The sequence below is a fragment of the Arachis hypogaea genome, chromosome 7 (genome assembly GCF_003086295.3).
Source record: "Arachis hypogaea cultivar Tifrunner chromosome 7, arahy.Tifrunner.gnm2.J5K5, whole genome shotgun sequence".
Classification (NCBI taxonomy): Eukaryota; Viridiplantae; Streptophyta; class Magnoliopsida; order Fabales; family Fabaceae; genus Arachis; species Arachis hypogaea.
In genome coordinates this window covers 4,858,928-5,002,303 of record NC_092042.1, presented here as the reverse complement: position 1 = coordinate 5,002,303, position 143,376 = coordinate 4,858,928, and the positions used below count along the sequence as shown (strand labels likewise).

The 143,376-nt window shown below is 33.3% G+C and overlaps 9 protein-coding genes, 2 long non-coding RNA genes and 1 pseudogene across 11 annotated transcripts; 7 read left to right on the top strand and 5 right to left on the bottom strand.

Moving 5' to 3' along the window:
- The first annotated feature begins 1,434 nt into the window (after positions 1-1,434).
- On the top strand, positions 1,435-2,595 carry LOC112701020 (uncharacterized). Its single transcript, XM_025751824.1, has 2 exons — positions 1,435-1,543; positions 1,703-2,595. Exons 1-2 carry the CDS (start codon positions 1,435-1,437, stop codon positions 2,593-2,595), a joined length of 1,002 nt encoding a protein of 333 aa, XP_025607609.1.
- Positions 2,596-8,316: 5,721 nt separating this feature from the next.
- LOC112701019 (pentatricopeptide repeat-containing protein At1g77405-like) lies at positions 8,317-9,590 on the top strand (annotated as a pseudogene).
- Positions 9,591-18,500: 8,910 nt separating this feature from the next.
- LOC112703911 (uncharacterized) lies at positions 18,501-21,223 on the top strand. The gene is made up of 4 exons (XR_011863405.1): positions 18,501-18,656; positions 18,762-18,816; positions 18,893-19,058; positions 20,968-21,223. It is a non-coding gene; the product is annotated as an uncharacterized lncRNA (long non-coding RNA).
- Positions 21,224-52,534: 31,311 nt separating this feature from the next.
- LOC112702136 (cysteine proteinase inhibitor) lies at positions 52,535-53,577 on the bottom strand. Its single transcript, XM_025753053.2, has 2 exons — positions 53,374-53,577; positions 52,535-53,064 (listed from the first exon to the last, which is right to left on the bottom strand). The coding sequence occupies exons 1-2, from the start codon at positions 53,473-53,475 to the stop codon at positions 52,831-52,833; spliced, it is 336 nt and encodes a 111-aa protein (XP_025608838.1). The 5' UTR covers positions 53,476-53,577; the 3' UTR covers positions 52,535-52,830.
- A 13,701-nt stretch (positions 53,578-67,278) lies between these two features.
- LOC112702135 (cysteine proteinase inhibitor) lies at positions 67,279-68,321 on the top strand. The gene is made up of 2 exons (XM_025753052.2): positions 67,279-67,482; positions 67,792-68,321. The coding sequence occupies exons 1-2, from the start codon at positions 67,381-67,383 to the stop codon at positions 68,023-68,025; spliced, it is 336 nt and encodes a 111-aa protein (XP_025608837.1). The 5' UTR covers positions 67,279-67,380; the 3' UTR covers positions 68,026-68,321.
- Positions 68,322-79,437: 11,116 nt separating this feature from the next.
- Positions 79,438-81,732, top strand: LOC112702134 (uncharacterized). Its single transcript, XR_011863599.1, has 3 exons — positions 79,438-80,146; positions 80,888-80,992; positions 81,193-81,732. It is a non-coding gene; the product is annotated as an uncharacterized lncRNA (long non-coding RNA).
- Positions 81,733-82,128: 396 nt separating this feature from the next.
- On the bottom strand, positions 82,129-82,551 carry LOC140174261 (receptor-like protein EIX2). Its single transcript, XM_072198651.1, has one exon. The coding sequence runs from the start codon at positions 82,549-82,551 to the stop codon at positions 82,129-82,131; it is 423 nt and encodes a 140-aa protein (XP_072054752.1).
- A 2,320-nt stretch (positions 82,552-84,871) lies between these two features.
- LOC112702132 (protein DGS1, mitochondrial) lies at positions 84,872-92,276 on the top strand. The gene is made up of 14 exons (XM_025753051.3): positions 84,872-85,225; positions 85,393-85,504; positions 85,658-85,861; positions 86,024-86,161; positions 86,325-86,486; positions 87,387-87,581; positions 88,396-88,490; positions 88,890-88,979; positions 89,949-90,021; positions 90,106-90,134; positions 90,210-90,333; positions 91,017-91,127; positions 91,576-91,676; positions 91,795-92,276. Exons 1-14 carry the CDS (start codon positions 85,026-85,028, stop codon positions 91,913-91,915), a joined length of 1,755 nt encoding a protein of 584 aa, XP_025608836.1. The 5' UTR covers positions 84,872-85,025; the 3' UTR covers positions 91,916-92,276.
- Positions 92,277-93,643: 1,367 nt separating this feature from the next.
- LOC112701017 (cation/H(+) antiporter 4-like) lies at positions 93,644-96,243 on the top strand. Its single transcript, XM_072198650.1, has 3 exons — positions 93,644-93,904; positions 94,032-95,048; positions 95,152-96,243. Exons 1-3 carry the CDS (start codon positions 93,644-93,646, stop codon positions 96,241-96,243), a joined length of 2,370 nt encoding a protein of 789 aa, XP_072054751.1.
- A 213-nt stretch (positions 96,244-96,456) lies between these two features.
- LOC112702131 (uncharacterized) lies at positions 96,457-98,667 on the bottom strand. Its single transcript, XM_025753050.3, has 3 exons — positions 98,329-98,667; positions 96,856-97,825; positions 96,457-96,739 (listed from the first exon to the last, which is right to left on the bottom strand). Exons 2-3 carry the CDS (start codon positions 97,819-97,821, stop codon positions 96,734-96,736), a joined length of 972 nt encoding a protein of 323 aa, XP_025608835.1. The 5' UTR covers positions 97,822-97,825; positions 98,329-98,667; the 3' UTR covers positions 96,457-96,733.
- Positions 98,668-113,818: 15,151 nt separating this feature from the next.
- On the bottom strand, positions 113,819-119,446 carry LOC112702130 (stomatal closure-related actin-binding protein 1). The gene is made up of 13 exons (XM_025753048.3): positions 119,050-119,446; positions 118,420-118,720; positions 118,082-118,210; positions 117,670-117,762; positions 117,407-117,547; positions 116,834-116,902; positions 116,517-116,600; positions 115,950-116,130; positions 115,686-115,802; positions 115,474-115,532; positions 115,240-115,374; positions 114,978-115,127; positions 113,819-114,180 (listed from the first exon to the last, which is right to left on the bottom strand). The coding sequence occupies exons 2-13, from the start codon at positions 118,699-118,701 to the stop codon at positions 114,136-114,138; spliced, it is 1,485 nt and encodes a 494-aa protein (XP_025608833.1). The 5' UTR covers positions 118,702-118,720; positions 119,050-119,446; the 3' UTR covers positions 113,819-114,135.
- A 1,998-nt stretch (positions 119,447-121,444) lies between these two features.
- LOC112702129 (G2/mitotic-specific cyclin S13-7) lies at positions 121,445-124,354 on the bottom strand. The gene is made up of 8 exons (XM_025753047.3): positions 124,043-124,354; positions 123,579-123,702; positions 123,436-123,478; positions 123,091-123,351; positions 122,877-122,996; positions 122,252-122,662; positions 121,978-122,159; positions 121,445-121,877 (listed from the first exon to the last, which is right to left on the bottom strand). Exons 1-8 carry the CDS (start codon positions 124,095-124,097, stop codon positions 121,736-121,738), a joined length of 1,338 nt encoding a protein of 445 aa, XP_025608832.1. The 5' UTR covers positions 124,098-124,354; the 3' UTR covers positions 121,445-121,735.
- Positions 124,355-143,376: the final 19,022 nt, after the last annotated feature.

The window sequence follows — 143,376 nt, the reverse complement described above, 5'->3', positions numbered from 1 at the left end:
GATGGTGTCCAGTGTTCAATCTCACCATTCATTGCTCTCTCTCCCCTATTTAATTTTGGTCCCACTTATAGAATTAAAGGTGAAAGATCACACTTTATTCTCTCAAGTGTTCAAAAAAATGGAGAGAATCCATTTCCGTAAAAGCTCTAGTTCAGTTGCCGGTGGAATTGTGTTGAATGCGGCGTCTTGGGATCCGGCGGCCAAGCTAGTCACACTGTGGGCAAAAGACAGTGTTGATGACAAGGGTAGAATGATAATACAAAATTTATTTTTGAATGAGTGCAATCAAAATAATTTAATGTCGTATCATGTCCAACGGAGAGTTTCCTCGGTCAAATAAAAGGAGTTAATGGGGGAGTTGATTGTGGGGGATTTGATGAGGGTGGAGAGTTTGAATAAAAATGAACAATTATTGAAGATCTTTTGGAGAAGGAAGGTGGGCCCAACCTTTTGGAGAAAAATTCACAAGTTCGGAAATATATGGGCCACGGTTTGAGCATTGGAGAGGGAGACAAATAGTGCCATATGGCTAATTTCACTTTGGGTCAAGAAGATTATGGGGGACCCAAACTTTGCTATAAGGTTATGCCCACTTTGGGCCAAGAAGTTGATAGGCCTAAGCAAGATTGGGAACTTGATGGGTTGATGAGAGGAGACGGGCCAGTGGATGGGAAGCAGAAACTCGTTGAACGCACTAGGGATACCATGCCGGGTCAGGATCCTTCTGACGGGGCCAGGTCAGAACAGGTAAGTCCATGCTGGATCAGTGAAGGGCTGGGTAGATCAAGCCACACGCTCCCAGGTGCAAATGTGCACGAACAGATGGAAGTTGTGCCTAGTGATTATGATGCGCGCTCCCAAGTTCGGTGGAGAGGCGTGGCAGATTGTGCAGCTGTGGGAGCACCGAACACAGGCCAACCTCGAGAGGAGTGTGACGCAGAGAGCCTTCCTAGGCGGGCAGTGGTGGCGGAGGCTGAAGGTGCACAAGAACTGGAGAGACAGAGTGGGAATGCAGGGATTATGGCTACACAAGAGGTCCAACAAATGCAAGGCCATGAAAAGGAGATCAATGTGCTAGGGGTAAGAGGGGTAGACGAAGTTGTGGCATATGAAAATCCTACACAACAAGTTGTCGAATATGCTGGTTCAGAAACTAAAACAGAGGTTTTAAATCGAGGTCATGATTTGAGGATAACGAGAGAAGAGCAGTTAAATGGAAATAAAAAAATATGGCAGTTGGCAGAGGAGTCTGCTGCGGTTTTGTATGATGAAGATGCAGACATTATGGCCATTTTGTAAAGTCAAAATGAAGTTATTGCGGCTAAAAGAAGAATGGCAAAAAAGAAGGAGAAAGCCAGTAGGAGCAGACCCAAGAAACATAACAAAGTGTGTAAAACTTTATTACAATGATTAGGAGAGACTGGGAAGTTGAGTATGGTGAAAGAGTTGAAGAAAAAGTATAGGTTAAATATGTTAGGACTTATTGAAACGAAGCGAGAGGTTGTGACTAAGTTTGATGTAGCACGATTTTGGGGTTGTGCACGTGGGCTGGGATTATCTAGAATCTGCGGGTGCCTCCAGATGTTTATTATTAATGTGGGATGATTTGTTGTTTAAACGTTCAAATTGTTATAAGGGGATGGTTGGCTTTGCATTGAAGGTTTGCTGACAAAAAATAATTTTAACTGTGCTTTCTGCTTAGTGTATGGAGCCCATGTGCGGAATGAGAAGCTGGTGATGTGGGAAGAGTTAAGCTATATTGTGGGCTTATGTCAGGTTCCGGTTTGCTTGATGGGTGACTTTAATGTGATATTACGATTGGAGGAAAGGAAGGACCCTACTAGTTTACCAGCTTCTGCAGAGGACTTTAAGGATTGGGTGCAAGACTTACAGCTAGTAGATTTACCGCTATCAGATCGGAAGTTCACATGGTTTCGAGGTCAATTTTGTAGCCGCATTGATAGAATCCTTGTCAGTTTAGAGTGGCTAGAGGAGTTTCCGGATACTCGGATGAAAGGGGGACCTAGAGGCCTATCAGATCATTGTCTGTTGATTTTAGAAGATACAAGGGTTAGTATGGGCCTTAGACCTTTTCGAAGTCTGGATTCTTGGTTTACTCATGGAGGGTTTCTGAGGATGGTGAAGGATGAGTGGAGAAATTTGGTGGATGATCAGTTCACTAATAAGCTGAAAGCCTTATCTGTACCGCTGAGAAGATGGCATAAGGACAACTTTCGGGACATGGACAACAGAATCAAGAAATTGGAGGAAGAGATTAAGAAGGTCGATGATATGGTTAGTACTGGTAATTATGACAAGACGGTGGAGGCTAGACGGAAGGCTCTTGTGACTTGCTGTGCGAAGTGGTACACCAGAAAAGGGATTCTTTGGAAGCAGATGTCTCGATCTCAATATGCTAAAGATATGGACAAGAACACGAGGTACTTTCATAACTTAGCATCGGCTAGAAGGAGGAATAACAGAATCGACTCCCTGCTAATTAATGGAAGGTTGGTACAGAATCAGGCCGGAATAAAGATTGCAATCAGAGGGCTTTATAAGGAGAGATATACCGGCAGAAATATGCTCCTATGATTGAGTTTCGTGATGGGTTGGTCAAGCAAATTGGTGAGGAAGAGGCAGCAGGGTTAGAGGTGATGCCATCGCCTGAGAAAATATGACAAGCAGTCTGGGACTGTGAATCTAGTAGGTCGCCGGGTAGTGATGGATATAACATAAACTTCATAAAGAAATGTTGGGGTGAGATTGGCCAGGAATTTACAGAAGTTGTGATGGAGTTTTTCCAAAGTGCGAGGTTACCTACGGACGCTAATATAACATGGGTGGCGTTAGCTGCAAAATTTATGGGAGCAAAGGAAATAAAAGACCTTCGACCGATTAGTATGTTGGTTGTGTGTATAAGGTGATATCGAAAGTTTTGGTGAGAAGAATGTGGGTAGTGATGCCAGGTTTAGTGTTGAGAGACTCAATCTGCATTTGTACAGGGTCGCAAAATACATGATGGTGCGCTTATTGCTTGTGAGACGGTCCAATGGCTGAAATTGTGCAATAAGAAGGCGGCAATTATTAAGTTAGACTTTCAGAAAGCGTACGACAAGGTGAGATGGAGCTTTGTGGATATCGTGTTATAGAAGATGGGCTTTGGTCTTAGATGGAGGTCATGGGTAAAGGAATGTGTAACTACAGCGTCTATGTTGGTGTTGATTAATGGGTCACTATCCAAGCCGTTCAGAATGGAGAGAGGTCTTAGACAAGGAGACCCTCTATCACCCTTTCTGTTTGTTCTTGTCGTAGAGGGCTTGCATAGGATGGTGGGTGAGGCAGATAGGAATGGACGCATCTCTCAACTGCTAGTTGGAAGGGACAACATAGAGCTATCGCATCTCCAGTTTGCAGATGATACAATTTTATTTTGCCCCCAGAAAACGAAGACAGTCATGAATTATAAGATGCTTCTGCATTGTTTTGATTTGATGTCAGGTTTGAGTATTAACTTTGATAAGTCCAATTTGATTTCGGTTAACTATGAACAAGATTGGGTGACAGATATGTGTGGTCTGTTGGGATGTGTGGAAGTTGCTTTACCTGTCAGGTACTTAGGTATTCCTCTAGGTGCGAACCCTCGGTTGGCGAAAACTTGGAAACCAATCATAGATAAGGTGGAAGATAAGCTCAACTTATGGAAAGTGAAGTCTCTCAACAAGGCTGGCAAGCTAGTTCTCATAAAATCTGTTCTTAATAGCTTGCCGGTTTACTACCTTAGCTTGTATAAGATGCCAAAGTCGGTAGCAGAAAAACTTATTGGGTTACATAGGAGGTTCTTGTGGAGTAAAGAAGATGGAAACAGTGGTATACCACTAGTAAAATGGGAGATCCTGCAAGCTCCAAAAAAACTAGTGGGCTTGGGGGGTGGGAGATGCGTTGATCAGAAATGTGTCGCTTCTGTTCAAGTGGTGGTGGCGTCTTCGAAGGAGGACTGCCCACTGTAGAAAAAGGTTGTATGTTCTTGTAATCAGTTGAACCCGAATGTAATATTATCGAAACAGCCATTATCGACAAGAGATAGTCCATGGAAAGATATCTGCTAGCTTAATATTCAGGATCAACAGGTAAGAGATAAGATTATCAGTGGTCTGTCTATAGAGGTGGGAAATGGAAGACATGTTCGGTTTTGTGAGGATAATTGGTTACAAGGTGGAACTTTGAAAGTAAGTTTTTCCGAGGCTCTTCTCTGTTTCAAATCAACAAGGATATGTTATAGGGGACTGTGGATTCTGGGATGGGTTAGAGTGGGTATGGAATTTCCAGTGGAGGAGAGAGTTATTCCAATGGGAGTTAGAGCTTCTCAATCAACTCCATGACCGGTTAAGGCTAGTTAGACTATCGACTAGTAGAGAGGATACAGTTATATGAAAATTGGACAGAACAAGTATTTTTTCTACTAATAGTTTTGTGCAAATATTGCAGAAAGAGACTATCTCGGAGGACATCACTAGCTACAGTTTCACTAGCACCATATGGAGAGGATTGGTTCCTCCAAGAGTGGAACTTTTTGCATAGTTTGTTTTAATAGGAAGTGTTAACACGAAAGAAAGGTTGAGTAGGCTAGGGATTATTCATCAGAATGATAACATTTGTGTTTTGTGCAAAAAGAATATAGAATTTGTGCATCACCTTTTTCTTGGCTGTGAGTTTACGTAACAGGTGTGGTGCACTTGGTTGATGTGTGCTGATAGAGCTTGGGTTATTCCGGGGACTGTCAAAGAGCTTTTGACAGTTGGATCGGAGTACCTGATCGTAGTTCTGAGCATAAAAAGTGGTTTGGAGGTTTCTTCGCAATTATTTGAAACATTTGGATGGAAAGAAATAGCGAAACTTTTCAGAAATCAAAGATGGGTGTTGTTGGAGTTATAAATAGGTCATTTTTGAACTACAGAAAATGGTGTGGTGTTGATCTGTTTGGTTGTTAATGGCTCTGCCGGAGATGACAACGGATTATACCTTTCAATGTGTTCATTGTCTTGTGCTTTGAGTTGTGTTTTGTTCCTTTTCATACTCCACTTTATTGTGTTGAACTTTCTTTATTCAAAAAAAAAAAAAGCCTCCAAACAATTTGTTTTACGTACAGCCTCCTTATTCCTAGTTTTTCAGACCTAGCAAAAACTCATCCAAATTGCATAAAGTTCACTATTTTATGGGTCTTATCGGAATACTTACAACACAATCCGTCAACTACTTACCAGTGCTATTCCTAAAAACACACCTAAAGCTAGCCAAATGGTATTGCTCAAAAAGACTAACATCACAATTTAGCTTAATTACATTGATAGGAGGAAGGCACCAAAAATCAATTAAAGAGGATATGATTAGTTATCTGATTAGTGCTCTTAACAATACCATATTCAGTCGCAGAATGTATAATAAGCATGAGAATCTTATTCTTGTTCCAACTGATATTTTAATTAAAAATATTATTGTTCTTATCTCTTCAAATCTATCAAAGTCTTGCAACAAAGATCACTTCTCTAACCTAAAGATTAATACGAAGACGACAACAAAAATCTAAAGATACGTCACCATTTTTTATTCTTACCCTCAACCTCTTTCAACTAAGCTTAACTTTATTATGAGATTTTAGATAAGAAAAAGTATAGGGAGCCAATGGTCTAAGCGTACAATGTGTACAATGGAGGTTTAGGAAGTATTAGAGATATGATCATTAGTGTTACATTGTCCTGTCAGGTTACGCTTTTGGGATGAGTGGGTTCATGACATGATATTAGAGTTCTAGATCCGAAAGGTCAAAGGTTCGATCCTTGGTGAACTCTAAAATTAACTTAAGTTTTTAGGATGAGTGATTTGATGACATGAGATGTTTATTATCCTGATATTCGGATGGTTATTCTGGATAGTGTGGGTGATGTTCATTTTATTCATGGACCAAAGGTTTAGCCCATTGTACACTTAGGCCATTGGCTCCCTAGCACTACCCTTTAGATAATATTTTACGGTTTCATACGCTTCATTACACTTAAGAATAAAGATCGGTAATTATCAAGCATCTACGAAAATAATAGCTAATAGTAAAAATAATACCATAAAAACAGAGTCAAATCAGGCTTTTAACCTTTTTCAGGATACTCATAGGCTAGAATCACAACTAATTTTCATTGGAATCTTCTTAAAGTATTATTTGTCTAGAAACAAAGTATAAATAAATTTTGGAGTAAAACCAAAAGTAATTTTTGAAATTGGCTGTGGTCTAAAAAGATTTTCAAAATCTCCATTATACTAATTTAATTCTTGATATTAAAAAAATACATTATATTAAGTTAGTAATATGTACAAGATTAACTTAGGACAATTTTCAAATCCCAAAAATTAAATTAATATAATTAAAATCCTAAAATTTTTTTAGCGTAAATCTCGCGTGCCACTTTCAAATTTAACTTATTGGTTATTACTAAAAAATATTTAAAACTTAGAATTATTAATTCAGCAAAAAGTTTTAAATGTATTGAAAACACCAATATTTCAGTCGTTTTAATCGTTGATCTGAATTATAAAAATTATATAATATATATTAATTAAAATAAACAATTAAAACAATTGGAATACTGATGTTCTCGATATATTTAAATTTTTTTCCATTAGTTATCTCATGATTTTTCTTCTTGAAAAAAAAAACAATTGAATAATCTCTATCTAGATCAAACCACAAAATTTGATCCCAATTCACACACAGATTAGAGATGCAAAATGAATGTATGCGTGGTTTTAGATATAGTGCAAACTACAAAATTGAGTTTCATAAACATATTTAAAGGGTTTATAAACATGTAAACACATGTTTTAATCCGAAAATTGTTTTCCATATCATTAATAGGATAAAGTAAACGTATGATTTGAGATTAAATCAATTTGGTTCTTAAATTTTTATTTGCTAATTAATTCAGTCTCATTTTACAGTATGCGACACTTCATTCGGGCCATTTAGTATTTTAGGATTTTACTAATTTCGTCAAGGAGATAATCTACATAAGAGACTAAGTTAATTTATCATATTATAAAACTCTTGACTAAATTAATTATTGAGTAACAATTAAAATAAAGTTTATCGATATATGTTGGATTGTTGGTGAAGAAAATTCAAAAGCTATTGGACCATATTAACACGATATTGTTATGGTCATTTTATTAACAATGTCAAAGTAGATCATTATAAAACTTGATCTAATTAATCAATTTTAAAAATTTTAAGGATTAAATTGATTAGCTAGATAATTTATTAGTGTTAAATTTAATTTTTGTTTGATTCTAAAGTAATTTTCAAAAAAATTTACAAATGAAAAAAATTATTGAACAGTTGTTAAAAAAAAGTATTACATCGTTTAATAGTTGTGCAAAAGAAAATATATGAACAAAAAAGATTGTTTAATTGTTAAAAAAAATTCAACTGTAATCTACCTATAAAGTTTTTATTAAAAAAAAAAAGAGAAAAGGACAAATAAGTTTCCGACTTTTTGTTCTGCAGACATTTTTGTCCCTGACCATTAGAAAATACTTTTAAATTCCTGACCTCCTTAAGGTGGCATTTGTTTTGAGGTACTGGGATAGAGACTGAGAGACTGAGACTCAGACTAATATTAAAATTTCTGTCTTTGTTCCCAAAATTTCAGTATTTCAATACCTCCAGAAAGTGGGGACACAGGAGACTGAAATTTTTAAAGACAAAGACCGAAACTTTAATAACATTTTATACCTAAAATACCCTCATTTCAATTAATTAATTTCAATTTTACCCTTTGTGCAAATTAAATTAGAGTTTTATTTTTGTTTCAATTTCTGTCTCCCACTTTGCACCAAATAGAATACTGAAATTTATTTCAGTCTCCGTCTCTTAGTCTCTGTCTCTCAGTCTCTGTCTCTCAGTCTCAATTTTTCAGTCTCTGTCTCTCCTCCAAACACTACCTAAAAGTTTGACGGATCAGTCCCTCCGTCCAAATACCTACATCATACTCAACAAAAAAGTCTGACGTGGCTCCCATTCTAATGACCTAGCATTACGGCTGTTCATATGGCACATTAGTGGAAGGCCAATTTCAAAATTTGGACAAAAAAGTCCCTCTTCCTTTTGTGGCATTGTGTATTCTTGTGCATGTCATCATCCAAGACTAGAGTTCTTGGATGATGGTAGTAAAGCCTCTATGGCATTCTCACATACACATCATTAAACAAACACTCACCAGTATAATCAAAGACCTTCCCTTACATGCTTATTGACCTCCTTCCCCTTTTCCCTCGTGGACAGAAGATGTCGTTTCACAAGTGATTCGGTTAATCCCCTCATGCTTCTTTAGGTCTGCTCGCTCCATTGGCTGCCAAACCGGTTTTCGGCACCGCACTCCTCTCCGATAGCACAACCTCAATAAAAAAACAACAAAAGTTCCACCACAACCTCTTTGTGCTTGGCCCTGCTGCACACAGGGACCCTGGCAGGGTCAACCTTGGTCTTCACAAAGCCCTCCAGTTCTTCCGGTGGGTCGAGGCTCGCTTTGGGTTCCACCATACTGAGGTCACGTGTAGTAAGATGGCAATTGTGTTGGCCAGAGCAGATAGATTCACTGCTCTTTGGGATTTCTTAAAAGAGATGTCTAGAAAACAGTGTTCCAAGCTTGTGACAACAGAGACCGTTACGTGTTTGATAAAAGTCCAAGGAGAAGTAGGGCTGGCTAGTGAAGCACTATTTGCTTTTTATAGGATGAGGCAGTTTCACTGCAGATCGGACATTTATGCTTACAATACATTAATCAATGCGCTTTGTAGGGTTGGAAATTTCAGAAAGGCTAGGTTCTTTCTTGAGCAGATGGAGTTGCCGGGGTTCCGGTGCCCACCGAATACATTTACTTATACCATTTTGATAAGCTCTTATTGTAGGCACGCTATACAAACCGGGTGCAAGAAGGCCACAAGGAGGAGGTTGTGGGAAGCGAATCACCTTTTCCGGATCATGCTCTTCAAGGGATTTGTTCTTGATGTTGTGACTTACAATGCCTTAATAGATGGTTGCTGCAAGACCTATCGCATTGCGAGAGCATTGGAGTTGTTTGATGACATGAAGAAGAAAGGATGTGTCCCTAATAGAGTTACTTATAATTCTTTAATAAGATACTTCAATGCAGTGAATGAGATTGATAGAGCTATTGAGATGTTAAGAGATATGCAGAGGTCGAATCATGGAGTACCCGGTTTGAGTTCATACACACCTATCATTCATGAGCTTTGTGAAGTTGGCAAGGTTCTTGATGCTTGGAATTTAAATGACAAAAGGGAGAGGTACTGCATTAGTGGAAGGTCAATTTTAAAAATTGGACAAAAAAGCCACTCTCCCTTTTGTTATTTAGATTCGAAGCATTAAGAACCTTGCCAACTTCACAGCAGGGGCCAAGCACAAGGAGTTTGTGGCGGAACTTTCGTTGTTCTTCATTGAGGTTGCGCTGTTGGAGAGGAGTGCGGTGTCAAAAACTGGTTTGGCAGCCAATGAAGCGAGGAGACCTAAAGAAGCATGAGGGGATGAACCAAATCAATTGTGAAACAACATCTTTTGTCCATAAGGGAGAGGGAGAAGGAGGTCGATGAGCATGTAAGGAAAGGTCTTTGATTATAGCGGCGAGTGTTTGCTATGATGAGGCTGGATCGTCCCGTGGGCACCCTACTGACACTCAGGTTGGTGGCATCGCGGAGGCTAGTATGGGTGGTACACCTTTTACTCACGTATCTAGCTCTCAGGTACTACATGAATGTAGCACGCAGATGTTAGCTGATCTTGTTACCACTTCCTTCACCATGGATTTGGACGATCAGTTGGCTGAACCCCAGTTCTATGCAGATTTTGTTGAGATTATACGGGGTGATGACGTTCATCAGTACCAGAGCCCAATTTCAGGCGGCCCATCCGACCCTCCAGAGTATAGGTCACAGCCAGCGGATGTGCCGTCCCAGGTTCCTGAGACACAGCTCCCGGTCGACCTGAATGAGCCCGCAGGCAGCCCGTACGACACTTGGTTCGGCATGGGGGGACGCCACCATCTGCATTTGGAGTTGGGCTACAGGAGGCTCCCCCAGGAGATCGGCGAACGGCCAGGGTTAGGTGTCTGACTCGATGTGGCACAAGCTCGCACCTACTTGGTCCATTTGGGGGCGACCATGATGTTGATGGTGACTAGCAGTAGCGCCCATTGTCTTATTTCCGACCGTTTTTCTTGTACGAATTATGACTTATTTATTTTCTGTTAGGGTTATTGACTTGTGACAGTTATATCTGTATGAGTTATGTAGTTAACTTATTTTGTGTTATTGTTAATGCCTGGTGGCTATTATTTCCGTACAACTTATTGCAAATGACGATTACATTTTGTATCAATTCGTGCATTTTGCATCATGGGTTGTTACTATTAACAGCGGTATATATAATCACCCACTATATTCATAATCCGCTACAGGGCGTAGCGGATTATGCACACATGCCATTTGGTCATAAACCGCTACAGGGTGTAGTGATTTATGAGTAATGCAGCCCTCAACGTAATCCGCGACAGCCTGTAGCAGATTACGTGCAATTGAATTCCGCTGCAGGGTGTAGTAGATTACATACAATTGCATTTGTTGTATTTGCGTCTGGAAATTGCCGATGTTGTATTTGCGTAAAGATTTTGTTCATTCATTTTATTTACGTAAATTGCCCAAATATATATATATATATATATATATATATATATATATATATATATATATATAAAGAAGTTAGCTAACTTGTACTTTAAAAAAATATGTTAAGAGAATAATAATAATAACATATATTTTTATATTTTTAATATATTTAATACATTAAAAATATAAAAAAAATTATAATTTTTTGTCAAACCTTCCTTTTGTTGGTGTTTTTAAAAGTGCCCTTATGGCATAGGTTAGTAAAATTTTGAAAATATTTTAACAAAAAATTTAATAGATATTTTTTTAATATGAAAATAAATATAATTTTTCAATGAGAATACATATATATCAAATTTAAACTAATTTCGGTTCATTTGTGTGTTAATTGAGGTTCACTTGATACTGCTGATAAGTATTGATCAATTTTTTAGCAAAGAAGAATGAAATTATTCATTATCACTTTATTCAATTGCATTAGATTCCACTCCATTCGATTCATTTACTTCAGTTTTGAACAAACAATTAAAAAGACTCAATGATCAATAAAAACACATCGAATTCATTTCTGGATCCAAATGAACTTTAAATAAACTAAAAAAATAAACCGAAATTACTTAAGGAATAAAAATTTGGTCAATACTCAGTAGCATCAAGTGAATCTCAATTAGCACACAAATGAATCGAAATTAGTTTAGATTTGAACAAGCAGTCAAAAAGACTCAATCATCAACAAAAATACATCGAATTCATTTCTGGATCCAAATAAACCTTAATTAAACTAATTAATGAACTAAAATTACTTAAGGAATAAAAAAATTATGTCAATACTTATTAGCAGCATCAAGTGAACCTCAATTAGCACACAAATGAACCAAAATAAACTAAAAAATTAACCAATATTATTTAACGATGGTACCAGAGAAAATCAGAACCAATAAAGATGTTAGCAAAATGTTAGTGTTGTTGGTAATGATGATAACGAAAGAAGAAGAAAAAGAAGGAGGAGGAGGAGGAGGAAGAGGAAGAGAAGAAAGAAATGGAAAAGGAGAAGGAGAAGAAAACGGAGAAAGAAAAAACGCATGATTTGAAAAACAGTTATAATAACTTAATTAGAGATTTTGCTTGAATGTAGAATTTTATTCTAATAATTAATAATTATTCAATTAATTTTCATATAACAATAATATTCTTGAACCACATGTAATATTCTTGAAGTTAGTTAGTATGTTTTTCAAATCTTCTCTATTAAAGTGTGTATCAGACATATTTTCAGCAATAATTTTCTCCTCACATAAAATAAGAAAAACTTTGATAGTATAATAATTTCATCTAACTTTTTTAGTCATTTACATTTCAGTTGAATTTTTTCATTAGCTAATTTAAAAATTAGTTTTGGAGGCATGTTATTTTGTGTAATTATAAAATAAAACAATATCAAAATTATATGTAATGTTTACTAGTATTTTTAATAATACAAAACATAACAGTAAGAATTAATTAATCAATAAAATCAGTGTCATAAAAATCAAACTTATTAGAATACTAATAAATACTAATCAAACAAAGAAATTCAAAAAAAATTAAAATTATAAAAGCAACGTAATTTGGTAAAAATAGAAAACAAAAAATTAAAAAATAAATTTGCAATTAACCACAAATAAATAATTAAAAAAATAAAACTTTAAAATTATTTTAAATTAATCAATACTTTTAAAGTTTCACGTTAATTCTTGTAAGTCAAATTTAAATTAACTTGTGTGTATATCTTATATGATTAATTGAATGTGTAACTAAAATTAATAATCAAATACAACAAGGTATGGTGGCTTAAAGAGTCCATCTAACGGAATAATGAGAATTAGAGAGTGGTACTAATAAAATATCAATAGAACTCTATTTTTTTAAATACCAGTGTTTAATTTGAAATGAATAGAATGAAGATGATATATCTATAAATCAAAAGGTGTGAAATTAGTAAAAAACAATCTTAAAATGTGTTTTGTTCTAAATTAAAATGAGAATATGTGTAGAAAATATTAAAGAAATATATAAATGTAAATGTGAAGGGAATTAGGATATGAGGTTTAGAATTTAGAAAAAAAAATTAAGATTTAGAAAGAAATTAAAGATTTGGAGAGAAAAATAGAATTAAAAATATAAATTATAGTTATTAATTATAATAAAGGATATTTTTGATAAATAAAATATTTGAAAGTTGCTTTTATTTTTATGTACTTCAAAAATTAACTAGCCATCGATCCTTGTTCTCAAGTTGGTCATTTACGTTAATTCATTATTAAACTCGAGAATTTCTTTAACATTTCGTACTTTACTATACGACAACAGTAAACTCGACAATTTGTTTATACCTACCATACCATGTTCCTCTCTTTTCGACTGGTACATGAATAATTTTTCATTTATTATATGTATCATTACATTCATTTGGCGGAAAAAGCCATATCATATGCTATTATTATTATTAAGTAAAGTTCCTTAGTTCCATATAAATTGGCCGAAGCCATTAGGGAATCAAGGAAAAGAAAATTAAACGTGTCATGTATATATATATATATATAGCTTACTCCTTATCCATTCATTTTCCACCGAAAGGAAGATGGTAAAAAAAGAGAGAAACACCGTGAGAGAGAAGAGAACGGAACCATGAAACCGTTATTTTTCAGTTTCGATTTCTTACCATCTGTAATTTTAATAAAAAATTTAATCTAATAAAAGTATTTGTATTTTTCTATTTTACATGTTAGTATTATTTTTATCCGATAGAAATTGACGGTAACGTAACTCTCTTTCTTTTTGAGTTCGGTTAATTAAAATTTTAGAAAGCACAGATAATTTTTGACCTTTTTTTCTTCAGCAGCTCAGTAAAAAAGTTTCTCTGTTTTTATTGATTTTGATTTCGTACGAATATAGAGAGTTTGTTTTTAAAGTTAAAAGTTTTAATTTAAAAATGCCTAAAAAACTTATTAAATAATTGAAAATAATTTACGAGAATCAAGTATTATTAATTGATGTAAATTTGTTGAATTGTGGTTGTGAATGGTGTTTAATTGGTGTTGTTTGTTAAACTGAGCTATGAATTAAGTTTGGATTGAGACTATGAATGTTGCTCAAATTTCTAGTCATATGTTAATTTCTTAGTTTGATTGATAATTTGAGATTTGTTTGATAATAATAAGTACTGTTGTAATAATTTGGGAATTGTTGAGAGAATGAAGGATCCTGTAAAGGTGGTAAATTTGAATATTAAGGAAGGTCCTGTCCAAGTTTTTATAAAGATATACAAAAAGTGATTTTGATTTGAAAATCCAACTTATAAGCTTATTTTGAGAAATATTTCTATCTTGAGAAAAGAATAGATTTACATATTTACACATATCAAAAAATAGTTTTATATTAAAAAGTTTGATTTATATTTCTAAAGTAAGGAATGATTTGGATTTAGAACTGTTGGAAAGAGTTTGAGAAAGCGTTGATTGATTTATTGGTAACAAATGGAGAGTTGAAAATAATTTGATATTAAAACTAATTAGCTTTTAGATTTATAAATGCTTTGATAATGGATATGGTTTGTTGGATTTAACAATGATTTTTGGAGAATTGAAAATGATTTGGTAGGAACCCAAGAAAGGTGGCATAGTCCGAATTTTAGAGAAATGCAGCCGAAATTTTATAAAATCCGAGGTTTTATTTGAAAAGTTATTTTAAAAGATTTGGTTTTGGAAAATTAAATTATTTGAGATTTATTTAGTTGAGAAAAGGTGTATTCTATTTTTAAACTCGATTTATTAAGAAAAACATAATGTTTTAAATCCAATTTTGTAAGGAGAGATTTTATTTTAAGTGTTGTTTTGAGCTCGGTTTTTTTAAGAAAAGGAATTTCTGCCACAGAAGAGCAGAGAACATGGATTTAAAGAATATATTAACTTAAAGAGATTGTCTGCTACAGGAGAGCAGATGTGATATTGTTTGGGCCTTAGCGCCAAATGTAAAGTGGGAACGCCCATACACTGAGAACTGTTTTTCAGATGTACGCTTATTGATTTGGAAAGTCACACTGTATGCGGCCTAATCCAACGACTTATAAGCACACTGTATGCATCTGGAATGCCATATCTGAGACTTGTGCCTGGATAATGTCGGGAGCGGATAGGCAACCGACACATGAGCTCATGACCTGCGTTAGGGATAGACATGCATCATGTTGTTTGCACATTTGCATTTGATTGCGCTTGCTTGTCTTATTTCTTTGTAATTGTGCTGTTTGTCTTGTTGTAACTTGCTTGTACATTGAATTGAATCTCTTGCTTGTACTATTTGTTTGTGAATGTATTAAAGTGATTACGAATTGACATTTGATTGAGGATTAACTATGTGGCTGAGAGACGGGTAATGTGACTAGTTTTATATTTAAAATTTGTTTTGAGTTTAGAAATTTTAAAAAAGAGATAATTAGTTAGCTAAAGTAGAACCAAGAGTATTTTCAAAGGGTTTGATAAAAATATAGTTTTATTGAGTAAAGTTAATTATTTGCACTTTAATTCATTACTTTTACGGCATTTTCATTCCCTACTGAAAACGTGCGGTTTGTTCTCACCCCAAAATCTTCCACCCTTTCAGTGACAAAGGTTCGAAAACTCAGCTTGAAGCTGCGGACGGTTATTAGTTTTATTTGAGTTAAGTTATGAGTTGAGTTGCTTTCAAAGAATTCCCTCGCCTTTGTTATTTTAGATTTTATTTTATACAGAGGGATAGGAATTGTATTCGAATTTTATATTGAATTGATTTGTATAGCGCTTATTATTATTAGTAATTATGTGAATATTAGTGTTTGAAGATCTCTTGATATGTGATTTTAGTTAGTAAAAACAGGATTTTTTTTCTAAAATTTTCTCAAAAACTGAAACGCGATATTGACGTAAAGGCTCAATATTAAATTTATAATAAAGGAAATCAGATCCGTAACGCCTTACTTTTGATATAATCATGACGTGCTAAAAGTTAGGGTGTCACAGTATAAACAAATGTATAAAAGTAGAAGTAAAATCTTCAAACTCAATCAATATAATAATAAATGAAAATTTTGGTATTTATCTACTATACGCGGTAATAAATACTGAACAAAATAAAATCATATTTTTTATGAATATATTTACAGATAACTAAAAAATTAAAAACAAACACACTAAACAACATAGAGCATCAATAGTAAAATATAACCTAAAAAATCACTTAAATTCAAAAAGAGCATGCATGTAATGAAAAAATTAAAAATAAAATAAAGAGAACAATTAAAAGAAGTAAAAGAAGGTAAAACAAATAATGTGTGGAATAAATAAAAAATGTATTGTAATGGAAGACTAATATAATTAATGAATATAAAAGATAAAAGTAAAAAATAAAATACGATTTTATTAAACAAATTTCAAGAAATTTTTTTGAAGAAGAACCTATTAATAAAATTTTATAAAAATATTGTAAAAATTTTAAAATGTCTTTAAATAAAATAATTCTATTAATTAAAATACATAAAAAATAATTGATATAAAACAAAGTTATAAAAAAATTTAGCAAAATTAAGATAGAAAAAACAAAAATAAAAAAATTACAAACATTACTCTTGAAGTACAAAATAGAGAGGAAAAAGGGATAGAAAGCATATTCTAATTATATATACTTAAAATATGTTATTAAATTATTAAATTAAAAAAATTAAATTAATGACTAAAAATAATAAATTCTGATGACTAAAAAAAATAAATTAAACTAAAAAATATTTGAAAATATATTATCTGGAAATATAGGAATCATAAAATATATAATATAGGAGTATATATACATTGATAACAAAATAAAATCGTAGCATATAGAATTGGAATTTTTCAAAATTTTAAATGAATTAAATGAATTCATTTAAAAATAATAAATATTCATTCACTACATTAATTAATACCCATTTTATTTACTGGACCGTACTAATAAGAGAGCAATTAAAAAATATATGTGTCCAGTTTAAATAATTTATTTAACTATCAATTAATTAATACGTAGTATAAACTTGTTACTTTCTCAATAACTAATACTCATTTTATTTAAGTATCAATTAATTAATACTCATTATATATATATATATATATATATATATATATATATATAAATAAGATAATAAATTAAATTAAATGAATTCATTTATTTCATTACTTTATATATTATTTATTAAATTATTTAATATTTATGTGGTTTAATGAATCAAATAAAATTTAAAATAATTTAATATCTATTCTAATTAAATTAAATATTTGATTAGTTATGATTGATGTAATTTAATGAATCAAATAAAATATTAAATGACGGAATATTATTTATTCTAATAAAATTAAATTATATATAATTAATATAGTTGAATGAATCAAACACATTAAATTAAAAAATAATTTAATTCATTTGTTTCTTAAAGACACATTTTAAAAATATTTATTTTTAATAATTTTTATAAAATATTTTTTTATAATGTTTCTAGCCTATGCTTTAAGGACATAGTTAGCAGACCTATTAAAAAATACTTAATTAGTTAATACAAATAATTAGTACACTTGATTTGGTTCAATAAATTAAAAGAAACAAATGTGAAAGAAAGAAATAAAAGAAAAGTAAATGAATAAAAATGTGTAACTATCAAAAGATAAAAAAAAAAGTCTTTTTTAGTTTTTTTATTAATTAACTTGTTATAATTAATCTCACAATATTTATTATGTGTTATTCATCTTACAAATTAAAACAATCAATTAGTTTAATTATAGATAATTAATTATAATTGATATAACTCATTTTACTATACTTTCTAAAAATATAATTAAAAAGACACGTTTTAATTTTTTATTAAAGTAAAATAAAATAAAATACATAAATTGAATATATATAAATCTGAAAATTATAAAATTTTATTAACAATTCAAATAAATTAGTACCATAAAATTAAATTTAATGTTTATTTAAAATAATTATCGACCTTCTATTCTTCTAATTATTAATAATTTAAATAAAATAATACCCTATAACTTATTTTTTATTTATTTTAAGTAATTACTGACATTTTATTTTTCTAATTATTTTCTTGTCTTATTTATCATTCATGCTTTCGATCAAATATATTAATAAACAAACAAACTAAATTAACTATCTCAATTATACTTGGACTATTCAACAATTTAACATAATCTTTTCAATTGGGATTAACTACTAACCATAGAAAATAGAAAATTTAGAGTAATTTAGTATTATGAACATTAATTATGTATTGTGAAATAACCTAAAATCATAATGTAATTTATTTTTAAAGAAATAATGAAGCATTATTGTTAATTATGAAATAACCTAAAATTATAATACATTTTATTTTAAAGAAACAATTAACCATTAACATCAATAAATAGAATCTATCGTCAAAATACTTTGATTAAAAATATGAGGGGTTAATTACTATTTATTATTAATAATATATCGATTATATCAAAAAATAAAAATATAATTGTAAATCTACCTAAAAATTAGTAAATAATTAATCAATAAATCGAATTTTAATTAGAAAAATTAAAATGTAAATCTAATATTAAAATAGGATAGAGCTCTTTAAAACGAGAATTTTGACATTAATTTCAAAAAAAATTTACCTAAAATTGAACTAGATAGACCAAACCGGTTGAACAAGACCCAATCACTTAAAGGGGACAGAAGCCATCTCCTTCTCTATTCAGCAACAAAACACGCTGAACATCAAAGGGGAAGAGGAGAGCTTCCTAACCCTCACCATCACCATAAACCACCATAATTCCTTCGTCCGAGCTCTGATCGCTGCACCGTTTGCGGCCACGTATCCAGCGCATCGAGCTCTACGTTTCTATCGGGTCAATTTCATGGATAAGCCACAATCCTATCTCAGATTTTTTACCCCCTTTTGATTTTCGAAATTGAGCCCTTGTAATGAGATTTTGTCAAATTTGGTATTCTAGGTTCGATTTAACTTGCGAAGCTTGTCGGGCTTGAGTTGTTTTGTTCGTGAAGACGGTAAAGATCACAAACCTTAGCCAATTCTTGATTTTATTATATGAATTCTGAATTTTGAGGTATACATGTGTAATAGGTGTGAACTAAGTATATATATATATATATATGCATTGAAATTGAATTATGGACATTTGGAGGTTTGGTGGAGGATTGGCGCTGAGGTTTTGGTGATTTTAGAAACTTGTGAGGCTGTGTGTATGGCTTGAGTGGCTTCCTTGGATCAAATGTGGTGATCGGCCAAGGTATGGTTTAGGTTTCGCATATTTAATATGTAATGCTCTGTGAAAACTTAGGCTAGATGACCGTAGGATAGGAATGAATGTTTGAATATGTGAATGGCTTAGTACTTTATTGATACATCTTGAACAAGGTAGGGTTTTGGTTTGATGTGGATGTTGGTGTTGGAATTAATGATGATGAGTTAATGATGTTGCTAATGTATGATGATGAATATGAGTTTATTGAAATTAATGATGATGAGTTAATGATGTTGCTAACGTATGACGATGAATTATTGTGGTTTGTTGCTTGTTGGTTGGTTAATGATAATTGATGTATTGTTGTTAATGAATTGAGGATATAAGCAAATAAATTTTAAAGTTGTGACTTATAGTTTAAATGGTGGATTTTGAGGAAATGTATGAGCATTGTTGTTGGTATGGGACATAATTGTTATGGTGGTTGATGTGTTAATGAAGAAGTGTTGGAAAGTGTAGGTTTGGTAATTATTGGCATAGGCTTTGTTATGGTTGAAAAATGAGGTTTTAAAAGTTTGCAAAAAGTCAATTTTTGGCCAAACTTTGGTAAGGCATAACTTGGTTTTCGGACCCTCAATTTGTTTCAAACTTATTTTCAATGAAAATTGGGTTTGTAAAATTTACGTCGTTTGAAGAACGAAAGAAAAATGATTTAAAACGATTAAGTTATGCATGTCGGAAGTTTTGGTGTGAAATATGTATTATGCAGGTGGATATTACAGGTTTATGCAGCTTTCTGGGTGATCTGGTGTTTTTTTTTAAACGTACGTCCACGTGTATGCGTGGTATGGGATTTTAAACTGTGCGTGTGCGGGTAGCCCCATGCGTACGCGAGACATGATGTTCTCACCTACGCGTACGCATGGTAAGGGAATGCATAGGCGAGCTGCCTTTTTATACTCCCACGCGTACGCGTGGCCCCTGTTTCCTACAAAACTGTATTTTTGTGTTTTAAACCAGATTTTAGACTTCTAAACCTCTATTTTCATCATTTTAGTCTTAAAGTATAATACTAAGTATAGTAGCTAGTTGAAGCTAGGGAAATAAGGTAACTTGGGGATGAAGAAAGGGGTAAGCATGATGAGTTATAAGAAAAAAGATGTAGATGTTAAATGAAGTTATGATGTGGCTATGATGAATGATTATATTGTGATTTTGAATATTAAACGGCTTATGAATTAATGATATCTGATATACGAGTTTTCTTGGGTAACAGAACCGTGGCTTGCCACAACATGTTCCAGGTTGAAACTCGATACTCTGTTGACCCTCCTACGTCGTAAGAGTGACCGAGTACGTATAAATTTCCAGGAATGGATATCCCCCATTGAGTGATATATAAACAAATGAGTGATTGTATAAATGATGAATGAATGAGAAATCTATGCATAGACTCATGGGGATGCGCAATGAGGGAAAGTCTAAGGTTTTCGGACTTGTCGAGTTGGCTGGATAACTGACAGATGAGCCTCAACAGCCATAGGACAGTCATACATCATGTGAATTTGTTTTTTTGATTTACTATGCATTACTTGGGATTGCCTAACTAAATATATTATATGCTACCTGTTATACTTGCTATTTGCACTATCTGTTTTCTACTTGTGCGTGAAATTATTTGATTGTTTGTCTCTGCCGAATCATTGGTGATGGAGGAGCGGAGGAAGGATGGACCGATTTGGAGTTAATGTTAGGATTAGAGTAGGTAAGTTTAGAACCTTTTAGGTCACGTACCCCCTTTTATGGCTTCTGCTTAGAGTTTAAGTTTTATAACTATATGTTGGAGTTCCAGGATTGCCTCTGGCATTCCCAAGACATTATATATTATATGTGTGACACCTTTACCATGCTGAAAACCTCCGGTTCTCACCCCATACTGTGTTATTGTTTTCAGATGCAGGTCGAGAGGCTCCTCGCTAGACATCTGGATTCTTGAAGCGGAGTAGTCCCTGGGTTCTTTTGAAATTATCAGTTTATGTATATATGTACTTAACTTTCTCTCCAAGAAACTTGATTATTTTGTCCCTCACAGAGGTTATAGGAGAGTTAGGGTCTTATTTCTGTATTTTGGGTATTTTGGGATACTTGTATATGTATGTATATATTCTCCGACCAGCCTTGACTTCGTAGGCTGAGTCAGGAGCTAGCTATACTGTATTCTCGGCTCTCTATTCACTCTTTCGTTTATTCATGTCTATGACCTTTAGGTTCTTAGCACGCAAGTTATTTCGTTTCCGAGTATTGCGTTTTAAATTTTACGATTTTGTTTTAACCATTTTTCAAGACTCATAGTATATTATATTTCTCCACTATTATACATATGTATTTTCTGATTAGAGGTCTGTAACACCACACTACCTCTGTTCTACAACTTAAGCGTAAAGCTCTGTGTAGTAGGGTGTTACAATAATTATCGACATTTACATCATTAAAATAATTAGCATTATTTTATCCAAAAAAAAAGTAAAATTGCATATATATATATATATATAGTGAATTTAAAAAATATAGATTGTTAAGTAATTATGATTTTTTTGAAATAAATAGTAAAAAAAATAAATATTATAAACTATATTCTTTCATAAATAACCCTTTTAAGTTGTATGTTATATTTGGCATGATTTATTTGTAGATCATTTAAATTGGCATTGTTTTTATAACGATCATTTATTCTTAATAATTGTTAGAGTTTTTGATGCCTTACAATAATTATCTACAAAGGAAAAACATATATATTCTGAAAAATTTATTAAATAAATTTATTTTTTTGTCCTATTTTTACATTAAAAATTTTTTTGTTCTATCTTTTTTTAACTATTATTATGTTATTATAATTGTTAAATAATATTGAAAAAAATCTTTAAAAATAGAAATAGCGATAACACTTCGAATAATTAATTCAATAGAATTAAACTTAAACGAATAAAATGATTCAAAATTAATTATATACAGGTAATAGTATATTTATAAATATTAATGATAAAAATAGTCTCACTAATATAAATGATCAATACAATAATTATATAAAAAAATAAATAATTACATAATTGCATAATTTTTAAGATTCTATACGATTGAATTTAATGGACAAATTCAAAAATATGTATACGATAATATCCTAATATTTCAGTGTACTGTAAACCATATTATAATTTTATATATCATATTATAGTTTTAAGTCAATTCTTTAAACACATGAAGTACACATGACAAAAGAGAATATTATACAACAAAATTATAGTAAAATTATTTAAAAACATCGTAAAAAAGATGCATCTTTTTTGTTAATCAAAAGTTAGAAGAAAAAAAATATGCACCTAATAATGAGCAACTAAAATAGATAAAAAATTTTAAAAAATATAAAAAAATGAAATGTATAAGTAGAGATAAAAGAAATAAAATTAAATAAATTACAAAAATTGTATCCTACACACAAAAGAGAGAGAGAGAAAGAGAGAAAAGAGAGAAAAGAGAACGAATGAGTAAAAAATATATTATGATTTCGTATAAATAGATGACACTGAAAAAATAAACTAATTAAATTAATTTATGTATTTTGTTATTATATTTATTATTTACTAAAATAATTTGATATTTACTCCAATCAAATCAAATCAAATAACTAATATAATTAACTAAATTAATTAATTGATATAATTAATTAATTTATATAAATTATAATAAATTGTGAAATTTGAATGTCTAATCAAATTAATTAATTAATATTATTAATTAGTTATAATTGATTTGTTTTATAGAATTAAAAAAAATAAATCGGAAAACATTCTCAAAAGCATGCTACGTCAGCTTCATCATTAAGTATAGAAATCTAATTTTTATATAATAGAATAGATGTAAAAGTAATATATAATATCATTTCGTAATTAAATAAGTGTTTAATTAAAGGATTTAATATTTATATAATAATATGACAAAATAAATTAAAGTTTGAGTTTAACCATAACAAACGCTCAAGTTTAAATTTTCATAAATTAATTTATTTTTGTTAAAGTGAATTGTGTAATAAAAAATTCATAAAAAATTCATATATTAAAGTAGAAAATAATTTATTTACAAATAAAAAATTAAAAAAATTATTCTTAAAATTTAAATATGCAGGTAAAAAAATAAATTATAACTTACAAAATTTATTACAATAAATAATAAAATTATAAAAGTCATGTATCTATATAAATTAAATTATAAGATATCTAGATATTTAATCAACTTAATTAATTAGTTTGTAACTGATTTGATTTAATAATTTAAAAAAATTGAATAACCTTTTTAGAAATATCTCAATCTAAATAATATAGATTGAAGATAAGAAAAATATAACTAAATTATATAATACAATATAATATTCCTAAAAATTTATTTTATAGCAGATCTAATGCCAAAATATTTATCTTCATCTGTGGTATAACCTAATTTCACAATTATTTAAACGTTGTTTTTATGAAAAATTTGCATTATTTATTATGAAAAAAAAATTTACTCACTATTATAATTTAAATAGAATATAAAATAGATATTAAACCAATTTCTTTTAATAATTACTCAATCACAAATATCCATCAAAGACATGAGATTTAAAAACATAAAAAATAAATATAATATCTACAATTTTTACACTACCACGATAAGATGATTATCATAAGTCTTTTTAGCATAAATTAAATAGAACAACATATAATAACAAAAAAAATCAAATCCAAAAAAGTTATAGAACACCTATCATATACTACGACTATTAGTATTGATAAAGTTTTAACTATTTATTCTTTTATTAGCTAACTATCTTTTATCTACTCTACACTTTATCTACGAATATGTTAAGGACTAAACCTATGCTTCAACTTTTCAAAATTTTATATATTCTTGCCAAACACAATATTATTATGCATTTTTTTTTTATAGAAACTATTGAATGGAAGAACCGTTGGTAAAAAGATGAGGTTCTTTTATAATATGTATGACTTTTTATGATAATAAAATAAAAATAAAAAATATGAAATAATATTGTGTATATTTAAGTTAATTTTAATCCTTTTTAATAACCAGATTTATCATAACGTAATTGATAAACAATGACAATTAATACGGATTGGATATGTTTTGAGAGTATGATATATATTTTATAATTTTGTACGAAACAATATTAGTTTTAATTTATATATTTATTATTGGGTATTAAAAATAAAAAGTATTTCTATTGTTAGCATTTTTCAAACTTTACTCAACTTTGACCGTGATTAGGCCTAAAAGATCACCTATCTCGTTGGAAATAAATGTAATCCAATCAATTTTTACCTGATAGTGCTATACATTTGCATAATCACAGGATAATTAACTTTAGCAAGATAACAATATAGTATTTAATTACTACATGAGTATTTTTATATATAGAATTATCAATCAATTATGTATGGCTTGTGATGAAAATAATATATTCAACATGGATATTGTTTGTTAGGTAAAGATAACAGATTGCCAAAATAAATTAATTATAATGGGTATATTCATTTTAAAAAAATATTTTTCTATGTAATATTATAAGAAATATCATGGTCACTCTGAATTACTACAGGTTCAACTTCATCGACAGCGGTAGAATGCCTAAATTAAGACATTTTTAAACTATAATATTTGTCAAACAAACAATTAATGAAACACTCATCCATACATTCTCATTTTGTGTGGCTATTTATATATAGAAGACCAGAAAATCATGATTATCTAAAAAAATTAATTTTATTTATTGCATTCAATTTGAATAAGTAAAAAATTATCTTATTTTAATTTAGTCCTTAATTCACATAATTTAAATTTTGCTCAATAAATATGATTTGATTTGATTTAATTATTAGGGAAAAATATCTCGAGAACCTATTTTATATAGATTTATTATTTTAATGATTAATTAATTAATCTAATTAATTAATTAATACAGATAATTAGTATAATTAATTTGATTTAATAAATTAAAAAAATAAATTAAAAAATACTTCCAAATCAAATTGATATAAATTATAATAAATTATGTAATATTTAAATATCTAGTCAAACCAATTAGTTGATATAGTTAATTTATCTTAATAAATTGTATTTAATGAGTTAAAAGAAATAAATTACTAAACACTCTCATAAACATGTCACATCAACTCCATCATTAAGTGCAGAAACCTGATTTTTATATAATAGAATAGATAATAAATAGAATATATGAGAATATGATATGTGACATATTTTAATTATAAAATTGATATTATATAATAGATTTTTTTTAATCCTTATTGCTTGTTCGTTGCTAATTTTTACGTAATTACTTAATAATTTCTGCCTATAAAACTATCAACTACCTAATATTATTATTTAATTAATAAGAATAATAACATTAATATTTTTTCATAAGTCTTATTATTATTTATAATTAGAAAATAGTCATAAATAAATTTATTTTCTTAATAAATGTTAATTTTGTTGCCAAATTCTATATTACCTTTAAAATTTTAGCATAATTGAGTCTAATTTTTATATTTTAAAATGAATTTACTCGAAAAAATTAATATGTAAATCATATTATTATTACAAAATTACTTTTTTAACATAATTAGTAGTGCTTATTTGAACTATTGAATTTAGCTTTTAATGATATTAAAATCAACCTATTTTATTATCTTGTGCCTTCAAAGAATTTACATGACTGACATAAAAGTATAACAATTGAAAAAAATTCATTACAATGGGCATATTCATTTTAATAAATATTTTTCTATCTAATACTATAAAAAAAAATACATCGGCCACTTTGAAAAATTGAGATATATTCACCAAACAAACAATCAATAAAACACTTATCCGTACTTTCTCATTTTGGATACATTTATACATAAAGAAAAAAAGAAAAAGAAAAGAAGAGTTGAAATAGCAAGAGCGATAAAAATCATGATTCTTATAATTTTGTGTGGTCATCTATATATAGTTGACCAGATAACTATGATTATCTAACAAAATTAATTTGTATTTATTGCACTCAACTTGAATAAGTAAGAAATTATCTTATTTTAATTTAGTCTTTAATTCATATGATTAGAATTTAGTTCAATATATATGATTTGATTTAATTATTAGTTAAAAATATTTCAGTTGTTTATTTTATTCATAGATTTATTATTTTAATGACTAATAAATTAATCAAATTAATTAATTAATACACATAATAAATTTGGTTTAATAAATTAAAAAATACTAACAAAATATTAAAATAAATAAATTAGAAAATACTACCAAATCAAATTGATATAAATTATATGATATTTAAATATCTAATCAAATTAATTAGTTGATATAGTTAATTTATCATAATAATTTGTATTTAATGAGTTAAAAGAAATAAATCGAAAAACATTCTCAGAAACATGCTATGTCAGCTCCATCATTAAATACAGAAATCTAATTTTTATATAATAAAATAGATAAGAATTAAATTGATTATTTTTATTTGATTTTAAAATTTTGTTTTCCAAAAATATATGAATAAAAAAGATTATTCAATAATTAAAAAAATATGGAAGGCCCACTTGGCCGTGTGTGCTGAGAGTGTGACCTGTTATCCCTCTCTATTGGGATGAGTCGAGCATGCTCGGGGCTATGTGAGTTCAATCTCATGCGTTGCCCTTTATGTCTAGGATCCTAGACACCTGGACCCTCGCCCAAACACCGAGGCCCAACTCTTAAATTAGAGAGAGCAAGTCAACATTTTGACTCTCATTCAAACCCAATTCTAATTTAATAATGCCTTCATTAAGGCAAACATTGCTACTTCTCATTAATTATATAAACTTGTATTTTGGCACATATATCACCGATGTAGGACTTACAAACTTAAGAATTTAAGAAAGACTAATCTTAAATGAGCATTAAAATGGTTTTGTCTTTAAGATCAATGCTTCCAGTGATCAAAGAAAATGGCCAATTCTACAAGGTTAGACAACAACTGTGCAGTAGTTATTATCTAAACATCCTAAAGCATTAGTTTCACTGTGTACCATTAGTATCTATAGCAGCGAAAATGTAGAAAACAAGAGGATGAAAGGGTTTTTTACCTTTAACCAACTCTTGCGTCTTCTCAATGTTCCTCCATCCAAGAGAGCATAAAATGTTTTCACTCAGTAGTTAGCCCTTTCCAAGGGAAATCGCCCTGTTATGTGGCGCCAAAAATATTTATCATGTTGACTCGTCGGCATTCTTACTTGCATGCCAAGTTCACGGGTTGCACAGAAGATTTCAAAGTGTTGATGATGGAATAAATCAAAAGCAGGTATGTAAGTGTCTTCCCAGAACCTGTCTAGATTATAAGTAAATTAAGGTTACAGATCCACATTAGTGTTACTTCTTTAACACACGGAAAGATAAGTAAACAAGGAAAAAATGTTTAGCCATATGAGAATCAGTCAAAAAGTTTTCTAACACGTTGAAACTAAACCAAGGAAAAAGGAAGCATAAAAATTGACAAGAGCAGAATAACCTAACCTGAGCATCAAGTATACAGTCACGGCCGGAGAAAAGATGAGGCAAAGCCTCCCTCTCAACATCTTTAACATTGGATATGTGATGGAAGCATTTGTAATATTGACAAGTGTTGATTTTTTGTGTTCTCTCTTTCTCCTCTCTCTTACTCACACTCTGGCATTCTGTTTTTTCTCTGAACTTAGTTCAAGATATGCTGAATTGAATCCGAGATTCTGCTCTTTGTTGTTATTGTTTGAATTATGAATGATCGGTTCTTCTATCCTTTTTCATTTTCAGGTTTCTAAGGGTAGAAACTAGGATTCTCTTAGCAGAGTTTTAGGCCTCATAGCTGTAAATAAATTAAGGTACGAGACTGTTTTGAACTGTGAATTTGTTACTGAGAGGGGCTGCATAGAAGTTTGAACAATTGAGAAGATGGCTGAAAGGAAATTGAATATCAATGCCCCTCTCATGTCGGTGAGACGCACTGCTGCAACATCATCTTTGTATGAAGCAAGGAAGAGGATATTAGAGAAACGTCACACCCTTCCACCAAACCTGTTGCTGTGCCTTTCAATTGGGAGCATATCCCCGGAAGGTCTACTCTGGGGAGCATGTATGTGAATATTTTCATCAACTCATTCTTGTTCACAATTGTCGAGCCATGCAACGAGTATATTCAGAGCTGTGACATTGTTGCATTCAACAAAATTTAAGTCATCTTGCCATTTTCAAGCGGCCGATTAGTTTGTTTTTCGTTGATACCCCTTCCCCCCTCACTTTTTCATCTTTTAGTATGTTTGATCTATTTCAGTGATGGTTTTGTTACTAGAATTGTTGGAATTGAAAGAGAGATATATATTTAAGTATCTGCTATTTGGTGCAACTTCTAATTATTAGCTTTCAAAATTTGTGGGAATGAGCATTGAAAAAATTGGTGACAATCATCATGAAAGGAACTTTGGTCCAAGTTTTTGTCTGTTCATGAATAATTGAATAGAGTGCTTTCTTTCTAAGAGTTCTATATATGTTTGGATTTTCATTTGCAAAATACTAAATTATGGTTTGAATTAAAGTTAGCCTGTAATTTTTGTTTAAACCATGATTTCAGAGTTGAATGAAAATTCATACAATGCATTTTGGAAAGTAAAGGAAATAGTTTTGTATTTTTAATTTATTTATTTTTTAAATGATCTACTATGTTTGGGTATATAATAAAAAAGATTATAGTCGAGAATTAATAATTTTAAGGTGAAAATAACTTGGTGGATATTGTATTATTGTCAAACATACCATTAAAATTAGAAAAATATTATATCTTAAAGTTACTAGAGTATGTATTATTGTCAAATATATAATTTTTGCTATAATTGTTTTATACATTAAAAACTAATACTCAAATACAAAATAAATTTTGAGTTTAAATTCCAAAACTAAAAACTGAAAAAAAATACAGAAACAATACGACTTAAATCCTAAGTCCTTTGTTGTTCCTCCTTCCTCTAGCCTTCTTAAACTACCTTCCCCTTGGATCATACAAAATTGTCAGGACTTAAATTAGTATGATGAGATTTGAATACTGTTTAACTGGAAGGTTTCCAAGTCGTTATCTATTTTTCGGTCTAATTTAAAACTATGAATACGAGAACTATTCTAAGTGAAGCTAACCAGATAAAGGAACTAGAAGGAGATGCTCACTTTACATTATTATTTATTGTTGTTGTGGGAGAAAACAAAAGATCCCAACCTGCCGAATTCCATTGTTATTGCGCCATCAGGTGATCTTGGGAGAAGAGTAAAACTTGGGATCCCTCAAAAACCTTGAAATCATCTCTGCCTTCTCAGCAGAAAGGTCTCTGTTCTCCAGAATTTGCACTTTTGATGCCTTGGCAATTGCTTGAACAGAACCAATAGCTTGACTAAGCTAAATTGAGCAACTAGAATGACAATAACTCAAGCGATGCCTATATGCATATGCTTATCATGGTTTCATTTCACATTTAAGTAAAATATTAGGTGATATAGCTATTGTTAGAGAAAAGCAAGTAACATACCTATCAAATGATGATAAGATTAGAGTTTCTTATTCTGATTGCCGTGCGACCGGAGGTTCTTGGGATTGTTGCTATTGTTCTTCATCAGAAACTTCATAGACATAGTCATCTTTAAAAAACTCTTCAATATCAGAACTCGTAACAGACACCAAAAAACCCTACTTTTTTGCTTCTGGAGGGAAGTTGTAAGAAACAGAAGAGAGTCTAAAGATGAGAACACATTGAATTCATTTCTGGTTTCAACTGAACCATAATTAAACCATGTATAAGCAGTAAACATTATCGGTATTTATATAAGCAGTAAAACTTACGCATCAACAGGTGCTTCTTGTTCGGATTGCTGCGCTGTTAGTTCTTCGTAGGGCTGTTGTTGCTGTTCCAGAGGTCTGCTGCATTAAACAGTAAACATTTCTATAATTATCCCAAACTATTATCATATTTAACAATGATATTAAACAAAAATGATATTAATCATTATAGTGAACCGAAATCCAAACTAATAGTAAACCTAAATCCAAACTTATAGTAAACCGAAATTATTTTAAACAAATGTGATATTAAAGAATTTTATGCTTACACATTAACAGGTGCTTCTTGTTCTGATTGCCGTGCCACTGGAGGTTCTTGGGATTGTTGCTGTTGTTCTTTGGTAGAGTTGTTGCATTAAACAGAAAACAGTTCAATAACAAAGCCAGAATTATTATCCTATACCATTAAAATTAATAAAAAAATTTATGTGAAACTTACTTTTCATCAGAAACTTCATAGACATAGTCATCTTTGATTAAGTTTTCAATTACAGAACTCGTAAGAGACACCGTAACACTCTGCTTTTTGGGTTCTAGAGGACAGCTGTAATAAATAGAAGAGAGTCCAAAGACAAGAACACATTGAATTCATTTCTGGTTTTAATTGAACCATAATTAAATCATGTATAAGCAGTAAGCATTGAACAAGATTCATGTGGTGAATAAATATTTATTAACTTACTCATTATTAGAAGTTTGTTGTGTTCATTTTGTGGAGGGACATAGATGAAGTCATCTCTGATCAACTATTTTTGAACAGAACTTGGAAGAGACAATACAAAAGGAGGTCTAAAGAATATAAATAAGGATAAAGTTAATGTTGAATAATTAGAATTTGTTTTAAAAAATAGGAATTTGCACATTGAAAAACTCACACTTCCAAAGGTTGAGAACGAGTTTCTTGTCGAAACTCAACGATTTATAGTTCAGAATCAGGTGTAGCTCTAGTGACATTTAAACACATTTTTCTTGTGATTAATTAAACAAAAATTATTACCTAAATCTAAAAGAGTAACATAAATATTTTTAACTTACACTGGTGGAGTTTTAAAACTCTTTCTTGGGTAGATTTTCTTTTTCTAAAATATTTTACCGGGCTTTCCGGGGTATTTTTCCTAAAAAAAAGATAACAAATTAAAATTAGAAATCAAGATTAAAAGCAGAGGTCTAGAAACACATTAAATTCATTTTTGGGCAACCATTGAATCGAAAGTACAATATACAGTGAACCAATTTAGCTAGCATTGCTCGCGGCATTTATAGAAGGTGTAGAGCTTCCTTGAGTCTGTAAGAGTTGCTCGCTATCCAGATTTACAGTCGACACTCTAAGCAAGATAAATAAATATTAGTAATTGAATATAGAGGAATTAGAAAATGTTGTAGCAAAAGTAAGCAAAGAAAGAAAAAGAACTCGGGAATAATAAACTGAATCTTACATCTGAGAGAATTCATTTTGTGCCTTTGGAGAGTCAAACTGATCCGGAGCAATGTTTGCTGACTGAGCTCCATCATTTCTTTTCTTTGATCTCTTTTCTCTTATCGTCTCCAATGCTCGTTTTCTTCTTTCTGCAACATTGTCTTTTGTTTGTTCAATTCTGAAAGTTCATAAAATAAGTATCAAGGAACCTAAAATGTAAGTATCAATACAAGAAAATATGATTCGAGAAACTTACTCCTTGTCAGATTGGGCTTGTGTTTTTGTCACCCTTTGCGGTTGTTTTCTTTTTATTACAAATGTTTTCTCGATTTTATTTTCTCTGAAAGACAGACAAACACATCGAATTTATACCGGAGACAAGACACTAATAATGAAGTCAACCAAACTGACAGACACCATTGAACCGAACTAAATTAAAGTGCTAAAACGAAAATTAGAAGCTCACCGAACCAAAATTAATTCATTTACTGAACAAAATGTGATATATATGCAATCAACAAAACGTCTCACAGAAATTACGCAATACTTACTAGCTTTCAGATTCGCTTGTGTTCTTTGAGTCTATCGCCACAGGCTTTGTTTTTTTGGTTTGTTTTTTAATCACCTTCGGTGGTTGTTTTCTTTTCTTTGTTCCGTTTTTTTTATTTCTTCTTCTCTGCAATACATAAGAACAAGCGCATAAGAACAAATTTAAGCAAATACAAGTTAAAGGAAATCAATATGAAAAGTAAACTTATTGGCTTTCGGATTCAGATTCGAAAAATCTTTCCTCTTCCGAAGAAGAATCCATCTCGACAATTTTCTTTTTTATTTTCTTTCCTTTTTCTTTCTTGTCCAAGTTACTTATCTTTGTTTTTTCTTTCTTTTTTTCGTTTCTGTACAGAAGTCCCTAAACCAAAAACAAGGACTCAATTATTTAAGAGTAAAAGACATATCGGTCCCTGACCTTTTTAAATTTGGACATTTTCGTCCCTTAAGATTTGAAAATACTTTTAACCCCATCACCTTGTAAAATCTGGGACAATGGAACCCCTCCGTTGATTTAGGTTGGAAAACGGCATCGGAGAAGGCTGATGTGGCTGGGGGGAGTGTGAGCTGTCCGTTTAGGTTGCTGAGTTGGATGGGAAACTAAAATTTGAAGGACAGATCGATCCCTCACACTCCAAACGACGTCGTCCCCTTCCCTGAGCCCTATTCGATCGAAAACCTTGGAGGAACACATGGGTGTTGATGCTGCGATCGTCCATGATGAGTGAAGGGAGCTCTTCATGCACAAGACCTGGAGGGGGATCTTCATGCGCTGTGCCAGGAGGATTTGAGCGAGATCCGGTTGCGCCCAAGTGCTACTGCGGCGTCTATGCTATTATGTACAAGTCAAGAACGACTAGTAACCCTAATAGAGTATTTCTTGGGTGTCCATTATTCAAGGTAAGTGAGCCATTTTTACAATAGTTGGGTTATAGTGTGCTGGGTGTTAATGGGTGATTCACTGATATTTTTTTCCAGGCTAAAGAATCGTACTGCCGGTACTTTGTCTGGCTGGATGAACATTTGAAAAAAAATTAGGGCCGTGGAGCCTGAAGCCTTGGGTGCGGTGGATGAAGCTGAGGGAGTAGCCGTTGAAGAATAGATGCTTCGAAACCAGGATATTGAGGAAAAATTAGAAGAGTTGGAGAGGAAGATGTTGTCTATTGAAAGCAAAAAAACCTTCAGTTTGTGGCATATAACTGTGATTGGTGTAGTAGTTGTTGTTGTTGCTGTATGTATGTTGAAGGGGTAAAGATGATTGATGTACATGGAGTTGGTTGTAATAGAACTTGCCATTGCTGGCTTTTGAATGAAAAGTGTATTAGTGGAGTGAATCTATTTATATTTTGTATTTAGAACATCTAAACATTATTCCAAGCATTATACAAGATAGTAATTCTGGATAGATTTTAACCAAAACGTTACAATGACAATGTATCTGATTTAATCCAAAACATAGCTAAACAGCATGAGTTAATCCCAAAATATGAAAATGTTTGGTTGGCATGTAAACAAGTTTGCCAAGATTACTCTACTAAAAAGCATTGTCTAAGTCATGATAATAACTAGCCAAAAATAAAAAAACACAGAAATCATGCAGCTTTGTTCACTTCTTCTGAGGCTTTAGAATTTTCTTTGTGGCACTGGTAGCTGCTTTCATGGTCTCCTTCGAGGGTGCCCTGCTGGTGTATCTGCTTTGAGTTTGTTGTGTGTGTGGTGTTGGATTTGCACTTGTTGGGGGTCAAACAATTAGTTGCTTGGGTCTAAAAGTAGGTGCAGCAGCATTGGAGTCTGGTTGGTCCACTCTTGGCAGCTGGGATGGAGGTCTGAATGGAGTCTGTGCTGGAGCAGAAGGTTGGGCCATAAATGGTGCAGCAACTGGTGCAGACCCAGATGCCTCCCCAGCACTAGGTTCAGTCAATTTTTCACCCTATGATTGATTTTGATCCTATGTAACAAAGAGACAGCAATGTAACCAAATGGGGTAATTAGTGCTTAACCCAACCAATTTTTTATTAGTGACTAATAATAAGAAGTATAAAATGGTCCTAAAGCATTTTTGGTGCTGGCTTACCTCTGGTTGAGGGGCTGATTGTGAAAGGGGAAGCAGCACCAAAGCTTGTGAGTTGTCAACTATCTTCTTGGGTTTTTTCTTCTTTGGTTTCCAATTGGGGTTGATTGGAGCTCCTTTACAAGTTTTATAGTTATGCCCTTTCTCGTTGCACTTGCTACATGTAACCTGAAAGCTTCTTTTCAGCTTGTCTCCCTGAATATGAGTCTCAGCAGGGTCCTTGTTGCGGTTGTGCACCTTTGGCCTCCCAATAGGCCGTTTAATAGGTGGTGGGGCAGGCCTCAGCTGCTCAGTTGCAGTCCAGAATTCTTCACTAGGAACGGGCTTGATGCAATGTGCATATGTCTTATGAATGGACTCCATACACAACCATGGATGCACATAATCCTCAACTTGGTCATGCCTCTTTCTGATAGCAGCAATAGCATGTATACACGGCATGCCTGCATAATCAGTAAACCTTACATGTAAACCAGCATGATTTTAGATAAGACAAAAACATAAGCTTTGGGGTTAAACCCTTTACCAGTCAATTGCCATGTGTTGCATGAACAGGTGTGTTTGATTAGATCCATATCCACTTTCGTCTTCTTTCTGGTTACCTCAAACCTTTTTCTTTCATTGTCTCCCACCCACTCAACTATCCATCTACTGCTTGGTTTTATCTTCATCTGCAACCTTTTCTCCTGAACTGGTGCTAGCTTACCACTATGGTATGCTAACAATCTAATGTGCTTGGTCATCATTCTCATTAAGTAGTACCTAATCTCCTCACACATTGTCAACACATGTTTAACTCTGTATTTTACTACCTTTGCATTGAACACTTCGCACATATTATTAGTCAGGTTATCCACCTTGGGTCCATGACTAAAATAGGCTTTAACCCAAGTGGTAGGTTCAAATTTCATCAAATATTTTCATGCCGCATTGTTAACCCCCTTCAGCCTATCCATTTTCTCCTTGAATTCTGGTTCAGTTGTACACCTAGCACACTCTCACACAATGTCTCTAATGTGCATGTCTTTGAACCGATTAATAAAGTTCTTCCATATATGCATGACACAGTTTCTATGATGTGCCCTTGGCATTACCTCTTTTAATGCTGGTAGTAGGCCCTAGTCAAATATATTTTTGGAAACAAATAAACACCAATCTATAAATAGCATTATAGGCTACCCTAACAAACCCTACAACTAAACACATTATAGGCTAACTCAATAAACAGGAATAAATAAATAGATTATATGGTAACTCAATAAACACCAACAATTAAACAGATTATAGGCTAATTCAATAAACACCAACAACTAAACACATAAAGGAAAGTAAGAGTCTTACCTTTTGCTTGTCGGACATAAAGTTCCAACCGAATTGGGAGGCATCACCCAGATCTTCCTGAAGTAGTGTCAGGAACCATCTCCATGATTCCTTGGTCTCAGATCTTGCAATAGCAAATGCCACAACATAGAATTGGTTGTTGGCATCCTGGGCCACTGCTGACAGTAACTGGCCTCCATGGTATGTCTTAAGAAAGGCTCCGTCTAGATGGATGAAAGGCCTACATCCACTCTTGAAGCCTTACTTACAGCCCTCGAAGCAGATATATATCTTGTCAAAGACAGGGAGGGACTGAGGGATAAGCTTCACATCAATTCTTGCTATCGACCCAGGATTACTCTTGAGAATCTCCATCCCATAGTCCCTGAGCTTTCCATACTGTTCTTTTTCGTTTCCCATTAGCCTTTCCTGGGCTTCCTTTACTGCCCTATATATCATCTTCGGATGCACAAATAAGTTAAACTCTTCTCTGAGGAAATCAATTGCCTCATTAGTTGTCATATGAGGTTGACTTGCCATTCTCTTTTTCACTTTCTTACTGATCCAGTGTTGATCAGCAGCATTGCTACCCAGATCTCTTGCGCATGTGTGCTCGGACTTGTAAGTCTTAACCTGGAAGCATAACAGTGTCTTGTTGTAAGATAGATGTGCCAGCCATGGACAGCTTTCACCCCTGCAGGAAACTCTCACCCTTTCCTTATCATTTTTTATCCACAACAGTTCTCTCCCCTCAGATATGAACATATCTTTGACAACCTCTTTGAAGCCATCTATGGTTGCAAACTTGGTACCCACCTTAAATCTCCCCTCTCCAAACCCATACTCTTCATTAAACACTGGAAATTCATACTTGTCTCCCTCATCCTCTGAAGATACTGGTGTGTGAAGGTCCTTAGATGCATACTCATAAACGGGGTCATCATCATCTGAATCCTCCTCATTCACATAGAGCCCTATTGGAGGCTTGTCATTGGGCTGCACAGATGGGACATCTTGTTCAGCATGCACAGAAGCACCAGTTCTTTGGAGCTTGATATTAGGCACACTTCCTTTGGGCTTGGCAGTAGGCCTGGTTCTTTTCGGCTTCGCACTAGGCCCAGTTTCTTTGGGCTTGGCAGCTGGCTTGATACCTTTGCCATCAGGCCCACCTGCAATCTTTCTCCCAACACTTCTCTTGTTCCCACTTGACTCTGCCCCTGGCCCTTCCTTGACAGTGACCCTTCTTTTTGGCAGCACTTTCTCCTTTCCTTTAAGAGTTCTTCTTTTCTTCATAACATCATTCTCCTTATCACAGCTAGAAGAGTCATCATCAGAACAAGTTTCACTGCCATTCGGAGGAGGTTTATACAACTCGTCCTCCCCACTACCATTCCCATCCCCTACTGTCGATGGTGATGACTGAAGCTCCCGCATGATACTGTCAACATCAACTGAATCATCAAATTCTTTCGGCCCCTGTTCTGCAGCAGCATCTTCTTCCACAATCTGTGGCTCATCAATAGGGTGATTGAAGTAAATGTAGAACTCGTTGCTAGTTGAATTCCCCAGCTTATTCTCTCGTATTTCATTGATTCCTGCATCCCCTCTTAGAATGTGCAATCCAGACTCAAGATCATTGCTCGTTGGGTCATACCAATACACTGCCATGTATGTTGCATAGCCCAGACCCTTGAATAGTATAACCGAATCCCCAAAATTCACAAAGTCCAGATCCATCTCTGGAAATTTTTCAACCTTCCCACCAATATACTCAAGAGTGCCACTGGGTCTTTTACCAAAATGACCTCCATGGTGAAAAACAGGTACCGCATATATATTAACCATCTGCATTATTCACAGATATAGCAATCACACATTAAACCCTAGATCAAGTGCCTGAGATTTTGAAATCAGTTAAATCCCTATAGAATTTTTTTCAGTCTTTTTCGCGAAACAGAGCATGCGATCATGACTAACCCCAACCCCATGCATTATATTCTACCAAATAGTTAGACAAGAACGAACAATATATTCCACTAATACCCTTACCTCTGTAGCAGACAGTAGCTTCTTACCAGACGAAGCCTGTCAAACCCTTCGCCACCCGCAACGTTCACTAAGCACACAACACCTTCTCAACGAGTTGAAGTTCTTTTTTTGGAGGGAGAAAGAAACTGTTTGTTTTCTGGTAGGGTTTTCAGTAATTACAGGTGTGGCTTTTGGGTGTTATGGGAATAACATTATGTGAAATGGGCTCAGGGAAGGGGACGACGTCGTTTGGAGTGTGAGGGATCGATCTGTCCTTCAAATTTTAGTTTTCCATCCAGCTCAACAACCTAAACGGACAACTCACACTCCCCCAGCCACATCAGCCTTCTCCGGTGCCATTTTCCAACCTAAATCAACGGAGGGGTTCAATTGTCCCAGATTTTACAAGGTGAGGGGGTTAAAAGTATTTTCAAATTTTAAGGGACGAAAATGTCCAAATTTAAAAAGGTCAGGGACCGATATGTCTTTTACTCATTATTTAATCATCAAGAAAACACATTAACAATCCGGTGAACCAAATGAAGCAATCCCACCGAACCAAAAAATATTCATATGGTGAATAGTACATGACAACTATTTAATCATCAAGAAAAATGTTTCTTAATGCAGAAACATTCAAATGAACAAACTAACAATTGCAAGTAGGACAAATAAATTAATTATAACCTAAAACAGAAATTTATTTAGTTAGTAGAGTATTTTAAAAGCATTTGAAACTAAATTTTAGGGGAAATGTTAGTAGAGTATTTACCAATGATTATGTTGCTTCGCTAGAAATCCGTTCAAGCATCATTTGCTTTGTTCAATGGGCCACCCACGGTGCTGGGGGAGCATCAGATGTGAATAGGCGGGAGAACTTGGTTTCGTGGAAGTATATCAACATCAACACAGCCATCAACAGACTGTTTTCTTTCCTTTATCTTGTTTTCAACTCCTTTCATCAAGAAGTTGAGCACATGCTTTGTCCAATCCCATTCCCCAATGTTGTCCACATGAAAGATCGGTGGCTTATGGATTGGGGAGGCCACACTTACTGTTGTGGGGAGCAAGAAACACTTTTGTATGAAGACAACAAAGTCCTCTTGAATTTTTTTCGCTTTTCCTCCCCTTCTACGCTCATATCTAGCACATTTCTTGTTTGCTGGATTAAGGTTGTTGTAATCAACCTTATCAGAAAAATGATTTCCTACAATATTTTAATAGCAAAAATCAGTTAAAAACACTCAGTTTAATTTTCTGGACACTAATGAATCGAAAATAAGCAATAAGTAGGAAGTGTATTACCTCCGTTGGTTATGCCCAGGGCAGCTGCTACTTTCTGAGGAGTTATATATATTTTTCCCTAGAGAGTTTTCAAGCATCCTTTCTCTTCATCAAAGCGATCAAGCAATTCTTTCAACAAGGTATTAGAGACATTCATTTCTGGGACATTTGCCAGGGCACCAAATCCTATTTCTTCCACTATGTCTTTCTTTTCTTGACTCATATCCATGTACACTGTTGCTATTGACTTCGTTTGACATCTGCAATAATGAATTTTCTGCAAATTTTGAAACAGAAAGTTAGGATATATTTATAATACAAAATAGATATTATTCAAATGAAAGCGGATAAATATATTTAATATGCTTACGTTATAGTGCGGCTTCTCCTTCATTGTTGCCATTGTCTTGTTCTGTTTTGCTGTAATGAAAAATTTTGGCCAATACTTCACTCAATACATCAACAAGCACAAGCATGTATATCTTAATCAAGTCAATTAAAATGCCACAAGCCACCAAACTAAGCAACATTCACTTGGTGAGCTAAAATCACAAAGGCCACCGAACCGGACAACGTTCATGTGCTGAATCAAAATCACAAAGGCCACCGAACTGAATAACATTCATGTGGTTAATAAATGGTGATCAACTTTCAATCAACAAGAATAGTATTCCTCCATGCAAAAGAAGTACTGAAGATAGTAACAACCAATTTCAAAGCTCTAGTTAAACTATCCACACCAATAAGAATAAGCACGTATATCTTAATCAAATCAACATCTTCTAAAAAAAAGTTTTTCAAATTTTATGAATTAGGTGTTCTTTCAAAATGACATTTGCAAATTGGCTTATTTAAAAACTCTTACTAAAATCTATCCAATATAATGAGACAATTTTACAGTAGTATGACTTATCAAAGTGAAAGAGTTGTCTCTAATGTCAATTGTCCTAAACAAAATTTACATTTGGACAATATACTATTTACTTCTCAAAGAGATCCAAACTGAAGATTCTTACTAGTATTATATAGGACAACCTTAACGAAACTCATTCATGCATAGAATCAAACATTATAAATAATGAAACAGCTACAAAATGATTTGCTGCATGCTATCACAAAAGGAACCCACCAAACCAAATATCATTCACTTGGTGAACCAAAATTACAAAAGTCACCGAACCGAACAAATCTCAATGCCCTAGTTAAACTATCCAATGAATTGAATGAAAATAACAATAAATTTCATTCCAAGGCCTAGTTATACTGTAAAAATGCATTCACAATAGTTCCATCTACTAAACGAAGCAAATCAATCTAGTAAACCTAAAATGCAAGTAGGAGAAGCGCGACATTGCAAGATTTCAAATGAACAGTAGTTTTCTCATACCTTTGGTAGTCTTTGTTGCACTTTTCATTTGTTTCTGGTTTTTGCTTGCGGAATCTTCTCATGATTCCTTTCTAATAGTGGTTTTCGCAGAGAACGTGATTGAAGTTTGAGTGATGTTGAGAGAGATTCGAAGAGAATGAGTCGTTTCGTGTATTGGTTTCGAGTTGAAAAAGATGTAACATTTTTTTACAATGAAGTGCGAATGAAAAAGGAGGGGTTTCGTTTGTCTCTGGCGCGTGTTTTCACTCGCCATTTAATGCGCCTGATTCTAGTTGGGCTTGGACTAACTTGGTTAAATGGTTATATGGATGTGTAGCAGCCTTGTTTTTAGTAATAACCAATAAGTTAAATTTAAAAGTGGCACACTGGCATGTGGGATTTACACTAAAAAAATTTTAAGATTTTAATTATATTAATTTAATTTCTGGGATTTGAAAAATTGCCCTTAAGTTAACTTTGTACATGTTACTAACTTTACAGAAAACGAATGTGAGACTAATATAATGTATTTTTCTAATATCAAGAATTAAATTAGTATAATGGAGATTTTGAAAATCTTTTTAGAGCACAGCCAATTTAAAAAATTACTTTTGGTTTTACTCCAAAATTTATTTGATACTTTGTTTCTAGACATTTAATACTTTAAGAGATTTTTGCATAGGATTCCAATAAAAATTGGTTGTGACTCTAGCATACGAGTATTCTTGAGAAGGTCAAGGGACTAATTTGACTCTGTTTTTATGGTATTATTTCTACTGCTAGTTATTATTTTCGCAGATATTTGATAATTACAGATCTTTATCCCTAAGTGCAACAAAACGTATGAAACCATAGAACATTGTCTCAAATCTTATTATAAAGTTAAGTATATTTGGAACAGCTTGAAGGTGGAAATAAAAAGTGGAGATGTATCTTTGAATTTTTGGAGTTGTCTCCGTGTTAATCTTCAGATCAGAAAAGTGATCTTTATTGCCAGACTTTAGTAGATTTAAAGAGATAGAAACAATGATATTTTTAATCAAAATGTCAGTTGGAACAAGGATAAGGTTCTCATATTTATTATATATTATGCGGCTAAATATGGTATTGTTAAGTATACTGACCAAGTGACTAATCATACTTCTTTGATTGATTTTTGGTGCCCTCCTCCTATCAATGTAGTTAAGCTAAATGACATTGCTAGTCTTTTTTAGCAATACCATTTGGCTAGTGATTGACGGGTTATGTTGCAAGTATTCTGATAGGACTCATAAAATGGTGTGAACTTTAGGCAATTTGAATGGGTCTTTGTTTGCCCTGAAAAAGCAGGAATAAGGAGGTTTATGTAAAACAAAGTATTTGGCGGCTTATTTTATTATAAAAAAAGAATCTGCTGTAATGCAAATGGATAATGTTCCGAGGGTTACCTAAAACTGTAGGTCGATCTCGGTCGAGACCTTCTGTGTTGATCGGAGCCGACGTGTCCGACAGGTGTGTAGCAGGCGGAGCTGGTGTGTCCGACTTGTAAGACTGAAAGCGCTGCTGATCCTTCGTCCCCGGAGGGTGGGGGTACCTGCAAGGGACTCCGATACTTAAGTTAGCAAGGGTATTAAGCAGGTATTGAGTAGAATCAGAGTATGAGTTATACCTGGGTGCTCCAGTGTATTTATAATGGTGAGATGTGGCCTTCTGTGGATAAGATAAGTTAGTTATCTTATCTTATCTTTAAGTGAGGTCATCTTATCTTTAAGGGAACCGCCCTTCTCTCTGTAGGCTTTGGGCCGCCTTAGGATTTGCGATGTGTTCCTCTATTTGGGCCCTTCCTTGGGCTTTCGTGGGGACTTGACCGAGATCTTTGGGAAGAGGTCGGGTTGTCCTAACCTGAAGAGGTCGGTCGCTTTGTCTGTCAAACATCCCGGGTCGGTCATCTCGACCCAGGGTATGAACAGTGCCCCTGCTTGAGCTCGGTCTTCTTTTTTGAGGTCGGCTCTTTTGACTTCGGTCCTTCTTTGGTGAAACCAAACTCAAGCATTTTGTCGATTCCTTTGTAGCTGCTTTTGAATGTAGAACGTTTCCTCTAAAAGACGCGCACTTTTATATCGGCATTTTTTCGGGAACGTGCGAGGGTTTAATGCTTTCTTTAATTTTGAGCATTAATTGCCCCGTTTCCCCTGGGCTCTTTACTTTGATTTTGAAAAACCCAGAAAACGGTTTCTCTCCTTTTATTTTCCTTGTAACCTCTTCGTAACTTTTTCCGCTTCTCTCTTCGCTCTCTGTCTTTCGCTTGCGTTTCTGCTTCCTGGCGTTAGTGGCGTCGCTCGACGGTTTCCTAGGCAACTTTCGTTTCTGCCCCTTTTTCGAAGTTTCTTCCGTCTCCAGGTTAGTCCCTTTTCATGCTTTCTCTTTGATTGTGGTTTTGTGATGAGGTTTCGGTTTTGATCCTCTCTTTTTGAAAAAGTTTGGATCTTTCTGTTTTCCTTGAGCCCTAGATTTTTTGAAATGTGCTTTCTGAGAGTTTCTCTATCTTCTGCATGATCCTTTTCGCTTTTGTTAGGTGCCTCTAGGGCTTTGCATGTTTTTGTTGTTTATGTTCTTGGTACTGCTTGTCCGTGTCTGTTCCTCATTTATTTGAAGGTTGCTTTTGTCTGCTCTTTAAAAAAGTTGCATCTTTTAATGGCCTCTGCTTGGCGTGCTTTTTGCTGTAATGATTTTCTTGTGTTTTTGCTGAAAAGTGTTTGCTGTTTTGGATTCTTTTTGAGAAATGCTGGGATGTAAACTTCACACTATTTTTCTGGAAACCTTGCCTTGCTACTACCTCCAAAGGATGCCCCAGGACTTTGGTTTGAGTCTTGGGGTTTTCCTTTTCCTACTTTTCATTGCCTGAGAAGTATTGACCGAGTTGTTTTCTCCTTTGTCCGAGATGTTTGTAGTAACCTCATTTTCTTTTCTTACTTGTAGGATTAGTTGGCCTCATGTCTTCTCGCAATAATATTGTAGAGATGTCGTCCAGAGTTCCCGAGGGGATGTCCGATTGGCTGGACTCCGTTGTTTTGTTGTGTGTTTCTGTTGTGGATGCTGAGTTTTGCACAGAACTAAGGAAGCGCCATAGGATTTGTGGTAACAATGCCCGTGAGGAGGATTACGAGCATGTTGCCCCTGATTCTGACAAGAGAGTTTGCTTTCCGACTTCTATTGAGGGAGAGCGTCCCTTCTTTTATGCTTACGAATACTTTTTTAGTCAGTTGAACGTTTCTTTTCCTTTTATTGCTTTTGAAACCGACCTGTTGTGGTCGTGTAACATTGCTCCATCCCAGCTTCACCCGAATTCCTGGGGTTTTATTAAAATTTTCCAACTTCTCTGTCGTGAACTAGATGTAACACCTTCCCAGACTCTTTTTCTTTACTTGTTTGTTTCCGCCAAGCCTGACGGTTCTTCAAAAAAGAAAGCTTCTTGGGTTTCTTTCTGGTCCGCCCAGGGCCATAAAGTGTTTGCGATGTATGATGAGTCCTTTAAGGACTTCAAGAACTACTTCTTTAAAGTTCGAGCCGTTGAGGGGGCCCGCCCTTTTTTCTTAATGAAAGTGATGAGCCTGCTTTTCCTCTAGAGTGGCAAAAGAATGTAAGAGTGCCACGTTACACATGGGAAATGCTTAGTGAGATTGAGCGGGCCTTTGTAGTTGTTCTTGAAGATTTGTAGGGGAAGCCTCCCCATCTGGATACGAAGAGATTTTTGAGTGATCCATCTTTGGTTCGAGCTGCTTTGGGTACTGTCTGATTTATTTTATACTTGCTTCCAAGCTTTTCTTCTCCTATGTTGTAACTTGTCTTTTGTGGTTGATTTTGTGTTTTTTAGAGATGTCGAAGAATAATGATTCTATGAAGGCCTACAAGAAGGCGAAGAAGGCAACTGCTGCTTTAAACATTTCGGCCAAGGCGGCCGGAGAGGGATCTTCTCAGGTTCCAGTTAAACCTCCTATACCTAGTTCTCTCGGGCCGAGGAAAGCAATTCCTATTCCTCGGGTTCGTCTGGTCGATCCTCCACAATCTTCTGCTGCAGCTTCTGGTGCCCTTCCTAGTAAGAAGCAAAAAACATCCGAGCCCTTCAACCTGGATGCCCGGATTTTGATGCTATTGAGTTTGTTGACTAGCAAATTGCCCCCTATGGTGGGCTTTCTATGGACGGCGTTTCTCTTCTTCAGCATCTGGATTTTATCACCAAAAGTAGTGTGAAGATGGCTTATATGGGTGCGGCTATATTTCGAACAGTTCAGGGGATTCCGATTCATGCCACAAAATCCTTCATGGAAGAGGCCAAGTCAGAATTTGATCGAATCAAGGGTCTAAAGGAGGAGTTGGAGGTGAAGTTGGCGAAGGTGGAGAAGGAGCTGGAGGGTGAGAAGGCCAGTTCTATTGCCTTGGCTGCTTCTTTGAAGCTGGCCAAGGACATGGCATTGAAACATAAGGATAGCTATGTCTCGGCTTATAGGAAATTGATGCATCTTCGGGAGGATTTGGAAACTGCTCGGGTTAATTATGGTGAGCTTCAGGGTCACCTTGTGGGTAGCGTAACTGCCGCCTCCGAGAACCTGATGGAGCAGTTCCGGGTTGTTGCTCCTGATGCCGACTTGACTCTCATCAGCCTGGACAATGTCGTGAGGGATGGTAAGATTGTCCCTGATGACCAGGATGATGATGAGACTGATCCTCCCCCAGTGCCTTCTCTTAAGGTGTCGACCTCCTCTGTTCCTCCCGTTACATCTGATCCGGATTGCCAGATTCTAAACCGGGATGATGGAACCGTGGATGCTGTGCCCCTTCAAACTCGTCCTCCATCTCCCCGTACTGATGCTGCCGGGAAGGCTCCTGATCTTAGCCGATCTTTTTTCTAGATATTTGTGTAAATAGCCCGATTTGTGGGCTTTTGAACTTGTTTTTATAAATGATGGTTTGTTGACTGTTGGTACTCTAGTTGCAGTTTTTAGCAGCTTATTTTGAAAACAAAATGGTTTTTCTGAGGCTGATTTCGGTGGCCTCTTTGAAGCTTTATCATACTATGCTTTCGTTGTGCTCTAGCAGGGTGTCTGTCGGAATCTTGCTGCTTGGCCTCTTTAGATTGCTTTCGTGTTTTTGTTTGTAGCTTGGATCCTTTTGAGGTCGTGACTTGTGGGGGGTCCAACTTGTTTTTCGGTTTCCTCGCTTTTGTTTTGTGTTTTTAGTGCCTTATGATCGATTTCTTTATGTTGGTCCCCTTCTAAGTTATTTTTGTGATCCCCTTTTCTGGGCCTTTACCAGGTCTCTTTAAGGGATTACTTTTATAACTTATCTTTGTAGGAGACCGACTTTGTTAGGTCGATCTCTTCTAAGTTATTTTTGTAATCCTCTTTCTTGGACCTTTGGCAGGTCTCTTTCAGGGATTTCTTTTACAACTTGTTTTGTAGGAAACCAACTTCGTTAGGTCGATCTCTTCTAAGTTGTTTTTGTAATCTTCTTTCTTGGACCTTTGGCAGGTCTCTTTCAGGGATTACTTTTACAACTTGTTTTGTAGGAAATCGACTTCGTTAGGTCGATCTATTCTAAGTTGTTTTTGTAATCCTCTTTCTTGGACCTTTGGTAGGTCTCTTTCATGATTTACTTTTACAACTTGTTTTGTAGGAAACCGACTTCGTTAGGTCGATCTCTTCTAAGTTGTTTTTGTAATCCTCTTTCTTGGACCTTTGGTAGGTCTCTTTTAGGGATTACTTTTACAACTTGTTTTGTAGGAAACCGACTTCGTTAGGTCGATCTCTTCTAAGTTATAGCAATTCCTCTTTAATAGGGTTGGCCAGACCTCTTTCCAGGGATTTGCTGATAACTTGGGTTGACTTGGTCCAACTTTTTAGTGTCGGCCAGTCTTTTTAAGTTATTATATAGCAATCCCTAAGACCTCGTCAGGTTCTTTTTTGGGATCACTTTCGATAACTTCTTGCATTATTCTGTGTTCATCTTTGCCGATTTGTAGATGGTAGTTTCTGTCCTGGTTTAATCGACCTTTAGGTGAATCGCGTTTTCACCTTTGTCGGTCGATCATTCCTATCGAGATCGTATAGTGAATTTGCTCTTCACTTTTCTGTTCGATCCGTTGCTTTATAATCGGACAATGAATGCTTCAGATTCATGTGTCTTGAGAACTTGTAGAATATCTGAAATGTATTTTATTTAAAGAAAATGCAAATATATACAGGTGGGAGTTTTTTTTATACCCTTAAGTCGAATTGAATATCAATCTTGACGCCTCATTAAAAAACCTTTTCAGGAAAAAGAGTGCGTCTTGTGATGAGTCATTTATCTAACTATAGTACCTTCTCAGGTTACAGGCGTGCCATGATCTGGGAAGTTCTCGTCCCTCGAGTTTGGACAGTCTGTATTAGCCCTTCCCAAGCACTTCTGTGACTCGGTAGGGTCCTTTCCAATTAGCAGCCAGCTTTCCTTCTCCGGGTCGAGTTGTTCCAATATCATTTCGGATTAAGATGAGATCGTTCTCTGCGAAATCTCTTGGCACTACCCTTTGATTATACCTGGAAGCCATTCGTCGCTTTAATGCCTCTTATCTGATCCGAGCTCTTTCTTGGATTTCTGGAAGTAGGTCGAGCTCTTCTCTTTGGAGTTGAGAATTTGTTTGCTCATTGTAGTGGACTACTCGAGGAGATCCTTCTTTGCCCTCTATTGGAATCATTGCCTCCACTCCGTATGCTAGTCGGAATGGTGATTCGTTCGTGGTAGAATGAGGGTCGTCCGATACGCCCATAGGACTTGTGGGAGTTCCGCGGCCCAAGCTCCCTTTGCTTCTTGTAGTCTCCGTTTCAACCCGGCCAATATGACTTTGTTGGCTGCTTCGGCTTGTCCATTGGCTTGGGGATGTTCGACGGAGGTGAACTGATGTTTTATGTTCAAGTCAGCTACTAGTTTTCTGAAGCCTGCATCTGTGAATTGGGTGCCATTATCCGTGGTGATGGAGTATGGAACCCCTAAACCTTGTAATAATGTTCCTATATAGGAATTTCCGACTTCTTTGAGCGGTGGCGTTAGCTAGGGGTTCTGCCTCGATCCATTTTGTGAAGTAGTCTACCCCTACTATGAGGAACTTGACTTGTCCCGATCCCTAGGGAAAGGGTCCGAGAAGATCGAGTCCCCACTTTGTAAATGGCCAGGGTGAGGTCACGCTGATGAGCTTTTCCGGCGGGGCGATGTGAAAGTTGGCATGCTTCTGACATGGTGGACATGTCTTTACAAATTCTGTAGCTTCCTTTTGTAGAGTTGGCCAATAGAATCCCGCCCGTAGTACTTTTTTAGTGAGAGCTCGTGCTCCGAGATGATTACCACAAATGCCATTGTGTACCTCTTCCAAGACTTCCTTTGTATTGGAGGTCGGTACGCATTTTAACAATGGTGTTGAGATCCCTCTTTTGCATAGGGTGTTGTTTATGATAGTGTAGTACTGTGCCTCCCTTTTTAACCTCTTTGCCTCCTTTTCATTTGTGGGAAGCGCTTCTGTTTTGAGGTAGTTAATTATGGGGGTCATCCATCCTTGATCCCGACCTGTATGGCTAGGATTTTTTCTTCTTCTGATATTGATGGGTTCTGTAGTATTTCCTGGATGAGGCTTCTATTGTTGCCCCCTGGTTTGGTGCTGGCTAGTTTTGAGAGCGCGTCAGCTCGGGCATTTTGCTCGCGGGGTATGTGGCAGATCCTATATTCTCCAAGTTGTCCGAGCTGTTCTTTGGTTTTATCCAAATATTTTTTCATGGTAGGATCTTTGGCTTGGTAGCTTCCCGTTATTTGTGAGGTAACAACTTGTGAATCACTGTAGATATTGAGTTTCTGAGCTCCAACTTCCCTAGCCAGCTTCAAACCAGCTAATAACGCTTCGTATTCTGCCTGGTTGTTTGAGGCCGGGAATCCGAATTTCAGGAAAAGCTCAAGTTGGGTTCCTTGGTTGCTTTCGATTATCACACCTGCACCGCTTCCGGCTTTATTTGAGGAGCCGTCCACGTATATGTTCCACTCTATGGGGATTTCTGTGGTGTTTGTGAATTCTGCAATGAAGTCGGCTAGGTATTGTGATTTGATGGCTGTCCGTGCCTCGTATTGGAGGTTGAACTCGGACAACTTGATTGCCCACTGTAGGATTCTTCCTGCTAGATCTGTTTTCTGCAGTATCCCTTTTATGGGCTGGTTGGTCCGAACTTTGATGGTGTGCGCTTGGAAGTATGGGCGAAGTCATCGGGATGTGAGTATCAAAGCGTAGGCATACTTCTCTATTTTCTGGTAGTTCAGCTCTGACCCCTGTAGTGCTTTACTAATGAAGTAGACGGGTTGTTGTCCCCCTTCATCTTCTCTAATTAGTGCTGAGGCTATTGCCCGACTTTCTACAGCGAGATATAGTATGAGTGGTTCCCCCTTTTGTGGTCGAGATAGGATGGGGGGCTGTCCCAGGAATTCTTTAAAGTCTCGGAAGGCTTGTTCACATTCCGTTGTCCACTCGAAGTTTTTTTCCTTCCTTAAGGTAGCGTAGAAGGGGAGGGATGTTATTGCTGACCCTGCTAGGAATTTGGACAAGGCCGCCAGTCTCCCATTGAGTTGTTGGACTTCTTTGACGCAGGTCGGGCTTTTCATGTTGAGTATGGCCTGGCGTTTATCTGGATTTGCCTCGATTCCTCTTTGTGTGAGCATGAAGCCCAGGAATTTTCCTGCCTCTATTGCGAAGGTGCATTTAGCCGGGTTGAGTCGCATGTCGTGCTTCCGTATGGTGTTGAACACTTGAACCAAGTCGGTTAGCAATGTTTCTTCACTTTGTGTCTTTATCAACATGTCGTCCACATAGACCTCCATGATTTTTCCGATGTGGTCTGAAAAGACTTTATTCATTAGCCTTTGATAAGTGGCTCCTGCATTCTTAAGGCCGAAAGGTATTACGATATAGCAATAATTTGCTTTTGGTGTAAGAAATGAGGTCTTTTCTTGATCCGATGGATACATTGGAATCTGGTTGTAGCCTGAGTATGCGTCCATGAATGAGAGATACTTATATCCTGATGAGGCATCGACTAGAGCATCGATGCTTGGGAGTGGATAAGGGTCTTTTGGGCAGGCTTTGTTGAGGTCGGTATAGTCGGTGCACATTCGCCACTTCCCATTTGACTTTTCCACCAAGACGACGTTTGCTAGCCATAGTGCGTATTTAACTTCTCTTATGAACCCTGCCTCTAGTAGTGCCTGTACTTATTCTTCTACAGCTTGAGACCGGTCTGGCCTGAGTTTTCTTCGTCTTTGTTGTACCGGACGGGATCCTGGGTAGACTGCCAGCTTGTGGCTCGTTAGTTCGGGACTTATGCCCGGCATGTCGGCAGCTTTCCATGCGAAGAGATCAACATTATCTCGTAGAAACCGTATTAGCGATTCCTTTGCGTCTCCTTTCAGGATCGTGCCAATATTAGTTGTTTTGTCCGAGGTATCTTCGATCTGGACTCTTTCTATTTCTCCTTCGGGTCATGGGCGGAGTTCTTCTTGTCTCTGATCTCCGCCGAGTTCGATCGTGTGGAACTCTCCTCCTTCGCCTCGGAGATTTAGACTTTCATTATAACAGCGACGCGCCATCTTTTGATCTGCTTTTATTGTAGCTATCCCTTCTGTAGTTGGGAATTTCATACATAGATGTGGAGTTGAAACTATTGCTCCGAGTTGATTTAACATTGTCCGACCTATTAAGGCATTATAGGCTGAGCTTACGTCGACCACGATATAATCTATCTTAAGTGTTCTGGATTGGTTCCCCTTTCCGAAGATTGTATGCAACGATACATATCCCAGTGGCTGTACTGGGGTATCCCCAAGTCCGAACAGGTTGTTCGGGTATGCTCTTAGCTCTTTTTCTTCTAAGCCGAGTTTGTCGAAGGCAGTTTTGAATAAGATGTCAGCGGACTTCCTTGGTCAATTAATGTGCGGTGGAGGTTGGCGTTTGCCAATATGATTGTGATGACCATGGGGTCGTCGTGTCCTGAGATGATTCCAGATGCATCTTCTTTGGTAAACGTGATTGCTGGGATGTCTGGCACCTCTTTCTTGCCTTCGACATGATACACTTCTTTGAGGTATCGCTTGCGGGATGATTTGGAGATTCCTCCTCTGACAAATCCATCGTGTATTACGTGAATATGTCTTTCCGGTGTGCGGGGTGATCGTTCAGATCGTCCGACATCTTCATCCTTTCTTCTTTTTCTTGGTTCTTCGTCCCGGTTGGCCAGGAACCGATCTAGTTTTCCTTCCCTAACTAAATTCTCTATGACGTTTTTCAAGTCAAAGCATTCGTTGGTGGAATGTCCTCGGACTCGATGGTACTCACAGTATTCGTTCCGATTTCCTCCTCCCCTTTTGCCTTTAAGTGGCCGAGCTGGGGGTATTTTTTCTGTATGGCAGACTTCTTTGTAAATATCTACCAGGGATACCCTAAGAGGGGTGTAGTTATGATATTTTTTTATTTACTCTCCGGAGCGATCTTCTTTTTTCCTGGATTCTTTATCTTTATCTCGGTAGGCAGAACTGAACCTTGAGGCTTCCCCAAGTCGAGAATTCTCCTCCATGTTGATGTACTTCTGCACCCGTTCTTGTACTTCGTCTAGGGATGTCGGGTACCTCTTTGATATAGATTGGCTAAATGGTCATTCTCGTAGGCCATTTATGAGACCCATGATGGCAGCTTCTGTTGGTAGACTTTGTATATCCATGCATGTTTTGTTGAATCTTCCCATGTAGTTGCGAAGACTCTCCCGTTTCCCTTGCTTGATCCCTAGTAGGCTGGGTGCGTGTTTAGCTTTGTCCTTTTGTATGGAAAATCGGGCCAGGAACTCTTTGGCCAGGTCGTCGAAACTCGAGATGGAATTTGGAGGTAGGTTGTCGAACCATCTAATGGCTGTCTTGGTAAGAGTGTTTGGAAAGGCTTTGCAGCGAACCGCATCTAAGGCGTCAGTGAGGTACATTCTACTTTGAAGTTGCTGAGATGGTGGTTGGGGTCTGAGGTGCCGTCATATAGAGTCATATCCGGAAGTTTGAAATCTTTTGGGATTTTGGTTTTCATAATTTCCCTGGTGAATGGATCTTGATCTTTCAGAAAGCTATCCTCTGTGGAGGATCGTGTAGCTTTAGTTTTGAGATCGGCTTCGAGTTTCATAAGCTTTTCTTCTAATTATCGGCACCACCTTATCTCCCGACGTAGATCCTCTTCTTTTTTGCGTTGATGTTGGGCTTCTTTCTCAAGTTGCTTCAATCGATTTTGAAGTGCTTCTATCACCCCAGGATTTGATGAATTTTTGTCTCCATTGGATTCCGGAGTATCTTTAAGTATAGCATCCGTGTTTTTGTGTGGCGTTTTATCTTCCAAACCTGAGTCGTGTCATTGTCATGGTTGTCTGCCATGGTGTTGGGATGACTTCCAGGCTCCCCGGCAATGGCGCCAATGTTCCGAGGGTTACCTGAAACTGTAGGTCGATCTCGGTCGAGATCTTCTGTGTTGGTCGGAGCCGACGTGTTCGGCAGGTGTGTAGCGGCCGGAGCTGGTGTGTCCGACTTGTAAGACTGAAAGTGCTGCTGATCCTTCGTCCCCGGAGGGTGGGGGGTACCTGCAAGGGACTCCGATGCTTAAGTTAGCAAGGGTATTAAGCAGGTATTGAGTAGAATCAGAGTATGAGTTATACCTGGGTGCTCTAGTGTATTTATAATGGTGAGATGTGGCCTTCTGTGGATAAGATAAGTTAGTTATCTTATCTTATCTTTTATCTTTAAGTGAGGTCATCTTATCTTTAAGGGAACCGCCCTTCTCTATGTAGGCTTTGGGCCGCCTTAGGATTTGGAACGTGTTCCTCTATTTGGGCCCTTCCTTGGGCTTTCGTGGGGACTTGACCGAGATCTTTGGGAAGAGGTCGGGTTGTCCTGACCTGAAGAGGTCGGTCGCTTTGTCTGTCAAACATCCCGGGTTGGTAATCTCGACCCAGGGTATGAACAGATAACAATGACATTCTCTGCAAGATCGGTGAGATGTTGCAGTAAAATTACGTAGTCCACGTTCACTTGATTCAAAGAATATCGAACTCAATTGCTAATCTTTTAGCAAAGATAACAATTAAATATAATCTGTCTTATACTGAATTTCTCTTTTTTTATAATGTTGTTGAAGAGATTATTAAGAACTAAGAAGGAGATGTCCTCTCCAACTTAAATGATTTTTTATGTTGTTTTAGTAAAAAAAATTAGTAAAATTTATTATTTTTTATTAGCAATTAATTAATAATGTTTAAAAAAATGAATTAAAAATATATTATGGAATTAAAAAACTAAAAAATCAGACTAATAATTAAAATATTAGCAAAAAATAACAAATTCTATTGGTAGTTTAGTTTTATTTTCTTTACACTATAGTAATTTAGTTAGCTGTTTTAAGGTCATAAAGAAACTCAAATAGAAAAGTTTACGTTGTAAAGCATGCAATAATGCGAGTCAGCAAGTAAATGTCACCCTACTCTCAATTATAACTTCCATCATTCAATAAGTAATTTTTAATTTTTTATACATTCTATTCATAATGAAAAATGCTATTTGTTCACTAAAATTAGTCACTAAAATCAGTCACTAATGTATTTGTGTATAAATACATGTGTGATTTAATTCATTTTCAATGTGTATTTGTATTCCAACATGCTATACTAGTGGCTGACTTTAGTAACTGATTTTGGTGTATAATAGATTACACCCATTTATAGTATTTCAGAGCTAGCTACATTTATTCCATACATATATTAGTGAAAATTAAATACATAGCTAGATAAGTGCTCTAGACACCGAAGCAGCATTATCATTTTCGTTATCATCATCAGTAACAAGCTTGAACTCTTGCAGCTCCTTGAAGTTCAACCATGGCTTCACCAACACTTTGGCTTCATAAACTTGTTTCTTCTCATCACCATCTTTTGCCACCATAGTTATTTCATATATGCTTCCAGCAACTACTTGCTCCTTTGCACTTATCACCCTCACAAGCTCCAAGCTTGAATTCTGCAGCATAAATTAGAAATTATAAACATATTATTCAAATACAAAAATATTAATCACTTATATTTTCTCAGTTCATTTGAACTAAAAATAATACTTCAAATCATACAAGTATTAATTCTTAAATAAGAATCTCCCTTATTATTACACATAGACAATAATCCAATTTTGAATAATAACCCCACTAACATACTAACATAAAGCACAAGACTTTAATTAAGTGACAAAAATAACCCAAATTAAAATGAATTATATATTTTATCTGAAAAAAAATTAGAAATATAGAAGTAGAAGACGAAGAAGAAGAAGAACCGATTTTTTATTATGTTCTTCAAGAGCAAAGCGAGCAAGGTTCTGGATCTCAATGCTGTTCTGGCTTCCTTCAACCACACGATTGCCACCTAGTGTAGCCATTTTCTCTTATCTCTGATTTCTTTTCTTTTTTCTTCACCCTTTATAATTTGTTAGTTGTTACATGAATTGTAATCTTGGTTTGTTAAATATCTATGTCCCTTTTGAGTGGTTAATAATGGCACCCTCCAAGCATATCTAAATACTAATATCTAAATCTCATGTTATTATCCGCACGTGTTTTTATTGGTGCATAGTCTTACAATGATTTGATAGAAAGGATTAATACTTGTAATTTACAATTCCATTCATAAAAGTACTTGAAGTTAAGAGTTAACAATAATTAGAAAATCTCACCTTCATCCTTAGATAACACCAAATTTGTCCCACATCAGGTAATAAAAAAGTTTTATAAATATTTTTAATGTCTAAGAGAGTTTTTTCAGTCCGCCGAGTTGAGTAACGCCAACTTGTGACTCAAGTGAGGGCACCAAGGTGATGGAACATGGTTTAGGCTACGCTTGGTGGGATTAGAAGCTTGCACCAAGCTAGCTTGCCCGCTCCAAGTTGAGAGTTGGGCCATGGCTCCCGAGCGAAGGCTCGAGTGTCCTGGCTCGTAGGCTAGAGGGCACCGCGTCAGGCTGGTTTAACAGAGCAGCGAATACCTCTGGCTCCCAACAGTGGAGGGATCACAAGCTGCTGCACCACTAATCGACAATGCTGGGTGTGCCTAACCATTGAACCATCAACTTTTGTTTTATTCAATTTTTTGTTATACACTGCAATCACACATTACTATATAATTTACACATACTATTCTATATCAATACTGTTACTTGTATTTTTTTATTTGTTGATTACTTTATCAGCATTTACATATGCAATTAATCCTAGGACAAATGCTACAGACAAACCCCCACAATTGAAAATGAAGTCCTGCAAATAAGCTTCTCAAAATTAGTGGAGAGTCAGTATTTGAAATAAACGTTACTGGAGCAATAGGGACAAAATTAAGGCGAAAAGGATTTGCAGAGAGGAAAGTCGAGATGAAGTTGATAACAGAGAGGAAAATATAGAATCAAGTTTGATATGATCATTACCTCATAATGGTCGTCATTATTATGCGTTATAACTCGGCTCCATGACCATTAAGCAATATATGATGTACCTCGTTATCTTCCGTTACTATTCGGAATTATAAGCAATAACTCGGCGACAATAACGTCTTCATCATGACCGATGCTCCAACGACAAAATAAGATCGGTTACGTTAAGCGGTAAAACCAAGAACATAACGGACAAATAACTCGTCATATATAAAAGGGAAGTAGACTATTTCTAAAGCACCAAGTTTTTCCTGAGAAAACTAGAATACGCACTGACTTAAGCTTCGGAGTGCCTTTGCAGGTACACTCCCCTCTCTTTACACTGCTCGTGCTCTCACATTCACGACGAACATAAGGAACTCGGATACCAAGAGACGGACGTTCAACTTTGCAGCAGATAGCTCGGCTAATCTCGAGGAGTTGAGGCCGATCTATTTCCCAGGCAAGATCAAAGTTAATTATTGACTTTTTTTTTTCCTTTTCAATTACCAGAGAGACCTATAAACCAATATAACAGAGAATCAACAAAATGAAATAGAGTGAAGGTGGTGGGAGTGATAGGAACGCCAATGTGAGTGGATGACGATGCAGTGCGATAGAAAATAATTTCAACAAAGAAGGATCAGATTCAGAATGGTGAAATAAAAAATTGAAAGCAATTCTGAATTAAGGAGATTTACCTGTCAAGACAAGGAACAGTGGTGGCACCTGACTGAGTAAAAGAAAACCAGTGGTGGCAGCGGAAGAGGTCACGGGTTTGCAGCGACGGAGGGAGAATCCACGGAGGACTTGCGAGGGAAGTTAGAGTCACCGCCGAGAAGAGGGTTAGGGGTTTATGGTGGGAGTAAAGTCCCACATCGGACATCTATCTTAGAAAAAAGTCGCACACCGGGCATATTTATTAAAGGAGACAAATTTATATATATTATGGGAACAAAATAACTTGCTGAGCTTGGTAACGCGAGCTTGTGGCCTAAGTAGGAGCATTATTGGTTGGATGTGGGCTTGAATGGGTTTCCGTGTTGGACTTGTCTCTCTAAGCATAGAGTTGGGCCTCGTCGCTGGGGCGAAGGCCCACGTGGCAACGCATGAGACTGTACTCATACAGCAGCGAGCATGCTCGATTCATGACAATAGAGGAGATAACAAAATACTGCGTCCTCAGCCCACGAGGCCATGTGGGCCTTTCTAACCATCGTTTTTTTTTTTTAAAAAGAAATACTTTACACAACTTTTTAGTTTTTAACAACAATTAAAAAAAAATTCTCCTATATATATCTTTCTTTGCACAACTATTACGTAATCTTTTCTATTCATAATTTTTCTTTAATTCTCCATTCATATATTATTTTTTGTCCAACTATTACGTAATTTTTTTGAAAAAAAAAATTTATCATCATAAATTTCACGCTAAAAATTTATAACTGATCAATTTAATCCTTATAACTTTTAATATTATAATCAAATTTTTTTAACAATTAAAAAAATTATCAATTCATATATTTTTTTGTACATACTTTGCACAAATTTTTTAACAATTAAAAAAAATTCTTCTTTCATATATTTTTCTTTACATAACTAGTACATAATCTTTTCTATTCATAATTTTTTTTTAATTCTCCGTTCATATATTTTTTTGCACAACTATTACATAATTTTTTTATTTTTTTGCACAACTATTACATAATTTTTTTATTCCTAATTTTTTTGGAAAACAAATTTAGCATTAAATAAAAACTAAATTTCACATTAAAAATTTATAGCTGATCAATTTAATCCTTATAACTTTTAATATTATAATCGAATTTTTTTAACAATTAAAAAAATTATCCGTTCATATATTTTTCTTTGTACAACTATTACATAATCAATTTCTATTACAAGTTGAGAGTTGAGTCTTGGAACTTGATTCTATTTTAAAAAATATTATGTATGAAATAATTAAATTTGTTAATATTTATTGATTAATTACAATAAAATTTGTCAATAATTATAATATTCTATATCATATCCTTTTAATAATTATCCTTTTTTTTCTATATCTCTATAAATATTATATATTTTTAAATAATTTTTTAATTTTTCTTTATAATGTTTTGAATATATTGTATATTTTTTATTTCTGTTTATTAAATTTATCTAAATATTTAGAGAACTAATTGTTAATTTTTTAATAATATATTATTATTTTCTACTACTTAAATTAATATATTCTACTACCCAAGTTATTAATATTATTATTATTAATAATTTGATAACATTTAATAAATACATATAAATCTGCTTTAAAATATTTTAGTTCATTTTTTCTTATAAACATTGAGTTATTTGTTTATTGCATGCTACACCTTTTCTTTATTAAATATAAATACTTTGTGAATTTCTTTATTTTATAGATTGTTTGGTATTAGTATAAATAACAAAAAATATAAGAAGTTATTTAATATAAAGTAAACATATTATGAATAACTTATTTTAAAAACATATTTGCTTTAGGAAATGAGGCGGCGCCAGCTAAGCGCGCTTCATGATTTTTTAAGAGTAACTTATTGTTGCGCTCAGCAATAAGAAGACAAGAAATTAGTTCAAAATATTTTTAAATTTTTTTTCTCGATACTGCTGCTGCAGGAGCACATTCGAGACATGGAAGGTCGAGAAAGTTTTCTCTAACATATCGGGCTTGAGGAAGTATGACATGATTGTACATTTTTTCAAGGTCTTTCCACAGATCTGCATGATCTTTTAATGTGAAATATTCATTTTTCAATCTTACGTCAAGATGACGACGAAGGAAAATCATGACTTTGGCTTTATCCTTCTTGGATGTATTATTTTCAGCCTTAATGGTATTTCCAATATCCATTGAATTAAGATGGATTTTAGCATCTAGTATCCATGATAAATAATTATTCCTAGATATATCAAGAACATTAAATTCAAGATGAGAGAGTTTTGACATAATGAAAATTTGTTACTTGAGTCTTCCTAAAATTTGATCAGAGTCTCGTGCTGATAACGTGTTGTGAAATAAATAAATAAAGAAGATAAAATAAAAAAGTGTAAACAGAAGATTCTAGTATTAATATTTACTAATATAATTATCTCACTATAATAATAGAAGTAACTTATCTATTCACTAGTATTATATATATTGCAACTTAAGAACTTAAAAAGAGAGAAATAGAGAATTGTATTTAAAAGGAGGAAGAGTATTTTATTGTTTCTGTGTGTAATCAACTGGAGGTTTAACCTCCGATTTATACATGTACAAGAGTCCTCTTTTTCCTCTTTCATTAGATGTAATTTTTTTGGTAATATGGCACTTCACTATAGGAAAGTTAAGCTATCTAAGTCATACGTGGTCAATGATCATCCATATTGTAACATTCTAAAGTTTTTATTAAAAAAATTTAGTTAAAAAAAAGTGATGGTTTATGAGCACGATATACCAAGCCATATAGGTCAAGGGTGCAGCAACCTGTTAACCCTTTGTCCTCTAGCCTACACCCAAGTTTCGAGGCCCAACTCTCAACTTGGAGAGGACAGGACAACATATTGCAAATCCATTTAGCCCAACCAAAAATATCCAAGCCCATGTTCCATTACAATAATGCCCTCACTCAGGTCACAAGCTTGTGTTATCAAGTTCGGAAAATGTTACGCCTTCTCATAAGTTTTATAAACCCGTGCACTTTAATATATATGACCGAGGTGAGACTTGTCAAGAGAAGAACTTAGAACAATGTTATAAATATTTGAATAAAAAATTTGATCTCTAAAATATATTTTTTAAAATATATATATCTAATTCTTTTCGTCTCATTTTTAAATCTGTTAGAGGCTTATTTGTTGTTAATATTTTTTGTAATTTTTTTGTCAACAATAATATAAATTTTTTAGTACCATTTTAGTAGTTTATTTTAGATAATTATAAAACTCGACCTAATTATTGAAATTAAAAGTTATAAGGAAGCTTATTTGTTGTTAACATTTTATGTGAATTTTTTTGTCAATGATATAAACTTTGGGGTACCATTTTACTAGTTTATTTTAGATAATTATAAAATTTGACTTAATTAATAAATTTTAAAAGTTATAAGGATTAAATTGATTAGCTTTAAATTTTATTAGTGTAGAATTTAATTTTTTATTTGATTTTAATATTTTGTTTTCTAAAAAAAATATGAATAAAAAATATTATTTAATGATTGTGCAAAAGAAAATATATGAACGGAGGAGTTTTTTTTTAATTGTTGTTAAAAAAATTCAATTGTGAAAAAAAATATGAAAGGCCCACTAGGTCGTGCAGGCTGAAGTAGTGGCCTATTATGACAATAAAGAGGAATAACAGGTCACTGTTCCAGCCCACACGGTCTAATGGGCCTTTTATATTTTTTTATAGTTGAATTTTTTTTAATAACAACTAAAAAAAATCTTCCGTTCATATATTTTCTTTTGTACAACCATTAAATAATCTTTTCTATTCATATTTTTTTGAAAAACAAAATTTAAAGTCAAATAAAAATTAAATTCTACACTGATCAAATTTATAGCTAATCAATTTAATTCTTATAACTTTTAAAATTCATTAATTAAGTCGAATTTTATAATTATCTAGAATAAACTAGTAAAATGGTACCCTAAAATTTATACCGTTGACAAAAAATCTATAAAAAAATATTAACAACAAATAAGCCTCCTTATAACTTTTAAATTTCATTAATTAGGTCGAGTTTTATAATTATCTAAAATAAACTACTAAAATGGTACTCGAAAATTTATATTGTTGATAAAAGAATTCACAAAAAATATTAACAACAAATAAGCCTTTAAAAGATTTAAAAATGAGATGAAAAGAATTAGATACATATTTTTTAAAAATAAATTTTAGAGATCAAATTTTTTATTCAAATATTTATAACATTGTTCTAAGTTTTTCGTTTGACAAGTCTCACCTCAGTCATATATATTAGAGCATACGGGTTTATAAAACTTATGAGAAGGTGTAATATTTTTCAAACTTGATAACGCGAGCTTGTGACCTGAGTGGGGCATTATTATAATGGAACATGGGCTTGGATATTCTTGGTTGGGTTGAATGGTTTTATGTTGTTCTATCCTCTCCAAGTTAAGAGTTGGGCTTCGAGACTTGGGTGTAGGCTAGAGGGCAAAGGGTTAACATGTTGCTCCACCCTCGACTCACATGACCTGGTATGTCTTGCTCATAAACTATTATTTTTTTTAATTAATTTAAAAAAAAACTTTAGATGTATATTATAGTTGAATTTTTTTAACAATTAAACAATCTTTTTCATTTATATATTCTCTTTTGCACAACTATTAAACGATGGAATACTTTTTTTAACAACTGTTCAATAATTTTTTTCATCTGTAATTTTTTTAAAAAAAGACTTTAGAATCAAATTAAACAAAAATTAAATTAAATTTAATCAATCTAATCCTTAAAATTTTTAAAATTGATTAATTAGGTCGAATTTTATAATTATCTACTTTGACATTATTAATGAAATGACAATAACAACGTCGTGCCAATATGGTCCAATAGCTTTTGAATTTTCTTCACCATCATATATCGATAATCTTTATTTTAATTGTTACTCAATAATTAATTTAATCATGAGTTTGATAATATGGTAAATTAACTTAGTCTCTTATGTAGATTATCTCTTTGACGAAATTAGTAAAATCCTAAAATATTAAATAGCCTAAAGTGTCACATACTGTAAAATAAAACTGAATTAATCAGCAAATAAAAATTTAAGAACCAAATTGATTTGATCTCAAATCATACATTTACTTTTATCCTATAAATGATATGGAAAACAATTTTTGGATTAAAACATGTGTTTACATGTTTATAAACCCTTTAAATATGTTTATGAAACTCCATTTTGTAGTTTACACTATATCTAAAACCAAGCATACATCCATTTTGCATCTCTAATCTGTGTGTGAATTGGGATCAAATTTTGTGGTTTGATGTAGATAGAGATTATTCAATTGTTTCTTTTTCAAGAAAAAAAAATCATGAGATAACATTCAAATAGATAAAATTGCTTTATCTATTATACTCTAGCTAGAGTATCACGTATATTACTTATTTTATACCTTATCTTTATTTTATGAGGATCTGCCAACTTTTTCTAGGATGATGATTATGTCTAAATCTGCACAATGACGGGTCTCACTTGCCTTTCACCGTTTATGTTTATCCATGAATCATTCCAAAGAGAATATGCCAAACTATATTGGATTTCCATTGTGAAATCTTCATAGCAAGATAAAATTCTATTAACAGACAACCACATGTAAATTTTTATTTTATAATATACTATTATTATCAAAAAGTTGTTTTGTGGTTCATAGTCCTAAAACCAAGTGAGAATAAGTAGTTTAACTATCTTGCAAGAGCTTGGAGAATTAAATGGACAATCATAAAAGAAATCACTCATCTTTTTTAAAACATAGCTAGTGAATATTATAAAGAAAGTTGAATAATGTTGAGTCCTATGTTTCTGAAGAAATTTGTAGAGTTTGAAAAAGGATTTTGATTAATCAAAAAAAAAAAAGAATCAACTTTAACTGATATATTCTTAGGCACGATTATACATAACATAAAAATCATACTCGAAAATAAATAACGTCGCACCAATTTCTGTCGGTGAGGGAGCATCTAGTTTAGGTACTAATCAGTACCCCCTCCTCCCACTTCTCTAGTCTGGACTTGGATGCCATGGCACTTCAGGAAGATCCCTCCGTACTTGTTGACTTCAGGGCAAGAGATTCGCAAAATGTAAGAGGTGTATCTGAATTTCAGATCGGCCAACAGTTTTAGGATAAGGAAGAAGTCGTGCTTAGCGTGAAGACCTATAGCATTCGCTGCGGAGTTGAGTACAAGGTATTGGAGTCGGATCACCGCAAGTACTACGGCAAGTGCAAGAAGTTCGGGAGTGGGTGCGTATGGCTAATCCGAGTCAACCTCCGCCAGCGCAAGGAAATTTGCGAGGTAAAACAGTACAATGGTCCTCACACTTGTCTAGCCACGTCGATCTCTAGTGACCATGGAAATCTTGATTATCATGTCATATCGGCCTTCATTAGGCCCCTGATCAGAGCTGATGTTGTCACATCGATCAAGGTACTGCAGAATATCACGGAGGCACACTTCGAGTTCAGACCGACGTATAGGAGGATTTGGATGGCCAAACAGAAAGTTGTGACACAAATTTACAGAGACTGGAATGATTCGTAAATTTTTAATTTTTTTTGCTAATTAATTCAGTTCCATTTTACAGTATGTGACACTTCAGGCTATTTAGTATTTTAGTATTTTACAAATTTCGTCAAATAGATAATCTACATAAGAGACTAAGTTAATTTACCATAAAACTCATGACTAAATTAATTATTGAGTATTAATTAAAATAAAGTTTATCGATATATGTTGGTGAAGAAAATACAAAAGCTATTGGACCATATTAGCACGATGTTGTTATTGTCATTTTATCAACAATGTAAAAGTAAATAATTATAAAACTCGACCTAATTAATCAATTTTAAAAATTTTAAGGATTAAATTGATTAGCTAGATAATTTATTAGTGTTAAATTTAATTTTTGTTTGATTCTAAAGTATTTTTCAAGGATGAAAAAAATTATTGAGCTGTTGGTAAAAAAAGTATTCCATCGTTTAATAGTTGTGCAAAAAATATATATGAACGAAAAGAATTGTTTAATTGTTAAAAAAATTTAACTGTAATCTACCTCTAAAGTTTTTATTAAAAAAAATTAGTTAAAAAAAGTGATGTTTTATGAGCAAGACATACCAGGCCATGTAGGTCGAGGATGCAACAGTCTATTAACCCTAAAAAATTATAAAATAAACTACTAAAATGGTACTCGAAAATTTATATTATTGTTGTCAAAAAAATTACAAAAACTATTAACAACAAATAAGTCTCTAAAAGATTTAAAAATGAGACGAAAAGAATCAGATATATATATATTTTAAAAAATATATTTTAGAGATCAAATTTTTTATTCAAATATTTATAACATTGTTCTAAATTCTTCGCTTGACAAGTCTCATATCGGTCATATATATTAGAGTACACGGATTTATAAAACTTATGAGAAGGTGTAACATTTTTCGAACTTGATAACGCGAGCTTGTGACTTGAGTGGGGGCATTATTGTAATGGAACATCGGATTGGATATTCTTGGTTGGGTTAAATGGATTTGCAATATGCTGTCCTGTCCTCTCCAAGTTGAGAGTTGGGCCTCGGGACTTGGGCGTAGGCTAGAGGGCAAAGGGTTAACAGGTTGCTGCACCCTTAGCCCACATGGCCTGGTATGTCTTACTCATAAACTATCACTTTTTTTTAACTAAATTTTTGTAATAAAAACTTTAGAATGTTACAATATGGATGACCATTGACCACGTATGACTTGGATGGCTTAACTTTTCTATAGTGAAGTGCCATATTACCAAAAAAATTACATCTAATAAAAGAGGAAAAAGAGAAATTTTGTACATGCAGAGGTTAAGCCTCCAGTTGATTACACACAGCAACAATAAAATACTCTTCCTCCTTTTGTATACAATTCTCTATTTGTCTCTTTTAAGATTTTAAGTTGCAATATATATAATACTAGTGAATAGATAAGTTACTTCTATTATTATAGTGAGATAATTATATTAGTAAATATTAATACTAGAATCTTCTATTTACACTTTTTTATTTTATCTTCTTTATTTATTTATTTCACAACACGTTATCAGCACGAGACTCTGATCAAATTTTAGGAAGACTCAAGTAACAGATTTTCATTATGTCGAAACTCTCTCATCTTGAATTTAATGCTCTTGATATATCTAGGAATAATTATTTATCATGGATACTAGATGCTAAAATCCATCTTAATTCAATGGATATTGGAAATACCATTAAGGCTGAAAATAATACATCCAAGAAGGATAAAGCCAAAGTCATGATTTTCCTTCGTCATCATCTTGACGTAAGATTGAAAAATGAATATTTCACATTAAAAGATCATACAAATCTGTGGAAAGACCTTGAAAAAATGTACAATCATGTCATACTTCCTCAAGCCCGATATGTTAGAGAAAACTTTCTCGACCTTCCATGTCTCGAATGTGTTCCTGCAGCAGCAGTATCGAGAAAAAAAATTTAAAAATATTTTGAACTAATTTCTTGCCTTCTTATTGCTGAGCGCAACAATGAGTTACTCTTAAAAAATCATGAAGCGCGCTTAGCTGGCGCCGCCTCATTTCCTAAAGCAAATATGTTTTTAAAATAAGTTATTCATAATATGTTTACTTTATATTAAATAACTTCTTATATTTTTTGTTATTTATACTAATACCAAACAATCTATAAAATAAAGAAATTCACAAAGTATTTATATTTAATAAAGAAAAGGTGTAGCATGCAATAAACAAATAACTCAATGTTTATAAGAAAAAATGAACTAAAATATTTTAAAGCAGATTTATATGTATTTATTAAAGGTTATCAAATTATTAATAATAATAATAATATTAATAACTTGGGTAGTAGAATATATTAATTTAAGTAGTAGAAAATAATAATATATTATTAAAAAATTAACAATTAGTTCTCTAAATATTTAGATAAATTTAATAAACAGAAATAAAAAATATACAATATATTCAAAACATTATAAAGAAAAATTAAAAAATTATTTAAAAAATATATAATATTTATAGAGATATAGAAAAAAAAAGATAATTATTAAAAGGATATGATATAGAATATTATAATTATTGACAAATTTTATTGTAATTAATCAATAAATATTAACAAATTTAATTATTTCATACATAATATTTTTTAAAATAGAATCAAGTTCCAAGACTCAACTCTCAACTTGTAATAGAAATTGATTATGTAATAGTTGTACAAAGAAAAATATATGAACGGATAATTTTTTTAATTGTTAAAAAAATTCGATTATAATATTAAAAGTTATAAGGATTAAATTGATCATCTATAAATTTTTAATGTGAAATTTAGTTTTTATTTAATGCTAAATTTGTTTTCCAAAAAAAATTAGGAATAAAAAAATTATGTAATAGTTGTGCAAAAAAATAAAAAAATTATGTAATAGTTGTGCAAAAAAATATATGAACGGAGAATTAAAAAATATTATGAATAGAAAAGATTATGTACTAGTTATGTAAAGAAAAATATATGAAAGAAGAATTTTTTTTTAATTGTTAAAAAATTTGTGCAAAGTATGTACAAAAAAAAATATATGAATTGATAATTTTTTTAATTGTTAAAAAAATTTGATTATAATATTAAAAGTTATAAGGATTAAATTGATCAGTTATAAATTTTTAGCGTGAAATTTATGATGATAAATTTTTTTTTCAAAAAAATTACGTAATAGTTGGACAAAAAATAATATATGAATGGAGAATTAAAGAAAAATTATGAATAGAAAAGATTACGTAATAGTTGTGCAAAGAAAGATATATATAGGAGAAATTTTTTTTTAATTGTTGTTAAAAACTAAAAAGTTGTGTAAAGTATTTCTTTTTTTAAAAAAACAACGATGGTTAGAAAGGCCCACATGGCCTCGTGGGCTGAGGACGCAATATTTTGTTATCTCCTCTATTGTCATGAATCGAGCATGCTCGCTGCTATATGAGTACAGTCTCATGCGTTGCCACGTGGGCCTTCGCCCTAGCGACGAGGCCCAACTCTATGCTTAGAGAGACAACTCCAACACGGAAACCCATTCAAGCCCACATCCAACCAATAATGCTCCTACTTAGGCCACAAGCTCGCGTTACCAAGCTCAGCAAGTTGTTTTGTTCCCATAATATATATAAATTTGTCTCCTTTAATAAATATGCCCGGTGTGCGACTTTTTTCTAAGATAAATGCTCGACATGGGACTTTACTCCCACCATAAACCCCTAACCCTCTTCTCGGCGGTGACTCTGACTTCCCTCGCAAGTCCTCCGTGGATTCTCCCTCCGTCGCTGCAAACCCGTGACCTCTTCCGCTGCCACCACTGGTTTTCTTTTACTCAGTCAGGTGCCACCACTGTTCCTTGTCTTGACAGGTAAATCTCCTTAATTCAGAATTGCTTTCAATTTTTTATTTCACCATTCTGAATCTGATCCTTCTTTGTTGAAATTATTTTCTATCGCACTGCATCGTCATCCACTCACATTGGCGTTCCTATCACTCCCACCACCTTCACTCTATTTCATTTTGTTGATTCTCTGTTATATTGGTTTATAGGTCTCTCTGGTAATTGAAAAGGAAAAAAAAAAGTCAATAATTAACTTTGATCTTGCCTGGGAAATAGATCGGCCTCAACTCCTCGAGATTAGCCGAGCTATCTGCTGCAAAGTTGAACGTCCGTCTCTTGGTATCCGAGTTCCTTATGTTCGTCGTGAATGTGAGAGCACGAGCAGTGTAAAGAGAGGGGAGTGTACCTGCAAAGGCACTCCGAAGCTTAAGTCAGTGCGTATTCTAGTTTTCTCAGGAAAAACTTGGTGCTTTAGAAATAGTCTACTTCCCTTTTATATATGACGAGTTATTTGTCCGTTATGTTCTTGGTTTTACCGCTTAACGTAACCGATCTTATTTTGTCGTTGGAGCATCGGTCATGATGAAGACGTTATTGTCGCCGAGTTATTGCTTATAATTCCGAATAGTAACGGAAGATAACGAGGTACATCATATATTGCTTAATGGTCATGGAGCCGAGTTATAACGCATAATAATGACGACCATTATGAGGTAATGATCATATCAAACTTGATTCTATATTTTCCTCTCTGTTATCAACTTCATCTCGACTTTCCTCTCTGCAAATCCTTTTCGCCTTAATTTTGTCCCTATTGCTCCAGTAACGTTTATTTCAAATACTGACTCTCCACTAATTTTGAGAAGCTTATTTGCAGGACTTCATTTTCAATTGTGGGGGTTTGTCTGTAGCATTTGTCCTAGGATTAATTGCATATGTAAATGCTGATAAAGTAATCAACAAATAAAAAAATACAAGTAACAGTATTGATATAGAATAGTATGTGTAAATTATATAGTAATGTGTGATTGCAGTGTATAACAAAAAATTGAATAAAACAAAAGTTGATGGTTCAATGGTTAGGCACACCCAGCATTGTCGATTAGTGGTGCAGCAGCTTGTGATCCCTCCACTGTTGGGAGCCAGAGGTATTCGCTGCTCTGTTAAACCAGCCTGACGCGGTGCCCTCTAGCCTACGAGCCAGGACACTCGAGCCTTCGCTCGGGAGCCATGGCCCAACTCTCAACTTGGAGCGGGCAAGCTAGCTTGGTGCAAGCTTCTAATCCCACCAAGCGTAGCCTAAACCATGTTCCATCACCTTGGTGCCCTCACTTGAGTCACAAGTTGGCGTTACTCAACTCGGCGGACTGAAAAAACTCTCTTAGACATTAAAAATATTTATAAAACTTTTTTATTACCTGATGTGGGACAAATTTGGTGTTATCTAAGGATGAAGGTGAGATTTTCTAATTATTGTTAACTCTTAACTTCAAGTACTTTTATGAATGGAATTGTAAATTACAAGTATTAATCCTTTCTATCAAATCATTGTAAGACTATGCACCAATAAAAACACGTGCGGATAATAACATGAGATTTAGATATTAGTATTTAGATATGCTTGGAGGGTGCCATTATTAACCACTCAAAAGGGACATAGATATTTAACAAACCAAGATTACAATTCATGTAACAACTAACAAATTATAAAGGGTGAAGAAAAAAGAAAAGAAATCAGAGATAAGAGAAAATGGCTACACTAGGTGGCAATCGTGTGGTTGAAGGAAGCCAGAACAGCATTGAGATCCAGAACCTTGCTCGCTTTGCTCTTGAAGAACATAATAAAAAATCGGTTCTTCTTCTTCTTCGTCTTCTACTTCTATATTTCTAATTTTTTTTCAGATAAAATATATAATTCATTTTAATTTGGGTTATTTTTGTCACTTAATTAAAGTCTTGTGCTTTATGTTAGTATGTTAGTGGGGTTATTATTCAAAATTGGATTATTGTCTATGTGTAATAATAAGGGAGATTCTTATTTAAGAATTAATACTTGTATGATTTGAAGTATTATTTTTAGTTCAAATGAACTGAGAAAATATAAGTGATTAATATTTTTGTATTTGAATAATATGTTTATAATTTCTAATTTATGCTGCAGAATTCAAGCTTGGAGCTTGTGAGGGTGATAAGTGCAAAGGAGCAAGTAGTTGCTGGAAGCATATATGAAATAACTATGGTGGCAAAAGATGGTGATGAGAAGAAACAAGTTTATGAAGCCAAAGTGTTGGTGAAGCCATGGTTGAACTTCAAGGAGCTGCAAGAGTTCAAGCTTGTTACTGATGATGATAACGAAAATGATAATGCTGCTTCGGTGTCTAGAGCACTTATCTAGCTATGTATTTAATTTTCACTAATATATGTATGGAATAAATGTAGCTAGCTCTGAAATACTATAAATGGGTGTAATCTATTATACACCAAAATCAGTTACTAAAGTCAGCCACTAGTATAGCATGTTGGAATACAAATACACATTGAAAATGAATTAAATCACACATGTATTTATACACAAATACATTAGTGACTGATTTTAGTGACTAATTTTAGTGAACAAATAGCATTTTTCATTATGAATAGAATGTATAAAAAATTAAAAATTACTTATTGAATGATGGAAGTTATAATTGAGAGTAGGGTGACATTTACTTGCTGACTCGCATTATTGCATGCTTTACAACGTAAACTTTTCTATTTGAGTTTCTTTATGACCTTAAAACAGCTAACTAAATTACTATAGTGTAAAGAAAATAAAACTAAACTACCAATAGAATTTGTTATTTTTTGCTAATATTTTAATTATTAGTCTGATTTTTTAGTTTTTTAATTCCATAATATATTTTTAATTCATTTTTTTAAACATTATTAATTAATTGCTAATAAAAAATAATAAATTTTACTAATTTTTTTTACTAAAACAACATAAAAAATCATTTAAGTTGGAGAGGACATCTCCTTCTTAGTTCTTAATAATCTCTTCAACAACATTATAAAAAAAGAGAAATTCAGTATAAGACAGATTATATTTAATTGTTATCTTTGCTAAAAGATTAGCAATTGAGTTCGATATTCTTTGAATCAAGTGAACGTGGACTACGTAATTTTACTGCAACATCTCACCGATCTTGCAGAGAATGTCATTGTTATCTGTTCATACCCTGGGTCGAGATTACCAACCCGGGATGTTTGACAGACAAAGCGACCGACCTCTTCAGGTCAGGACAACCCGACCTCTTCCCAAAGATCTCGGTCAAGTCCCCACGAAAGCCCAAGGAAGGGCCCAAATAGAGGAACACGTTCCAAATCCTAAGGCGGCCCAAAGCCTACATAGAGAAGGGCGGTTCCCTTAAAGATAAGATGACCTCACTTAAAGATAAAAGATAAGATAAGATAACTAACTTATCTTATCCACAGAAGGCCACATCTCACCATTATAAATACACTAGAGCACCCAGGTATAACTCATACTCTGATTCTACTCAATACCTGCTTAATACCCTTGCTAACTTAAGCATCGGAGTCCCTTGCAGGTACCCCCCACCCTCCGGGGACGAAGGATCAGCAGCACTTTCAGTCTTACAAGTCGGACACACCAGCTCCGGCCGCTACACACCTGCCGAACACGTCGGCTCCGACCAACACAGAAGATCTCGACCGAGATCGACCTACAGTTTCAGGTAACCCTCGGAACATTGGCGCCATTGCCGGGGAGCCTGGAAGTCATCCCAACACCATGGCAGACAACCATGACAATGACACGACTCAGGTTTGGAAGATAAAACGCCACACAAAAACACGGATGCTATACTTAAAGATACTCCGGAATCCAATGGAGACAAAAATTCATCAAATCCTGGGGTGATAGAAGCACTTCAAAATCGATTGAAGCAACTTGAGAAAGAAGCCCAACATCAACGCAAAAAAGAAGAGGATCTACGTCGGGAGATAAGGTGGTGCCGATAATTAGAAGAAAAGCTTATGAAACTCGAAGCCGATCTCAAAACTAAAGCTACACGATCCTCCACAGAGGATAGCTTTCTGAAAGATCAAGATCCATTCACCAGGGAAATTATGAAAACCAAAATCCCAAAAGATTTCAAACTTCCGGATATGACTCTATATGACGGCACCTCAGACCCCAACCACCATCTCAGCAACTTCAAAGTAGAATGTACCTCACTGACGCCTTAGATGCGGTTCGCTGCAAAGCCTTTCCAAACACTCTTACCAAGACAGCCATTAGATGGTTCGACAACCTACCTCCAAATTCCATCTCGAGTTTCGACGACCTGGCCAAAGAGTTCCTGGCCCGATTTTCCATACAAAAGGACAAAGCTAAACACGCACCCAGCCTACTAGGGATCAAGCAAGGGAAACGGGAGAGTCTTCGCAACTACATGGGAAGATTCAACAAAACATGCATGGATATACAAAGTCTACCAACAGAAGCTGCCATCATGGGTCTCATAAATGGCCTACGAGAATGACCATTTAGCCAATCTATATCAAAGAGGTACCCGACATCCCTAGACGAAGTACAAGAACGGGTGCAGAAGTACATCAACATGGAGGAGAATTCTCGACTTGGGGAAGCCTCAAGGTTCAGTTCTGCCTACCGAGATAAAGATAAAGAATCCAGGAAAAAAGAAGATCGCTCCGGAGAGTAAATAAAAAAATATCATAACTACACCCCTCTTAGGGTATCCCTGGTAGATATTTACAAAGAAGTCTGCCATACAGAAAAAATACCCCCAGCTCGGCCACTTAAAGGCAAAAGGGGAGGAGGAAATCAGAACGAATACTGTGAGTACCATCGAGTCCGAGGACATTCCACCAACGAATGCTTTGACTTGAAAAACGTCATAGAGAATTTAGTTAGGGAAGGAAAACTAGATCGGTTCCTGGCCAACCGGGACGAAGAACCAAGAAAAAGAAGAAAGGATGAAGATGTCGGACGATCTGAACGATCACCCCGCACACCGGAAAGACATATTCACGTAATACACGATGGATTTGTCAGAGGAGGAATCTCCAAATCATCCCGCAAGCGATACCTCAAAGAAGTGTATCATGTCGAAGGCAAGAAAGAGGTGCCAGACATCCCAGCAATCACGTTTACCAAAGAAGATGCATCTGGAATCATCTCAGGACACGACGACCCCATGGTCATCACAATCATATTGGCAAACGCCAACCTCCACCGCACATTAATTGACCAAGGAAGTCCGCTGACATCTTATTCAAAACTGCCTTCGACAAACTCGGCTTAGAAGAAAAAGAGCTAAGAGCATACCCGAACAACCTGTTCGGACTTGGGGATACCCCAGTACAAATTCAAACTCGGCTCACGAAAATTGAGCTTGGCTCACGACTCGATTCATTAACAATCAAGCCTATTTCTTAAGCTCAAGCTCGACTCACCGAAAGCTCACGAGCTGGCTCAAGCTCACGAGTTGGCTCAAATAAGAGAAACATAAATACATAATCTATAATTCTATATCAGTAAATTACAACTTATATTTTTTAAAAAATATTTGAAAAGATCAATTTTATATATTGTTTATGTATCAATAAATTATAAATTTTTTATTTATGTCCTATATTAAAATTATATGTAAAAAATAAATATAAATATTAAATAATTAAGATTGTTATAATATATATAATCGAGCCAGCTCACGAGCTAATGAGCTGAACTTATCCAAACTCAAGCTCGACTCATTTAATTTATAAGCTCAATTTCAGGCTCAAGCTTGACTCACCAGCTCACGAGTTTAGCTTATCGAACTGTTAACGAGTCGAGCTCGAACTGACTCATGAGCTGGCTTGACTCACTTCCAGCCCTACTTGCAGAAAATGTCATTGTTATCCATTCGCATTACAGCATATTCTTTGTTTATAATAAGATAAGCCTCCAAATAATTTATTTCCAAGGTTGCGAGAACCGGACCGGTCAATGAACCGGTGAGGTTACTGGTTCAATGGTTTAATGGTTCGACCGGAGTTCAACCGGTTTAATTAAATATTAAATAAAATTATTAAAAAACCTAAAAATAATTTTAAATATATTAATTTAATAAAAAACCGTTAAAAAACCGTTAAAAACCGGCCGATTTGACCGGTTTACCGGTTAACTGGCCGGTTCGACCGGTTTTTTACTGGTTTTTTGCTGGTCGGTTTTTGAGCTTACCCGGACCGGTTAACTGACCGATTCCCGGTTTTTCCGGTTGAACCGGCCGGTCCGGTCCGATTTTCAGAACCATGTTTATTTCACATAAGCCTCCTTATTCCTACTTTTTCAGGCCAAACAAAGACCCATTCAAATTGCCTAAAGTTCACACCATTTTATGAGTCCTATCAAAATACTTGCAACATAACCCATCAATCACTAGCCAAATCGTATTGCTCAAAAAGACTAGCAACGTAATTTAGCTTAACTTCATTGATAGAAGGAGGGCACCAAAAATCAATCAAAGAGGTATGATTAGTCACCTGGTTAGTATGCTTAACAATACCATATTCAGCCGCATAATATATAATAAATATGAGAATCTTATCCTTGTTCCAACTGACATTTTAATTAAAAATATCATTATTTCTATCTCTTTAAATTCACTAAAGTTCGGCAGTAAGATTACTTTTTTTATCTGAAGATTAACCCGGAAACAACTCCAAAAATTCAAAGATACATTTCCACTTTTCATTTTCATCTTCAAATTGTTCCAAATATATTTAACTTTATAATAAGATTTGAGATGTTCTTGGTTTCATACGTTTTGTTGCATTTAGGGATAAAGATCTATGATTATCAAACATATGTGAAAATAATAGTTAGCTGATGAGTATGCAGCGAAATTTTGACTTCTAATAGATAGAAAGTAATATGAAATTGAATACCACCCACAATAATGCACTAACTATAACAAAGCCAATATGAGAAAATAGGATGTGAATTAACTTTCTTTCTTATTTTTGATGATGTTTCAACTACATTGTTACAGGAATATATATAGTATCATCTATACTATAATTTTAATGAATGAGAATAAAATTCTCCTATGAAAACTCCTTACAAGTTCTTTTCTATTAAAACTCCTTGCAAACCTTATTTTACTACCTAAGTTTGCTCTTAGTCTTTCTTTTATTCTCACACTAGCAGTAGAAATAATACCATAAAAACAGAGCCAAATTAGTCCCTTGACCTTCTCAAGAATACTCGTATGCTAGAATCATGACGTATTTTTATTGAAATCCTATGCAAAAATCTCTTAAAGTAATTTTTGAAATTGGTTGTGCCTAAAAAGATTTTCAAAATCTTCATTATACTAATTTAATTCTTGATACTAGAAAAATACATTATGTTAGTCTCATATTCGTTTTCTGTAAAGTTAATAACATGTACAAGATTAACTTAGGGCAATTTTTTAAATTCCAGAAATTAAATTAAAATCTTAAATTTTTTTTAGTGTAAATCCCACGTGCCAGTGTGCCACTTTTAAATTTAATTTATTGGTTGTTACTAAAAAACTAGCAAGATATCTGCGCTATGCGCTAAGCGCTATGCGCGGGAAGAGAAATAAATAGAATAACTATATAAAAGTAAAGCTTAGTTTGAAAAATAATGATCTTTGAAGAGAAAAATTAAAATTGCTGAAACTTAGTTTTGTAAAAATATTGTTAACATTTAAAAATTGATAAGTTAGTGTAATAAGATATTTGTAATTTTATTGAAATATAAAGAAGATAAAGTATATGTACTGGATATAAGTAGAATATATTGTCTGTATTAATTTAGAATTTAATTTTGATGTACTATCAGTGTAAAATAATTTTACACATGCATTCAATTATATAATGCCACATCAGCAAAAATAAATTTGTGACCTAGTTTATTCTTTTGAAGTGATATCTATAAAATTTGACACCCAAAAAATAAATCTTTTTGAAAAATAATATTTAATTATTGAATAATTTTGAGATATAAAAATCATGTATGCATTATTAAAGTTGGTCGAATGTAAACCGAGAAAAAATAAGTTTTTTATAAACGAAAATACATGTATATACATGAGATAATAATTAAGAAATAAGTAATGTTAAAAGCTTTGTCATACATTTCTAAACACTTCTGGGTAAATAATATTTTATGTTTTGTCGGTATTTTCATCATGAGCAATTAGAATTTTCAATCCTTTCTTGTTAGTGACCCTTGAAATGGCAACATATATGGCCACGTGTGAAAACATGTTTTTTCAGTAGCAATCCGATGTGGTCTAATAATTGTCCTTAACTTTTGTTTATGGTTTCATAAGATAGCATGAGAGGGAATTGTCTCTTTTGAAATCTAAATAGTAGCCTAGCATTTGATGGTGTGAGTGTCATTCTAGGAATAAAGACCTTATCGACACAGTTGTCAGAATTTAATAATCTTGCCTCGATAACTTTATCTCCAAATCTTGTAATTATCAATCTAGTACCATTGCAAAGCCCTGAAGAGCGATCAATATTTCTAATAAGCATGACATGGCAACCAACCTTTAGCTTCAATTCATGATTTGAAACCCCGGAACATTTAATTGTTGCTAAAAATTTGGGTGTGTGCATGCCTTCAATTTCATTGCTACCCCTTGGAACAAACATTTATTGGAACTAACATAAGTCTTGCATGCATTGTTGTTCAGTTCGGTCATGTAATCATTCACCTCATCTACCGCATTAATTGTAGGAGCCAAAATAGCTCAACCTTTCCAGTGGCGTTCGTTATACATGTCACCAATGTAATCAGAATAGATTGCTTCAATGATTGTTTCAATTGGATCATTATAATAGGTGATAAGGAATTCATGAGGTATGCTAATTAAATTGCACTCGTCACTCATTCCTTCTGATATTTCATTGCCGACTTGAAGAATCCATTTGGCAAATTGCTGCAAATCTTGTATGCCACTATCTGCAGCTATAGATTGCAGCCGCATGTTGATAGTTAGCTTTAATATTTCACAATGCTGCCATAGATATGATGAATTTAAAGATGCATTGACGATGTATTGTCTTGTCCCCTTTGGAATCACTGGCAAGATTTGCCTAAAATCTCCACCAAAGACTATTGTTTTCCCTCCGAACGGCATCTCTATGCTTTCATCATATTTGAACCTCATCAAATCTTTCATTGTCTTATCCATTGCTTCGAAACAAATTTGCTCATCATAGGAGCTTCATCCCAGATTATTAGCTTTGCTCTCACAATTAACTCTGCCAATGGACTTCCCTGCTTGATATTGCAAGTAGAGAATTTATCTGGGGTTAATGGTATGACAAATCTAGAATGTGCAGTCTGACCTTCAGGTAACAATAAAGAAGCAATACCGCTAGAAGCAACAGTTAGGACTATCTGTCCCTTTGATCTCAATGCTGAAGCTAAAGTTTTTCAAAGGAAAGTCTTTCCTATACCTCCATGGCCATACACAAAAAAACATATGTCCATGTTGACTTTCTACAGCGTTCATGATCTTATCATATACTCTCCTTTGCTCTGTAGTTAATTTGGACAGGCATTGAATGTGTTGCCTTTGTAATTCAACACGATCATAATTTAACTCATCAAAGATCATCTTGTTTCGTGTTCTAAGATGGTCAGTATCCCCTGATGGAAATGGCATTGTCAGATAATCCCGCAAGCTTTTGGCATTACTGTTTAAGATTTGTTCAATCTCAATCAAAGTTAGGTCCTTTAATTCTTCATCGCTGAAAACCAAATTTAAAATGTTGACAAAGCAAAAACATTAGTTGCTATAATTATGAAAAACATATGGTACATGAAAAAATTACTATGAAAACATGTAAGCCACAACACTTTAAAGATATAAAATTTAATAGAAAGGTTTATCATTGGAGTTGTCTGCTTACCAGATCAGCCAAAAATGGCTCTGTGATGATGCAAAATCCTATCACATAATAAGATGACAGTTTCTTCCCATACGATTTCAGGTCGCACCATTAAAAATATCCATTAAAGAAGGAAACTAACGTTGTATCCATTAAAAATGGATTCCGTACAACAAAAGTACCAAAATCCTAAATTTATGTTGACTTTTTAATAAAATTCCAGAATTACCCCCACCATTATCTTCAACATCAACTCCCAACCATCTCTTCTTTCCCACTCAAACTTTCACATCCATCCATTACCACCACCTTAACCACCTTCTTTTTTCTCTGCTACTCCACCACTGGTACCATGACAGCATTTCCATCTTCATGAACCCATCTCCAAGAAACTTGATCACCGACACAACCTCTCCAACTGGATCCCTCTCCCCCTTTCTCTCCCCTTCTTCCTCAAACCCCGCGTCATCTTCGTCACGGTCAACGCCACGCACCTCCATTGCCGTTGTGATTATCGGAGTCATTCTCTGACTTGACAAGTATCCTAACATAAATATGATTGGAGGTTTCTGAGATAATTTGAACAATGAATACATTCAATTAGTTCAATTTGGGTATAGATAAAAACAAATAAATTATTAGTTACAGGAGATTTGTTCAACTTCGTTAATTATATAATAAATTTGTAATTTTTACTGTTGTAAATATAGGACCTTTCTCCATGGAGTCCATGAGCTTGAAGTGGACCTAGGAGGAGTTGAATCGCACCACAGGAAGGGACCTTGCGCGCTAGATCTCGGTTCAGTCTCACTTCCGGAGCTTCTCCATCTTGTGGCGGCATTAGACAGGGTCTTAGCCGGAAAGTCATTGTGGCATTTCTGTGCAACGGCGCTGCTGGAGATTGAATCCGATGGCTCTAAACTCTGAACTTGCCACTGTGCCAAGGTATAGGTGATCTGTGCATGGGCTTGAGGCGGTACTGGGGCGCCGCGGAGTTTGGGTTGCTGCAGTTGAAGGTGGTAGCGCTGTATGGAAACGGATGGATTGCCTGGTTGCCTTGTTGTCGTCTTTATCATCGTCAGCGTAAAAAGATGGCGACAGTGGTGGTTAGTGGAGTAGTAGAGAATAAAGGGTGGTTAAGGTAGTGGCAATAGAGGTGTTTGAGATTTGGAAAAAAAGAGAAAAGATATTGAAGATAAAGGATGAGGTAATTCTAAAATTTTATTAAAGAGTCAACATAAATTTAGGATTTGAGTACTTTTATTGTACGAAATCCATCTTTAATAAATACAACTTTAGTTTCCTCCTTTAAAGAATATTTTTGTCTAAAAAATATTTAAAACTTAGGGAAAAAGACAAATAGGTCCTTGACTTTTCAAACTTTTGACAAATACATTCCTGACAAAATTTAAATACAAAAAAGTCCCTGACTTTAACAAACGGAGGACAATTTAGTCCTTCCATCTATTTGCCTCTCATACACCTAACGAAACTGGCTGACGTGGCTGAAACGGTGTCCAGGTGTCCGTTACGGTGCCACGTTGGAAGGGGAAAAAAGTTTGAAGGACAAATAAGTCATTGACGTCATTTTACAAATAAAGTTCGAAGGACAAATAGGTCCTTGAGAATTTTTTTTCAAAATTAATAAACTCATTTCCTAAATTCTCTTATCTACCTCTCTCCATTTTTATATTTCTCTCTACTATTTTTACTCTATATATAATTATATTTTATATTAGTAATTTGACAAATCAAAATATGTCATTCGATATTTTTTTATAATTAAAATATTTTAAATGTAAAATTATACACATTAAATTATTTTAAATTTTAGATAACGAATGTTAAAATTAATTACTAATAAAAAATTAGACTTTTTCATATAAAAATAATAACTAAAAATCTTATTATTTAATTTTTTATCTGCAGATATCTTGGTTTTCATAGTCAAAAACTTTTGTCAACTTACGACTTTTTTGTAAAAGTAGTTTGATTTTATAAATCTTTTGTGTCATGCATAATTTATACTGTTAGAACAAAGTGAACTATAATTTAAAAATATATATATATATTCTCGTAATGTTATTATGCATAAAAATACTAGTTCTAATATAATACACAAATGCACTAATGCTAACTTAATACATGAATGATGCACAAATGAACTAATGCTAACTTGATGCATAAATGAACTGATGCTAACTAATGCCACTGGTATGATGAAAACTGAACTAATGCAATTTAACAAATTCTAATATAATACATAAATGCACTAAAACTAAACTAATGCAATTTAAGAAAAAGAGTAGAAACATAACAAGCCCAATTTCTACAATTTTAATACAAATAATTTAAATTATAGAATAAAACAAGTTAACTAGATTTCAAAATACAAGCATAATTTTATCAGAAATTATTTTTAATATGGAAAGAAAATTGGTGTTTTGGTTGAATATTGACATTTGAAGTGTATTACAGTATTGTGAAAATTATTCAACACGCCCCCACGTGTTAGCTAAGATGCTGCCACGTGTTCAACACGCCCCCCACGTGTTGGCCAGAATGATGCCACGTGTTCACCACGCCCTCCACGTGTTGCACTACGCCCCCCACGTGTTGACTTCCCACAAAAAAATTCACCCATCTATAATTACACTACATTCTCCCATTTTCAACAAAAATACCAATATTTTTTCATACAAAAAAAAAATTAGCCTAATTTTATAAACTAAATTCTCATAATAGAAGCATAATAGAAGTATAATGAAAAAAAATTTCTCAATGACCTATTTGTCCTTCGAACTTTATTTGTAAAATGACGTCAAAGACTTATTTGTCCTTCGAACTTTTTTCTCCTTCCAACGTGGCACCGTAACGGACACCTGTACACTGTTTCAGCCACGTCAGCCAGTTCCGTTAGGTGTATGAGAGGCAAATAGACGGAAGGACTAAATTGTCCTCCGTTTGTTAGAGTCAGAGACTTTTTTGTATTTAAATTTTGTCAAAAATGTATTTGTCAAAAGTTTGAAAAGTCAGGACCTATCTGTCTTTTTTCCTAAAACTTATGAGTTATTAGTTTATGGAGGCCACTTACATAAAGACACAAAAAACGTCTTTTTTTAAAGACGTTCATACGTGTCATAGTATGATTGGACATCTCTATTAAACCGGTTAATAAGCTATTTTTTAATAATTCAGAATAAAATCGGTTTATTAAAAAAAGATAATAAACCTAATTGTCCGTATTATAATTATTAGATTCGGTTTGTTCCGATCAATTTACACAATATAAATCGAATTATATTTGAATTTTTTATAAAAAGGCAAATATATCCTTAATTTTTTATTTTACAGACATTTATCTCTAATAATTTAAAAACACAATTAAATCCCTATAAAAAAATAATTCTAACCCTAACCCCTGATCTGTCCAAGCCCAAATTCAAGCTTAACAGTGAAATGGTGAAATAATTTGCTGCGAGTTAAACCCTGTGACCCTGAGAAGCCACGCCCGCCCAACCTTCTTTCTTTCTTCTCTTCTTCTCTGAAACCTAGCCCAGCCCGCAGACCTCCACACCAACCTTCCCTCCGTCCGTCTGTTCCCACCGCCGGCGACCACCGTCGCTAACCCTCCCTCCTCCCTTCTTCCTTTTCTTTCTTCCCTAGTTCTCCATTTCTTTCCTCCTGTACGCAACACCCCTGTTCGTGGCGCCACCTCTGTCTGCACCTTCCAGTTCCGGTGAAAACGACCAGCGGCGGCGAAACTCTGTGCTGCTACGACACTACCTCCGCTCCTTATGCTATCTTCTTTTTTCACTCCTCAACGCAGGTTCCATTCCATCCTCTGTGTCTGTTTCTTTTTTTTCTAATTATTTTTTTTATTTCCGTGCCTTTTGATTCTGCTTTTACTGATCTTGTTAGACTTAGGATAGTTGATTATTTGTGTTTCTGGACTGAATGTGTATTGGCTGGTTGAAATTTTTGGGTTGATTGATGCTTACATTAAACTGAAATTGCTGTTTATGAATCTGGCATACAACCTGTTCGATAAATTGCCTGAAAGTTAAATCTTATGTCTGATCATCATAGGCTTCAAATTTTGTTTTCATTAGGCATTGTAACTCATATTGTGCAGTTTTCTATAAGTATTTATGATGATTGAAATTGAATTTTGGTTATGCACTTGGTGAATGTTCTTGCTTAACACCAAATTGAACTGAAATTTTAGAATTCATTCCTTGTTTGGTGTTATATGTTAAGTGCATACAGAGTTAGCAAGTGAATTGATGATATTGCGTATCCATGTAGTTGTTGAACATAAATGATCATATACTCTTCCGACACCCTTGAACCGAAGCACAAGCAGTCACCAAGAAACGTGGAATGGTAAGTATTGTATTCCATTCATTACGATTAATCACATGAAACCTTACCAGTTACCAATTATGAACGCGAGTGTGATTCAGAAGAGAGACGAGAGGATGTTTCGATTGAGTAAGAACAAGGCTTCTTCGAAATCTGCAGCTGATACAAGATTTGAGTTCTGATTCTCTCATTTTAAGGCTCTTCAGGTAATTTAATTTAATTTTTATTTTTCCCTTATTCTTCCATTTACGTTGATAAATGCTAATGCAATAGTTTGTGAAAATTTGTTGTTTTTTTTTTCACGTTAGCTTAATATGCTTCGTATGTTCGCAATTGTTGATCCGCGGTGATGAACTGATTATGCGTTTGGTGCGGAATTTGCAATGCAAGCCTCAGAATCTTAGATCCTATTTCTAATTTAGAAACAGCGAAAACTAGTGCTTTATTTGTTGAATTTTATCAAATAAGATGAAATTTATTATGTGAAGAAGTTTAGTATTTTGGAAATGGATGATAATTAATTAAGGTGAACTAAAGTGAAGTTGTTCTGTTGAGGTATAATATAGAATCCTTGAGACTTGAATGTTTTATCAAATGCAAGTAGCAGATCGGGTTGTTGGTTTGATATGAATAACAAGTGTTCATACATATTTTTGTTCACATTATTAATAACTTAATACTAAGCAGTGGGACAAATCATAATATGAATGACTGGAGTGACATGTTAAAAGTAAGCAAAGATGACTTATCTTTAAGTTCTAAAGTAGTTGTAATCAAGGGGGAAATGTTTAAATCACCAAAATTATACTCTTTTTATCCAAATTTTAATGCTGAAAAAGTTGTATGTTGATTTTAGAATTGTTTTCAATAGTAATTCAGTGTGCAGGAAAATAAAGGAAATAGATGGTTCTGTTAATAATAACAAATACTGATTCTCTTGTTTGTAGGTACCCAAGGGATGGGAAGCTGCTTGTTTCTGTTGTTTCGGTAGAAAGTGGTAAAGCTATTGCAAAGTCAAGCAAGGTGCTGGTGCAAAATGGGAGTTGTCAGTGGTCAGATTCTTTTTCAGAATTTGTATTGTTTCCAGGAGATAATTCTTCCAAGGAGATTGATGAATGTCTCCTCAAGCTTATTGTTGCCATGGTGCTGATACTATTGCTGTTTGCTGTTCCTATTGTGTATACTCTACTTTGTAGTTAAGATGTTTCTTTATCAGTTAGAAGTTTGTTTGAATTATGATGTGGCTTAACAGGGACCATGAAGGTCTAGTATCCTTGGAGAGGTCACTGTTAATATGGCAAGTTATGTGAGTTCAAATACTGAATCTCCACTTTCACTCGAGCTGGGTAAGTGGCAACCATGGGACAGTTTTACATGTCAGATATACAAATAAAGTTGTCTTACTTTTATTGAGTGCAGAAACCTGGATGGTTGTGTTACTGTGGTTGGTTACGCTCGGATTTAATTGTAGTCAAGTTTGGGAGAAAAGTAACATTGGAAATCTGGAATATATTGCTGAGTATTGAATGTATCTTATTAATTCCAATTACTCTTGTTAATTGACAACTTGTTTTCTTTGGGTAATCTCTGTTCATTCAAGCGGTATTCACTGTGATTTTACTCTCTGATATACAGTGTTGCATAGGATCATATGGAATTATATTTCTGCCCAAAGTTTTATGACTTGTATTCACTTGAAGTCTTAGCCACCAGATTGCCAACAGTTATTGCTGGTTCATACAGTTACATAATACCAATCATTTCAATAGTTCAAGCTAAAAGATATGATTTATATACAGATCCTTATGAGGTTAATGTCATTTTTCTTTCTTTAGATGCTACCCATTTTGCTGATTTTGGCTTAAATGGTTGAGTTCTCTTTTTTTCTCTTAAAAAAAACTAAAATATTTTCTATAACTCAGATATTCACTCAGACAAAGAGGGATTCAAAGTGCCTTGATCGTAAGTGCATCTTTCCAGATGGTACTTGGATTTTTCCAAATCTGACTCGCATTAAGTGTTATTATTATAGGGACAACAATACTAACTGGATTACATTTAAACAAGCTAAGCAGGACAAGTGCATAGTATTTTTATTTCCACTATTACAAAAAAAGGAATGAAAAGAAAACATTACAAACTCCATGCACACAAAGGAAAAACCAAGCACCAGAAAAACATCATAAAGTCACATACATGATTGAAGTTTGTACCACACATCGTCAAGGAAATGGTAATAGGCATACATCCATGATTTGCATATGAACAGTGGACCCACAAATCCCCAAAATCCCACTATAAATCGAAAAGCCACACTCACAAACAGCCACTTCACTCCATGATTCTTTCTCTCTTTTTCATTGTCATTAGCATCATCATCAGGAACTTCCCCGTCCATGGTACAGTTGAGCAGCAATGGTGGACTACATAGCTTGTTGCCGACGAAATCGGATGCTTCAAAGCTTTGCAACTGAGTGCCCGTTGGGATTTTGCCCTCCAAGTGATTGTAGGACAAGTCTAGCTTGTTCAGGAAGTTCAAGTTTGTGATGCTTTGAGGGATCTCCCCTGTGAGTTGGTTGCCAGAGAAATCAATGGATTCCAATGACTCCATATTGCCAATACTTTGTGACCACTTAACTCATTCTTGGACAAGTTCAAATAAATCAGAGCAGATAGGTTTGTGATTTCCATTAGTATTTCCCCCAACAATTTATTAGATGAAAGATCAATGTTTTTTACTAAGCCGAGAATGTTGTTGTACTCAGCATCTTTTCCTTTCACCCATAGGGTCATGCTTATAATATCACTTCCATACATCATGTCTTTTTGGATGGATGAACTTGCACTAGTTTTATCTATCATGGCACTCAAATGGTTCAAACAATTTGGTATAATAGACACATACAATAGGAATAATAGACACATCACTAACATCGAAACTTAGTTGGGTAATACTGTTTCTTCCATTTTTGTACTTCAACACTTTATTTTTTACCCAATCGCAAATTTCCATATTGCACATTTGCACCTAAACCGATCCTATATGCATCATCAACACACAAATGTTATTTATACAATTCAATTAAACAGAGGATTTGACTCAAGAGTTACCTTCCTCTTTTTCCAAAAGTTATAGCCGTCTGTAGATCTTCCAAGCTTAGTCGAGCTTCATTAATAAAACAAAATTTTATCAAGTGTTACTAGCAATATATAGTGGACAATTTTATACGCGATAAATAAAAAAGGGATATAATTATGGCCTCATTAGTAAAATAAGACCAATACATGAGTAATTCCTAATGATTCAACTCACCAAGTAAAAAATAAACATATGAATGAAATAAACAACATAGTTTAACAAAACAAAAAAAGTTAAATAAATCTATCTCTTACTTTTATAAAATTCAATAATTTTGATGTAATTAAATATTTTTGAAACAAAATCATTCTAAACCAAATTTATTAAGAACTTATTTAATTATATACTTTATCTATTAGAACATGTTATTCATTGGAACCTATATAAATTTTGAAATACCATCCTTCTTTTCCAGAACAAAATATAAAACATACTCAAAGTTGTAATATATTTTCATTTTTTTAGTAGATAACATTCTCTCGGTGAAGATTCTTTACTTGCAGAAAACAACAAATTAAATGCACACAAATTGAGGATTCACCCAAAATTCAAGAATCATGAACATAGAAATCCTATAGGTGTTGACAAAACAAAACAAAATCAATGTGCTAATGAATTGTAAGTTGAACAAGCATCAAAATATAGCCAAAAGTGCCTCATCCAAGAACAGTGTGCCTAACATTTTCGCAATTTAATCTTTATAGTAGATACAACACATAAATAAAATACAAAACATTACATAGGCATTCAACCAAGCATGTGGTGTGCAATGCAGAAATTCAGCATAATCAAGCAGATTTCAGCGGAATTCAATCCATAATGGCCATAATCCAACACTTGCAACTTAACAAAGATCTACTAAACTAATCCTAACCTATCTTAACCGCTTAAATCCACTAACAACATGCAAATTCTAAGTAACTAACTAATTAAAGAAAATAGACTAGAAAGCAGAGCAAAGAGAGAACCTGAGGTGATGACTAGGGTTCTTGAAGCAGAGAAACGGGAAAAGAAAGCAGTGGTACTATGTTATTGCCACCGCTGGAGGTGCGGTGACAATAACGCCAAAGAGGAGGAGCTGGGCGAAAATCAACAAGGCCACATTAACCCAGTCACAGTCACAGTTTCACATTAACCCAGTCACAGTTTCACATTCAAAAATCAACAAGGCCACATTCAAAAATCAACAACAGGACATAAAAGGAAGAGAAGAACCGAAGAAGTGAAGGCAGCGCCGCTAACCTTCGACGGCGACATGGACGGCGCCCGGCGAGACGACAGCGAGTGGTGACACAGCGGCGAGCTGCTCCAAGTTCGAGAGAATCCAGAAAGGACGGCGACAGGGGGAAGGAGGACGCCGAACTACGATAGAGGAAGCAGAGGCGCCGACAGCACGGACGGCGGCGGCACCGCGGCAGACCCGTTGCAGAGAGAACTTAGGGTTTTGGTAGGGTGAGTTAGGAAGGTGCTATGGGTTCAGACTTCAGGTGATAGCGATATATGATTCACGTATTGGGGGGTGGGGTGGGTGCTAGGAGAGATGGGTGAGTGTAAGGGGGAAGGGGTGGGTTGAAAAGTGAATTTGACCATTTTTTAAGTCGGTTTTTGATTGAACCGGTTAGATCGGTTGATCTGACCAGATTTTAATATAAAATTAGTTTTATTTTGGTTAATTAAAAAATTTATAAAAAATCGGTTCACTAAAAACATCTAATTATATGACGACACGTAGACATCTTTATAAAAAGACGTTTTTTCTAACTTTGTGGGAGCCTTAGTTTATTACAACGAAAACTAAGTCAACTACGATTTAATTAAACAGAAAAAGGGGTAATAAGTTCAAAACATTCAAAACGTGATCCAACACAAGCTTCCACATCTTTCTCTTCTTCCTCTTTCCCAAGCAACACTGTAACCGCCGCGAAGAGCTTGCAGCTCAGCTTCCAATGGCGGAAACCGAAACCAGCAACGTAGCCATCGTCTCACTCTACTCCAACTACCTCCGCAACCGTCTTCGCGCTTTCTACCCCTTCCATCCATCCAATCTCCTCCGCTTTCTCTCCAACCTCGCCGCTCCTTTCCGATCAATCCACCACCGCCAATGCATACCTCTTCCTCTCCCTTCCAATTTCCGCGACTCTTCCATGTATGCTCATTCTCATTTTCCGATAACTTTTAGCTGAATTGAAATCGAAATCACGTGCTCCGATTCTACTCGTGAATTTAATTTCTCCGCGTTGTATAATGCTTTTTTTTTTTCACGTGCAATGAATGCTAGGTTTAGGTTTTGATTATGATGATGTTATCTTGCAGGATCATAAAGGAATCTAGAGTGCATGGTGTATTGGAGGATATACTGGAACATGTTTTGTTGAACTTGCATAGTATAGAGAAGAATCTCCAGTTTTGGCAATCTAAATCAGAGGTTTTATTTTATTTTATTGTTTTCATTCGTTATTATCATGATTTTGTTTTGATACACTCTTTAAGATTTACAGTTTTTCAGCATCTTTAGTCATGATATTCAAATATGTGTGTTCTGCAAACAGTTATGCTTGTAACTTGTTTATGTGTTCAGAAATCGGATGCTAGTAAAGCTTATTTCATGGTTTTTGAGAGGGGTCCGAGCGCTTTTATCAACGAAACAGCTAAGTTGTTGCGTGGAAATGCTGCTCAAGCATCTTTGGTGCAGAATATTTGCCAGACTGCGTCTGTTTACATACATGAGAGGGTAACGGTTTTGAGTAGCTTGAGATATGCTCTGGCAACATTCTTAGCTCAGGTGTGCTCTGCTGAAATTCCCCCCTTAGTTTTAAATCATTATAATAATTGTTTTTTGCGATCACATCAAGGAATGTAGTTTTGTTATTAAGTAATTTTCATCAAGTTGAGACATAAACTTATGATTTCAGTTGTTGACTTAAACTCTTGACTTGGTTTTCAGTTTTATGTGGAAGTTGATAAAATTGGAGAGGAGTTGGTGAAAGATCCACAGCATAAGCTGCCTTCATTGTTGGTTAGGCTTAATGAAATGTTCTCAATATTAGAAAGTTCAATCGGTCACCTACATGCAGCGCATCAGGTATACATGAATAAACTAATTGTTCCTTTTTCATGTTATTCTCATTGCTGTTGGCCAAATTTTGTTAAAGTACAGTTTACTCCAGTAAAATTTCAACTTGTATTTGGCAAATTTTTTTTCCATATTTAATCTTTTCTTCCTGGAACCAACATTCACTTTTCAGACTGATTCTTCTGTTGATGGAAGCTATTCAATTCCACTACTGTTTAGGAAGCTGCCGGAAATAAATCAGGAGGATTCCCAGTGGACAGATTGTGAAATCAGGGATGCTATCAATTCTATATATCAAAATTTACAAAAGCTGGATTCTTACATATCTGTTCTTGTAAGAGCTTCTATCTTATGATGTCTTGTCAATTTCTCAAGGAGATGACTGTCATAAATTTTTTCTTATATTTGTATGGTAGTTGAGAAAGTGTTTATATATTAGAGTTCTACTAATAAAACTGGCCTTCTAATGGTTAAACTGTGTATAAAGTATAAATTGTAAACTATTTGTAACTTAAGATTGTGAGCAAGAATAAAAAAGGATCTATTCCTCATAAGTTCATCGTTCAATTTCCAACAGCTAATTCTTTTAGTATTGGTAATGTTTATTTCCATTGCTGTTTAGCACTCGTGAACTCAGCTATTTTTCTTCTGTAACATTTACAAAAGACACACTACGGAGTCCTCTAAAGGAATTGCTGTTTAATCACTATGTATTACTAGAGTCTCCTTGTCTCAGATATCGGAATGATAGATATTTGTTGGTGATTAACTGATTATAGTTTTCAACTGTGGTTTTTCCCAGAGTTGGTTTACCAAACTTTTCATCTTGTTATTTTATCACATTCTCTCCCTGTCTCTCCTGTCTTCACCTGTGAACCAACTGTTAGGACCCTTTCTCTTAACTTTGTGAATTGTGAAGAAGTTAAATCGTAACCCTACCATCAGGTGTTATTTGTTGGACTTTATAATTCATGAGTACATACATGCTCGATACTACTTGAGCCTCTATAGTCTCTCCTCCCTCCAGCCTTGCCTCCTTGGTTCCTTAGAGGCTGTTGAAATGGAAAAATTGTCTTGACTGGAGTCAATATCCAGCTTCTTCAACCTACTATATATATATGGAGTTTCATGAGTTGAACAATGAATCAACTATTTGTTAGGGTAAAACTAGTTGGTTTATGAATGACTTCGACAAAATTCTTAGCTGGAATTTTTTGTTTCTATTTTTTTTCAGGTTATCAACCACAGAAAACCAAGGAAAATAACCCAATATTGGATCGGCTATACATGTGGTGCAATTGGTCTGTCTGCCTGTTCCATTTGGCTCCTGCGACATAGTAGTTTGATGGGAAGTTCTGATCTTGATAATTGGGTTCAAAAAGCAAAGGATTCTACAGTTGGCTTTTATAAGGATCACGTGGAACAACCGGTACAGTTCTTGACTAATACTAACTATCATGCATTTTCCCCCATCTTCTTTTTCTCTATGTGAAAATACTCTTGGACAAAGTAAAGGGGGCTTGAACTCGAGATGCCCTTATGAGATTCGAAGTCTAGTTCCCATTATTCAGTTTACTCAACCTGATTTTTGCTCTTAATCTACTGATAATTAGCAACAACAACATAAATAGTATCAACAAGACGTATTTGATAATAATTTATTCCTAAAGGATCATGTTCTACAAACAGTGGAGAAAATGGCTTGTCTTCTATATTCTTCCTGCCTCTCCTCTCCATTCAAAGAGGAGTGGAACAATGATTGATATTTTCTATAGTCTAGTTGATTTCTGATGCACTTAGGTAGAATACAATTAAAATCCATCAGAGATAAAGACAATATTTAGATTGTTATTTCCCATCTTAATTTAAGCTTGTAATATTTTTATTTTATTTTATAAATTTAATTTTGATACACTGACAGTGTAAAACTTCTACACAATTGTCCAATCACATCCGTTCTTTTGGATAATCATTCACGCAGTCAAACTAAAAGGTGGTTATTTTGCTGATGTGACAATACATAGTTGGATGCACGTGTAGAATTGCTTTACACTGACTCCCCATCAAAATTAAATTCTTTATTTTACTATCTATATTTTACTTGTACTTATACTTCCATAATTCCTTAAAAGCTATTAGTTGTAACTAAATTACATCCTTTGAAATCATCACTAAAGATTACGAATCATAAAGTAGCATAAAATTATAACTTATAAGCCTCTTATAGTTCAATGGATATCCAGATTTTGTCCATCAAAGATGATCTATTCGAGACATTCAAGAAGCAGAGTATTATGGACCCTGCAGAGCTGGAGTTGACTTCTGACAAACTGCACAGGTTGTTGGTTACACACATTGTCCCTCTTTTTCTATACTCAAAAATCAGATATGTATACAACTTAAAGGAACAGATTTTTACTGTTTTTTATTTTGATGCTCTGTACACAATATTTATAAAAGAAAAACAATGCATGAATGAAAAGAAAATTTCAGTTTCTTATTGAAATTCACACCAGTGAATGTAGGATGATAATTTTTCTAATCCTGATGGTTCAATGATCTACTCTCAGCTATTTTTTTTAATTATTATTATTATTATTATTATTATTATTATTATTATTAAATGATGTTTTGAAGCTTTATTTTGTACCGTCACTGTAAATCTATTCAGTGTTTGTTACCAACATTCTGCTTGGATATTGCTATCTTAGCAACTTTCTTTAAACTTTCTGCACAGAATGTTGTTGGCTTTCAGCGAGAGGGCAAAGGGTCAGAAGTTTCCAGAGAATGCTTCAGATCAGGAAATGCTCGAGATAGTCATGTCTAGGTAACATAGGTGTTTCCTTGCCTATAATTGGAATATGTCACATTTAGAACTATCTCAAAATATAGTCATAATATAATGGTAAGGTTTTTGTGAACTATGAAAGAGATATATGATTTGTCCATGTGCAAGGATGCAAGTTTTTTGGTTCTTGTATAGAGGATCTCCTATCCTCTTATGACTAATCTTTTGATAGGTTCTTTCTTCCTGTCAGTATAATTATTCTCTTATCCCAAGGAAAAAAAAGTGCATCGTCTTTATAACTATAGGTGTACAGTTCATTATATCTCAGAAGAAGTTCTGTTTCTTTTTGGTTAATACCTACTGAAATGGATTTCCAACTCTATCCCTTTGGGACTTGAGGAGTGAAGGCACTGTTTTGGTCTCCAACTCTCTGATTTTTCACTTAGACCGTTTTACAATGAAGGGTATAGGTGCTTTTATGAAGAACACTTGATCTGGTATTTGATTAAATGGCTGTATCATTTTTCCTGGGCACATAATAGCTGTATTGTTATATCTTCTGCTAACGTGTTTTTGACTTACGGTTTTAAGTAAGCTATTCCAGATTAAATAACTGTATATTAATAGTTAGAAAAATATATGAATTCGCATAGGAAAATAATTTTAAGCATTGTGCTGTTCCTGTTTAAACTTCTGCTTTGAGACATACTAGTTTAGAATAATCTACCCTGGGTTTCTTTTTTTATTTATGATTTTTTATTTTATTTTTATATAGATTCTCAATGTTTGAATGTATACAAAGTTATTGTTAGATTTTGATTTAACAAGAGGACAAGGATATTTATAAGTTATTTGCATTAAAAATCTCTTAAATCTTATCTGTTATCATGAAAGATTGAAATAGATTATAAATAATAATAATGATGATTAGTTTCATAGTGATCACTTTGTTTTTGTAGTATTTGTTACTTAAGTATCATGGTTTAATATTTGCATTTATAAATGTAGGTATGAGAAGGAAATCAGGCATCCTATTCAAAACCTTATAGGTGGAGAGTTGGCAGAGGCTCTGCTTATTCAGGTAGTGTAGTTTACTATTTATATATTATATGCAATGTATATTTTAGTAGTTGTTGATAATTAATTTCATTATCTGTTGTTACAGATTCAGAAGCTTAAATTGGATATTGAAACGTGAGTTTTACAAATCCAAACATTTAAGTGAGTACTTCTCATTGTTTTAGTTGATAAAAATGATATTTTGACCAGGGCAATGCTGGAGCTGGACCAAATTCTACGAGCAAATGAAATTAACTTTGCAATTCTAGCTGCATTACCTGCTTTCATTCTCTCTCTCTTACTCATCATGTTAGTGCGTGCATGGTTGAAACAGGTGATCCCCCCCCCCCCCCCCTCTTTTTTCTCTCTTCTTTCTTTTAATAGTTTGAACAAAATCACAAACTCATGTCTTAGTTCTTAGCTCTTACAAAAGCTAATATGCACTCCAAACTGAAAAGTCCAATTACAGAATATGAATATTGTGGTCTGGGGTAATGCTGCACCATAGACTAATTAAATTGACGGGAGCAATAATGCTTTCAAGTTAGAGCATAACTTTTGGAGTATCGAATACGACCAGAACTTGTTTATGTTTTGTCAATTGATTAGATAATCCATTGCCTTTTAATGGTAACATATATCTTAACTATAATGAGATGAGGTCAAAACTACTCCTTGATCGTTCTGATAACATAACATATTACCTTTTTTTTAGAAGTCAAAAGTCACAAAATACCTTAAGTCTATATATAACTGGCAAGTTCCCTAAACCCTTATCTTAATTACATTGTTTACATCAGATTGATTGGAGGATGCTATCTGTTTGATAATTTTCTCTTATTATAAAATTTTTAGTTTCTTTGCTAACTCATTTTAGTCTGACGATATAATTTCCAATTACTTTTCAATACAAGCCTTGTTGGGTTTAGGTGACTGTGTTTGTCGAGTTATGAGGTATTAGAAATTTACCTGTTATTCATGTGAAACATTATCTAATACCCTATCATGGTAATTCAGGATAAGAAAGCTGAGGGAAGAGGTAGAATTGCTCGGATTCAGAGGAGGCTAGTTGTTATAGAGGTTGAAAAGAGGATTATGCAGTACCAAAATTTTGTTGAGCAAGGATCGGTAAGAAACTAACCTGACTGTTTGTTGAATCATATATATCTCTAAGCATGATTTCTTCTTGATTAGCTGACAATGTTGCTCACTCTTCTAGAAAAACTAGTGTATGACACTAATCAGAAACAAAAGAAAAAAAACAAATAAAAACATTTTTAACATTTTCTTACCGAACAGCATTGTTCCGATGGTGCCATCCAAATATGTGGGAACTTCATCTAGAGTAATTTGTTTGAGGATGTTGTAGTGGCCCTTCATTTGCTTGTTCTTGTCCTCGGATTTTGTTTACCAGTACATATGACCCAATTTGTTGCTTGGGTATCACATTTCTTGACATATGAAAAACTCTCCTCATTTTACCCTTGAATTAGCGACTTACAATAGTGTATTCATTTGTTGACTTAATTTAAATGAATCATCCCGGGAGAAAAGTAATGTCACATGTTCATTGCAGGAGAAAGATGCACAATGTATGTTTGGATTGGTACTCTATAGCTTGAATAGCCTGTATTATTCTGTCAAGAAACATGCAGAAGATTCTGGAGAGTGGCATTGGTACGTCTCTCTCTCTCTCTCTCTTATGGGTGTCTCATGTTTGTTTGTTACATCTATGTAATATTCTTTCATCATGTGAAAAAAGCAAACATTGCTAAATCAGTATTGTCATTGACAGTTTGCGAGAGGATTTAATTGATTTGGCTAGGCCTGGCCTGCAAACTGGTTACAAGTTAACTGTGACTTCGCGCATGAAGAGGGATTATGACTGCATAGTTCCGATGTTGAGACGCCGATAGCGCATCAGTTAACTTTCATTCTTAAGGTTTCAATGCCTTCTTTTATTCAACTTGATACCCAATTTTGTTTTGGATGCCAGGCACATATACATATTCGTTGGCCGATCACAACATTTTTTTTCCCACACCATAGTTAGATCAAGGATTTGGATAGTTAAATTGATTCCAAATCATGTTAGAGAGGATGATGTACGTTGATATTAGTCAAAATTTTACTTTCTATGAAATTCCGGAATATATTTCTGGGGTTGTGTTTTCACGCCCTCAGGAACTTCAGTTGTTAAAAAAATCATGTGAATGAGAGTTGCTCGATATGGGCGCAATTCTAATACAATTGAAATATGTTTCTTTTTTTCATGAAGATCATCAAATTCTGATTATGCATACCAACATATATATGGACTTTTCAATTGTAACGTATTCCGGCCATATTCCTTTTAGATGGCCACTTTGTCGATTGAAATATATTTTTCAAGGGTTATTTTGTCAAAATCAAATGTTAAAGTTTATTTTGTCAAAAGTTTTTTTTTTTCTACCTAACAAAGTGGAGCATAAAACAGAAAACAGAAATACAAATAAATTAGTAGAATAGCAACTCTAATTCTTTCGTCATTTCCAGTATTGCCATTAAGAATAGAAGAAATTAAGATAACTCCATTCTCTAGCATTCAAAAATGGAGTCTTAGGTGGCAAAATGTCTATTCCAAAATGTCTATTTACTCTTCCTTTTAACAAATCAAGGTAGAAATGATGTCTTTTGACGTTTGGGTGGACTATTAACAATTAGAATGGTATCTATCATATTAACTGAAATTCTATTAGATAGTTTAACCTATTTCCCGTCCAAAAAAAAAAAAAAACCTATTTGAATATATTATTTGACATAACACATGTATATATATATTTCGGCTATAATTTTGAACTTATATATATTCTTTTTTATCCTAATAATTGGTTAGAACAATTTTATCCGTTAATAAAATTTCCTGAAATTATCAAATTAAATAGGATAATGAAGATAATTATCCGTTATGATTTGAAAATGTTATAACTCTTTCAATGCCGCGATATTAATTAGAAATGAGGGGAAAAGAACAATTTTTTTTTTAAAATATATATAGTAATAATATCCGAAAATCATATGTATTGAAAAGATTAGTTATATATTTGAATGTGTTACACAAGGATGTTAACGATATTCTGGCAAGATTAAAATATAAATTATAGCAAGCTAAGTAACAGATTGTGTACTAAAAAAAGACATAATGCGTAAGCATAGATTAACGTTGGCATACAAAAACGTCAAAATTGTTTAGCTTAAGAACTGTTGTAACTAGTTATAGCTGGGATTTTGTCTTAGTAGTTGAGTAGGCATATGATTTATGACAATTTACTTCCAACTGTTTTCTTGATTTGGGGGATCGTTAACACTTAACAGCTATAACCAGTTAACAAAAAAAATAAATAAATAAATGTGAGTATTAACTAATAATTAATCATAGAATTCTGGTAGTAGTTATTAGTTAATTCCGTTGCTCAAACATTACTTGACATGATAATATGTAACGCAAAATACTAACAAACTTGCAATAATATGAAGACTATTAATATTAAAAAGTCTCTTCTCATTCAACTTTGCATGCATCTTACAAACACTCTGGTTGTGTTCTTCATAGCCAATGCACATTTCATGATCTTGCAATAGTCCTCATCATTGGATTGACAACAATGGAGATAAACCAAACAATTTTCAAGCAAGTGAGAGTGATAGAGTCAACACAGAAATCCACTATCTATGAAGTTTGTCTCCATATACCACCCAAAATAGTGTCCGACGGCATCTGGGCCAACGAAAAATCCGGCAACTTTCCTTTGCAGTCAAGTTTGACATTGTTAGAGATGCAAATTTGCGTTATTTTCACCCTCATGCATTGCTTTCATTTCGTTCTCAAGCGATTCGGGTTCCCCTATTTCGTTTCGCAGGTGTTGGTATGCTCAATCTCTTCTGTCTATCTCTCATTTTGCACATGAAGAAATGAAGATAAATTTCATCATTACTTGCATCACAAGGATTAAAATTCAAAATCTGTTTACATTACCGTCTTCAATTTTTCAGGTTGGCTTTGTTCTAGGCCCTTCATTGAATATAGATTGGTTGAACAAATACAAAATGATGGTGTTTCCTTATGGAACTGAAGAAGTATTGGGGCTAATTTCATTGGTTGGCTACACATTCTACATGTTTCTGAATTCTGTGCAAATGGATTTTAGCATGATAACAAGAAGTGGTATGAAACCTTGGGCAATGGCGGTTGCTGCAGTAGTTGGACCTCTAGTCATCTGTTTGAGCATATCTTTTGGAACAAGAACTGTCTGGCAAGAAGTCGCCGGACCCGGGGAAACATTGAATTTGGTCGTGATTACCCAAGCTGGCTGTTCCTTTGTTGTCATAGCTTCCTGCCTCTCTGAACTAGACATCTTGAACTCTGAACTCGGACGCATTGCGTTGACAACAGCGCTTTCCAGCGATTTCCTTACTGCCATAATGAATTCACTAAGCATTATCTTTACCAAGAGCCAAGCTGAAAAATATGATGCAAAAAAAATGGCTAGTGGCTTGGCAGTGTATTTTGCTATTGTAGTCCTAGTTCCTCTCATCGGCCGCCCTACAATGAAGTGGGTGGCCAAGAACACCCCGGAAGGAAGGCCGGTGAGGAAGATATACACCTTTGCCATGGTCCTCTCGGCTCTTATCATAGGGTGTTTTGCACTAGAAGCCAACCTACCCATCATATTTGGAATTGTGATGTTAGGATTCGTCGTGCCGGAAGGTCCTCCATTAGGATCTGAGCTAGTCAAGCAATTTGAGTTGATCAATGTATGGTTCTTTCTGCCACTCTTCGTGACTGCTGCCGCCATGAAGGTAGATCTTAACAAAATAGGGGATGACCCTGCTATGGCAGTGGCTACAACAGCAGTCATATTGATAGTCCATTTGATCAAGATGTTATTGTGCACAATAATTTGCATCTTTTGCAAGATACCAACAAGGGATACTATCTGCCTTGGTCTAATCTTATGCTGCAAAGGTGTTGTGGATTTTAGTGTCTACCTGTTTCTGTATGAATCAGGGGTAATAATCAATTCTACACTCCAATTTTCATGCAGATAGTGTTTTTCTTTTCCTCCTCCTTATTCTTTTGCTATGCTCACAAGGCATCATTTTGATATTGCAGACATTGAATAGTTCAACAGTTGCTACACTGTTTGTATCTGCATTGATACTTGGAAGCACTGCATATATTGGTATCAAGTCCTTATATGACCCTTCAAGGAAATATGCAGGGTACCAAAAAAGAGACATTTTGCATTTGAAACCAAATTCAGATCTTAGGATTGTTGCATGCATCCAAAAACCATATCATGTGAATATGATCAAGAATATGTTGTATCTTTGTTGTCCAACAACAACTAGCCCTCTTCAGGTGGAAATACTGCACCTCATAGAGCTAGTTGGGAGTGCCACCCCCATCTTTATCTCACACCAGCTCCAAGAGTCAGTCAGCAGAAGTCACAACTACTCCGGCGATATCATGCTCGCCTTTGACCTCTTCAAGCATGAGAACGCCACAGTAGAAGTGAACACCTACACTGCCGTATCGCCACAGCGCCTCATGTACGAAGATATCTGCCATCTTGCCCTGGACAAGGTTGCATCCCTCATCCTCCTTCCGTTTCATATCAGATGGGCCGACGACGGTTCTATTGATTCAACCGAAGAGAGCATACGGACCCTGAACAACAAGGTACTTGAAAAATCACCATGCTCGGTTGCCATTCTTGTGAATAAAGGGCCTTGTGACATTGCATCAAAGCACATAGCCATGATCTTCTTGGGGGGTTCAGATGATAGAGAAGCATTGTCCCTTGCTAAAAGGGCAATCACAGAACTTCATTATAAATTGGTTGTGTACCATTTGGTTGGAACACAGAATGAGTCCAGCAATTGGGACATTATGCTTGATGAAGAGGTGCTACAGAGTGTGAAGGGGTGTTATGGAACTGTTGACAATGTTGCATATGAAAGAATATTAATTGAGGATCCTTCACAAACCCAAAGATTCATTCAGACTATAGCTGTTGAGCATGATTACTTCATAGTTGGGAGACGCCATGGTGTCAAATCATCTCTTACAGCAGCACTTGAAAAATGGACTGAGTTCTCAGAGTTAGGTGCAATTGGGGATTTGCTTGCATCACCAGATACCAATTCTAAAGCTACAATTTTAGTTGTGCAGCAACAGAAAATGCCACAGCCTAACTCATAGATCCTAGTTGCCACCCTTAGGTTTTGTAGTTTGTGTTGTTATGTTGTAAATAAAAGTAAAATAATCACAATGCTGTGCTAGTTTTTCATAAGCACAGTGCAACAACAAGTGTTGCATCAAATTCCTGCTAGTTTCAGAACCTGCAAGTGGTTTCTTTAATCTGAATTCATTTCATCTGTTGATTAATTTGAAAAGCAAAGAGAAAAACAAAGATTTGCAAAGCATATCATCAATCAGTACATAAAACAAGATCATTGGTTTGAAGAGAAAGGAGCACATATCCACAACAAGACAAGAGTACATAATTCAACTATCAACTTGATATCTTAAGATACATCACTATTTCAAAATATCAACTTAATCTCTCAAGATACATCATTAACCAACAGAAATCAAAAGTAATGCCTCTAAGTCCCTTCTTATTGACATTGTAATAGAAATATGCTGCAAATAAAACAACATCTTCTATTAACTTGCCACAATTTCTACTTCACTCCTGCAATAATTAAAAAGGGGGGAAAAAGAGTTATCAAACAAGCAAATACACCAACACATACATGCAAAAACTAAAAAACGTAGGACAAAGGAAAAAGCTAAGAGAAGTTAACAAACCTCGTCGTCATCGTCATCATCATCATCATAATCACGATCTTCCTTCTTCTTCTTGAGACGGGTAGTACCGCCTTCTTTGCTGATGGGCAAGTCCATTTTTCCAAAGGGAGTGTCAACATTAATTTTCCCTTTCATGGTGTAACCTGTACCTTTTCCTCTAATCATGTCCCACAATGCAGAGCCGAAATCCTTGGGCCTAAAGGTAACTGGAATATCAATGTAACTAATGCCACTTTTCTCGATTTTCGCAGACTTGGTGAGTTCAGCAGCTCCAATGCTGACATCACCAAGCCAAACCTCATAATCAAGCGTATTGAGGCCAAGGTCGAAATCATTCTTGTTTTCCAATTTCAAATGAAGAGTTGCAACTGTCTCTTCGAAAGAGAACTTATCAAAATGGATCTTCTCAAGATCAATATCTGGCTTGTAAGGTATGGGGATTTCTCCAGTCTTCTCCAGAGGTAGAGTCAGCCTCCCCAAGATCGGAACATCGACAATGAGATCAACCTTCAACCTATAAGGAATGATGCTCCCCGGTTGAATATCATCATATGTTTGCTTAATGTCATCATAAATCAAAGTAACCGGAACCTTGACAGTCTCCTCTCCATGCGCATGAATTGTGCCAGCATCCGGTATCAATCCAGACACTAGCTTCCTTCCATCACTCTCAACCAAGTAGTTTATGTCAATCAGAGGGATCGGCACCGGATTAGGATTCTTTACAAGCACATCAACAACAAGGTCTGCCTGGTGAAGATTGATCTTGGGAATGTGGATTGCTTTAACATCTGCACTTGGCTTCCCAAACCCTATAGCCCCCTCAATCTTCTCACCAATGTCATGAATGAAATCCTTCACCTTCTCAATAAATCCACCCTTCTCACCCTCCTCTTTATCATCATCTTTGTGCTTCTCATCCTTAGTACCCCTTTCCACTACTTCCGGCTTGTCAGACGTCGACATGTTTCTAAGCAGAAAACGGTAAACCAATTAGCCTTGGCCAAGATCCAATTGCAGCAGATCAAATTCAAAATCAAAGTAAATCCAATTGCAATAGAACATAATCAATGCAAACAACATTTCAGAACTTAACCAAGTGATTAATCATTTGCCAAAATCAAACACTACAACAATCTAGATCACATTCATAGTAGTCAAAAATCCAAACTTCAGATCACGGATCCCCAAACAATGCTACAAATACTTATTATCCAGATCAGCGTAGCAGTGTACTAAAAAAAATAAAAAATAAAAATCATCATGTGATGGCTTCATAGTTAATGAACTTCCGAGTAATCAAACTAGGATTTTTTTAATCCACAGGATCACAAGGTAAATGCAAGTCAACTAACCAGATCACAAGGCAGCAACACCAAAAATAAATTAAATTAAAAGAAAAAAATCTAAAATTAAAGTATGAACTATTGAGCTGAGATCATAGAATAAACAGAAGAGTAGTTAAAGAAGTACCTGAAATGAGATCAGTGAAGTGATAAACAGAGATAGAAAGAGAGATTATCAGTGTGAAGTGTGAAGTGTGAAGTGAATGAGTAAGACGGAGAAAAGATGAAGATTTTGTAGGAAAGAAAAAAATCAAAGCTTCGAAGAGTGCATAAGAGGATTGAACGGTCAGAGATGTGACGTCGAAAATGTGAAAAATGCAGAGCCGTTGATTTGATTGAAGTCTTAATATCTGTATAGTCTTTCAGGGTCACGCTGATGATTAAATCCACCGACCATTCCTTCAATTGTGGGCCCCACGCGGAATGGCCACGTGGCTTGCTTTGTCTAAGGAAGAGAACACCAGCCAGACTATGTTATTTTTTTGGGTTAAACTTAAGACCATTTTCAGTAGAAACTCATCCCAATTTTTGTTTATGGTCTATTTGTCATAAAAAGTAATTTTACATCAGTTTTTGTGTCATAAACAATAAATAAGAATTCAAAATATCTCTTTCTTCTCTATTAGGAGGAACTAACTTTAGTCCATATTGTGATCCTACTTAATTAATTAATTAAAATACTTGAAATTAATATAATTAATTTTTTTAATAATGTAATTAAATTTATAAATTTATAAATAGTTTATTATTAAAAGATATTAATATTAAATAAATTCATATATAATAATAATACACAATATATAATTCGGGGTTACACTAATTTATAAAATTACTTAATACCAAGAAAAACATAATTAAGCTTTATAGTTGACAACAAACATTGTGAAATTGCCATATGTGTTCAATCAAGTCCTCTTTCAATTGTCTATGCTGCTGCCTATTTCGAAGTTGGACATTTCTTTGGAGAAATTGATAGTATGGTGCGAAATCTTCTTCTCCCAGCTAAGGTTGTGATAAGCCATTTTCGACAGCATCATACTCTAAGCCCTGAGCAAAATTTCCTGCATAAATGTCTCTTTCATCCTCAACAATCATATTATGTAATATAATACAAGCTCTCATTATGTTGGCAAGCTTCTTCTTTTCCCAAAAACGAGCTGGACCACGTATAATTGCAAAGCGTGCTTGCAACACGCCGAATGCTCGCTCCACATCTTTTCTTTGCCCTTTTTGGTATTGTGCAAATAACTTGCGTTTCTCCCCTTGTGGCTTTGAGATTGATTTGACAAATGTGACTCATTCAAGATAAATACCATCTGCAAAATAGTATCCCATAGTATAATTATTACCATTAATAGTGTAATTTACCTCCGGAGCACGGTCGTTTAGGATATCATCGAATACTGGAGAACGATCTAACACGTTGATATCGTTATTTGAACCAGAAACTCCAAAGAACGCACGCCATATCCAGAGGTCTGAAGATGCTACAACCTCAAGTACTATGGTTGCAACCCCACGATAACCACTCATGTACATACCTTTTCACGCCTTTGGACAATTTTTCCATTGCCAATGCATGCAGTCAATGCTACCCAACATGTCAAGGAAGCCACGACCCTCCGCCATTTGTAGCAGACGTTGTACATCATTTGGTTTGGGTTTTCGCAAGTATTCATCCTCAAACACCGAAATGACACCTTCAACAAATTTTTCCAAACATTCAATTGTAGTGCTCTCGCCTATGCGCACATAATCATCAACAGCATCAGCTCCTACGCCATATGCTAACATCCATAGCGCAGCGGTACATTTCTGGAGTGGTGACAAGCCCTTCTTCCAGTTGCATCAACCCTCTGTTGGAAATACGGATAGACGTTTGAGAGAGCAACTACTATCCGAAGGAACACATGTCTTCTCATTCGAAATCTCCGTCGGAAAATGTCAGCGTTATACACTGGTTCATCTGCAAAGTAATCTTGATAAAGGCGATCATGTCCTACTTCTCGATCTTTGTTGATCCATCTACGAGTAATTGGGATAGAGCTTCTATCGATATCTTCTTCTTCTGAATCTTGGAGTAAACACTCATCGATCCAATTATCTATGACTGTGTTATCTTGCCGTCTTCTTTTGCCATACAAAGCCTCATTAAACATATCATCAAAATTTCTAGCCATATTTAGAAATGTAATTTTTAGTTCTCTTTCGAGGTGAGAAACAAGAGTTGAAGTGGAGTTGCAGAGTTATTGATAGTTGATATTTATAAGTGTGTCTGCAATAAGTACCTTAACGGCTAGTTAACGGCTATTTTTGCAACGGCTAGTTTTGCAACGGTCACTTTCATGAACAATAAGGGCACAATAATATTGACTAATTTAAAAACTTACATCAGAAATAAATAAAACAAACTACATCATAAACCAGTAATACGCAATAAAAATAAGAACATACTACATAAGTCTACGAATACAAGGAACCATTAAGTAAACCACTTGGCGATTATTTTCTCACATGCAATCTCATGAAGAGCTCGTCGTTTTTCACTCATTGTAGACGTGTCAGTATTAAGTATTTGCATATCCATCTCCCTTTCCCTTTCCTTGGCCATCCTTTTCATTTCCCTTTCTTTTGCTTTTATCTCCATTTCTTTAATATACCTCTGAGTTTGTAATTCTTTTTCTTTCATTGCTGCTTGAGTTTGTAATTCTTGTTCTTTCATTGCCGCTTGAATTTGTAACTCCTTCTCTTTGATTGCCATAATCTTTGCTCTATGTTCCTTCTCCTCTTCTCTTTCTTTTTCCCTATCCATTAGTTCCTTTTCTCTAACATTCTTAATATCTTCCATGAGAGATAATTTTTTGACAATCGATGATTTTCTTTCGCTCAAATCTTCAGACATCTGTGCTTTTTCCTTACCTTTTCGCTTGCTCTTCTTTGATTCTTGTGGGCGAACGGGAGAGTCCACACCGGGTTCGTCAGCCAACGGTGTTTCTGGGTTTGATGAGGATGAGTATGCTCGAGTTGCATTAACCTTGGTTCTCTTTGAGCCACCACTCTGTGTAGGTAGTTGGCTTCTCCATTTTTGCTCCAACCGAAGCATGTTCCAATATCTCTCAAAAGTAAATTTTTTACCATAATTTATGGAATAAAGTTTATAAGCCAACTCCTTTATATCATCAGCGTTCGAACGACTCCTTATGTTTCGACTAGCTTGATCGTAGCAACCAGCAAATTGTGCAACAGCCTTGTTGATCTTATACCATCGTTTCTTACATGCAACTACCCCCGTTGTCATGTCGGAGCAAAATTCTGCACAGTAGCTATGAATTCGACTCCAAAATGTTTTTCCCTTTTGATCAGTACCAACTATAGGGTCAGTTGAAATATTTAACCATGCACTGATCAGCATCTCATCCTCTTTCCAATGCCAGTGTTGAATACTATCTTGCCTCCAATCTTCAATATCATCATCATTGATGTCGATAGCATCTAATCCACGAGGGTTGGCAAAATCTGAATATTGCGAATTTGGACTAGATTGTATAGGAGTCTGAGAGGATGGGTTAGAAGAGCCACCAACACCAGATGAGTTATGTCTTGATGCACAAAATTGAGTTGGAAACGGCAAGGAAGTTGGAGTAACATTTCCGATAGAGGGGTTAAATATGGATGAAAATGGAAAATGGGGTATTTGTGAATCTTGATTTTGCGGTTGGAATATAGGAAATTGATTATTATAAGGAGTTTGAAAATTGAAATTAGAAAGATTTTGTGGATTTGGATTTTGAAATGTATTTGGTAGTATGAAATTTTGATTTGGAACTTGAGAGTTTGAGGTTTGAGATTGTTGGGTATTTGGAATTTGAGGAAAGTTTTGTAAGTAATTGAAGAAAGAGTTGAGTTGGTTTGGATCCATTTTTTCGAACAAAAAATAATAGTAGCAGAATTTTGATTTTGTAAACTTGGAAGAAGATGAAGAAGAGTAGTAGAGAGTGTGAGAATAGAAGTGTATCTAAGTGGTATATATAAAGTAACAAAATATTAATTTATTAATAATAACGGTAACATAGTAACGGCTAGCTTCTAACGACTATTTTTACAACGGCTAGTTTTGCAATGGCTAAATTAATATAATAATATAAATATAAAAAATATTTAATATTAATTATGATATAAATAATTAATATAAATTATTAATAAATTAATTATAATTTAATTACTTAATTAATTATTAGTTAATTAATTAATATAAATTATTAATTAAATAAAAATATTAATATTTAATTTAATTAATCATTATAATTATTATTAAATTAATTATTATTTAATTATATAATATAATTATTAAATTAATTAATATAATTATTTAATTAATTAATATTTTATATAATTATTTATTTTTTATTTCACTTGCCATTTGGCAATTATTTATTGGTTAATGAGAGTCCCATTCAGAGAGACTCCCTCACCTTGAATTGCGTGAAGGAACTCAAATGAATTCTTCTCCGACGCCCCATCTCTTTTTTTCCTCTGACAGACTCCCTCACCTTGAATTGCGTGAAGGAACTCAAATGAATTCCTCTCCAACGCCCCATCTCTTTTTTTCCTCTGACAGTACAGTAAGAGGGCTCCATTTCTTTACCCGTTGGAAATGCTCTAAATTTCATATTTACTATTTCAATCATTAATTCATTCATTACAAGAGTTTGATTAAAAACCTAAATTTAGAAAAAGTTTAGATTGGACACTTTTATCTTTAACAAATTTTTATTAATCTATTTTTTTAATTACTCCAATCATTGATTCTTATGTAGTTTTCAATCAAAATTTTAATATATATATATATATATATATATATATATATATATATATATATATATATATATATATATATATATATATATATATATGAGTAATGTTACACGTATAAATATTTTTGTTAATTAAGTTTAAATAAATTGATTTAATATCAATAAAAATAATTTTTATCATTCTAACTCACTCAGACTTTATTGTTTAACTTGATTTACAAAAAAAATTGTACCTATAGCATCTATATATATAATAGATTTTAAAAAATATTATTATAAGATAAATTAATCTCCTTTTAAAATAATAGAAAGACCAAATTATTTAGTGAAAATACTTTTCAAAGATTTTTAGAAAATAAAAATTTATTGAAAAATAAATTGTTAGATATGAAACTTCTTAAGAACCTATTTGAACATTTATTCTAAATTAAAAAAATATATATTTCTTTTAGATATATTTTTTAGAAAATTATGTTGTCTATCCTCAATGTTTTGGATATTGGTTGAAGCTTACTCACTATAATGTTACAATTTTGCCGTTGTTTACCCACAATATTTAAGCATGTTTCAATTTTGCCGTTGTGTTAATATTTTTGGAAAGGAAAAACAGAAAGAATGTACCTTAGAATGAATTCAAATTTTAACGAATTAAAATTTAACTCTCAAATCATGACAAAACTGAAATTAAACTTTAACGAATAAAGTTATTTGTACTAATATAATTGGTCGATACCACCAACGCATAGAAGAAATAAAATAAATAAATAAATAATGAGATAAATAAAAACCCTACATTGGATTCTTTTATGAGTTAAATAAATGTTGTACTAAAATATTGCATAAGAGAGTAATAACATGCACAATTGCACATGCTTTAATGTTGCAGTCAAATAAAAATAATGTTGTACATTCAAGTTTTTTTTTATAAATCAAGTCTTTTTATAAATCAAGTCCTATTAAATTAAATAATAAAATTTAAAATAATATTAATCATAATTAATTTTTGTTATATAACTCTTTGTTAACAAAACGGGCCTGCTACACATACAAACAAAAAGTCCTACAAGTCATATAAGTCATCTAGCCCACAATCCTTACACATGCGCAGTGAAATATATTGAATGGCGCGTTATTTACACGCGCTCAACTCAAATGATTGCACTTCGCGTAAAGCGCTTGTTAATGGCGCAATCTTCCAATTCTCAAAACCATTCAAAGAAAACATAGCCGTTCCATTTTCAAGCAACATTCGAAACTGAAGATATACAACTCGTCGCTAAGATTCGAACTCTGCATCAATAAAACATAGAGTTCTCGATCAAGACTCTCCAGAAAAAACAAGGTACGTTACGTTACTATTTTATTCATCCTATATATTTTCCACATTTCGAAATCGAAGAACTAGATTTTACTGTTCTTCTACGTTGTTGTACGTTTTACTGTTCTTCTTGTTCTACGTCTCATTTTACAGTTTATAATGTTCTATTTGTTCTAGGTTTTACTGTTATTCTTGGTTCTATGTTACACTGTTCTTCTTAGTTCTTCTAATTGCTACTGTTCTTGTTGTTGTAGTTATTCTGGAAACCGATTTTTGGGCGTATATTTCGTAGTTTGGTGGGTGTATATGGAGTAAGTAATCTGTTGGTTGTATGTGGCATAAATTGTTGGGTGTATATTTTTAAACTGATATACTGTAATAGTGAGAAGTTGCAACTGTTCTTATATTTCCTTGTCCATGGGTGTATATTGCTTGGCATTGTAATGTTGCTTGACCTTGTTTATTAATGTATATTTGAGTGATATCTGACTGATATATATGTGTGTATCTGAATCATATCTATGGGTGTATTTTACTGATATCTATGGGTGTATTTGACTCATATCTATGGGTGTATCTTACTGATATCTATGGGTGTATATTACTAACATCTATGGGTGTATATTACTGACATATATGGGTGTATTTTTCATTTCAGAAAAAATGGCAGCGAGAAACCAAGCTGGAAAAAATGTAAGAAGAAATATATGTCTTAGATGAAATCAGTTTTATATAATAGAAATATATCTGACTATAATTTTGTTTTTGTTTACAGCAAACCAAAGACCTTAAGTGTGCAACACATTTATTAAGTGAGAAATTCAGAAACATGAGCGAGGAGAAGAAAATGATTGTGAGGGATTTGGGATTCGGTGGCTTGATGCACATCCCACCACTAAGGGTGCATCACCAAGTATTAAGGGAGTTGGATAACAACTTCAAATTAGGGGAGAACAGACTGAAAACTGGATACGGTTCTTTTAAAATAACACCAAAAAGAATGGGTGATGCGCTTGACATCAAGGCATCAGGTAACTCGCTAAAAATTATAGGTGTATATTAACTGATGCTTTGGTGTTTTTGAACTGATTTTCACACTATGTTGTTTTTCTTTTTGTAGGAGATCTATTTCTTACAAAATTCAATTATAAGAAACTTTCTGAGGATAATAAAGAAATTTTTAGAAGATTCCAGGGTAAGACCCTCAAAAGTCTTACAGATGAGATGATGGATATTGGCGTTGGAAACGAACAGGATCGCGTAATGTTCAAGAGGATTTTCATCCTCTATATACAGATGGCATTCCTTTTACCAACGATAATAAACAAAATCTCACCTGTGCACCTGACCCCAATTTTTGAGATGGACACCATAACAGAGAGAAACTGAAGAGGGCATGTATTGAATTTTATCATCAAGGGCGTAACCGATTACAAAGAGAAAAAGAAAAAGGCAATTGATGGCTGCCTCTTTGCCCTGATGATAATTTACTTTCATCTCTCTAAAAATAAAGACAAGAAGAGGGCAGAAAGACCTCCAAATCCCTGGATAGCGAACTAGAGTAAGGAGCAGTTGGTGAAAAGAATGAAGTCGGAAATAGAGGAAAATATGGTAAGTGAACATAATATGTGGGGTGTATTTTATTTACCTGAATGCTGCTAACTAAAAGTTCTAATGTTTCAGGGGATTGTAAAGATGGGGGAACAAGAGAGAAAATGAAGAAAATAGAGAAAAAAGAAAAAAAACAAGAAATAAAAAAACAAAAAAAGGAAGGCAAGTTCAACATCATCTTCAGAGACAGAAACAACTGATAGTGACAGTTCTACCTCTGAGTCTGAGACTCAAGAAGACTCAGAGGATTCACCAAGAAAACAACTCAGCAAAATAGGAAAAAAGTAAGTACCATACTTGGGTGTATTTTGTTTATCAAGTTGGGTGTGTGTTGTTTATTAAAATGGGTGTATTTTATTTATTGTGTTGGGTGTATATTGTGCATTCATTTGGGTGTATTTTATATCTTTACTATGTTTTAAATAATGATTGTTTGCCTTCCAGAATCAACTCCAAAAAAAGAAAGAAGAGTCATGAAGATTCTGATGCAGAATCTGAATCAACTGATGAGTAATGTTCTGAAATTATTACTCCTCTCTTTTGGCTTTATTATAAAGATTTCATGTATTGACAGAAGTGTCTCTTAATAACTTATAGAAGCGAAGAATCATCACCGGTGAAGAAGCAAAAAAAAAAAGAAAAAGACACAAAGAACACCAAAAAAGTAAGCACTTCTTTAGATAATATTTTGTGATAAAATTAATTTTTTATTTCTGATTCATACTTGTTTTTTTCACCCAGAACACAATCCAAAAAGAAAAAGGTTGTTGTTGAGCATTCATCTTCTGAAGAAGATCAATCCTATCATGGGTACAGTACTTTGTAAGCTATATTACCGTCTATCATCATGATTATTTTTGTTAACATGTTCTTTTATGAATGTACTGACAGATCTGAAATAGGAAGTGAAGATCTAGATGAATTCTTAAGGGAAAACAATGAAAATTCTGCTGCACAGGGGTATGTCTTGTTGGGGTGTATATTTCAGATTTTAGCGTGTTTTCTTTGATAATAACTGTTTCTTGTTTCGCAGGGAGAAGGAAGCTGACCTGCGATCGACGGAAGGTCACTATGTCTCATCTGAAACGTAAGAAGCTTTATTTAATAAAATCTTGTTATCATGATTTAACTATATGATATTTTGTCTGAATAACATGAACTCTGTTTAGAATACCGGACGTAAACTTGGGAAGTGATGATCCTTCCTCTCAAGGACACACAACACAAAGTAGCGTAAACAGACCGACAGACAGCATGTAATTTCTCTTTCAAATAACCATTACTTTTGTTCTTTAATTACCTTCTACTTCTAATTCTGTATATTTTTTTTAGAAAAAAAAGCCCTTTATTGTTTTATTCGAGAAAAAAAAGGCAGGAAAAAAAACCAAAAACTGCAATTATGTAAGTTCTCAAAAAACAAAGCCTGTCTTTCTTTTGAATTGTTCGGGTGTATTTTTTGACTTTCTTTGAGTGTATTTTAGAATGAGTTGAAGATTCACACAGTGAGCCGGCTGATTTGAATATGATGGTTGTGAGAAAAGCGACACCGTCCGAAGCTCTTGCAATGTGAGTTTTTCAAGGATATTTCACTCTTATAACCTTTTTATTTTCAAATGCATTGTTAACCTTTCATTTTTCTTCTTGTTTAGAGTTCCGATTCAAGTTTGTCTACCAGTGTCCCAAACAACCGCTGTGCCGAAATTTGAAGAAACACCTGAGACAAAATATGAACCAACCCCTCTGCTACAAATTGAAGGAACTACAAAAATGTAAGAAATATTATTGGGTGTATACTGGATTACAGTTTGGGTGTATATTAGGTTACAGTTTGGGTGTATATTGCCCTTGAATAGTTTTATTTACGTCATGATTAATTTTATGTGTCGTGCAGCACTCCTGAACCCCCCCAAGAACTTGAAGAAAGCACACCCACACTTCCCCCAGCTCCATCTAAAATGTAAGTTCATTAGAGTAAAATCAATGTTTTGGTTATCATCTGTATATTCTTATTGTTATAATATGTTATACATGATCACGCAGTAATTCAGCCCCAGAAGACGTTGCTGCGTTGATGATGATGGCACGGACAGCATCGTACGTTCCTAAAAAAGATCCGTTGCCATCATTCAGCCTTGGCTTCACTGATTCGAGCCAAGAAGAAACAACAACGCAAGAGGGGGCGTCAACGCAAGATGAACACGTGGCAAAAACTCCAGAAAGCCCAACACTGCTAGAACAATTAGAGAATCTGGTACATAAAATTGCAAGTGGTTGGGTGTCAAAAGAAGAAAAAAGTCCGCAGATTCCAAAGGAGAGTGGGGCAGAGAGTTTCGAGAAGTTTGAAACTCCTGTCAGGCCGGATTTAGATACTACTGACATGAAACAGAAATGCTACCACTGGGCTATACGAGTGAAATCCTACCCAAATGAGCGAACTGATGAGTTTGACGACATCGGCAGACTCCAAGCCGGAGATATATACACTCTGTCAAAGTTCCACCTTGCATCACTTGTGCCTAAAACGCATATAGAAGCTGAGGTAATATCACAACAACATTAATTTTTTTATCACCAAAATTAAGTACAATCCTGATTGATGTGTATTCTGTTTTTCTAGATTGTCTATGCCATGTGCTTCATCTTAAACCAACAAAATATTCAAAGGTTTCAAGAAGAAGTATACTGTCTCCCCCTGATATTGTGGTAAGGATTGCTTCACCAAATTTTGGGTGTATTTTCTGCATTCCTTAGGATGTATTATTTTCCTTACATTGGGTGTATTCTGTTTATTGACTTGGGTGTATTTTCTGTGTTCAATTGGGTTGGAGTTGTTTATTCATTTGTGTGTATTTTCTGGATTCATTTGGTTGTTCTCAATTTTTGTAGAACATGGCGATTGTAAATCATCCAAAGGGGGTAATTCTTAAACGCTAAAACTAATAGGCCATTCAGGGTGGAAGACTACCCAATGTTTATACCCTTCTTGGACCTTAAAAAATTAGCATCACATCGTTATGTAAGTTTTCATTTCAAAAACTTCTTATTATAATTTTTTGCTTATGTGCCAAATAAATTAAAACAGTGTTCAATCTAAACATATTTCAGATTTTTGCACCTGTTTGCCATTCAGACCATTGATGGTTATGGGTCGCTGATACAAGAAAGAAGAAATTTTATATAGTCGACCCAGTACACAACAAATCTCCTACCAAAGAGAGAACTGTGCTGAATACATTTGTTGTAAGTTGGTTCTGTGTTCTGTATATATATAGTTGGGTGTATTTCTGTTTAATATAAGGGGTAACTATTAACTCCTTTGGGTGTATCCTTTTATTGAAATTATTCATTTATTATTGATTTGTTTTGTGTTTTAAGGGATACGTAATATCACGACTTAAAGTATATGCTGGGGGCACCTCTGAAATCAAAGACAAGGACAGGGAAATTTTAGCACCATACCTTCACATCTCGGGTCAAAAGATAAGGTATAAATCTTTCACTCTGAAAATATAAACTTCCCTATATATAATTTATAATTTATTTTTCTGTTTTCAGCTATGACTGTGCTATCTACGTAATGAAGTGGCTTGAGATATTTGAGCCCGCAAACATTAAGAGGCGAAAGTATGAGTGGGAGAATTGGAGTCAGGTAAATATGTTTAAAACTAAATAACTCTGTATTACATTACTCAATTAACATGGTTGATTAAACAGAATATTCTTTTTTACTGTAGGACGAGGTGGACCACTTTAGAGTAGAATATGCTTCCCGGATTCTATTCCATGACATGAATCTAGACAAACATGAAGCCATTAGGGGAAGTAATGAAATAAGACTGTCCAAGCCATCCTCGTTGTTATTGAGTCCATATTGTCAGATAGGTTCTGAGGATGTTGACACTGCTTAATGTAATAGATTCTCAGGATGTTTACACTGCTTAATGTAGATGTTATATAGTCTTGTAACAAATGTAAGACATGTTGTAAATATTTGACAATTATAATGCAGTTTATTGTGAAAATTTCTTTCAATTATTAAACTCTGTGTGCTGTGTTCAAAATGTATAAATTACAGGTACTGTAATATGAAAGAAAACATCAAATCAAATATACACTCATAACCTGCCATTTTTTACACCCAAATAAAGTTGAATATACACCCTTAAATCTATCCCCCCTGATGCTTTGTGCCTAAAACCCTGTATCCTAAACACTTAAAACCTAAACCCTTACCCCCTAACCTGTAAACCCTAAAACCCTAAATCTTAATACCTAAGACCATTAAACCATTGTAAAAAAAAAAAAAACAAACAGAAGATTCTGAAGTATATATATGTATCTATATGTAAAATGTGAATCACAATAAAATTCACAAAAATACACCCAACAGAACAGTAATTTTATACCCATATTTTGTAACTATACACCCAAAGAGTTGTCCCCTGCTGCTGGTACCCTGAACTGAAAATTCATAACATGTCCTTAATATTGGTTGGAATTTGAATGCACCACTGATGCAGCATCAAAAAGATTTATCTAAATATAACAAACTCACATATTAGCTAAACTATTAACGAGAAAAATAAACTCAATCACCACAAATTTAAAGAACATCACTTTTACCTCGCTTAAAACTTTCGTTTTCTTCTTCTTTGTGGCATTTGCAATCTGTTTGTCCAATTTTGAACCTAGCCTATTTTTTGGACGTCCTCTTATTCGAATCCTTGGGGGGCTTTGAAGCTCGTTAACGGATTCCAAGTTGGCGTCTTCGTGAGATAATGAAGATGTGCCCTTTCTTTTGGCTTTCAATGATTCCATCTCAGCCATGACGTTATCGTACGCACGGTGCAGAATTGCAGTCAGCTCCTCTGATTCGGATGCAAATTCGCAAATATTTTGCGAACGAAAAACCAATTGGTCAAACCTCTTGCTTCTTGGCTCCAAAAGTGACTCGTCGTGACTGCTCTTGATGTGTGTGTGTCGCCTCTTTACCTTCTTGCTCCATCGTTCCAGTATATATCTAGGTGACACTTGGCTTACTTGTTCAAAGCTTAACACGCTTAGTGTGTGACGACACAGTATCCCTCTCGACTCGAATAATAAGCATTGGCATTTTATCTCGGCTGCAACTGAGTCGTAAGTAACCACAAACTTGTTGAATATTGAGCTGGGAACTTGTTCTCCAACCTCATATACTGAATAGCCTAGAGCAGAATTTGTTAATCTAGTGATGCAATTCACCTTTCCTCTGAATTACGCTTGGACTTCCCTAAACTTTTGATGAATGTACACATCTTGAAACTGAGCTTCAATGGAGGATTTGGTTGCACACGGTATGACCGTATGAAAATCTGCAGCATCTGATTCTCTCTTTGCTTGCTCCCTGCTTCCGAGGCAATTATCGTATTGTTTGACGAATTGAATAAGCGAGTTGTTCTGGGTAATAAACTTGTTAAAAAATGAATGCATGCTCTCGCTCCTTTGCGTGCTTCTCATCCTTGCCCAGAAATGGTGATCCAAATAGATTGGAACCCATATATGACGGTCTTCATAGAGATCTGCAGAATACACCCAAACGCAGACTATAAATACACCCGATAAAAATTAAATTTACACCTCTGCTGTAGATTTTAAAACAACACTACCTGAAAGCCACCTGTTGTCCACAAGACCAAAATTCAGCAGAAAATCATTCCAATTCCTATCAAATGAGTCTTTGCTATGAGAGTTCCAAACAACTTGGCTCATTTGTTGTTCAATATCTGCATGTCCTTTATAGCCATTTAATTTGCTTGGAATCTTCTTCATGATGTGCCAAATACACCAACGGTGAATTGTTGTTGGCATACAGACCTCTAAATCCCTTTTCATTGATGCGCATTGATCGGTGAGAAATCCTTTCGGAGCATTTCCTCCCATGCAACGAAGCCAACATTGAAATAACCATTTGAATGATTCAATTTCTTCATTTTTCATCAAACAGCATCCAAGAAGTGTTGTTCATCAAACAGCATCCAAGAAGTGTTGACTGGCCGTGGTGATTCACCCCGACAAAAGAACCACAAACAAAATCATATCTGAAATAAATTACCATAGTGCAGAATGAAAAATCGTTAGGTATACCCAACAAAATGCTTTCTATACACCCAAAAGACACCCATATACACCTCTGCGGCAGATTCATAAAAATACATTAATTTAGCATCATAAACAGGGACAGTTTGTTACCTGTTTGTATTGTAGGTGGTGTCAAATGAAATAACATCTCCGAAATACTCAAAGGCAGCTCTACTTCTTGCATCGGCCCAAAAAGCCAGCTTAATCGATTGATCTTCCTCGAGTTCAAGCTTAAAAAAGAAATTCTGATTCTTCTCTTTCATTCGTAACAAATATTTCCCGAATTTCTTTGCATCTTCTTGTTCGGAAACATTCCGCACTTCCCTGGTAATGTAATTCCTCACATCCTTTTCAATAAAATTTAACTCTCGATGACCACCGGCAGTCGCAACAAATGATTGGTAAGTTTTGCTTGGTCTGATACCAGCCTCCTCGTTATTCTCTATTGTACGACGAATGGACATGCTTAGTTCCCTGTGCTGTTTGAGCATCTTTGCTTTACTTGGACAGCAAGGGTGTGAATGATCCAGCACAACCTTTGAAATGATCCAAGCACCAACATCCTTCAATGTGTGTTTATAAATTCTTGTAGGACAGTTTAAACCGGCTGTCGGATTCATCTTCTTGGTCGGAGATATTTTAGATTTTCATTTTTCCTCTCTGCTACATGTAATCAATTGATTCTTAATCTCGTTTTCCTTCCTATTTGTGCTCCGAACTCTTGTAGAAAAACCTGCAACCTTGGCGTAGTTCCTGTAAAATTTTCCAGCATCTTCAAGGGTGGTATAGGTCATTCCAACCTTCGGAACAAACTGGTCATCAACAACAGAGAGAGGCTGCAGAGTACACCATGTCAAAAACTATAAATACACCCAATCATTGCTAATATAATACACGCGAACGGCACCAACTCAACTAAAATGACAATAAAAGCCATAAGCTGTAAACACACATGCTGCAGAATCCACCATCACAAAAACTAAAAACATACCCAATCATGTCTGATATAATACACCCGAACGACAATAACTAAGCTAAAATAACAGAAAAAGCCATAACTGTAAATACACCCACACTACCGAAACAAATACACCCAAAAAAGTTCTGATCTACACCCGAGCGTCTACTATAAATTCCAGATAATCAATCAAAACTAATACATTACATTCAATCCACAGATTTATATTGACGTGTTAGTCTCACAGTCAATGTTCACGAATTATTCAACTACACAATGCTATACAAATTACTGCAACAAAATTCAGAGTAAACGTATGTAAATCAAACCTCAGGAACTTCGTTAGATTCAAATTCATAATCCACTTCGTCCTGATTCAGCTGAGAATCTGAGGTTGAATCAACCATTATCTTCAAAACGAATCCAAACTTTGATTTCAGTAAACAAAAATCGATAGAAAACGAAGCTGGAGTTAAAAGAGAGAAGAACGAGAAGAAGAAGAACGAAGAAGAAAATAAATCTAGAAATAAGAAGAGAAGAATGAGAAGAAGAAGAACCAAAAGAAGAAGAACGAGAAGAAGAACAAAAAAGGAAACAAATCTTTTAAATTTGGTAGTTATAAATACGCAGGATCTTTATATAGCGCGTGTATTGGACGTAGGGTTGCAGCGCGTTTTGAGGGTTTATTAGTTAATGAACTTGTAAAGCATACAAGCCCTTAGGGCTTGTATGCAGAACTTTTCTGTTAACAAAAACACTTGGATGTAGAGCATTATTCATCAAATAAATGCAAATAGAATTCTCAAAGCAAATTTTTTGTCTCTAACTCAAATTATTCAAATACAAATCTATGCTTTTGTAAACTCTTAACTCACAAAGGCAACAAACAAAAACAATTGCCTTGGTGTTTGTGAAACAAAATTTTTATATAAAAGGGGATTCAGACCATAAGGTAAGGTATGAATCATTGTATCCATTAACCGCAATAACAACTTAACAAGGCACATTTTTACTATTACACACACTAATACTATTATTTATTTTTATTATACAATGTAGAAAATTTCATATAATTACATTTTGGGAAATGAGAAATCATCATCATCATCATCATCATCATGTCCCTAAGGGAGCCCTGTCATCTGGTCCAGCAAGCATGATCTGCCATTTTAACCATTTGCCAAGTTAGGAATGGTGAGCAAGATCAGAGTTAATGTTAAAATATGACAATTCTCTAGCATTAATTATATAAATATAAGTTGTTTTATTATACTGCATCATATAGTTTGTGACTCAAATTTTTAATTTGGTTCTTATAATTTAAAGAATTTTAATGAGCTCTTTAAATCAAATAAAATTGTGAGTAATCTAGCCCTTAGGATAACCTAACATCACACACACACCCGAAAAAAAAAATAAAATAAAATAACTCTTTCATATAATTCAATAGATCATTATCTGATTTGTAAGATTAAATGTAACAATTTAGTCAAAAAACAATATCCCAATGTAAGGAAGGACATGATTGAAAATTCAAAATCAGTCCCAAGAAATTTTTAGTCGAACACTTTAATCCTCAACAAATTTTAATCATCAACTATTCAAATCAGTCTCTATTGTTATTTAAGAAAGACATAATAGTCCTTCCACATAGACGAATAATCTGATGTAAGGAATGATTTCTATAACGAAATAAAATTTTGGAAATTGATTTGGTGATTAAACTTTGTTTAGAACAAAATGTCTAACTAACAATTTCATAAAAACTGATTTGGAGTATTACTCTTGAAATTTTTTGAACTATAAGACCTAGCTAACAGTTGCATCAATGATCAAACTATATGGACCTACATATTAATTAACCCTTAGTTTTCTATTTTAAGGATATGGTAAATGCAAGACTATAATAGCATCCTTAAGTTTCAGCATTAAGCAATAACTTGTTAAGAAGAACTTACATTACAGTCAAATGCAAACCTCCTTGCAAGCATGATAGCTGCATTTCTTTCTCTCTCGGATTCGAAAGCTAATACAAAAGAGTACCCTTGCTTTGGCTGCCAAAACAGCGCCTGGGCCACGGCGTTGCCACCACCTCGAACTCCACAAAGCTACACAAAACAAGAGCAAAGCAAGTTGGTTGACTGAATTCCAGGTTTTAGTAGAAGTTGGAAACTATAAATCTTGTCATTCTTTGTCAACAGTGTCGGCTATTCAAAATACCTGCGTTGAACTTGAATAATATTCTTTAGCAATTGTTGTCTTTCCTTTGCATAGCTTAATCCTCATCTTTCCAACATGAAGTACATGAATTGATTCGGTTGGATGATGTGAACCATTAATCTGAGTTACGACCACCTGCAGAAGCATGAAATACGTAATTATGTAAACGATTTCACGAGAAAAGGAAATTGATTTAAAAAAAGAAGAATAATTGAAAGGATCATAACACCATACATTAAATTCAGTATCATGTTTTCGCACAAGCGCCTCTACATAGGTTCCCAAACCAGCAGCTGCAGAAGAATACAAAAGCAATTTAAACTCAATTCGATTTTGCACAGAAATATCCACTTGTTGAAACTGATAAAAGAAGCAAATTTATAATTATAAACTCAATAGAAGCAAAAATATTATATTAGAAACGTCGATCCAGAATTGAAACCAACCTGGATCTATTGGACCGGTGGTTGATAGTGTGATGTGCTGGCCATCGGAAATAATGTCAACTTGCAATATGCGTCCAACATCAAAAGGTTCAGGGGCATAAATCGATTTAGTTGCTCCTGATGAAGAGAAATTTGAAATATATACAATATGATAAGCAAGTAAGTAATGATATTAATAATCAAAATTACAGAAAAAAACACCATCAACAATTAAGACTGGCTAACTTAATAAGATTAGCAGCCATAAAAAAGCAAGTCATGTACCTGAAATAAGTTCTTTTTTGGTGCCATCGGACGACACACGATACCACTGGATTGAACATTTTGAAACTTCAGGAACAATATCGGAGCAAGGCTGAATTTCCAAATAAGAACCTAATGTCTCAGTGCCTTCTAGTTCATAAAATTGTGGAACACTTTCCCCACCTTTCTTTGTCCTTGCCAGCTGAAAAGCATAATTGAGGTTATTCAGTGACCGTGAAAGAAGCTTATGGTGGAAGACAATCAATCATATATTCCCCTAATTCAATCAAAGAAACTTGTCATCCACTTCAACCAAAAGAATAAGCCCAATGTTGAATCCCATACTCAAATACTTATCTATGAAACTAACTTCACCGGTATCCATCACATTTTAGACCTTTTTTGAACATCCCCAAAATACATCTCAAGATCATAGTCTCAACTTGACGAAGAACTATGAAGATTTACTCGATTCAATATAACATACTGCATAAACTAGCACTACCACCAACTGCCAACATACTGCACGGAACCAGCTATGCGCACTACAATATCACATCTTCAACATGGCATAAGAGGAAGGCGTACCTCCTTTTGAAGTCGAAGATAATGTCTAGTCTTCTCCGAAAGTTGAGCCCTCAATGCTCGAAGTTCATGTTCCATGTCCATGACCTACAAGTATATTCAACTAATTCAAACCCTTACTATCTCTTCTTATAAGTCACCAAAGACAAAGACAGAGAAATTGATGCCATATTTAAAATATATTATGGTGTGGAGCACATTGGGATAAATCAATTTTCTTATCCTAATCCCATTATAGATTAAAGGCTAGAAACATTATTATTTGTTACACTATAAAAACCACATGCAAGTACAAAACATTTTCAGTATTTAATGTATACCTTGCTTGGTTGATGTAGCATTTTGATTCTACGAGCCTCTTGAACCTCCTTCATTAATTGTTCGATGTCCTAAAGTTCACATAAACACAACAACTGCTGAGTATACTCGTAAACTTGTAAAGAGATGCACTAGCATTTAACTTTCAAGGGGAAATAACTATGATAGAAGATCAATGGCTAACACTAGCACCAGGGGCATCATGCAACTAATAACAATAACTAACCAAGCACAAAGCAAGACGTTATGTTCAGGCCATCACAAGAAAATGACAAATAATGGAAAGATGGAAGAGGAAAATGCAAGAAACCTTTAAGCAAAAAGATAATTTCTTAAAGAAAAATTTCCTGTGTTCTGTTTGTCATTGCCTTTTCAAAGATCAGTAGCCGAAAATATTCATGTGACATGCCTCCGTACAAGTACACATATTTAAACATGTACCAAATTTTCATGAAAATATATGAACAAGAAAATAAGTGTTATCGAGTCTGATGTGTAACGTCACGTTAGGAGAAAAAATAAATCTAAATTCAACAATATTAAAGCTTGATAAATGACTAGAAAATATCACAAACCTGGTTCCCTGAAGCGTGAGACATTCTCTCATGTTCTTGAAGTGCCTCTTCAACTCTCTGAACTGCTGCTCTAGCATTCTCAATTTCAGTACGAGCAAAAGCTCTTTCCTCGTCAACAAGTCTCTTAGCATCTTCAGAAGCCTACTAATGAATTGGAAGTCTCAGCATTGGACTTCGGAAGTGAAATCGATTCTATTCCTACTTTCTTCTATTTCTAATAAACTTTCTTAAATAGGTCGAAGAAGTTAAGTAGTTGACGTCACCTGCTTAAGGAAACTTGCCAGCTTCTTCACCTCTGCCTTCTCTAGTAATAGTTCCCCTTCCCTCTGAGTTAACTGAACTGCCAGAGCTTCAACCTGAAGAATGCAAAGAATAAGTTACTGTTGCTGCTCTAATCTCTTGAACAATAGCAAACGGGTGAATAAAATGTCGTCAAAATGAATATTCTGTTTTTAAAAAATTGAAACTTTTCATTGGGGATGTTGAGCAACATATTTCTATTAGAGGATAAACAACATTCTAAATTCCCAATGCTAGCTTCATATGAATAAATTTCTCTAAGCACTAAACAGAGCAAATATGAGCATTCATTTACTATATAGAAATGAAAATGAAGTATTTTTCTTTCCCTTTACTCAAAAATAAATAAATAAATAAATAAAAACGATAACTAACCATAGCAATAGCTTCCTCTACATCATCCTTGTTTCTGCCTGCCACACGCCCTTTTAAGGATTCAAGTGCATCTCTAAGCTTCTTCAAAAGAACATGTTTTTCCAATGATGCTGCTTCTCTAAGTCTAGCCTGAATTTCACCAGCCAACAAAAAATTCAGCTAAAATAAGGCAGACGGACTTCATCAGAAAGCAAACTATGATCAGTGGTTACTGATTAGTCGAAAACTTAAAAGAATACAAGCTACATGAAATTGAACAAACAAATGAAGAAAACATGACTATATTCCTATGGATAAACAACGTTTAACAAATTGAGCTTAAGAGAAAGAAGAGTAACCTCTTCGGACAACTTAGCAGCAGCAGCTAAACCCCTCTCAAACTTACTGGCAAGGTCACGAACCGATAGACGGTTTTGCTGTTCCAACAGCTGGGCAGTCTCACGAGCAACAACCTCCTTCATAGACAGTACTTTCGGGTCTTCCTTCGTCTCCATAATCTGATTATTGGCTCCAATTCTGTAGTTAGGGAACCTACTTGAAGTAAACACCACATCAGAGGATACTGCAGGCACTGCCTCTTTCTGCATTGTATCACCAAAATCTCGAGTCACCCTTGTCATTTTTTTCAATCAGTTCCAACTGCCAATCACAAAAACACAAACTTTAGCTAAAATTACTGAGTAAACCATAGTTTAATGGAAGAAATTCATTGTTTTTCACATACATATGAAAACTAAAATACAAAAACAATAACACAAACACATACCAGACTATATAATAACTAGAGAAACATATGATAAAACTACCCTATAAGGCTTAAGGTCAATTGAAGTCTAAGTAAACTCTTTTGAGAAAGGAACTAAAGTCTAAACCCTAATCCTCCTTCTTTAACTACTTTTCTTCTAGTTTGAGTTGAAGCAATTAGCAGAAAGCCTTATCAAAAAAAAAAAAAAAAAACTTTTACTTACAAATCATGAGAAGATGAAAATGGGGTAGCTAGCTTGTGATTCTTCTTGCAGGATCAGTTGGCAGAAGGGGGTTGCTCCAAGTTGGGTATCAAACAAAACAAGAGGTTGAGAATAATGGCCGAGAGAGAGAGAGAGAGAGAGAGAGAGAGAGAGAGAGAGAGAGAATAAGGCATAGAGAGAAAAGAGGGTAGCTTTGCTTTTTTTGAAAAGAAGGAAAATAAAAATAAAAAATGAGAGAGAGAGAGAGAGAGAGAGAGAGAGTGTGCAAAAATGTTGTGCCGCCCATGGAAGGTTTAGGTGGGACCCATTCCCTAGTTTTGGGATTTTAGTACCAAGGTTTTGGTGTTTGTCTTTGAGATCCCTTCAATGTTTGTTGTGTTGTGTTCTTGTGTTGGCTGATTTTGTGACCAAACACACTTCAATTTAACTCCTTGCTTGCTTCTTTCATGTACTTAGCTTTATATATTTATGGATTATTTATTATTAGCTGCACTTTCATCTTTAAAAATCTTTAAACGTTCCGCTTCTTATTATTAATTAAACAAAAATTTTGTTTTTTAATTTATTATATTTTATTAATTGTTTAAAAATTATTTATTATATTTTATATAATTATTTAAATTTAGAATTTAAAAACTAAAGTTTAAAAGATTGAAAATCAAACATCTTTTAAAAAAAAATATTTTAGACGTCATTAGATGAATAACTCCCTAAAAAATTTTATCTTTTATTTTGCTTTTTTTAATGTAATAAATTAATTTTTAAAAAGCCGTACATCTTTATTTTCATCTTAAAGTATTAACATTCGCTTATATTAAGATATCCATCAATGAGATGATAATTTATTCTTTAATAGTTGATTATTCACTTAAAGACAAATGACTATTTATAAAATATTTTTTATTTTAAAATGGAAATAAACTCTCGAATTTTCGACTTCTTAATTAGTAGATTAGGTGTATGAAATACATAAATAATAGAGGCAAGATATACAAATAAGAAAAAAAAAATCGGATTTTGCTATAGCACTTATTAAGTTTTTTATTTATAGGTAGGTTAATTACAATTAAACTATTAAAGTTTTTCTTTAAAAAATATATGTTGTAAATGCAAAATCCTATTTTTATTTTATTCTTAAAGTGACATATCATGATAAGATTTTCACTTATGTCACCCTAATGCATGATTCATCTAAATGTTTATCCTCTTTATTGTTAGATATGGTATAAAAATTTAGAAATTTATTGTTTTATATTCAACAATTAACAATGTGTGTATTAAACTAATATACTAGGAAAAATAAATACACAAATTCAATAATTTTCCTCTTGTTATCATCATTGTTGTTATTGTTAATACTATTCCAACTGATTTGTCATGCTTTTGCTTTAAACTTAAAATACTTGCATTGGTCATATTCCTAAGGCAATTTTTTTTTCTTCAGCCTCACCTTTCTTCCTTTTGGCATTTTTTTTTTTTTTTTTGTTGGAGGAAAATTAAAGAGTGGCAATTTATGTTAATATCTGTCTTTTCTATTAATAATAATTTCTGGATGAGATTGCTTGCTTTATATGGTAGCTATTTTGACTTGGACTAGTGAATAAAGGGGGAAGAAAAGTTAAGATATTCTAAATTATCTATTGATGGGTCAAGGATAAGGAAAACTACTCCAAATTAAATTTGTTTTAATACAAATCACCATCAATTAGCTGGTTAACAGTATTTGGATTGAACTCCTCATGGGATACTTTGTTAATTAAAAAAATAAATAAATTGAATTTTGAAAGATTAGTCAACATTGAAAAAGATTAAAAAAACCAAGTAATTTGTAGACTGATTAAATTAAATCTTAATATTTTAAGTACCAAATTTTGCTCTAGTTTCTGTTATCATTATTATTGTTAAATAGGCATAACAAATATCTCGTTTAATTTACAGGTTGTTTCTAGTGTTTTCATTTAAATTGCTTGAAACAAATGAAGTGACAAGTGCCGCTTGATCTCATAAAATAGACATTAATTATTCGAACTATTTTTTTAAGGGTGAATGCTATGGTACTTAAAAGGTGGTGTTTATTTACTAAAAAAAGTTAAAAAATAATATTTAATTTAAAAGATATAACAATAAATAATTTTTAAAAAATCAAAACTTACTATAAGAAGTAAGTTAGGCAAAATTTAAGCACCAACTCATAGACACCATAGAATTGACCTTTTTTAAGATTCGGATGAGGTTGATTGATTGAGATAACTGCCTCATTAGGCCTGACACTTGGTTTTTTTTTTCTTTTTATATATGAAAATAAGGTATGGTGTAAAATTCTTCTGAAAAAAAGAGGAATATGCCGAATATCAAAAAAAGAAAGATATATTCTTAACTCACTCAACCACCAAAATTAGGTGCTAAATAAAAAAGAAAATACTAATTTCATTAGCTACACATAATTTTTCATATCCAAAACACACACCATATCATCTAAATTCTGCTTTACATAATAAGAATCATATCTAGCAAACTCAAACTTCCCAGATAATATCTCCCTAAAGATCATACCAACAATGATCTTCCCTGAACAAAAGACCCTAAACCACATATAGTTATCAATATATCAAAGACTCATAAGCTGGGTAAATACAATCATCCAAAAAACATTAAAAGAAAATACACAGTTCTTGACACTAGCTGTTCAAGATTGTGCTAGCAAGTTCTTTGCCGGGGTACGAAGAGCAACAGCACTGCGATCCATGCTGCTGAATTTCTTGTAAACTGCCCTAAGCTTGCTTTCTGGAGCAGCAACATGAAAGTTTACCATGTGTTTGGCACAATTTCTACACCATTAGAAGAAACATTAAGTTACAGTATTGTCCATATAGCAATTTGTTGATGGAATTGTAGTTAACTGAATTGTCAAATAAAATGTTATGTTACCTTATGTTTTCCTCAGAGTAGCCTGTGTAGTGTTCAAGAGTTTCAGTCCAAGAAGGAACCCTTTTAAGGGTACATCTTGCAGCATACACAGCAGAAGCAGCAATCACAGAAGAACTATAGGAGATAATAGTAGGATAGTGCAACATGCTAAGTTCAGCAAAGAAGAACACCATATTCTCCATCTACATTGAAACAAAAATTCAAAACAAATACATTTTAGGGGCACTTTTTTAACAAAGTTTACAATAATTAAGCTACAAAGATATATGTATACCTCATCATCAGAGGGAGTGGAGGCCTTGATATACCGAACAAGGAACACATAGGGTGTGGGAACCGTTAGGTACCATTCAAGCTTTCCCAGGATTGTTTTCTCCATGACCAAAACTTGTTCTCTAATATAGGCATTGTCTGATATGACAACAAAGTCATTCACCTCTGGAGCCCAGATTTCTTCATATTTGCAAGCAATCAGCATTGAACTTATGCCAACCAGCTGAAGCTCCCTTCTTGGAACAACCCTCATGGACAGAAACCGATCAACAATGTTGAGGGTCAGATAGAGAGTTTCTGGCATTAGTTCAAATTTTCTATGCACTTCTATCAACCAGTCCACAAGGATTGATCTCATCTTGGCGTTTATATCAGGCTGTGAACCCATATAATCATGCACACGACCATCATCCTGTGTCATCAAAGTCACACATATACATTATTAGGTTAACAAAAATACATAGGAATGAAATTTACGGAAAGCAAAAACACATGAATTCAACAGGACAAAATTATAGGAATTAAAGACAGAGCAAAGTCATATATATATGCATTAGGCAAAAAGGTGCATAGTTTTATAAAGGAATGCAATTAGAGAAAGAGCAAAAGCAAAACAAGTGGAATACTTCAGTGAGTTTGTAGAACTTGTATATGTCATCAATGTACTCCACTGCTGCCAATTCATTGTCCATGTCAGTTGCATCAATGTTCACCACTTTCTTTGGCATATAAGCGAGTCCAGCAGCCTGAGATTAACTAATTTTTTATGTTATTAGAAACCACAATGATACTGATGCAAAACAGAAGGTAGAAAAAGAAGAAAAAAAAATTGTTCATCACCTTGCTTCTAGCCGAGAGGACTGAACTGAAAGCCTTAGCATTTTTCCTGGTTACCCCTTCCCTTATCTTTCTTCCTTTAGCGGCTTGTGGCTTCTTCTTCTTTTCTTCCTCGGATTCATCATCTGAGCTGATGACAATGACTTCATGTTCTGTTGGTGGCTTCTTATCTGCTTCTAACTTTGTTGCAGCATTGAAGTTCCTCACACCAACCCTATTAGCTGGAACCACTGCTTCTCCATTCACAAGTTCAGTGCTTGATTTCTGTACATTAAGACATCAATTTCTAGAACCTAACCAAGAAAATAACAAAAAAAAAAAACAGAGTGATAGAGAGTTAATAAGCACCTTGTTCTTCTCTGCTGCAGCTTGGTCATTAGCATAGAAGTTTCTACAAGAGGAAACAATTTGAAATTTTACTCGAAGGAAGTTTCTACAAGAGAGGCCTTATGGTGTAAAAAAGAAAACTGAAGAACAAATTGGATTATTACCTTGTGTTGCGCTTTGTCACATTTTGTTCTGCTTGCTTAGCCACAAGATTACCAATGTCTTGTAATGCACGCCTATTGTTCCTCCCTTCTGCTGCTGCCACAATAACCTTTTTCTCATTCTCACCTAATAAACACAGACAGCAAAGATATTAACACATAATCATACAGTAAGAAGAAAGAGAAAGATCCACAAGAAAGAAACACCGATTAAAAAAACCCAAAGTTAACAAATTTGCAGTGAAAGGTAGCATAACAACTTTACGATTTGGGGGCATTTATTCAAACACTCAACAAGCAAAAACCCAGCCGAGAACAAAGAAGGACAAAAAATCAGATTTTGCAGCATTAAAATGGAAAACCCGGAGTTGGTGAGAGAAACAACAAATCAAGAAGCGGAAGAAAAAATCACATGATCCAAGCAAGAAGAAAAAGAAGATAAAGTGACCGAAGCGTTTTTTGCATACCACTAGGTTGTTGTTGTTGCTGTTGATCGATGGGGAGAGCCATGGAAGAAGCCATGGTATCTTGTTGATGAAAAGAAGTGGCGAAAACGCCGCCAATGGTTGAAAAGAGAGACGAAAGAAACACGTGGAGACGACCGTTGCGCCTCTCTCCTCCTTCTTCTTCTTCCACCGTCGCCACCCTCTCTCTTTACAACGTTCTTTCTTTCGTTCTTCTTCTTCTTCTAAGTGTTTGTGAAAATGTCTGAATGAATGAATGAGTGAGAATAAATGATAAAGGAAGTGATGCAATGCAACGTTTGGGGATTTCATTTCATGCGAATTGAACTAATTTGTAATAGGAATAGTGTTTGCATTCAACGGTCGAATTTTTTTTCTTTCAATCGTCGCCGTTGGATTGTTTCAAGTGAATCTAACGGCTAATGTTGTGTTGTTCACTTTACTCTCTATTCAGTTGGCTTACGTGGCAATTTTATTCTGCTAGCCTAGTAGCCGTTGGGTCTTAACTCTTAACGCTCATCCAATACTCTGAATTTAACCGCTCCTTCTACCTTTACTTTTCTTTACTTTCATTTTTATTTTTTGCTGAGATTATAAAAGTCGTATTTTATAAAGGAATTTAATTTTAATCCACTGAAAAACAGTAGTTAAATCACACTCGTTATTTTAATTGATTATTCATATGGTTAATATAAAAAATAATTATTTTTTTAATATTATATTATATAATTAAATATATGTATAATATTATTTTATACGTATTAAAATTAAATTTTTTTGAGTTTAATTAGGATTATTTTATATATTATCTAATTAATTTATATATTTAAATAATATTTAAAATAATAAATTTAAAAATAAATTGTTTTTTATAATATGATAATATAATAATTATATAAATTTTTTAAATTATCGGTGTATATAAATTAAATTGTATTTTCTTATACAATTCTTTTTATATATTTTTACAATAATTTAATTTTAATATATTATCATATAAAATATTTTTATATTTATATTTAATTATGTAACGTTATCTCAATAAAAAATAATTATTTTTTTATATTAATTACGAATAATCATCTAAAAAAATATATGTCTAAAATATTTTACAATGCATCAAAATTCTTATTGAATATGTTTAAAATACGATTTTTCAGTTATTTACTTCTCTTTGATGTTTAATGTTGTTATTATAATATTGTAATTAATTTTAAAATTAAATGCAATTATAGAAATTCTTATTGAATATTTCTTTCTATTTCTGGTTATCATAAATTCATAATGTATTTTTTCACTTATTTTATTTTTATATTTTATTGTATTCTACAACCAATTTATTCATTCTTGATCCGTATTTTATTAATAAATAATAATTCACAAAATTGAATTAATTTCATAATATAGTTCCTCTATATATTTTGGTAAGTAATAACTGTACCTACGCTTATCTATTGTACCATTCCCTCTATTATTGTTTATTAAATATAAAATAATTTAAATAAACAATCTTGATAATAAATGTAAGAGATTTTAATTTATTCTATTTGTGATTTATAAGATTCTCAATTAGTTATTTTTAGAAATATCCAAGTTCATATGTAATTCATAATAAAAATTAGTTATAAAAAATCAATCTTTAAATCAGGTTATTCATTTATTCTTTTACATGTAAGTATTGGGATGAAAATTTGAACATTCTTAAAAAAAAATTATATATTTATTAAACAAAGATAAAAACTAAATTATCTAAAAAAATAAAAAACTGATTTGATACAAAAATTAAAAAATAAAATATTTTACCTATTTTTTTAACTAATTTAAAATATCGTATTTTTTATTTTTTGTCAAGACAACCTTGTTTTGAGTCTGTGCAGGAATAAAAGACACTAATATGCAATTGATGGGCCGAGTATGATGTAACGGGTCTATGGGTCAACCCAAATCCTTTTATATGGACTCAATGTGGATCCAGCCCATTTTCTGTAGCCCGAAGAGGCCTGTTAACTTGTTAAGTTCTATTTTATTTTTATTTTGAATTATAATCTTACTATTACTTAAGGCTTGTTTGGATACGTTTCTAAAAAAAATCTTTTTTCAAGTTATTTTTTTTAAAAGATCTTATGAAAAAGTAAAAATAATTTTATATTTGGATATTTCATACAAAAAGATCTTTTTATCTATCAATTATATGTTTGGGTACAACAATATAAAAATACTTATTTATTTATTTATTACATGAAAAATATTTTTTTTAAAGAAAAAACATCTTTTAAAAAAATTATGTAAAGTACAATTTATCAAAAATATATTTTTTATTTTTTTAATACTTTTATTTTTACTACTAAAAATTTGTCAAACATACTAAAAAATAAAAAATATCTTTTTTATTATAAATTTTTTTTATCAAAATAATGACATTCAAACGAGTATTTAATAGATCTAAGTAGTTAAATACACAAATCCCCTCTTCCTCTCCCAAAAATGAATTTTTTTTTTAATCTATCTCGTAGATCTGTAGTTGTCTCTTTTAGCACATTTTTTCTTGTAAAATTCGAATTTTGGAATACTTAAAAAAAGACGAATTTACCTACTACTTGATCAAACTAATATTAGTTTAAATTAAATTGATTAAGTGTACACTTTCACTAACTTATTAAGAAAAAAATTCAATATGCATTTGAATAACTTAGATATTCACACAAAATAATACAATTGTATTAATATTAATATTAATATTAATCCTCGTAATGGTTATTTATGAAGGGGTGGCATGCACATGTAAAGGAGAAAGATTAGGTGACTTTATTTATGTATGTGTCTTGCTTTGTGGGGGAAGACACGTTTGGTTGCATGTGATAGTGGCTGTACAGGTGACTATGTGCTTGTATAAACACTTTTTCCGACCAAACATCATGTGACCAATGTTGAACTCCCCAAGGAACCCATGTACTATTTTGCATGATTATCTCACTACACTACTATTAATTCTAAGAATCGCTTAACCTCTCAATATTCTAATGACATCTTAGCTTATATATAAGATTAAATTTTACTTATTAGGATTTAGGTACTCAAAAGTACACATACATGGTATCAATTTTGTTAGCGAAAAATGAATAATTTGAAAGAATTTTTTTTTTTCCATTAAGTTAATTTTTCAAAGATACGCATTACATATATTAGCATATATTTTGATAAACTAACTAGCACATTAAATTAGCTACCAAATTATTAATCATTTCACAAGTCGATATGGTTTGAATTTAGGTAGAATAAGAACCGAACCAGGTTTGAATTTAGGTAGAATAAGAACCGAATCAATTAAATCGTAATAAGTTTAAATTGGTTCAATTTTTCGTTTTTTATTTTTTGGTTAAGTATGATTTTGGTCTCCAACGTAGAGATCGAAAATCGATTTCGTCCCAGCTTTTTTTCGCTATAAAATAGTCCCTAAAATTTCAGTTTGTTTTAAAATCATCCTTCGGATGAAAATATCATTCCTCCTTCACTCCAAAATCAACTAAACTCAGCAAAAGCAAGCAAAACAGAAGCCTAAGCCCAGAATCCCCCACCACCACCACTATTATCATCATGGTCATCATCATCATCATCAGAACTTCCCCCAAAATCAACCAAAATCAATCAGAAGCCCAAATTGAACCAGAACCCACCACTATCACCACCATTATCATCATGGTCATCATCATCATCATCAAGAAGAAGAACCATCAACAAAATTGAAAATCAGAAGAACCATCAACCATAAAAAAATCAGAACTCAGAAAATCAAAACAATCAAAACTCAGAACCATCAACAAAATTCAAGACTAAAAATCCAGTTCACAGAAGAAGCGGCGGGCGGTGAAGGTCGTGGAGTAGAGGCAAGGACGCAGGTAGCAGTGCGAGCGGTGAAGAGCAGGAGCGGCGGTGGCGACGACGAGGAGCAGCAGCGGTGGCCCTTAGCTTTCTCCCTTCTGATCTCTCTCTTCTCCCTTAGCTTTCTCCTTTCTTGCTCTCTGTTTTCCCTTCCGATCACAGGCGGCGGTGCGGCCTTCCCTCCCCTCTCCCCCGGATTCTCTTTCTTCCCCTCCTCCCCCCACCCTTCTCTTTCTCGCTCCCCCCTCCCCCGATTCTCTTTCTCCCTCTGATGCTTTTCTTTCTTTTTTTATTTTATTTTATAATATTTTAATGAAGGGTAATTTAGTAATAAAAAATGATAAAAAGGACGATTTAAAACAAAACTGAAACTTTTGGGACTATTTTGTAGCGGAAAAAAAGTCGGGGACGAAATCAATTTTTGGCCTCTACATTGAGAACAAAAATCATACTTAACCCTTTTTTTTGTATGTGTATACGAAGCAAACCAAACCAATTAACAATAATAGATTAGTTAGATTTAGATAATTGGGTACCGATGAAATATAATTTTTTTAAAAAATAATTTTTTTAAATTATATGAATATGATAAACATGGAATATCAATTAACAAGTCAATAATATTCTAACAATAATAAAATATCCATAAATTCACAATTATAATAGAATTAAGTTAATTAGTGTAAAAGTGATATATATATATTATTAGAATTTATATTTTTTATTTAATAAAATGGTCATCGGGTGGTTTAAGTTTTACTCCCACAAAATCTACCCGAACCAATTATGATCAAGTATCATCTGATCGAATTCAATTATATTCAATTATCTATTGGTTCTAAAACCAATTTAATCCGCTCAGATTCGGACGGGTAATCAAATTATTACCTGAATTCATAAACATCCATAACATTTATGTATATTACACATGTTAACTAACATATTTTTAAATGAAATAATTATTCATCAAAATAATTAAATTTGCAATAAATAAGTAATTAAATTTATTAATAGTAATGCAATAAAAAGTTATGAAATATTAAATAATTATTTTATACATAATAATTAATTGGTATCTAATTTTGATGTACAGATAATTAATACGATTGAATTTAATAATAATAATAATATAATATAATTTTTTTATTTTTATTTAAAGGTCTCATATTTACATCTCACTCTTAATTAAAAAAATATATATAAAGCATATGCATAGTGTATACTAATGTAACATGTAGAAAGAAAGAGAGATACACTCTTAGGTGTTGTTAGTATAATATAATATTAGAAAATTTTAAAATATATATATATCGATATATTAATATTTCAATAAATTTTAACTGTTAATTTTAATTATATATATTATATATTTTTAAAACTAAAATAAATAATAAAAAATTACTACTAAAACACTAATGTATCCATATATTTAAAATTTTTTCAGTAACATTAGTATGTACTATGTTGTAATGAGGTAGAAAGAAATTAAAATAAAATAAAAAGTAGAAGCAGGGATTTATATGCAATAACAGTATGGTCTACCACATGATAATGGATTCAATTGATTTGAAAGCCTTAGCCTAAGAAATTAAATTAAATATAGATTAATATAAGTGGAATGACTTGGTGGGCAGGTGACATGGAATCTAGCTAGCTTCTCCCTATCTATTGATCCATTGATAATTATATATGTAATATTATGGGTAGGTCCGAAATAGGTACAATAATTTTATATGTATTAAATGTGTTATATTTATATAAATTATTAGATTTTATTAAATAAAAATTAAAATTAATATAAAAGAAAAGTGATGATAGATTTTAATAAATATAAAATATTTTAATATATAAATAAATATCTTTTAATATATAATTTTTTATTTTTGAATAAATAAATAAATATAAAATACATAAATATAAAAATATGAGTAATTTTTATTATTTTGATTAATTATTATGAAAAAAATTATAATATTATACTAATCATTTCTAAAAACACTAACAATATGCATAGGTCGATCAACAGTTACAATAAGTAAACAATTATGATATATATATATATATATATATATATATATATATATATATATATATATATATATATAATTATTATTTTAAATAAAATATATATTAAAATAAATTAAATAATATATATTATATTTAAATATATAAACTGAGCTTTAATTATATAATATTTTTTATATGTAAATTACAACATATTATTTCATATATTTACAACTAAGAATGCTTTGAGAACATATTATTACGGTAAATTTTTAAATTGTTGTTTTTAATGACATTTGTATGGAGTTTAAACAAACTTTAAAGTATTTGTTATCTTTCTGGAAAATTTTGAAAAGTTTTGGAATATTTAAAAATAATCTTAAAAATTTATATCATTGACAAAAATAATTCGTAAAGGACTTAGTTTGATTTTGTTTGTAATTCATTTCATCCTTAACTTCTCCTTGGTCCTTCTTAGCCTTCATATTGGCACTTTAATTTATTTTCTCATTCATAATTTCTTGATAGTTTTTGTTGTATGTGTCAGGCTCAAATATTAATTACTTGTTTAGTAAAAATTAATTAGTCAGCTAATCATAGGAGCATAATATATAAAATTGAACTTAGCTATTAGATAATTAAATCAATAATATTCAAGAGAGTGGTATAACTATACCATACTAGAACTATCATGAAATTAGAAGTTACAAAAATTATAAGTGATGAAACTAGAAGCTAGAAGAATCACAAGTCAAACTTTATCTCCTAGTCAAAATTGAAGGCTACAAATCAAGTTGAAAGAATCATGAACAAGTTGTACTCATCACCTCCATACTAGAAGAATGATGAATCATGAATTGGAAGCTTCAAGATTGATGACTAAGAATTTGAAACAAAATTGAACAAGGAATTTGACTAGTAAAATTTCTACTTGTTTCTTGAATCATTACAATCAGTGCTTAGTTGTTATAAAAATTACTATTTTATTATGAAGGTTTGCCTATATAAAGGCTTCATATGTATGTTGTTAATTATCTCTCCATGAATCAAAATACTTAGTGTTTGTTTCAAAAAATTCTCTCCTTATTATTATGAGTGTTAGTGAGTTTGAGAGATGAAAAATATGATAGCGTCGTTTATACGAGTGAGTGATCCTAGGGCCAATTAAGTGTGGGTATTTTACTTACAATTGGTATCAGAGCTGGTTAATCCAGCGCCTGGTGTTTGAGAGTTTGTGAGGTGTGAGAGAGTTCTCACATAGTTGTTTATTCATAGAGTTAGTATGGCAAACACTTTCAATATTGTGTGGTCCGGTCCCAAGTTAGATGGGAAACTTGATTATAGTTATTGAGAGACTTTGATGTCTACCCATTTGAAGGCCCATAACCTGTGGAATTTCATTGAACCAGGTTTGCAAGAAGGAGCAGATGCTACCCAACAAAGGAGAGATCAGTTGGCGCTATCTCAAATTCATCAAGGAGTAGATTATACGGTGTTTGGCAAAATAGCAAATGCCAAAAGTGCAAAGGAAACATGGAACACGTTGAAGCTGTCATACAAAGACGTAGATAAAGCTCAGAAAGCAAAGCTACAGTCTTTAAGAAGAGAATATGAAAGGTACGAGATGTCTAGCTCAAAAACCGTTGAGCAATATTTTACTCGTGTTACAGATCTTGTCAATAAGATGAGAGTCTATGGAGAAGATATGCCCGATAGCAAAGTGGTGGAGAAAATTCTTCGCACCATGCCGATGAAGTATGGCCATGTGGTGACTACGATACTAGAGTCCCACGATATGGATACTATGACGATTGCAGAATTGCAAGGAACCATGGAAAGCCACATCAGTAAAATACTGGAGAAGTCAGAAAAATCAACCGAGGAAGCCCTGAAAAGTCGAGTGAATTTCAACAACGTTGCAGAATCAAACCATACACAAGAAGGACGAGGTCGTGGTTTTAATTTTCACAGTAGAGGCAGAGGAAGTTTCAGAGGTAGAGGTCGTGGCAATTACAACCAAGGAAGTTACAATAACTTTACACCACCTAATCAAGGAAGAGGTGGAACGAATTTCAGGCCTGTCAACCAAGGAAGAGGTCGAAGAAATTTTTATCAAGAAAGAACCAATTTCAACTGTTTTCATTGTGGAAAGTATGGACACAAAGCAGCAGATTGCAAATTCAAAATGGTGAATAACAATCAAGCACACGTTGCAGAAAATCAACATCAAAACACTGATGATAATTCGGGTACTCAGACTTTATTTTTTACAAGTAATTCATGTGCTGAAGATGAAAATATATGGTACTTGGATAATGCTTGCAATAATCATATGTCTGGTAGAAAGGAGTTATTTTCTTCAATAGATGATTCAGTTAAACTATTATTGAAATTTGGTAATAGTACAAAGATCCCTATTGAAGGAAAAGGGCACATACCAATTAGATTGAAAGATGGTTCTCTGAGTTATATTTCTGATGTTTTCTATGCTCTTGAACTTGATTACAATTTACTGAGTATGGGGCAATTATCTGAGAAGGGATATAAGATGATAACTTATCGTGGATATTGCACTGTATTTGACAACAATGGAAGATTCATTGATAAAGAAAAGATGACTTCAAACAGAATGTTTCCGTTAAAAATTCAACATGTTAATCCCTCTTGCATGAGTGCTGTGATACTTGATGATAACTGGTTGTGGCATATGCGGTTTGGGCACTTTCATTTTTCTGGCGTAAACTACCTGGCAAGAAAAGGACTTGTTTCTGGTCTACCACGGATTCATATTCCCAATTGTGTTTGTGAGATTTGTCAACTGGAAAAAAAGCACAGAGATCCATTCCCTACAGGAAAGTCTTGGAGAGCTAGAAGATTACTTGAAATTGTGCATTCAGATCTTTGTTCTGTAGAAGTTCCAAGTAATGGTGGTAGCAGGTACTTTATCACTTTTATTGATGATTTTAGTAGATATACATGGGTATACTTTCTGAAGCAAAAAGCAGAAGCATGTGATGTCTTTAAGACATTCAAGGCGTTTGTCAAAAAACAAAGTGGCTGTAAAATCAAAATTCTCAGAACAGACAGAGGAACAGAATATCTTGCATGTTCAGAATACTTTAAGCAACACGGAATTCAACACCAACTAACAACTAGATACACTCCTCAACAAAATAGAGTTGTTGAAAGAAAGAATAGAACCATCATGGATATGGTCAGATGCATGCTCAAGTCAAAACAAATGCCTAAAGAGTTTTGGGCAGAAGCAGTCGCAACAGCAGTTCATATTTTAAACAGGTGTCCAACAAAAAGTGTTCGTGATAAAATTCCAGAGGAAGCTTGGAGTGGAAAGCAGCCTTCCATTCATCATTTCAGAGTCTTTGGGTGTATCGCTTATGCCCACGTACCAGATCAATTAAGGAAGAAGTTAGATGACAAAGGCGAGAAGTGTATCTTTATTGGCTATAGCACAGACTCAAAAGCATACAAGTTGTACAATCCAGAAACAAAGAAAGTGATCATCAGCAGAGACGTGACGTTTGACGAGAAAGCCATGTGGGACTGGAACACAAAGACAGAAAAGCAGTCGATTGTAATTTCAAATACATGTGATGATAATGAAGAAAGACAACCAGACACAACCGAACAACCAGAATCATCTAGAAGATCTCAAAGAGAGAGGAGACTACCTGCTAGATTAGCAGATTATGAAGTTGGCAATGACAACGATCCGTCCGATGAAGAAATAATAAATTTTGCTCTATTTTTAGATTGTGAGCCGTTGAACTTTGAAGAAGCCTTTAAAGACAACAATTGGAAGAAAGCAATGGATGAGGAGATTCATGCCATTGAGAAGAATGACACATGGGAGCTGACAGATTTACCAGCAGATAAGAAGCCGATTGGAGTAAAGTGGGTTTACAAGACTAAGTACAAACCTAGTGGTGAAGTTGATCGTTTCAAAGCAAGATTAGTTGCAAAAGGATACAAACAAAAACCAGGTATCGAGTACTTTGAAGTATTTGCTCCTGTTGCTAGATTAGATACTATTCGTATGATCATTTCACACTCGGCTCAAAATAAGTGGAAGATACATCAAATGGATGTTAAGTCTGCATTTCTAAATGGCACTTTAGAAGAAGAAGTGTATGTTGAGCAACCTGTAGGATATGAAGTTCTTGGAAAAGAAGATAAAGTTTATAAATTGAAGAAAGCTTTGTACGGATTAAAGCAAGCACCAAGAACATGGTACAAGAAGATTGAGTCTTATTTCATTGAGAATGGTTTCAGAAGATGTCCGTTTGAGCATACTCTTTATATCAAGTTCGTTGAAAATGGAGATATCTTGATCGTGTGTCTTTATGTTGATGATTGATCTTTACTGGGAACAATTTGAAGATAATTGCAGAATTCAGGGAGGCTATGATAAAGCACTTTGAAATGACAGATATGGGCTTGATGTCTTACTTTCTTGGCATTGAAGTAGTTCAAAAAGATGGTGGAATTTTCATTTCTCAAAAGAAATATGCAAATGATATTTTGAAGAAATTTCAGATGGAGCACTCAAAACCAGTTTCTACTCCAGTCGAAGAGAAGTTCAAATTGTTGAGAGAAGATAAAGGAAGAGCAGTAAATCCCACATACTATAAAAGCTTGATTGGAAGTCTGAGATACTTGACTGCGACTAGACCAGATATTGTGTTTGGAGTTGGTTTGCTTAGCAGATTTATGGAGGAGCCTTGTATCAACCATTTGCAAGCGGCAAAGAGAATTCTTCGATATATCAAAGGTACTTTAAATGATGGAATTTATTATGAGAATACTAATGAAGTAAATCTTGTTGGCTACACTGATAGTGATTGGGCCGGAGATATAGAAACAAGAAAAAGCACTTCAGGGTTGTATTTTATCTTGGTTCTGGTGCAATTTCATGGTCGTCAAAGAAACAACCAGTAGTAGCACTATCTACAGCAGAAACAGAATATATAGCAGCAGCAAGTTGTGCAACACAAGCAGTTTGGCTAAGAAGAATTCTTGAGGAGCTAAACGAGAAACAAAGTACTCCAACAACAATATTTTGTGATAACAAGTCAGCTATTGCACTTTGCAAAAATCCAGTATTCCATGGAAGATCGAAGCATATTGATATTCGATTTCACAAAATTAGAGAATTGGTGAATGAAAAAGAAGTTTTGATTGAGTACTGTCCCACTGAAGACCAAGTTGCAGATATCTTTACAAAATCGTTGAAGACAGAATTATTTAACAAGTTGAAGAAGATGCTTGGAATGATAAACTCTACAAGCTTGATTTAAGGGAGGCAATGTTAGATAATTAAATCAAGAATATTCAAGAGAGTGGTACAACTATACCATACTAGAACTATCATGAAATTAGAAGTTACAAGAATTATAAGTGATGAAACTAGAAGCTAGAAGAATCACAAGTCAAACTTTATCTCCTAGTCAAAATTGAAGGCTACAAATCAAATTGGAAGAATCATGAACAAGCTGTACTCATCACCTCCATACTAGAAGAATGATGAATCATGAATTGGAAGCTTCAAGATTGATGACTAAGAATTTGAAACAAAATTGAACATGGAATTTGACTAGTAAAATTTCTACTTGTTTCTTGAATCATTACAATTAGTGCTTAGTTGTTATAAAAATTACTATTTTATTACGAAGGTTTGCCTATATAAAGGCTTCATATGTATGTTGTTAATTATCTCTCCATGAATCAAAATACTTAGTGTTTGTTTCAAAAAATTCTCTCCTTATTATTATGAGTGTTAGTGAGTTTGAGAGATGAAAAATATGATAGCGTCGTTTATATGAGTGAGTGATCCTAGGGCCAATTAAGTGTGGGTATTTTACTTACATTAGCTAGCAATAAAAGTGTATTATTATTAGGGTAATTTATATAAGTAAAACAAATAAATATTTATTAATGAGTTATACTTCAAATGACATAATTTTTCCATACTTGCTAAAAGATTGCAGGTTCACGGATATACTAAAATCAGCCATTAATATAAAATATATGTTAAAACATAAATACACATTCAAAATAAATTAAACCATATATATTTTTATATAAATACATTAGTAATTTAATTGATTTTAATGACTGATTTTAGTAGTTAATTTTGATATACGAATAACATTTTTGTGTGTACAATTATGTATCTATATTTTATATAATCTGTTATACCCCTACAGCATTTTACTCAGTTTTACGTAATCTGCCATACCCTAAAGCAGCTTAAGTTCAAACTCTTCCAAAGTATAAACCACTACACTCAACAAAATCTAGCCATATCCTACTGTAATTTATATTTTATACTAAAAAAAATCTAGCCTTTTAAAGCTGCTGTTGGTTATTGCAATTTAATTATAAGCAGATGAAGCCAAAATATATCCCAGTTAAACGTGATTGTTAAGTTAAGTGATAAATTTACAATGTCAAACTAAAAAAATTAACAAAAAATAAAATACGAAGATAGAAAATTTTTTGGTTAATTTATTGCTGATATTGTATAATTTTATAATTGTTGTTCTTATATATTATGTTTATTGTTATTATCTTTTTATAATATAAATTATTGACAAATTAAATAAAAAAAACTAATCACAAGTAATAATAATAGTAAAAAATTATAATATAATAAAAAATATTAAAAATATTAAAAAATATTATATAAAAAGAATTAAAAAAATTAAACGTACTTGAACAAAATAATATATTTAATGAAATATTTTTATGTATATAATTGTAATTTATATTCTTTTTAATAAAAATAATAGTGTCTTTATATACTAATTTTGTATAACGTTTATATACTTTATTAAAATTTTATAATTTTATTTAATTTAATACTCATTTATACAAAATCAATATATAAAAATATTATTATTATTATTAAAAAGAATATAAATTTAAATTATATACGTAAAAATATTTCATCAAGCATATTATTTTTTTTAAGTACATTTAATTTATATTTTTTTAATATTTTTTGTATAGTTTTTTTTCTAGTATTCTTAGTATTACTCTATAATTTATTACTGTTATATATTATTACTTATGATTCATTTTTTGTTTAATTTGCTTTATCTAATGGAATTAATAATTTATATTATAAAAAATAACAATAATAAATATGATATACAAAAATAATAATTATAAGACTGTACATTGTACAATATTATTATATATATATATATATATGAATGAAAAAGTATATGAAACTAATTTTAAATTAGTCAAAAATAAAACAACTTAGTTAATTATAAATATAATAATTAGTTTTATTTATTTATGATTTAAAATATTGGTTATTAAATATTTTACCACATTCAAATTATGAGGAGATACGTTAAGTATCATTGCAACGTGAATCACGGAAACTGATTCAATTAGCTTCCGTCTCTTCACCCTCCTTCTCTCTCCAAATGCCTAAAATATAATAAATCAGAAAATAGATTCAAAACCATCCAATTTACAAAAAAAAAGAAACATCCTAATATCTATCATAAGCACCATCCACGTAAAAGTTTTGGATTCATCTAACGTATTTTGCTGATTTTTGACTGAACCATCTTAGTTCCCTAGCATTATTGAAAAATTGATGCAGCCAACTGCATATTTAAGAGGTTGAATTTTGTTAAGTGTAAACTACGAATATAACAGTTTATGCTTTAGGAGAGTTTAAACGTAAACCACAACAAAATATAGCACATAATTGATCTACTTATTTTATATATATAAATTGTCATTATTATTATTATTATTATTATTATTATTATTATTATTATTATTATTACCCAATGATAGATAAAAACAATTAAATAAATAGATTGTCTTTGTCAACCAAATTAGCTAAAATTTTAAAAAAAATATTCGCACAACACCGTGGGAACGCAATTCTTTCTATTATGTATTTTTTTTTTCTTTTTTCATATATTTTTTCCTCCTCGTTATTCTTCTATTGTTGTTATTATTGTTGTATTTTTTTTATTTCTCTTCTTCTTCTTCCTTATGTTACTACAACATTTTTTATTTCTTTTTTTATTATTTGATTTTTTTTGTTTTTATTCTTTTTAAGAAGATTATACAAAAAGAATTATAAAAAAAATAAAACAAGAAGGAGAAGTTAAAGAAAAAGTCGAAGATGAAGAAAATGATGAGGATGAATTTTGAATTTGTGCAAAATTTATTAAAAAAATACCATCAAAACTTTTGAACCGCAAAACCGAAATTTTTTTAATTTTGACACATAAAATTTTTTAACGGTAATATAGAAATTTTTTTTAACCAATTAAAAATTATCAAAAATAAAAATAGTACCCAAATTTCTTAACCGTGACCGAAGAATTTTTTTAATTGTGGCACATGAAATTTCTTATCCAATTAAAAATTATCAGAGAATTTCTTAACTTTTAGTCCTTAGAAATTTTTTTAATTATATTATTTACCAAAAATTCTGATGTATTTCTAACTAAATGATATGTTTTTATTATCATTGAATTGATTGAGTAGTATTGAATTCGTATATAGGAAGTCTAATTATTTTTATATTATTTGCAAAAATTGATATATTTTATGGATCTAAAGCACATTTGAAAGTTGTTAGTTGAGTAAGTTAAAATTTTGTTAGATTTGTAATTTTTTTAAGATTTTTTGTATCATTTATCAAAATTTTTTATGTCACTTTTACCTAAGCGATGTTTACTGAATTCATTGTGTGGTACTGAATTGATATATATAAAAAATTTAGTTATTTTTATGTCATTTTTTTTTGTGATTAATTATTTTTGTGTCATTTGCAATGAAATGATGTATTTTTAAATTTAAAATATATTTAAATATATTTTATTAGTTTAGTGAGTTAAAATTTTAAATTTGTGATTTTTTAAATATTTTTATATCATTCACTAAAAGTTATTGTATTATTTATAATTAAATAGTATGTTAAAACTAATAACTAATTTGAGAGAAATAAAAAAAATACAGAATAAAAAAAGAACAAAATATATGATAATGATATAAAAGAAGAGTGATGAGAAAGAGAAGATGTTGAAGAAAAAAAAAACGCAAACTAAGATAGAAAAAAAATGAAGTTCCATGCAGACAAAAAAGAGATAGTTCGTTGGCTATATAAGGATAATTTAATTATAGTTAATTTAAAAATTATTTAATTATTTAATATGAGATAGATTTAAAATGAATACAATAATTATGTATTTATTAAATATATTATATTTATATAAATTATTAAATTTTATTAGATAAAAATTAAAAATTAATATAAAAAATAATATTAATAAACTCTAATAAATATAAAATATTTTAATATATAAATAAATATGTTAATATATAATACTTTAAATGGTAATAGAATATTTTATTTTTAAATAATTAAATATAGAATATATAAATATTTTTTATTCATTAACATGAATTTATTGTACAAGTCATAGTAACTTACGCGAACAATATAACTACATGATAGGTACTTTGTGATAGTAAAAGAGTACCATAACAAAAATAAATAATAGAAAGTACTCTAATATAAATAATTCAAATATAAATTGAAGATTTATTAAGCGGAAAAATTATTACTCATAATTTATAATATTATAAGATCAACATATCGTATTTGTATATTATAATTATATTTTAACAATTAATTTAAAAAGAGTACCAGAAATAATTTATAATCCTGTTAATTTGTTAATATAATTCTGTGAATATTTTTAATTAAATAATTAATTATTAGAATAATCAAATTTATAATAAACAAATAATAAATTTATATATTATAGTATAATAAAAAAATTATAAAAATATCAAATAAATATTTTTATATATAATAATTAAAAAATGAATATAAAAGAATGAGTGGGAGTAATGACAAGCTGTGATTAAATATGTTTAAAAATTTATCATAAATACACAACCTGATTAGGATATATTGAGTACGTCATGAAGTTGACATAAACAACATAATTACATTAGATGTACTCTTGACTCTTGAGTATATTAAGAGTACCATAATAAAAATAATTCAAATAGCACAACAATAAAAAGTATTCTAATATAAATAATTTAAATAATAAATTGAAGGTTTATTAAGTAAAAAGATTATTAATCATAATTTATAATATTCTAAAATCAACCTATCATATTTGTACATTATAACATTATTTTTTTAAGAGTTAAATATTTTTGTCTCTAAAATTTTAAATCAAAATTAAAATTATTTTTGATCTTTTTTTTAATTAAAATCATTCTCAATGTTATAAAATATTACAAAATTAACTAGATTATCCCATGTCAATAGACCTATTCGGATCCCACTGTCTGCCATTTGCTTAACGAGATCCTTGCACTTTTTTATCATCTTATTATTTGCATAAATCTTTAGCATAAGTGAGTAGTTCCTGAAAATAAGCCGCCATCTTTTGAACATAAACTCCAAAATGGCCTCTGCTTTATCAATTTTATTCACTAAGCCAAAAACCTCAATTGCACCCAGACATATTTCCCTTTGAGGACAAGCTTTATAGAGCTGCCAAATTCTTCTCACTTCAATTGTATCAGTCAATTTAGCATAAGACCTAATTATGTACTTACCTACCTGAGGAAGTTTAGGAATCCGAGACTGGAGCTGGTGCCTTGAATCATATGGTGACTTTGAAAATTTTCCGATAGAAGGAAGAAGATGAAGATAGAAAAGGTTTTTTTGTTAAAACAAACAATCAAAGATAATTTTAATTTTGATTTAAAATTTTAGAGACAAAAAAATATTTAAGTCTTAAAATAATGTTATAATGTACAAATATGATAGGTAATATTATATATTATGATTACTAATTTTTTTACTTAATAAACCTTCAATTTATTATTTAAATTATTTATATTAAAATACTTTTTATTATTGTGCTATTTGAATTATTTTTATTAGGGTACTCTTAATGTACTCAAGAGTCAAGAGTACATATAATGTAATTATGTTGTTTACGTCAATTTCATGACTTACTCAATATATTCTAATTAGGTTGTGTATTTATGATAAATTTTTAAACATATTTAACCACAACGTATTATTACTCTCCTCGTTCTTTTATATTTATTTTTTAATTATATATAAAAATATTTATTTGATATTTTTATAATTTTTTATTATATTATAATATATAAATTTATTATTTGTTTATTATAGATTTGATTATTTTAATAATTAATTATTTAATTAAAAATATTCACAGAATTATATTAACAAATTAATAGGACTATAAATTGCTTCTGGTACTCTTTTAAAATTGATTGTTAAAATATAGTTATTCATAACTTCGCACAACTAACCAGCAAGTGCACTGGGTCGTCCAAGTAATAAACCTTACGTGAGTAAGGGTCGATCCCACGGAGATTGTTGGTATGAAGCAAGCTATGGTCACCTTTGTAAATCTCAGTCAGGCAGACTCAAATGGTTATGGAGGATAACATAGAATATAAAATAAGGATAGAGATACTTATGTAATTCATTGGTGAGAATTTCAGATAAGCGTATGGAGATGCTTTGTCCCTTCCATCTCTCTGCTTTCCTACTGTCTTCATCCAATCCTTCTTACTCCTTTCCATGGCAAGCTGTATGTTGGGCATCACCGTTGTCAATGGCTACAGTCCCGTCCTCTCAGTGAAAATGTTCAACGCGTTCTGTCACAGCACGGCTAATCATCTGTCGGTTCTCAATCAGGTTGGAATAGAATCCAGTGATTCTTTTGCGTCTGTCACTAACGCCCAGCCTTCAGGAGTTTGAAGCTCGTCACAGTCATTCAATCCTCGAATCCTACTCAGAATACCACAGACAAGGTTTAGACCTTCCGGATTCTCTTGAATGCCGCCATCAATTCTAGCTTATACCACGAAGATTCCGATTAAAGAATCCAAGAGATATCCACTCAATCTAAGGTAGAACGGAGGTGGTTGTCAGGCACACGTTCATAGGTGAGAATGATGATGAGTGTCACGGATTATCACATTCATCAAGTTGGGGAACAAGTGATATCTTAGAACAAGAATAAGCTGAATTGAATAGAAGAACAATAATAATTGCATTGATACTCGAGGTACAGCAGAGCTCCACACCTTAATCTATGGTGTGTAGAAACTCCACCGTTGAAAATACATAAGTGATAATGGTGATCATCGGCTTCGGCCCCAGAGAGGGAACCAGAAGAACCAAGATGAAAATACAATAGCAAAAGGTCCTATTTATAGATAACTAGTAGCTTAGGGTTTACAAAGATGAGTAAATGACGTAAAAATTCACTTCCGGGCCCACTTGGTGTGTGCTTGGGCTGAGCATTGAAGCTTTCATGTGTAGAGACTTTTTTTGGAGTTAAACGCCAGCTTTTGTGCCAGTTTGGGCGTTTAACTCCCATTCTTGTGCCAGTTCCGGCGTTAAACGCCAGAATTCTTGAGCTGACTTGGAACGCCTGTTTGGGCCATCAAATCTCAGGTAAAGTATGGACTATTATACATTGCTGGAAAGCCCAGGATGTATACTTTCCAACGCAATTAAGAGCGCGCCAATTGGGCTTCTGTAGCTCCAGAAAATCCACTTCGAGTGCAGGGAGGTCAGAATCCAACAGCATCTGCAGTTCTTTTCAGCCTCTGAATCAGATTTTTGCTCAGATCCCTCAATTTCAGCCAGAAAATACCTGAAATCACAGAAAAATACACAAACTCACAAACTCATAGTAAAGTCCAGAAAAGTAAATTTTAACTAAAAACTAATAAAAATATAATAAAAACTAACTAAAACATACTAAAAACATACTAAAATAATGCCAAAAAGCGTATAAATTATCCACTCATCACAACACCAAACTTAAATTGTTGCTTGTCCCCAAGCAACTGAAAATCAAATAAGATAAAAAGAAGAGAATATGCAATGAATTCCAAAAATATCTATGAAGATCAGTATTAATTAGATGAGCGGGGCTTTTAGCTTTTTGCCTCTGAACAGTTTTGGCATCTCACTTTATCCTTTGAAATTCAGAATGATTGGCTTCTATAGGAACTCAGAATCCAGATAGTGTTATTGATTCTCCTAGTTAAGTATGATGATTCTTGAACACAGCTACTTTATGAGTCTTGGCCGTGGCCCAAAGCACTCTGTCTTCCAGTATTGCCACAGGATACATACATGCCACAGACACATAACTGGGTGAACCTTTTCAGATTGTGACTCAGCTTTGCTAGAGTCCCTAATTAGAGGTGTCCAGGGTTCTTAAGCACACTCTTTTTGCCTTGAATCACAACTTTATTTTTACCCTTGCCTTTTGGTTTAAAGGGCTATTGGCATTTTCTGCTTGCTTTTCTCTCTTTTTTTTTCTCTCTTTTTTTTTCGCATATACTCTCTCTCTTTTTTTTTTTGAATT

Excerpts from the sequence above, each read along its gene's own strand:
- LOC112701020 (XM_025751824.1), top strand. The coding sequence starts at position 1,435 with ATGGTGAAAGAGTTGAAGAAAAAGTATAGGTTAAATATGTTAGGACTT. Across the intron at positions 1,544-1,702 it reads ACGATTTTGGGGTTGTGCAC|TGTATGGAGCCCATGTGCGG; the intron begins GTGGGCTGGGAT and ends CTTTCTGCTTAG.
- LOC140174261 (XM_072198651.1), bottom strand. The coding sequence starts at position 82,551 with ATGGAGTCATTGGAATCCATTGATTTCTCTGGCAACCAACTCACAGGG.
- LOC112702135 (XM_025753052.2), top strand. The coding sequence starts at position 67,381 with ATGGCTACACTAGGTGGCAATCGTGTGGTTGAAGGAAGCCAGAACAGC. Across the intron at positions 67,483-67,791 it reads AAGAACATAATAAAAAATCG|AATTCAAGCTTGGAGCTTGT; the intron begins GTTCTTCTTCTT and ends TTTATGCTGCAG.
- LOC112702131 (XM_025753050.3), bottom strand. The coding sequence starts at position 97,821 with ATGTCGACGTCTGACAAGCCGGAAGTAGTGGAAAGGGGTACTAAGGAT.
- LOC112702130 (XM_025753048.3), bottom strand. The coding sequence starts at position 118,701 with ATGACAAGGGTGACTCGAGATTTTGGTGATACAATGCAGAAAGAGGCA. Across the intron at positions 116,903-117,406 it reads CTCACGCTTCAGGGAACCAG|GACATCGAACAATTAATGAA; the intron begins GTTTGTGATATT and ends TGTGAACTTTAG. Across the intron at positions 116,131-116,516 it reads ATCTTCGACTTCAAAAGGAG|CTGGCAAGGACAAAGAAAGG; the intron begins GTACGCCTTCCT and ends TATGCTTTTCAG.
- LOC112702136 (XM_025753053.2), bottom strand. The coding sequence starts at position 53,475 with ATGGCTACACTAGGTGGCAATCGTGTGGTTGAAGGAAGCCAGAACAGC. Across the intron at positions 53,065-53,373 it reads AAGAACATAATAAAAAATCG|AATTCAAGCTTGGAGCTTGT; the intron begins GTTCTTCTTCTT and ends TTTATGCTGCAG.
- LOC112701017 (XM_072198650.1), top strand. The coding sequence starts at position 93,644 with ATGGAGATAAACCAAACAATTTTCAAGCAAGTGAGAGTGATAGAGTCA. Across the intron at positions 93,905-94,031 it reads ATTTCGTTTCGCAGGTGTTG|GTTGGCTTTGTTCTAGGCCC; the intron begins GTATGCTCAATC and ends TCAATTTTTCAG. Across the intron at positions 95,049-95,151 it reads TGTTTCTGTATGAATCAGGG|ACATTGAATAGTTCAACAGT; the intron begins GTAATAATCAAT and ends TTGATATTGCAG.
- LOC112702129 (XM_025753047.3), bottom strand. The coding sequence starts at position 124,097 with ATGGCTTCTTCCATGGCTCTCCCCATCGATCAACAGCAACAACAACAA. Across the intron at positions 123,352-123,435 it reads CTGCAGCAGAGAAGAACAAG|AAATCAAGCACTGAACTTGT; the intron begins GTGCTTATTAAC and ends CTTAATGTACAG. Across the intron at positions 122,160-122,251 it reads CCACTCCCTCTGATGATGAG|ATGGAGAATATGGTGTTCTT; the intron begins GTATACATATAT and ends GTTTCAATGTAG.
- LOC112702132 (XM_025753051.3), top strand. The coding sequence starts at position 85,026 with ATGGCGGAAACCGAAACCAGCAACGTAGCCATCGTCTCACTCTACTCC. Across the intron at positions 90,022-90,105 it reads CAGAGGCTCTGCTTATTCAG|ATTCAGAAGCTTAAATTGGA; the intron begins GTAGTGTAGTTT and ends CTGTTGTTACAG. Across the intron at positions 90,334-91,016 it reads TGCGTGCATGGTTGAAACAG|GATAAGAAAGCTGAGGGAAG; the intron begins GTGATCCCCCCC and ends ATGGTAATTCAG.